At 37.5% G+C, this 144,179-nt stretch overlaps 1 protein-coding gene across 3 annotated transcripts; it reads left to right on the forward strand.

Moving 5' to 3' along the window:
• Positions 1-759: 759 nt before the first annotated feature.
• Positions 760-86,433, forward strand: ube3d (ubiquitin protein ligase E3D). 3 transcript variants are annotated; one of them, XM_002938455.5, is made up of 10 exons: positions 762-957; positions 2,618-2,808; positions 6,521-6,611; positions 14,788-15,013; positions 24,459-24,528; positions 25,455-25,524; positions 27,645-27,753; positions 33,039-33,208; positions 54,325-54,463; positions 84,469-86,428. In XM_002938455.5, exons 1-10 carry the CDS (start codon positions 893-895, stop codon positions 84,487-84,489), a joined length of 1,152 nt encoding a protein of 383 aa, XP_002938501.1. In that variant the 5' UTR covers positions 762-892; the 3' UTR covers positions 84,490-86,428. The 3 variants fall into 3 exon arrangements, with proteins under 3 accessions (XP_031758265.1, XP_031758264.1, XP_002938501.1); XM_031902405.1 differs by lacking the exon at positions 54,325-54,463 and having other exon boundaries at positions 760-957; positions 84,469-86,433; XM_031902404.1 differs by lacking the exon at positions 84,469-86,428 and having other exon boundaries at positions 761-957; positions 54,325-54,484.
• The last annotated feature ends 57,746 nt before the right edge of the window (positions 86,434-144,179 follow it).

Genomic DNA, 144,179 nt, shown 5'->3' on the forward strand with positions numbered 1-144,179 from the left:
GGCTAAGTCACTTGGGGGTGCCAAAATGTTAGGCACCCCCAAGTGACTTAGAACGCCTACCTTGTACCCCGGGCTGGTGCCCCTGTACGGAGAGAACAGCACCAGCCCGGGGTAGCTGCCGGCGCTTCCTCCTTCCTCCTCGCTTGCGCGCGCATGCGCAGTAGAGTGAAAAGCCGAACTTAAACATTAAAGTCGGCTTTTCACTCTACTGCGCATGTGCCGGCCGGCGGATTTCGCTGGCAGCGCGCAAAGGAAGGAGGAAGCGGTGTCTACAGGTGCCCCGGGCTGGTGCTGTTCCCTCCGTACAGGGGCACCAGCCCGGGGTACAAGGTAGGCGCTCTAAGTCACTTGGGGGTGCCTAACATTTTGGCACCCCCAAGTGACTTAGCCTTTCCTTCTCCTTTAACTGCCCTCCATCTCCCCCCTTCACTCTCCCTTCTCACACTGCCTATTACAGTACATTGAAAAGTGGCCTGAGCTAAAAAAGCAGAGCAGTGCAGCAGAGTACCTAGGTGCCATCTTCTGTCCATTAGAAAATGGTTTGAGTCTCAGGTGGTGCTGGTTCATCCAGGAGTAGATAGCTACTTTCCTTTAAGTACATGGAAAGAAGAGGCTATATTTACATTTCATTTTATTAAAAAAAAGTTACAAGAGCAAAGTATAAAAATAAATCTTCATTTAGCTAAAGAATAAAAATACCTTTCTGAAATAGTTATTTTTACAAGTCTTCCACAACTGTTAGCAGTTGTACACTATACTCTGTGCGGCCCGGCCGGCAGATGGCGCTGCAGACAGACGCTGCTGTTCAGGCTCAGGGAGCACTTCCTCCCATGTGAGCGGCACAGGCAGAAACTCGCAGGGTGACAGATACCCAACGCGCTGAAACGTAGCTATGGAGGATATCGTTGTTCGCCTGGAAATTAGGAAACATATGCAGACCGCTAGTCTCATTTTGGGGTAAACACTATTTTTACAGCGTTTCTTTTTTTTTAAGTTTAACCTTAATATAACGCTACATTAAGTAGAACGACTTCCAACACTGAGCTTTGGCTAATGTTATTGCAGCCAAGTAACATGTCAGCCCGTGAGCATTGGAAAGCAGCAAAGTGATAGACCAGTTGTCGCCGCCTCCTATCGCAATCTCCCCCTCACAGCTTTCTGCCGAAACGGACTGCAGCGAGCCCCTGCAAAATGTACAGCCACTCGGCTTGCCCGCTAGCGTTATGTCAGCATGGCGCCCCCTAGAGGATATTTTTTATAATGACTAACACTAGATTTTAAAGGACCCATGTCATACTTTAAATTAAGTGCATTGTGTCTTAAAATACGTGCAGCCCCACAACTGCTGTGTTGTATTATTCCCTTCCTATATTAGACATGCATATATACACCTCTATGTGGCTATGACTGTTCATCTAGTCTGACCTAAAATCAGACTTTTCCAATGTGAATGTGGAGTATGGCATGTGTATTGTTTTCCCTGTTGACCACAGCATAATGGCAGTGTCAGACTGGCCCACCAGGATACCAGGAAAACTCCCACTGGGCCCAGGGGTCCGTGGGCCCTCCTGTTCCTGACCATTTGGCCTACTACTACCATTTTGGTCATTTGCTATTTCTGAATGGGAAGAAAGAGGAGAACTAGATGGAAGGGTAGATGCTAGCATGTACATAAAAGAGACTAGCAAAATAAAGAGGTCAAGTGAGGAAAGGAGGAAAGCGAGTTTGGAGAGTGGGCGTAGGGTCTCAGGTTTTCTTGTGGGCCCCTGGAGTCCTAGTCAGACACTGCATGATGGAGATGCTAAAACTGTAAATGGCTGCAGCTGGGATGTCAGGGTAGACCAGAATAACTGTAAATAAGCACAGACTTCTAAAGGAGTTGTTTAGCCTCATTTATTATAATCAAAGCACATTGAAGTTATAAAATGCAGGCATGCGCTCATTGACACAAGTTGTAAGTACAACTTAGGGGTACAAGTCCCTTTGTAAATGGCATCACTGTGAACTCAATTGAGTTTACATTGATGCCATTTACAAAGGGACTTGTACCCCTAAGTTGTCCTTACAACTTGTGTCAGTACCAATGAGCTCATTGTAAATTACTTGTAAATGCACCTCTCAACATAAGGGAATCCTGTTGGTTACTACTGTGGGACACTAGTTAATGAGGCTGATTGAACCCCCAATTTTAGCTGCTTTCAGTCTTGTATTGAAAGTAGCAAAGGTAAAATATTTGGCATATAGTGTATTCTTCCCCAGCCAACTACATAGGATACCAGAAGAAGTTACCACTTACTTTGGTCTCATTGGTCCAATTTGAGTTGCATTTCCATTTACCTCTATGAGTATGGATGCAACACAGTTACTATTTACTTAATTTACTGTTCTAGAAAGTTTTGGAAAAATTACTGTCATCATCGGTAAAGGTCAAACATTGCCATTTCCAAAAAACTTATCAACTTTGGGGAGGGCTCATGGCAGGGGTGCAACTATTGGGGAAGCCAACCATAGGTTGCTAGATATCCTGGATTTTATGTTTACGAGATGACCTAAATGAAATGAATGACCTTAAATTCTGCTATTAGAGGTAAATAAATGTCTTTTTTTTTTACATCAGCGGCTTAGATGGCTTTCCGGTAGATGTGTCTCTAGGCCCGTCATATTTACAGATCCAAACTTCTGAGCAATGCGAGAGGTTCTGTATTCCTGCAGAAGTAAAGCTGCTTCCTTCATCTTGCCGTTTAGTGCAGCAGATTGCAGGAGAAGGATTACACATGCGGCTGAAGGTGGAAGCTGCCAACGATACAGGTAGTGGCAGAATGGGTGAACAGTTGTTCTAAAAATAGTGTGTATTTTCCTTAGCATTGTATTATGTTACCAAAATAGTCTCCTTCAATGCTCTATTAAAATGTCAGTATCTGAAGTAATTGAAACCCTTGTCTGGAATAGGTCAATTTGACTACAGATGGGCTAGTTTTTTCTGTGCTGACCATTGGAGTTGTATTATTCTGTTTTAAAGTAAAGGCACAAAATGAGCTGTTGAAAAGGAATATGACTAAAAAAAAACTATTTTACCACTTAACCATATGTTTTTCTCTCTTTTGTAATTCCCCTTGCATCCCCTCATCATTAATTGCCCCATCAATTGAAAAAAGAGCAATAGTTGCCACACTAGACAATAGGGCTCCCAGAATAATATATGCCATTAAGCTTTCATACAGGTCTAGACTGGGATTTAAAATAGGCCCTAGTATTTCAAGTACACAGAGACCTGATAATCCCCCAACAGGGCCAATAAATAATAACTGTCCATGGCATCTTATAGCAGTCCCTGTTGCATTTGCCAGTGCAGAGATGTGCAACTAAACTGGTAAAGGGGATGGAGGATTTAAACAATTAGGTTAGACTGTCAAGTTTGAGGTTGTTTTCTCTGGAGAAAAGGTGCTTGCGAGGGAACATGATTATTCTGTACAAGTACATTAGAGGGGCAGATAGAGAATGTTGTTTTTTCCCATCAGTGCACCAGAGGCCATCCCTTTAGATTAAAGGAAAGGAACTTTCATTTGAAGAAGCGTAGCTGGTTTTTCACGGTGAGGGCAGTGAGGTTGTGGAATGCCCTTCCTCGTCATGTTGTGATGGCAGATTCTGTTAATGCCTTTAAATGGGGCTTGGATGATTTCTTGAACAAGCAAAATATCCAAGGCTATTGTGATACTAAAATCTACAGTTGGTATTGATGTTGGTATATATAGTTTAGGAGTGTATAGATAGGTCAGTATAGGGTTGTGTGTGCTGGGTTCCCTTGGAAGGGTTGAACTTGATGGATTCTGGTCTTTTTTTAACCCAGCTTAACTATGTAACTATGTACAGTATATGCCTTAGGCATAGAGGCGGGGTAGACAATAACTTTGGCTTTCCATTCAGCACTACCTAGATATCACTGCACATCTAGCTTTACTAACTGTGTCCACAAAATGGCAGCTGTCTGCTTGCTGTGATTGAGTAATTCCAAGACTAAAGGAAACAAGATTTATATTGTTTATATTGGGTAAGTAAAATTTATTTTGCTCAACTAACATGATGGATAATAATTTGGAGTTATTTTTTAGTGATGTCCACTGCATAAAAAATCCTTTTTTATACATAACATGAAATCAGATAAACTCCCCTCTGAATTAAAGCATTTCCCTCATTTATTACAGTGTCATGATGGATTTATGTATCTGAGTCCTACTAAGATCACATGCCATAGGGAAAGCATTGCACTGTGGTCATCAATAATGATGCATTTAATTAGTTGCCTCCTTTTTATGGCTTTCACAGATTATTAATAGCAACACAAGGGCATTGAATTATTAACTCTCTAGAAGGACTCAATAGTTGCTTCTGATCTAACCTGCTCCTGCATAGAAGTTCATTCATACCGAATGATAAGTTAAATTTTTTTTTTAAATGAAACAAATGCAATAAATTCAAGTAAGATACAGCTGAAGGCCATGAAACAAGTTTTTGTATTATTTACTATTGGCAAAACCAACTTTCAGCACTGGTGGCTAAGTCACAATTTCTTAAACGCATTCTCATCTTAAATCAGAGCAGTAACCCGCAATATCCTTATTGTTTCCTGCTGAGCTGTGCATAGAACAGGAGATAATTTATCCTGACAGAGTGCATGGTATAAAATTATGTGTATTTTGGACTGTTGGAAATCTGCCTGTTTGCTAAAGTCACCATCCACCCATTTGCAGCTAAAAGAATTCTCTGCAAGGGCTAGCATAATAACTTTTTAGGTAGTTTCACTTGCAAGTACTTCACTCTCGAATTCTTTGATCCTAAAAATAAGGTTAATTCTAAGCCTAGATTGATGTTAAAATATGGCATAATTAACCCATGTCACCAATACTGTTATTAATCAATGTGTAAAAATAAAAATTGATAAAGAGATTATAAAAAAAAAAATGGCATAATTTTAGTCTGGTAGAACAATAAGGGGCGCAGCCTTTTGTTATAAGCTGACCTATATTTTTGTATGACTGGCAGTCATATGTCATTCATCATACAGCTCTGCCCTGTATGCGTTTATCCTGTACCTGTTAAATATCTAAAATCTGTCAGTATGGGACTAGTGAAAATGTAGTCAGTAATTTCCTTCTTTGTGCACTCTATCTAGGTTAATTAAATTGACTAATCCAAACAGAAAATGTAAAAATGTAAATTTAAAAAAAAAATGTAGTACATACCATTGAGTTAGTAGTTAACTAAAACAGATAAATGATTTCCAGGTATCTTGCAACAATTGTTTTAACTAATGCTAAATCCCATGTTTCAGTACAAGGGGTTTTCACACTTCTTTATGAAGTCAATTTGTGAATTTATATCTCTTTTTCTTTATTATATTCTGTTAATGTAAAGTTGTCAAATAAGTACACTGCTGTTTTGCATCATTCTGTTGTAGTCCCCAAATCACAAATATGTGTGGTCCAGTGTGTTATGATTTAGTCAGTCACACTGCATTCTGGAATTTTGGTTCTACTAGTCATGTTGTTTTGCATACATCATTATTAACACCACAGACATCCAACAAAAATATAACAGTCCAAGTACTTTAACTAGAACTTTTTTTTGTGTTATGTACTTGGACCGGCAGAGGGCACTGTTTCTTTACCTGATGAAAATTTTTTCCTCTATCCACTGAAATGCACGCTGCTTCGGAAGAACTAGGAAAATCAATCATTTTACCAACCAACAGTTCTTCTAATGAGCATCACTGAGAGAAAGGTGCTATTGATCAGCTGCATCTGACAATATTTTAGCTGAAATTCATATGAATCCCTTTGGCCCTTTACACTTGTTATATCATTTTAGACCCAAAGTAAAACTTACTGGCCTTTTCTATGCTTTGCCCCTGTTACGGTATACACCATACATTTTGCTGCATTCAGCTAGTATAGTGCATGAACCATGATGAGCCAGTCTGTCTACTTTCTATAGTAATATGGCTGGAGGAATTTGGAGTTATTGTGGTGGTAAGTTACACAAAGTGTTATGGTTTAGGCTGCACTGTAGCCTGCACTCTGTCTAATGTATTATCACGTTTTGCTTATGCAACCAAACATGCCATATATGTCTCCAACTATAGTGCCATCTCTGGCTGGTGTTCCAGTATCAAGGTATAAAATAGAAATATTTTAGAATAAAGTTAATACACAAGTTGAAAAAAATCCTATGGTGTGTTCTGGCTGCTGATGCATTTGCCTGTGGAAATTTGCAATGCTTGTGCTAAAATGAAGGATATACTTTTAGGTCTGATTTTTCCTTACTGTTCTCAGTAGAATCCCATGTTGCTGATTAAGTGACTGGCACCTGATAATCCACACAGCCAATCCACAATAGAGGGCATTCCTAATGTATTCTATACCAGTCATTGGAAATGTGCCATAATAAAAAGTGTTTAATTATATGAAAGCCTTTGCACACAACCTCTGTTAATGCTGATTGCTGTTTTGTAATTGTTTTCTAGACATGCCTCTGTTGCTGAAGGAAATCCTGAAGACTCAGAAAAGCTACACTTTTTACTGTCAGTCATGTGGAGAGCTCATAATCAGAAAACAGTAAGACATTGTAATGTACTATTCACAAAATATAATGTTCAAGATCCCTGCTAAAATTGAGCATGCTGTGATACAAAACGTTACATGCCTCCAACTGTCTGATGCTCCTCAGTGTGTGAAGGCTCCAGCTTTACAGCAGGGCTCAAAATGTCGCTGTGTCAAATTTTGATTTATGTGGTGCCAACTATAAATGCAGCCTTTTTCACAGACCAGAAATACAAAAAGGAAGAAAATAATATTATAGCATAGCAGCACAAGTAGGATTCTATGACTTGCATGACTCCAGCTAAGCCATATAGCCTATAAAGGTAGATGGATTTAGCTAAAAAGCACCATGGGACGAGCCGTGTATCTGCTCTGAGTTCTCAGGGATTGCAACCTACATTTACTGGTAAATTGTGAATAATGGAAATTAGAATTCAGCAACAGCTAGCGACTGCTTGATGGCCAAAGCAAGAGAAATATTTGCAGTTATCACAAGATCAAAAGTTATGCATTCCATGAGCTTTAGCTGTTGCATACTCCTCAGAATGAAAAGACAATTGGAGGTTTATTGTTCAAACTACATGACCACAATGAATTTGGGATTATTTTTTCCCTTGGTAAATTCCTTGAATTTCCATCATGTAACACATGTTTGTTCACAAGACCACACACTATTAAAAATTATGTTTCATCTGCATTTATATAAAGCACAAGTTCAATAATTTAGTTCCAGTAGGAGTGCCCATGATTGATCTGGTAAAGTAACCTCAACTATAGACTTTAATAGTGGCCTCCAGTGGCCAGGTTCCATCAAACTAACTGGAACAAATTCATGGATTAACAAGCAACTTTTAAGCAAAGCATCTCTGATAATTTATATAGAACACAGTATAGAAATTGTAACTGGAATGCAGAACTAGTTAAGAATACAAGAGTGTGCAGGTTAACTCAAAAATCGTATCCAAATCTTGAGCTGCATGTAAGTGCCAGTTGTAGTTCTTTGCTAGAAATAGTTAACAGCTGTAGGCATGTTTTAAGGCCAATGAGTGGAGAGAATGGATTGCCCAGCGAGCAGGGACCCAACAAGTACATTTTCTCTCTGTGTCAGTTCTGCTGCTTGAGCTGATAATTTAACATAATGCAGTTTGTAAAACTTCTTCAGATATGTTGATTTATGGCCAGTGTGGGAGTAATTGAATCATCACTTCATTGCCATTTCAGAAGCAATGTGGTGTTGTTTGTTACACTGGAGGTTTTGTTTTGATTAAGGACGTTTCAGTAACTGTACAGTACTGACAGATGTTGTGCCTGCCTGATATATGAGAGGAAAAGAGTGAAGAGGCAGCACTTCTACTGCTGTACATAACGAGAAGTGTTTATTAATAATAACCGCAGCATGCCTTCCTGCTAAATAGAGGGCCTTCTGTATAGTGCATTAATCAGTACCCTACAGCTTTGCACCTCATGCTGAACTACGATACTCAGCATTCACCAACAGCAGTATCTGATGGTGCTGGGATTCATAGTTACCAGTCAGATACAGATACAGGGTGTCTAGTTCCGGACCGTGATGTGATTCTTTATGATGTGAAAGTAACATACATTCTACAGTACTAAAGTACTGTAGATTTCCTTTAAAAGGATTTTGTCATGATTTTTATGGTGTACTTTATGGGATGGGGTATGGGACCTGTTATCCAGAATGCTCGGGACCTGGGGTTTTCCGGATAAGGGATCTTTCCGTAATTTGGATATCCATAACTTAAGTCTGCTAAAAAACATTTAAATATTAAATAAACCCAATAAGATTGTTTTGCCTCCAATAAGGATTAACTATATCTTAGTTGTGATCAAATACAAGGTACTGTTTTATTATTACAGAGAAAAAGGAAATAATTTTTGAAAATTAGAATTATTTGCTTATAATGTAGTCTATAATTCACAACTTTCTGGATGACAGGTTTCCGGATAAGGGATCCCATACACTGTTAACATTGCAAATGATTCACTCTACAATTTAAAATTTTATTCTTGAACCAACAAAAGTATATTTTTTTACCCAACGTCTCTCGCTATTTTTATTGTAATTTGGGAGCCACTACTTCTGCCCGTCACTGTACAATGTATTTAGGATCTGGAGTTATTTTCATAGAAGTCAATGTACCAATATTTACAATTGCATACTGTGTGTTTATAGTGGATAATGTACCCCCTACTGTAGTTTATAAAGATATTATAAGTCATGGAGGAGGTATATGACCAGATAAAAGCACAAGGCCACGAGTGCTTTTATACAGGTCATGTAACTCTGAGGTGACATAATATCTTTATAAAATTTAGTAGGGGTACATTATTCATTATAATCTACCGCTGCTGTGAGGGGGGGGGGGTTCAGTTGGAATCCTCAGTTACCACTCCTCATGTGCATTCACTTGTTCCTACATTTACATGTTACGTGCTGGTGGGGGGGTCGGGCGTCGGGCAAGCCCTGGTGTAGCCCCACAGGTGTGGGTGGAGGGGGCCCCAGGGGTACATGTGGCAGCATGCTCTGATTTGCGGAATTATTTTCCCATCTCTGTTCCCCTCCACTGCCTTCATGTGTCCACATACCTTGTCTACCCTGTCCCAGTTTGCTTGTTGTGTCCTGTTTCTGCTTTCTTCTACACCCCTTCTCCATTTTCTTCCCTTGCACTGTCTTCCCCCACCTCACCTCCGCTTTCTCCTATTCCCTGTTATCATTCCCTTTCCCTGACCTGTCTCTGTACCCTTGCACTCAGCATTTAGTCACTTCTGCACCTTCCATTTCTTTTTTCTTCAGTGGGCAGCAGTTGCTGTCTTGTTGAAGGTCCAACAGGGGCCGAAGCCTTTGAATTACGTGAGTTTGGGGTTAGTTTGGTTGTATGTTGGAGGGCAGCGGCGGCAAGGTGATTTTGGTGGTGCCGGCAGGAAGACAAAAAAAGCTGCAGGGAGTGGGTTGCCATGCAATGAGAGACACAATATTAATAAACATCTCTCTATGTTATAAATGGTGCATACTGACGTGGGTATTCTAACGATATAACTTATCGTAGAGAAATGGCCAAACACTATAAATTTTTACACAGTCTATTGGCATACATTTCTTCTTTTAAATGTATGCCAATAGACTGTGTAAAAATCCCAAGGAGAGGGGGAGATATCAATCGACTGTTATTGCAAAAGGAGGCCTTCTGGATTCACAAGCTGGGATGTGTTGCAACGAGGGGACTGAACACCACGTTGCAATTGAACTGTTTTTTGACAGAAAAATAATACCTATTAAGATGTATTACTGTATTATATTGACCCGGGTATAGATACTATAAATGTCATATAATCTATATGAATGTATTATATTTAAGCAAGGTAAAATTGTATGAATAGGAATCAATGGGTTAATAATATGGGAAACTTTGGGACCATGGACATAGGAAACTGTGCATAGTCATGTATTGTTTTTAAATTTGACTAATTTAGCAAAATTGCACTTTATATGGTTCCCCTAATGAGGGGGGTGATGTGACTCCAACTTGCAGCGCAGCAGTAAAGAGTGACTAAACTTCATTACAGCACTGGTCACATGGCTATGGCCACCTGGAAACTTTAGGCAATGGCTAGCCTCATGTTAAATTTAAAAATTAAATATAAAAACATCTGTTTGCTCTTTTAAAAAATGGATTTCTGTGCAGAATTATTAACTGATGCTTTTTGAAAAAAACATGTTTTCCCATGAAAATATTCCTTTAAACATTGTAATATAAAAGCTAGCAAAGTTGTTAGGGCTATTATGGTATAATATGCTTGTACCACTGATTAATAAGCATTTTTAGTGACTGATTCTGCATTGCCCAAGTTCCATTTTATTTTGTTTATGACCTATAGAGATGACCTGAATATTTAGTTTGTTTTGTTAGTATGGAATGATATTTGTTGTACTGCTAAATAATTTCAACTTGTTGCACATAAAGCATAGATAGTCTAGGGAAAAGGCGCACTATGGGTGCGCAGCAGCTGATGTGACCAAGCCATGCTGTAGAGCAGTTTTAGTGACCTTAAACGAATGCTGTCATGGGAAAACGTGTTTTTTTAAAAAAAACACAGTTAATTGAGCTTTTGCAGCAGAATCCCGCATTAAAATTATTATTTTAAAAGAGCTAACAGATGTTTTTATATTTAATTTTGAAATTGGGACTCCATGTAACTAGACTCCTTCAGCTACATGGAGTACGAGAAACAATAGATTATATGAAAGTAGTTATGTGCTGGCTCCTTCTGAAAGCTCAGACTCAGGCACGATGCACTGAGATGGTTGCCTACACACCAAAATTACAACTAAAAAAATACATTTGTTGGTTGAAGAATAACAGTTTAAATAGTAGATTGAATTATTTGCTATGTAAACAGTGTAATTTAGAAATAAAAAGTATACCATAAAAATCATGACAGTATCCCTTTAATTGGGTATCCCTGACCAAACTATAATTTGTTGAGTCATTGTTCAAGTAGGTGAGCTCCACATATTGCTTAAAGATTTATAGGGTTTGGTGTAAAAATATTAAGATTGCTTTACTTTACATTATTGACATGCTCTATCTCTGTATGACTTCCTTCTCTCAAGGGGGTGCTGATATTTTAGTTACCCCACTAACATTTTGTCTAACTCCCCTTCCCCTTTAGATTATAGAGTCCTAAACCCTGATTTTCTTTTAACACTCTGCAGTTTTAATAATGTTAATCTCCTTCGATGAAATATAGCAATTTTTGTTTGTGTGTGTGAAAATTTTATTTCATTGTAGTTTTATTATGTTAATGTTATTTTTAGTTGTTTTATTGTTTGTTATTTCATGATGATGCAAGTACTAATGATTGGGGTTTTACGCACAACTGACTGCAGGGAAATCTGTGCAAGTGCAACTGCAGTAGCAGACATAAATAAACCCTGATATCTCTTGATGGTTGCCCTCAGCCCACTCTAAACATTTAGCGTAAATATCTTAGGCTCTTTCAGTTGGGCTTATGTAAAAAAATAAAAATAGGCGCATAGACACTATCTGAACTTCCCAAAAGATGTATAAACATTTATGTATTTATTTTTTACGCAGACATACCTGATTTCACAGATGAGGTAACCCCTTCCCAGGCTCTACTTAACAATGTAATTAAATCTCCCATCACCTTGTTTCATTGTGAAGTCTTGAATTCTGAAGTCCCTCTCCTTTATGTAGTGGAAGGTGTAAAGATTCTCTGGAAAGCAAGTTAGATTTCAAGTATCCATCACTTTACAATGAAACAAGATGATAAAGGGGTTGCTTAAACTATGAGCCTAAGTGGGCAGGGGAAATGGCCCCTGCAAAAAGAGACAGACTATTAGTTTCCTTTAAACCTGTAGAGCCAGGTATGCCTGTGTAAAAAATACAGGTATGGGACCTGTTATCCAGAATGCTCAGGACCTGTGTTTTTCCAGATAAGGGATCTTTCCATAATTTGGATCACCATACTTCAGGTCTACAAATATATGAAATAAACCCAGTGGGGGGGATTTTAATTATTTGATTAAAATCAACTCTATGGGAGAGGGCCTTCCCCTTATCATATATATATATATATATATATATATATATATATATATATATAAAAGATAAAGGATGCCGCACTCACAGGTCTTAGTGAAAAATAAAGAAAAATTTATTGTGTCAAACTAACGTTTCGGCTGACTCCACAGCCTTTCTCAAAGTGAGTGCCGGCTTCTTCTCTTTAGACTATATATATATATATATATATATATATATATATATATATATATATATATATAATGTGCCTCAGCCTTTTTCTATATTTATTTATATATATATATTTATGTGTATGTATATATATATATATATATATACACTATACATATATATATATATATATATATATATATAATATAGAAAAAGGCTGAGGCACACACTTATAGGGATTACAACCTGCAAATCAGAAAAACAATGTAAATATGTAAAAAATACTGATGCACTCCAGGAAAGTTTAATCAAATGTTTCGGTCCTCACCCAGGACCTTTATCAAGATCTTTTATCTAATTTATTTATATTTTGGGAGTTCAGAAAACTGCATTATCTGCAAGAAAATGTGTTGCCTTCATTTGCATTCCAATGGGTTGGATTTGGTTTGACTAAACATATAATATGGATCCACTTCTTGCAAATTGTTTAATAATTTGGCTGAATTCAGAATCACATTTACCTGCTTATTTGTCATAGCCTGAGCCCACAAAGAGTCTCTCAAACAAATCAGTAACTAGGACCTGTTTGTATTGAAGAAATATCTACATTTAGCTAGATGCAGCAGAATAACTGGACTCACTGCATTATAACTATGCTTTGGAACAGTATTGGAATATTGGGATTTGCAAAGCTAGTAAATACTGAAAGTCATCTTGCTCTATAACTAACTGAAAGAGCTTCAAATGACTTCCAGAAGAAACCAGTCTTATTTAGTGGTACCTTCTGAATGAAAATAATTTGTTCTATTAGCATACTGAATCTGTAAAGCCATAGAAGTAAACTCCAGCGCTACCTAATAGACCTAGCATTTTCCACTAGACTTTAACAATTGCAAGTAAGTATGTATTATCTGATTAAATTCTTACCCTGCAAGTCTATATAAGTAACTTTTAGCAAAATGGTTTATTGGTATATTTGCTTTGCCAGTACTGTAATATGCATATTACAAAGTAAGTTATCCAGTGCTGATTTCAAAGATGTGATGGCTTATGTAGTCTCTGATGCCTTTCAAAAGAATCTAAAATTAATGATTTTGCAAAAAAAAAACCCAAAAAAACAACTTGTCAGCATTATATTTTGAAATGATCTCAGCCTTAATAACTCCAACCCAGTGCTTACTATTAATATTTTGACATATTGCTACAGGCATGTGTAGGTAAACATCTTTGTCAGTGCATCTGCTGGTGTATGACTCACAGTTTTGCTCCTTGTGGAGCAGTTATCCTGATAACAGCATATAGCTAACTAGATCAAAGCAGTAGGCATGCTGCGATTATCTGTGTCCATTGGACTATTTGCAGTAATGTAACCTTGCTACTTTGCAGGGGAAAACTTGAATCACAAATTGAAAAAAGGGCATTCATATCATCTTTCATGATATGAGGCATAGCTAATGATTGCAGGCACAAATAATGGATACCTATTAACTTGCCTATCCTTTTGAGATGCAGTAGTCAAGGAAGTCTGTCAGGTCATGGGAAAGTCTGATAATTATTCTTCTCTTCTTGTGTTTTTTGCCTTTAAGTGCCTTTTTGTATTTTTTTTTCATATAATCTGCACTCCTTGGGCAGCTAAACCTGCTGGTCCTGACCTGCCTGCCCTCACTTCCATGCTACTGTAATTCTTCAATATTTGGCCAAGTACTTCACAGTAAGGGTAATTAAAATTCTTGGTGGCAACACTTTAAAATTGTTTTAAAATTTTTGGTAAACCTGGAAAAATATATCTGCATTAAAATGCAATATAAATGTTATTTTAATTATTGAGCTGACTATTATTAGTGATTATATATGAACAGAGTTACAGCTTCTAAAGCATGTAATATTTACAAGTGTAAAGTAACAGTACATTTATGGATAGATTTACAAATGTTCAGATCTTTTCTCCTGTGCAAGTAAAATGTTTTTTTGCCATTGGTAAAGTCAAATTGTACATGAGTATTTTTCACACAGTATTTGTTTGCTTAAATTATAAATCCAGATGGATATTTTAGAAGTTGCCGAAGAAATTTATACACCAAGTGAAAGTTCTTATAATGGCAGTATAGGGCCTATTTATGTGGGGAATAAATTGTTGAAAAAAATGTTAGTAAATGTGCCTTAATATTTCTTTGTGTATAACCATTTACCTTTTTTTGTTGTTTCTAGACCTTTAACAAAGTTTTCCTCAATTATATTTTATAGAATACCTTGTAGAATTGTGATGGTGTTCATTTGCCATCAGGTGCTTGGTATAATTGGAGTGGTGCATTGTTTACTCCACAGTCCTTAGTAATAATTATTTCTCACTCATAAAGAGTACAAGTAATCGTATTTAGCTCTGCAATCTTTTACATATGCTGTTTGTGTGTTCATTTCCCAGGAACATAATGCTGTGTGCCTTTCTTTTTAAGACAGTTCTGTAGAGTTCTTCCACTACCTAGTGAAAACTGGAGCTCCCTGGTTGAAGAATGGTGCTGCCACCCTGATCCCTTTGCCAATCGCAATTGCTTGCCCAAGGTTAACGACTGTTTTCTGGGAGACACTTTCCTTTTGTTGAACAAAGTAAATATTTCAGACCCCCTTGTAGAGAATAATGAGAAGTCATCTGTTCCTCGTTTGGCTGATGCTAATGCCTTGGTAAGTTATTAACGTTAATGACATCAACTAATTGGAACATCCATATTGCCCAGTATAACTTTATTATTCTAAATGAGATTTGTTTTAAATGGAATAGAACAGTGTAATCTTTCTCACTTAGTGTTTCTAAGTTTTGTTGTCAGATATCATGTGAAATGGATTAAGGGGAAAATAAGCTTGTAGTTAGTTATTTATTATCTGGATTATATATTGCTTCCAAAGCTCTCATTGCATGTTGTGAAACAAGTGTAAGAAAGTAAAGCAGAGAATTGTTCTCTTCACAGATGCTTTCTCTTCTCCTTCACAGGATTATATTTGTTTTCTTCCCTTTGATTAACCCCCTTTCTTCAGTAGCTTAAGTTTGGAAAATTTTGTGATTTTCACATTAGAGAAGGACCTTAGATACAGGTTTTAACACTTAATAAGAAAGACCTTTGCCACTCACTTGAATACAACATTTTTTAGCAATGTATTCATGAAGAGTAGGCTGGAAACTGTATGTAGGATGCTATTGCCAATAGGTGCAGGATGCAGAGTGGATTAATTTAGTGCAAGTTGCAAAGCACAGGCCTTAAGGTCCCCATACACATGCCGACTATAGCTGCCAATATCGGTCCCTTGGACCGATTCGGCAGCTAATCGGCCCGTGTATGGGGAGAGCAGAGCGGCCTGGCCGACCGATATCTGGCCTGAAATTGGCCAGATCTCGATCGGCCAGGTTAGAAAATCCGGTTGGATCGGGGACCGCATCGGCTCGTTGATGCGGTCCCCGATCCGACTGCCCCATTGCCGCCCACATAATAATTTTTTTTTTTTTACCTAAATGCTCCCCGATATCGCCCACCCGTAGGTGGGGATATTGGGGGAAGATCCGCTCGATTGGTGACATCGCCAAGCGAGCGGATCTGCTCGTGAATGGCCACCTTTAGTTATATTGAATACCTTATTCACAGGATTGATTTATTACATTGCATTGCTACAGTACAACTTTTAGCATTCTTTAAAAGCCCAGAACTATTTAAGGATATTAGTTCTCATTTACTAAGCTGGCTGCCTCAACTGATGAAAGCCTTAAAAAATATGCTTTTTATATTCTACCTGCAACAACGCTGACTGGTATAAAAGTATTTGCTTGATGCTTTTTGTATAACCTGTATCTGATTCTCCATATTTCTGTATGAGGGGGGCTTCCATATTTATGATGAGAAGGGACAAATTATATTATAATATAATTATTAAATTATTAAATTATAGTGATCAACATGACTTATAGGTAACTTTTAATGTACATCAATAAAAGTCTAGTTTTTTAGTATTCTCATTAGGCCCAGTCCAAAATTATGAACAAAAACTTGTTGCAGAATATCAGAACATTAGAGTTGAAAAAATATTTTTTGGATTTTTTTTTGGGGGGGGGGATTCAGATTAATCTGAGCTCTACACAATATTCTAGTATTCTGCTGCATCTTAAACAAGATCCAGGATTCGGTTATGCCAGATTTAAAAATTAGATAATATACATCGTTTACAATAACTGATCTATTCCCTTTATATAAAAAAACACATCATTCCTTTCACTCCTGGTTTGGGTTTGTTTACAGTCTAATTGCAGAGAAATCACATACATGTAGATTTTAAGCTCTTTTGGGCAGGGCTCTCTTCACCTCTTGTATCGGTTATTGATTGCTTTATACAGTGGTGTGAAAAACTATTTGCCTGATTTCTTATTCTTTTGCATGTTTGTCACACTTAAATGTTTCTGCTCATCAAAAACCGTTAACTATTAGTCAAAGATAACATAATTGAACACAAAATGCAGTTTTTAAATTAAGGTTTACGTTATTAAGGGAGAAAAAAAACTCCAAATCTACATGGCCCTGTGTTTTAAAAAAAATAACTTAACTGTGGTTTATCACACCTGAGTTCAATTTCTGTAGTCACCCCCAGGCCTGATTACTGCCACACCTGTTTCAATCAAGAAATCACTTAAATAGGAGCTACCTGACACAGAGAAGTAGACCAAAAGCACCTCAAAAGCTAGACATCATGCCAAGATCCAAAGAAATTCAGGAACAAATGAGAACAAAAGTAATTGAGATCTATCAGTCTGGTAAAGGTTATAAAGCCATTTCTAAAGCTTTGGGACTCCAGCGAACCACAGTGAGAGCCATTATCCACAAATGGCAAAAACATGAAACAGTGGTGAACCTTCCCAGGAGTGGCCGGCCGACCAAAATTACCCCAAGAGCGCAGAGACAACTCATCCGAGAGGCCACAAAAGACCCCAGGACAACAACTAAAGAACTGCAGGTCTCACTTGCCTCAATTAAGGTCAGTGTTCACGACTCCACCATAAGAAAGAGACTGGGCAAAAACGGGCCTGCATGTCAGATTTCCAAGGCGCAAACCACTTTTAAGCAAAAAGAACATTAAGGCTCGTCTCAATTTTGCTAAAACACATCTCAATGATTGCCAAGACTTTTGGGAAAATACCTTGTGGACCGACGAGACAAAAGTTGAACTTTTTGGAAGGTGCGTGTCCCGTTACATCTGGCGTAAAAGTAACACAGCATTTCAGAAAAAGAACATCATACCAACAGTAAAATATGGTGGTGGTAGTGTGATGGTCTGGGGTTGTTTTGCTGCTTCAGGACCTGGAAGGCTTGCTGTGATAGATGGAACCATGAATTCTACTGTCTACCAAAAAATCCTGAAGGAGAATGTCCGGCCATCTGTTCGTCAACTCAAGCTGAAGCGATCTTGGGTGCTGCAGCAGGACAATGACCCAAAACACACCAGCAAATCCACCTCTGAATGGCTGAAGAAAAACAAAATGAAGACTTTGGAGTGGCCTAGTCAAAGTCCTGACCTGAATCCTATGGAGATGTTGTGGCATGACCTTAAAAAGGCGGGTCATGGTAGAAAACCCTCAAATAAAGCTGAATTACAACAATTCTGCAAAGATGAGTGGGCCAAAATTCCTCCAGAGCGCTGTAAAAGACTCGTTGCAAGTTATCGCAAACGATTGATTGCAGTTATTGCTGCTAAGGGTGGCCCAACCAGTTATTAGGTTCAGGGGGCAATTACTTTTTCACACAGGGCCATGTAGGTTTGGATTTTTTTCCTCCCTAAATAATAAAAATCCTCATTTAAAAACTGCATTTTGTGTTTACTTGTGTTATCTTTGACTAATAGTTAAATGTGTTTGATGATCAGAAACATTTTGTGTGACAAACATGCAAAAGAATAAGAAATCAGGAAGGGGGCGAATAGTTTTTCACACCACTGTATGTTACTCTGTATGTCCAATGCATGAAACCCACTTATTGTACAGCACTGCGGAATATATTGGCGCTTTATAAATAAATGTAAATAATAATAATAATATTAGGTTACCTATCTCATTTAAGCCCCTTAAGATGGTTTCCCAGTTATACCAAATGATCAATAATTAGATGAAGATGATACAATGGAGCGACTAATACAGTCTATTCTGGGAATGGGCATTAGTTAACATCTACTGTCAGGCTGTCTTAAAAACCATTAATAACTATGTTTCCTTTAGTGTAAAATGGATCCTAAGATAGTTCTGCTGGTACAAATCAACAGGGTAATCCAAATAAATACCTTTGGGTATTGACCAGCACCCTATTCCGTTCTGGGTCTCTAACTTCTTCATTAGAGAGCACATACTTCACCTACCATTCAATAAGGACTCTCTTTGATAATAATAATAATAATAAAACTCTCCTGATGATTAAGGTAATATATTTAGCTAGACTGAGATTTAATATAATACTGGAAGTCTGAATTGGGACAAGACACACTGTATCAGATTTTTTTAAACACCTAAGGCTTGACTTTGCATGTATCTTTCAATGGGGAACCTGTTTTATATGCCTGTACAGGTGTAGGACCCATTATCCAGAATGCTCGGGACCAAGGGTATTCCGGATAAGGGGTCTTTCTGTAATTTGTATCTTCATACCTTAAGTCTACTAAAAAAATCAATAAAACAAATATTAAACACAGTAGGATTGTTTTGCGGACAATATGGTTAATTATACCTTAGTTGGGATAAAGTACAAGGTACTGTTTTATTATTACAGAGAAAAAGAAAATCAATTTTAAAAATCTGAATTATTTGATTAAAATGGAGTCTATGGGAGACAGACTTTCTGTAATTCGGAGCTTTGTGGATAACGGGTTTCCAGATAATGGATCTCATACCTGTATATGTAAACACAACATTTGTTAGTTTGTTTTAATTGAACACAGAAGAAAGAAATAGACTACTAATTCATATCAAATTACTTGAGTCTTATTAAGTCATTTGCCCTTATATATTTTTTTCCTAAAGTAGGCCAGTGCTATCAACAACAATTGCTTTTTTTGTAATGTGCGGTTCATGATGATTATGCAGTTTGCTGTACTTTTTTGCACAACTTATTAAAAACTGTGTAAAATCATACCAGAAAAAGCTGACTTGTCAGCTGAGCTAGTAATAACCTGATCCCATGTGGTGGGTGGAAGAAATCTGCTAACGTTTCTGTGCTATAATTTGAAATGTTTAAATGGAACGGTCATTGCTTTACTGTTATAAATACACTTGCCATTATGCCTGTAATTAAATGATGGAACTAGGGGTAGCAGTTACTAAGATCTTCTATATCTCATCTCATTTCACTGCATCTCTTTCAAACAAAATGAGACGGATGGTAACTTAATCTTATCAGACACCATGGAATAGTATAGTGTCTTTTCAGTCATTCACTTTAGTACACTGAAAATGGAGAATTGTTTAATACTTACCATATTTCTTTTCTTCTGGCCACTTAATATATCAGCATTACACATGGGAGTTCTTTCTGCCCATAAACAAGACAGACCCCCACCCCCTCCAAAACCTTAAAGGCACTTATGGGGATCAAGACCTTGAAAAAAAAAAACTCTTGGGGAGGTAGGGTAGATGTTTGAATCTGTAGTTATTCCAGCAATTGCAAAATGATGAAGGATTGGTTTCCATCCCCCTGAGGCCTTTCTTACCAGGAACAAGACTGAATATATTCCCTTAAATTGCTCCAAACTCAATACATTAGCTCCTGGACTGAGATCCAGCGCCTGGACAGGAAACTTGAAGAACTGTCAGGAGAAAAGGAGAGACTGAACCCTCTAGGGCAGTGCTGTCCAACTGGTGGTGGCCCGCGACTCCCTTCTCTGTGGCGCCCACCTGTCTGGCTGCTTTGATGGTTTACCTTTGTGTAAACTTTAAATGGTATCAGTACTGACATTAACTGGCCCCCTGCATGGTTCACACCTCAGATTCAGGCTGTAATCCCCCTGTATTGTTTTAAATATGTAATCCTCTGTACTATTCACACCTTTTAATCTCTGCATTGTTCACACCTCAGGCTCAGGCTGTAATCACCCACATTGTTCTCCTGTTCACACCGTAGACTGTAGGGGCAGTGTCAGCATTGTGTCATTGTATGTACTGCCTGACCTATGTTGCCTGTGTGTATGGCACACACAGGCAGCATAGGGCAAGACAGATTATGGCACATACAGGCAGCATAGGGCAGGTGGAGTATGGCACATACAGGCAGCATAGGGCAGGCAGAGTATGGCACAGGCAGGATAGGGCAGGCAGAGTATGGCACACACAGGGAGCATAGGGCAGGTGGAGTATGACACACACACAAGCAGCATAGGGCAGGTGGAGTATGGAACACACAGGCAGCTAAGGGCAGGCAGAGTATGACACACACATGCAGGGTAGGGCAGGCAGACTATGGCACACACAGGCAGCATAGGGCAGGCAGACTATGGCACACACAGGCAGCATTGGGCAGGCAGACTATGGCACACACAGGCAGCATAGGGCAGGCAGAGTATGGCACATACAGGCAGCATAGGCAGACAGAGTACTGCCTGTGTGTGCCATACTCTGCCTGCCCTATGCTGCCTGTGGGAGGTTAACCTGGCAGGGGTTTTGTTCTGGGAGTTTGTTAGCAGTTGGAAATAGCCATTAAACGGTCCCTAAGGTGTGTAATTATGTGCTGGGGGTTGCTGTGCTATCCACAGGGGAGGAGGAGGCATATGGATTTAAGGGTGTTTTATAATATAACATAATATAATTCTTTCACATAAGAATGATGGTTGATATCCCCGTAGTGAGGACCAGGCATTTGGGTTTTTGCTGTACTACCACCATTGTGATAACTGGTTTGAAGTGGGTGTGGTTTAAAAAAGGGGAGTGCTCAAAACTGACTTCCATTAGTGGCCCTCCACTGTGTATGTTGGAGGAATTCTTGCCCTCGACACCGCAGACGTTGGACAGCACTGCTCTAGGGTATTGAAAGTTGCTCCCAGGTAAGTAAGGGACTGAGAAGGAGTGAGCTGGTGCTTTTCCGAGTTCATAAGCAACCCATGGGCCTCCAGGAAACTAATAACCTTGTCTCTGTGACATCTGAGAGTCTCCTCTCCCTGACATCAATATGACATCTATATTATCTCATATAAAGGCTCCCTCCAGCCTCAGAACAGCTTTCAAAGTGATCAAGACCTTGAAAAAGACTCTTGGGTAGGTAGATAGAACAAAGGGTGGGCACTGAAACTGGTAGTGCTTTCCAGAGACCTCCCTCTTTTCTCCAGGACTAGGATAAGAGTAGACAGGAAGCAGGGCATACTCCAGGTGATAACCCATTCTTAACACTTAATAGGACATGTTGGTTTGACAAGGAGTCTTGCCAAACTTGATTAAACTGCACTAGCCTGTCCCCAGCCTTCCCTCTTGTCGCTGGATATAGTTAGAAAGACTTCTTGGGTGGCTGGGATGCCTTTGTCTTATCTCCCAGTATTGGAGCCAAAGAGTGCAATGGATAGCTTCTGAGATGGCCATAAAGCAAGCTGGCAGTCTAGTTAAATCTACTACTGCCTTTGACATGGAGCCTGCAGTAACCTTTAATTCTGCCAAGGTTTCTGAAATAAATGTTTTTATCTGGCCCTTCACTCATGTTTTTGACTATGGTATCAATCTAGAGAGACATGCCTTTAGCCACTGAAATGAGAGCCACGGCTGGCGTGCATGATGCTCCTGCCACCAGAAATCCCTTTCTGAGGTCAGATTCCACCTGCCTGTCTATCGGGTATTAAGGGCAGTTGAATCATCAGTAGGGAAGGTGGTCTTTTTAGCCAATCTGATTTCTGGATCGACTGGAGAAGGGGTATTCTAATCTTTGACCTCACACTCTGTAAAAGGCTATAGCTTGGAATATTAAGTGCCTGGGAGAGACAGGAGAGCTTTCTGGCACCTTTTTGCCACTCTGGCAAGATGACAGAAAGAGAGACAGCAATAAAGAAATAAAAAAAAAAGGAGAGAGAGATAGAGGGGCAACAGAAAAGAAAAGTAAGAACGAGGACCTGGACAAAAACAACTGCATCTTGAAGAAGATATATTGTCCCAGTGGATTATAATCTCTCAATTATAGAAGAAATGTGATTTAAAAAGTTGTGTTTCGGGATGATTTATTAAACATTTCTCCAAAAACTCCCACCCATCTGTTCTATATCCTGTTGTCTGCTGTCCCAGGCTATGAAGAGCTGTCGCCACTCCAAAAAAAAGCACCATTTTACAAGGTATTTTTTTAAAGCCCAAAGCAAAACCAGCACCATGTATTATTCATTATTGCCTACAAGATTGGAAGGGTTTTCAGTTAATGCCTCTTTTAAAACTCTTATCCAGGAATGAAAGAAATAACTGCCTCATAGCCACATAGAATAAATGTATACTCCTAATCAAGATGGGCACCTCAAACATCTGCAATCTGGTGCGATCTTGGAGGAGACATAAGAAACACATCCAGTGGGAAAATGGAGCGATTTCACAAGAACAGCTCCCTGGATCCTCTGTGGCATGGGCAGCCTCCAGACCACCCTATGTCACACCTCAGGCCAGAGGAAAAGAAAAGTCTCACTCTAAGTCCGAAACTTTCTCCAAGTCCTCTTCTAGACTTCAAGACCATGCACTCTGCATTTATTTACCCAGAGAAGTTTCAGAACCACTTAAAGAACCTGATCAAACTTAGGGAAGTTCCATATGACCTAGGTGCCTTTAAGGTTTTGGAGGGGGAGGGACATATTATCCGTGGGGGGGTGTGAGGGTGTAATGCTTATATGGAGTGGCCAGGAAAATGGTTTAGGTGATGGTGAAGTAGTTAGCACCTCTGCCTTACCATTCTAGGCCCAATTCAAGCCAGGGCACTACAAATTCATACTAAACATGCATTTACAGGTGAAATAACTCTTTCATTTTTGGGGTATATGTCACAGTGGATTATACTGTATAATTTTTGCTAACTGGAGTTCTGTTTAACAGGTTATAACAACCAACAATTTATTTTTGTCTTTTGCTTTATCATAGTTAGAGATCTGATTTAAAGGACATCTATCACCCAGATTTTATTCCCACTATGGAGGTACTTGCAATCTGGTTAGGGGAAACAACAAATTTTTCCAGAAAAAAAAAAATGCAACTTATTGAGGCGGTTTAGCCACCATAGGCTAAAGTACAAGTCGCCGCAACAAATCGTGTGCTTATTTGTGACGCGACAATTAGTTGTGATGTCTTATTTCCCTGTGTGTCTTTGCCCTTATGGCAGCCATACACTGGAAGATTTTAGCTGCCGATTCGGGACCTTTAGATTCGGCAGCTTATCTGCCCATGTATGGGCACTCCCAACAGGACTACCAGACCAAGATCTGGCCTAAAATTCGGTGGATCTCGATCAGGCAGGTTTGATTTTCCATCGGTCCAACAGCGCCTATGCCTGCTGGTATAATTCAATTGTTTGGCCCTAGGGTGGACATATTCACTTTTACTGATATCGCTTGCCTCGTCTCCCACCATACACACACAACTTATTGTAACGTTTATATTGGTGCATGTATGGACACCTAAAGAGCTATAAATAGATGGATAAGGCTATAATGAAGTATTTGGCACTTATGGAAAATCCCTTTTGGGAATTGCATTGAATGTTGTTTCACATGCTAGATACATTAAAAAGGGTTTAACCAAAAGTATGTTTCTAATGTAAACCACTACTATCTTGAATTAGAAGCAAATCCTCAGCATGCTGCTGTTCTGCAAAAGTAGTGTATAGAAGAATGCTGTAAAACTGCAAGGGTGGTGGTGACTCTGAGTATGCTGAAATAAACGTACGCCAACAGTATCTTTATTGTAGAAGGCAACAGAACTCTGCCTGTGTAGGGTGCAAAGCCTGGGTAAATATCTGTTTAACAATGACACAACAGGTAGAATGACAGCATTTAAAGAAGAGCAAGCTAAAGTTCAGCCTGGGCTCCAGAGAGAAAAGAGTAAAATTCTATATTCTTTTTCGAAAGGCATAACATGACATTTAAGTGGCATTTCTTTGCCTTCCAGAAATCAAAGGAAAATACCAAAGTCATTTGCAAACGATGCAAGGCAATGCTGGGAGAGAAGGTGTCATCAGGTATGTTACATAACACTAATTCAGAGCTGAAAATATTCATTTGCCATGTGCGATTTGTACATACAGACAAAGAAATTAATATCTTCTCACACATTGTTTTTGAGATAAAACGCTAGAGAATGGGATGCCAATTCACCATATCTCCAGCTGGGTGAGAATGGAGGGGCAGTAGGCTATGTATTGCTTTTCACCAGCAAGGTCATACGGGACTTATATAATGCTCCTACAATGCATTATATCTTGAGAATTCCACTCATAATATTAATAAGAAAAGGCCACCCCCTTTTGAGGGCACAGGAGATTTCCATCTCTACTCTAAACTACAGGCTGGAAAATGCCCTCAGAGATTAATCTTTGTGTTATTGCTTTAAGTGATAGACCCAGAAAACAAAGAGATTTTTAAAAAATTGCTGTTAATTTAAACTTTTAACTTTAAAACAATCGAAAATTTGGAATTAATGTATATTCAAAAGTTGCTTAGAATTACAGTTTCATTAATTGTGCAAAAACATAAACAACCTTAACAAATAACTTAGCCACCCACATGCTGGGCCATATTAGGCTAATATGATTTTATGCTCTTGGGCTAACAGTCACACATTCATGCACCTTGTTTGATGGAGACCCATCAGACAAGGTGCTCCTCTTCCGACAGGCTTTTCAAACCCGCCCAATTAATATCTGGACAATTTTTGTGCAGATATCAGTTGGGAAAGCCCATTGGTCGGTCCCATACATGGGTTGATAAGGTGTTGACTCAATAGTTTAAATCTACCCTTGTATACCCACTTTAGGATTGTGTGGAACATAAACAAGTGAGAGTAAAGTGTTATCTTTATCTGTTTATTCATTTTGCTTGCTTTGAGCATTGAACCCTCTTTTACTGCAAGATCAAGTGTTAAAAGTCAATTGTTTTCTCTTTGTAGATGCTATCAAGTACTATATCACAGAAATAATGATTCAGCCATCAAGCCAAGGTTATAACATGATCTCAAGGTAAATGAAAGATAAACAACACTGCAAAACCTATGGATTCTTTATAATTTAGTATTGCAAAATGTCAGATTTGATCAGCTTCTTTGCATGGCTATTTTTTTTTTACTGTGTCAGTGTTTTTCTTAAACCATTGTTAATTAGGGCATATTGTACATTTAATAAGTGTAACCCCTTTTTGGCTATAATTAGACAAACCACGGCTATGGACAGAGCATGGGGTACTTTGGGACTCTCTTTCAAAGGAATGGGCCATCACTATGTGGAAGGAATTGGGATGAATGATGTTGATGTACTACAACTCCCACTGGTACCGTGTAGTGTGTTAGTTCAAATTAAGAAAGATGCCAGGAGCTCTTGCAATCAAACTGTTAACTCTTTATTGTCCAAGACAGATGTTATAAGCACAGGGATGAATCAATACTCGCAGAGACATGTAGATATAGCAGAACCCACTGAGGATAGCAAAGGAGGGTACCAACGGTTTATCCCACCTCTTGGTAGAGTCTGGGCAGGGTAAAGTACCTGTCAGCTTGACACCACTATGGAAGGCAGTCTGGATAGTGAAGTCAATCCCCAGGTTGATAACCTTAACTTTTGTGGGTCCTACAGCTGGGCAGAGATCAGGGTTTATACTAGCCTGTATCCTGTCACTAGTCCGTGGCCCTAAGATAAGGCAACATTGCCTAGTGGAAGAAATACTTCCAGCTGTCTTCTAGTTGGGGCTGAGCTGCCCTTACTATATAAATCTGACTGAACTCACTCCTCCTAGAGGGTTCTATTACAAGTACTGCTATTCTGGCTAAGCCTCGTTCACAGGGCCCTATCCCCGACTTCCTTCAGACTAGATATTGGGGTCTGAGGTGATAATGGCTGTACTGGGGCCTAGTGCTGCACCCAGGCTCAGAGGGAGCTGTGCTTAGGTAGCAGACAGGCAGCCAAAGAGGAAGTCACACCTCCTTGACAGACACTATATGAGGCTGCAATGGGTGTGAACAACCATATGGGCCAATAAAGGATAAGGTATAACTATAAACTGTTAAAAAGGCTTCTGCCCAGTAACAAGGGAAGGTGTGAAGAGGTAGGGATATCACACCATAGGGCATTTAAACCTATGGGTCCCTACATAAGGTTTTTCTTTGTTTGCTTTGCTAGAGACCACATAAACATCCACAGGCAGTACTAGACTTTAGGCATTTTGAGGCCAAAATCTGTGCCATGGGCAGGCCAACGCCAGGAAAAGTCTGATGCCAGCGTATGGGCTGATTCTCAGCCTACTTTTATCTGCAAGCCAGGAATCGGCATGTGGCATTAGCCTAAAACTGTGTGTCCCTTTAAAACATTCTCACAGAACTCCAGGCTGCAGTGTACTTAAACCCACTTGGCTTTGGGTAGCTCCCTATGCTTGTCTCCTGATATGGCCCTTTAGCAAATTTCTAGATATGGGTCTTATCTGTTATTTAGAGCTACTAAAAACATTTACGTTTTTCCAGGAATGTTTTTGCCATCCATATGGCTTTATGCTTGCTTAGTTATTATCAAGTACCCTTGTTTTGTCCACTATTACAGAGATAAATCTAATCCCATGTTGAAATAGAATTCTAAGGGAATGATTATAGCATATTAAAAAGCTTTCTGGGAAAGGTTTTCAATATAATACATCTCATCTGTTTTCCTTAGCCAAGTTGTAAGGCCCAGACATGGCCCCTTACACACAAATTACCCTTCTGTCTTTGTAAGATTGTAAGCTTTAAGAGATAAATAAAACATACATTTATCCATCCTTCTGGTCACTTACCCATTCTTGCAATGACCGGCTCTGGTTGCAAACTACTTCAAAAGTTTTGTTTGTTGTCTCTTAACGACACGGCTCCAAATTTGTCAATTCCTTCTTTTTTAAAGGTTTGAAATGATTTAGAACATGGTTGCTTTTCTTGTCTGGTAATAATCCCCAGCCTTGGAAAGTTTGAGTTCTATACAGTGGGGTGCTGACAGCACATAAAGTAAATGGATAAAACAACGCATTGTGTTTCTTTTAATGAGCCTTTACTTTTAGCAGCTTGTCTTATCTTTTGATACGTTTCATGGCTACACACTGTGAAGACTGATTTTTGTATCCACAGAATGGAGTTTTTGGAAAGTATTTTAGTGCGACTTCTCATGGAACACTCTATCTGTAGGAGTAGTTTTCGGTTCTGCATTCAGGAGTCAGATGGCAAGCACTTTTTTTTGGTAAGAAATGGTTTTAAGTTCACATTATGCTGGCACGGGTAGGATAATGTTTTAGCATCCACAGATGTCTAGGTCACTGGTATCCACAAATGTATAGGTCTAGGTCTTGCTTGAAAGTTTGTGAATACACTTTTTAATATTTCTACATAAATATGTTTGTAAACATGACCTGTTTTTTTCCCTAGTGTCCTGAAACTAAATAATAAAAACCCATCTCAACAAACTCATTATTTCCATGGACTTAAAGTCTAGACTTTGATTTCAAAGATCGACTTATGTGCTTAGGGTCTTTGTCTTGTTGCATTGCCTACTTTCGCTCAGACAGATACCCTAAAAAAATTTTTTTGCATAATTTGGAAGTACTGATCAAAATTGTGTAACCAATCAATGATTGCAAGTCATCTTTTTCCAGAAACAGCAAAGCAGGACTCCACTGCTCTCAGTCTGCGTTTTTTCTTAAAGGAGAAGGAAAGGCTTATAAAGAGTTAATCTCAAGCTGCAGGCATACCTTCTGTTCTTTCAATAGTGCCCTTAAGTCTCCCTATATTCCTCCTGTTCAGATGATCAGAAGCCTCATAGGAAAACAAAACGCTGAGCTCTGTAAAGAAGGTTCCCATAATGCCTCGCTCCTGCACAAAGACCGGTGTACATGCTCAGTAAGACTAAGAGGAAGCTTACTGCTGATTGACTCAGATCACATATTCCTAAGGGGGGGGGGAGTTCTTAGTATTCTTAAGGGAGGGGGGAGCAGGAGAGGGGAATGAGGAGAAAGCTGCGTGTCTCTGGCACGGGAAAACAAAGAGACCATAAATCCTGTATCTTTTGACAGAGAACTCAGTGCAGCATTTCTGCTTATGGCTGTATTTACATAGACCTTTCTGATATGGCTAACTTAGCTTTTACCTTTCCTTCTCATTTAAAGCTGAGCGAAGCAAATCTGCTCCCTTCTGCAGCTATGTTTATCTGCACTAAAAATGAGAGCCAATGCTCCTTGTGTCCTTGGCCTCAAACCATGGTACTTCCACTAGCATTCACATATGGGAAAATATTCTTCTGCTGAAATGTAGTGTTTGCCTTTCACCAATCATAACATTTTTCAAAACTGCACTGGTTCATAGTACTTCTGTAGGAGCACCACATCACAGTGTAGATGTTCTCTTGAGGCCTGGGCCAGTGTGCATTCACAGTAGAGTAGAAAGCTGGATTTCTGCTTCTAGGTCTAGCTTTTCACTCTACTGCACATATGAACGAGAACTGAGAAGAAGATACAAAAGAAGATGATGTGGTGCTCCTGCAGTTGTACCCTGGCCTGGTTCACTTCTTATCAAAAAAGAGCACCGGCCCAGCATATCAGGTAACTGATTATAATCACTAGAGGGTGTCTAACATTTTGGCACCCACCAGTGATTATACCTTTTTCTTCACCTTTCCAGTGATTATACCTTTCTTTCCTCTTTAAATAAGGAGATTATTCCACTGATTAAAACACCTGCCTCTGATTTTCCCTTCAAATGAACTGAGAATCCTAGTGGTTCACATACTTTCACCACAAACAAATATGAAACTTTGGATCATTTTCCTCAATAAACAAATTAATTTGGTTTTAGGAATTTCAAAGAAAATAGATCATACCACTATGTAATGCTAGGTTATGTCAGTCAATTAATGGACAAAGCTGACTTGTACACCTAAAGTTTTTCCTTTTATGGTTAGAATTTGAATTATTTCCTGTCAGGTGATTAAAACACAGCATCACAGCGTGACTTGGGGTAAAAGATTCAAAAGGGCAGTATTTACTGATATTTAATGCCAATTTGGTAGATTCTTTGCTAGGTTCGTTATTATAATATTGAAATGATTATCTGCTGAATATTTGTTCTTAAGGTGTAGAATTTAGAGTAGTGCAGCAAAAGTGGCGCCAGCCATGTCTGGCCACCTGACATCATTTTTTTTTTCAGATATGTAAATGATATAAAGGGCTTTTGGTTTATTTGTAATGTATTATTTTCTGTCAGCTAAACAACAAGAAGTGCAAGTACAAAGAACTAAAAGTTGAGCATGCATTGATGCAATACAGGTACTCACACCCATACAAGCTTCTTGCAATTGCGAGTAGTCACTGGGAAGTAACATTATGAGCAGGCTGTGTGCAAGTTCCCTCACTGATACAATGGAACTGACAGCCTGGATATAGAGGTAGTTATAGGGTTGCATCAATAGACACAGCTTTTACTCTAGAATACTGGAAAAAACACAGTTTAATGGGTAAAAACCTGATATTTTACATCCAGTTTGCACCACACAACATGTTCATAAATGGATATCAAAGTTGTTACAGGGTTTCACTAATGGATTGTGTTAATAGACGCTACTGTCTTGGACAAAGAAAACTGGATGCTATGCTACTTTAAACACCATGTGCATTGACGCACTAGAATTGAAGCCACCCCCCCCCCCTGAAAATGTACTGTATGCCACAATCTGTTGCATTACACACATGTGCAATTGACTCTTAGGGGCACATTTACTAATCCACGAACGGTCCGAAGGTATCCGAATGCGTTATTTTCATAATGATCGGTATTTTTGCGACTTTTTCGTCGCCGTTGCGGCTTTTTCTTAAGTTCCGCAACTTTTTCGTTGCTGTCGCGAAAAAATGTGATTGGTTTTTCCGCCGTTTACAATCGCTCAATACGAAAAAATCGTGACGGCGACGAAATAGTCGTGCAAAATACGATAAATTCGCGGCGGCGATGAAAAAGTCACAACAAATACAAAAAAATCGCGCTGGCGGCGAAAAAGTTGCAAAATTTTCATTTCCAATCCGATTTTTTCCCTTTCGGGATTCGGATTCGTGGATTAGTAAATCTCCCCCTTAGCATCTAGCAGCTTTTACTCTGGAATTCTGGTAAAAACATTGCATAATGGGTAAAAGCATGACATTTTACATGAATTTTGCAACTCATACATAAATGATATGTCACACATCCCCACCGAGATGGATAAGGGGACATACATTTAAAATTGGATTTTTCCAACTCCTAATTACATATACAAGATTATTATCCAATAAGAATCAGCCACACGACTGCTACAGCAGTTATATTTTTATCTAGTAGTGATTCAGTTTGGGGTTAGAATAAGATTCAACCTTTTTCAGCAGGATTTGGATTTGGACAAATCCAAGTGAAGATGAGAATTTTTAACCCTTCTGTAGCCTACTAGCATATTAAAACTCAGATTTGGTTTGCTATTCAGTTGAATAGATTACTGTGCATTTTTATGTAATGTAATCTAACTTTGGTAGGATATAGTGCATTTTTAAGATATTAGGAGCTAGAATAAAATGTTAAATGCTTCCAGGAATTCTTTCTTCTATAAAATGAAGAAGAAAGAAGAAAGTTTAAAATCTAAAATTCACATTCAGTTATCATCTTTCATAAACTGGAATGCTGGTACTGTTGCTTTAAAAATCAGTGCATGTGATTGATGGACTACATATGCCATTATCGTTGGGCTAGATTTGGTATATTTGTTTCCCCTTTAAACAAATAGGTTCACTGACTGTATGTACAGTATATAGTTTGTAACAATTTTGCAGCGTGAATGCATCAGCACAAACAAATAAAAGAAATGTCTCACTTTTCACAAAAATATATAGCACAGCATTTTTCCCGATTGCCTCAGTGTCTATTAATCTGTCACCCTCAATAAAGTTCCAACAAAACAAATCTAATCTTTTCAAATAATATGTTATATTGAAGATTCTGACTTGTACTGCCCCAATAAATTTAGTTATAACCTACAACTCGTACTTCTTATGTTCTGGAATAAAGATTAATTGCAAGTATTGTTTCAGTACAAAAGTGCAATAAAAAACTTAGTAGGGAACTTTCCACCTGTTCAAGATGAAAATATTTACTTTCTTCCTTTTGAATTAGAGACTTTTGTTTAAAGGAGAATATCACAGCAAAGGGGGTATTTTAGGGGTCCACAGTGGCACCCTTCAGAGCCTCCCACCCCACTCCTTTAATTGATGCTAAATACCATATATTTTTTAAAACATGCTTTTAGCATATGTTAGATTTTGTGTTATTTTTAATTAGTTCTGGACAGGGGTCCCTTTAAACTAGTATATAAATGTTAATGTGAACTTCCCCTTTATGTGGGCAGCTAACCGTTGTGAGTATATTTATATGTCTGTGTTTTCAGATGAACAGATAAGCATATTACAATACAGATGTTTCCCAAGGACCCTTTAAAATTATTATGGTTACCAACAACTGCATTTTAGGGACACCACTTTGATAAATTATTACTACCAGTGAGATTGTATATACACATTTCTGCTTCTGCTTGATTATTTATAGCACAACAGTTGCCAGTAACAAAGCAAACACATCTGTGTGTGTTTATACACTCACAGATATATCTGTGCTTAGATTTAAGCAGTTTAGCTAATACAGTATGCTGTTTACATATAGTTTACTGCTTTCCTATACTTTGTATAATATTGCAGGTACTTGTGTTTCTGAAAGGAAGAAAATAGGCTTATGCTTTTTATTATTCTTTTTTATACTGACTGCATTTCAAATAATATCTGAATCTAATTAAGTTTTGATATATGCAAAAAACTGATTGTTTTATATCCATTACAACCCCTTGGAATCAAATTCATATAAAATGTCATTCTTCTGGGGCAATTAAAATACAGTTTTTCCCTGTCTGCCATTTCATCTTCAACAAAAGCACTCCTTACCTTATTATGTGAATATTGTTATCAACTTCTCTCTAATTCATTATAAATTCATGCCTCTCTGCATGTTAACAAACAAGTAAAATTCTGTGATTTTGATTCATATTCAGGTAATTTGATTTTCAAAGAAGATGTGACCACAAAGAATTATGTTTTTTCAGTTTATGGCATACGGCTATGCAAACAAAGGGACCTAGTCTGTAAAATGTTTATAAAGTGCCATTTGCATTGTATATTTAAATTTTGCAGACAAAAGCATATATTAGGGTTCACATTATTTACTTTATATACTTTAATAGGTTGGATGCTGTGTGAGTAACTAAACTTGAATCTAATATTTTTTTTAATGTTGCCAAGTTTTTGTATTAAAGAAAAAACACCACAAAAATAATTTCACTATGATAACACTATCTAAAAAAAAAATTACATAATATTGAGGGAACATACATCCTGTTACTTCAGCTATTGCTATTGGCTATTATAGTTTGGTAATAGCTTAATTTGTTGTTTTTTGTTCTGCTTTATTTAGCTTTGGCTTTTGAATTCGGATACATTATTAGTGGAATCACCAAGAAAGCCTGGGACTGTGAATAATTCTTTCTTCTCTGACAATAATGTTGTGTCTTCCACAAGAGCACTAGAGGCTAAAAATGCCATACGGGTACTCTTCTTACCTTGCTCAGAAAACAGAAACAAAGAGTAAGTGATTCCATTATGTCTCATAAATGTCCATATATGTTTTTTAAACCCCTTGCACCAATAGGGAAACAAAGGTGTTAGCTGATATTAGCTGATCCAAGCACCTTCATTAAGAATCAGTGGCAACTGTAACATAAAAGTTGACAAAGCAAAATAACTCTGATACCTCTGTAATATTACTTTGAGCAAGTGCCTTATATTTTAAACTAAGATTTTTCTTAACATAAATAAACACAAATCTCCTGCTTCTTCTGTGCTAAATGCTGCCTTTTGATTCCAAAATGACTGGATGGATGCTCCCTGGCAATTCTTTGTTATTTTTTATATGATTTGCAATTATTGGCTGACCTATCTTTTTTTTTTTTTTTTTTTTTTTTTTTAACAAACATCTTCTTACTAGAGTTATTTCAGCACTGTATGTTATTACTAATAATGCTTAGACAAATCCAAGCCAACTGAAATTCCATGTAAGCAACAGTGTCCCACTGTGCAGAAGTTTTTCATCTGTTGCTAAGATGTCGCTAAATGGCCTTTCAGGCTTTTAGATGCCAAGGTTTTACCTTATTGCTTCTAATTTTCGAAAATGTTAGTTTTTTTTAACCATTATATAAATGCATGATTTTTAACGTAATGAGTCTGCATTATAAAAAAAGATCGAAAGTTGATAAATAACCCCCCTACAGTCTGTTAATGTAGGAGTTTCCTCTCAAGGCAACTTCTGCGATTTCGGGAAATCGCTGCGCCGCATATGCCATCCCACCGGCGATTTACATTCAAGCCGGTGGTATGGCATATTGGGGAGATTAGTTGCCCCCCAACAAGGTAGATTTGTCATGGGTGACTAATCTCCCAGTCTACCACGGCCCTTATGTGTTTTTTTAAGGTTAGGCAGACTTGAAGAAAGAGCAGGATATTCTTGCCTTGTCTCTGACACACATTTTTCTGTTTCCAAAAGGAAGTTCTAAAGCATTTATGTATTTATTAAATTGTGATTATTTCATTACTAGCAAGGTCTTGAGCTGCAGAATGTCCCATATTTGGTGCACACCAAATATACTTAGACCGTAGACACACAAATGCATTTTAACTTTGCTCTGAATCCATCATTTTTGGATTAGGCTAAATACCAAATCCTTCACAAAAGATCCATCTGATATGGAACCAAATCTAAACCTTCATTTACAAATTGTGTTGTTGCTGGATGGGTTCGGCAGGCCTGTATATATGAGCAGCAGGCAGGGGAAGGCACTTTCAAACTTTTGACTGCCTGTTGTGGTACCATTAGAGATTTCAGCATTCCACCATCTGGACTAGAAGGTTACAGGCACAGCTTTATTGTTGAGCCATTACAAAAAAAACCAAAACATTATTTCTTCCCCTGCGTGTTTGATTCTTTGAATTAAGTTTAGACTGACCAGTCACATGAAATATCATTGTAGAAAGGTAAATGGGCATGAAATTGTTTTTCAACTTGTCCTGTTTGAAAGAAGCTTGTACATGATTCTAACTAAGCTGCATTTATCCATATTAGTGACAAAATTGTGTTTTTGGTGTATTTCATTTATGTTTTAAATTAATTTTAGGAGATTTACGTACCTGTGTATATTGATTGTATGTATGTACAGTGGATATAAAAAGTCTACACACCCCTGGTAAAATGTCAGGTTGCTCTGCTGTACAAAAATGAGACAAAGATAAATCATTCCAGAACTTTTTCCACCTTTAATGTGACCTATAAACTGTACCATTCAATTGAAAAACAAACTTAAATCTTTTAGGTGGAGGGAAGAAAACCAAAAAACTTAAAATAACGTGGTTGCACAAGTGTGCACACCCTCTTCTAACTGGGGATGTAGCTTTGTTAAGAATTAAGCACTCACATTTAAAATCATGTTAAATAGGGGTCAGCATACACCTGCCATCATTTAAAGTGCCTCTGATTAACCCCAAATAAAGTTCAGCTGCTCTAGTTGGTCTTTCCTGACATTTTTTTAGTTGCATCCCACAGCAAATCCATGGTCCACAGAGAGCTTCCAAAGCATCAGAGGGATCTCATTGTTAAAAGATATCAGTCAGGAGAAGGGTACAAAAGAATTTCCAAGGCATTAGTACTAGCTGTGCGGTACATGTGACAACATTCTCCCATATTCTTCATATGTCTGGGCTATGGGGTAGAGGGGCAAAACAAAAGCCTTTTCTTATGAAGAAAAACATCCAAGCCAGGCTACATTTTGAAAAAACACATCTGAAGTCTCCCAAAAGCATGTGGGAAAAGGTGTTATGGTCTGATGAAACCAAGGTTGAACTTTTTGGCCAAAATTCAAAAAAATATGTTTGACACAAAAACAATACTGCACATCACCAAAAGAACACCATACCCGCAGTGAAACATGGTGGTGGCAGCATCATGCTTTGGGGCTATTTTTCTTCAGCTGAAGCTGGGGCCTTAGTTAAGATGAGGGAATTATGAACAGTTCCAAATACCAGTCAATATTGGCACAAAACCTTCAGGCTTCTGCTAGAAAGGAAGGAACGTCATCTTTCAGCATGACATCGACCCAAAGCATACATCCAAATCAACAAAGGAATGGCTTCACCGGAAGAAGATTAAAGTTTTGGAATGGCCCAGCCAGAGCCCAGACCTGAATCCGATTGAAAATCTGTGGGGTGATCTGAAGAGGGCTGTGCCCAGGAGATGCCCTCGCAATCTGACAGATTTGGAGTGTTTCTGCAAAGAAGAGTGGGCAAATCTTGCAAAGTCAAAATGTGCCATGATGATAGACTCATACCGGAAAAGACTGAGTGCTGTAATAAAATCAAAAGGTGCTTTAACAAAGTATTAGTTTAAGGGGGTGTGCACACTTATGCAACACACAGGGAGGACAAGTGTTATAATAAATAAATACAATAAATATATATAAATGCACAGGAAATAAGTGCCATGTGGTATGAGACACAGTAGGAAGGAGGTCTCTGTCCCTTTAATAATAAAGCTTTAAACTTATTGATCTAATTATGCCTCATAAAGTAAGCAATAACTTTTAAGGTTAGGGGTAACCTACCCCCCACAAGCACACATATTAAAGGTGTTGTTACAGATCTCTGAAATCTTTCATCCCTATGTATGACCTAATACCGTGGTGATGGAGATAAATAGGGGGATTTTTTCTTAACTCGTTTTCGAATCCCTTCGGAAATCGGAATCTTTGTCAACTGAAATTAAACTTGCCTTTATATATATATATCTATCCAAAAAAGACCAGCAACACCGAGTTATATTCCAAAAACAATCAATTGTGTATTAAAAACGCATGAACAGCCAACGTTACATTTTGGTCCCCATCGGGACCTTTCTCAAGGCAACCTTGCACCCGAGCTAAGAGCTGAAGCAGGGTGCCACCCTGGGTTCACTATATATATATATATATATATAGTGCGACTCGTGCCTAATAAGCGCTGTTTCCATGACTAACGCTACCTGGCAACACGATCCGTGCGACCCGCTGCCTGAGCTATCAGAAGAGGTCCGTTGAGCATGTGTGAGTACTGTGAGTGAGTGCGTCCGTTGCAGTACAACATTTAAAGCAAGTTTTGGCGCCAACAGGAGGAGTATCTTAGCAACCAAATGTAAACAACACATTGTGCATACAAGAAAACAAACATAAAAATAAGTATATTAATAATAAGTATATTAGCCGTATATATAGGTGTCATTATTATACCTAGCGCTCGCAGGTATGCAACGGACACACTCACTCACAGTACCCACACATGCTCAACAGACCTCTTCTGATAGCTCAGGCAGCGGGTCATCTGATAGCTCAGGCAGCATATCGCCCTTACAGCCCTCCCCTAATACCTCATGGCTGCTCCGTATGGTGTACAGCGAGTGGACACACTCTCCTGACCTACATCGGGCGAGTGGAGCCACTGGCACCTAAGATTGGGGAGCCGCTTATGTTTCTTGGCACGGTGTAAGTGCAACTAAGCTGAGGGGAACATCGGGCTGCTAAGTGTGCGACTCGTGCCTAATAAGCGCTGTTTCCATGACTAACGCTACCTGGCAACACGATCCGTGCGACCCGCTGCCTGAGCTATCAGAAGAGGTCCGTTGAGCATGTGTGAGTACTGTGAGTGAGTGCGTCCGTTGCATAGCTGCGAGCGCTAGGTATAATAATGACACCTAGATATACGGCTAATATACTTTTTATTTTTTATGTTTGTTTTCTTGTATGCACAATGTGTTGTTTACATTTGGTTGCTAAGATACTCCTCCTGTTGGCGCCAAAACTTGCTTTAAATGTTGTACTGCACGCTGATTCACAATCCCTGACGAAAGTCCCTGTATAGGACTGAAACGTCGGACAGAATAAAACTTCACTGCCTGATTTCTCTCAGATTTTGCTTTTTTTGTTTTCTTTGCTGTATTTAGTAAAACCTTCGAGTGCCGACAACCTATACTATATATATATAGTATATATTGCTAACTCCTAAAATCAATGCATAAAATGCATTAAAGCAGAACTAAAGGTATAAACATCCAGTTATAAGCCACCCTACAGTGATTGTAATCGTTTACTAATGCTCCTGTTCGCAGAAAACTGCACCAGTTCGGGCTATTTCTCTAGAAGCTCATTCACTGCAATCATCTTCTTCTGTCTTCGTTTCTCTGGGCGCGTGCACAGTACAGTGAAAAAGTAGCTTTTTAAGTCCAAGTTCGGAAGAAGATGGCAATAAGAATCTTCTACAGCTTCTTATTGCCAGGCCGGGGTATCAGTTAAGTGACTATAATTACTGTGGGATGCCTATATTTTGCAACTGCTGAGTGATTATACCTTTAGTTCTCCTTATCTGTAGTTCTAAGCCCCAATATATAGGAAAATAAGATATATGGTATGGAAGTGTGAGGTTCCTTTTCTTTTTTTCATTTCATTTAATGCATTCTCCCCCTCCCAACCAGAAGATTATTAAAATGTTGCTGAAAGGCAGTAGTGGAATCCCTCATATGAAAATCCTACCCTAGAGACCCTTTAGTAATCGGACAATACCATCTATGCTACATGTTCCAGTAAAGTCTGAATTTACACATCCTGCCTTTATGTTTGCATTTCTTTCCTTGGCTGATTTTATAACTTATAGATGCTACTTTTAGCAGCAGCATTGTAATGCACACTTACAAAATTCCAAATGCATTTAGAATAGCTTAAGCAAGTAAACAGTGGGTCTCTCATAAATGGGTTTTCTTTTCTTCTATACTTTTCTTTAAATTACCATTTGAATTGCTCACTCTCAATTCCTTTCTTGCTATCAATTTTCAAGAGATCTATTTTGCGTCATTGACTATCAGCTTGGCAAAAAACCCTTATTCTGATAATTTGCTAAAAATGTATGCATTTTCAGAATCGGTTTATTTTTGTTTCTGAAGAATCTTTCATTTGACAACCCTCACAATGATTTATCACAATATGCTGCTTAAAACTGGTTGGAATAATGAGCAACACGAATTTCAATACTTCCTTAAGGCTAAACGAGTCAGCAGCAGCCCCAAATTGCAAGATAGACACTTTTATTTAAGCTCATACACAAGCGGAAACTTGTATGAGGCTACTATAACGAGGCCATTGGGGATTTGGAATTATTTATTTAAAGCTCTATGAAGCAACAAAATGGACCCCTCCCAATATGTTTAGCAGTGCAAAGAGAGCATTAACATAACAAAGTCTATATATAGTAAACTAGAACTGACAAAAAGTGGTCTTTTTAAATATTTCTAAAGTTAATTATTGGAATAAGGTGCCTTCAGACATTCTCGGATACACGTCTATTTTCCATTTTACTCATAATGGGGATTATCCTGCTTTAGCATCACACTTTTATAGCTGATGCAAATATTAAGATTTCCAGGCAGCATTTTAGATCAATGCAAGACAGCATTATCTTTCTGGTCTAAATCCCTATTGCATAAAGTTTATTGCCTCCCAAACAGCCTTAGATTTCATAGCCATCCTGGAAAGAATTATTCTGTGTTCAAATTTCTTTTGAAGAGACCCATTTCTAATACAATAGTATTAGAAAGTATTGATGCATGGGTGACTCAGGAAAAAGTTCAAAATAGACTAGAATGTGTAAAGATAACAAAAGTTCAGGACCAGATGGTATTTATTTCAGGGTACTAAACGAGCTAAGCCTTGTGATTGCCAAACCTCTTCACTTAATTTTTCAGGATTCCTTGAGGATTTATGCTAGCATGGTTTTATGTGTAATTGATTTTGCCAGACTAATTTAAATGGCTTTTTGGTTAACGGGAATCTATATTTGACTCTGGGGTGGTAGTGGATGTGATCTTCTTAGACTTTGCTAAAGCATTTGATACAGTACCACACAGAAGGTTACTGATTAAATTAAAGAGTATTGGCCTGCAACATAATATTTGGATAGAGAACTGATAGACATGCAATTAAACTAGTGATGGAGATGGAAAATGTAAACTATTAGGACAGACTGTCAAGGTTGGGGTTATTTTCTCTGGAGAAAGGGCACCTGCAAGGGGACATGATTACTCTTTTCAAGTACATTAGAGGACGTTATAGCTAGTGGGGGATACTATTTCTGGTTGAAAAGATCAAAGCAACAGAGGACACTTCATTAGACTTAAGGAACTGAGCTTTCATTTGAAGTAGTGTAGGTGGTTCTTCATGGTGAGGGCAATGAGATTGTAAAATGTACAATCTGGGTACTGGGTAATATCATAAGGCAGATTCAGTTAATGCCTTTAAGAGGGGCTTGGGTGGTTTCCTAAACAATCATAATATCCAAGGCTATTGTAATACAAAAATCTAGCATTGCATTTGGTATATATAGGTGGGTAAAAGTGTATATAAATGTGCAATGGGGTTTATTTGAAGGCACTGAACTTGATGGATTTTGGTTTTGTTTCAGCCCAACTCAACTATGTAATGGCTGTTACAATCATGTTTTTATATATCTGTAACCTTTTGTCTTTGGTTTCTGTAACCCATTGTTGATTTTGCTTTATTAAAACCATGTTGTAGAGGTGCTAACTCAGATGACTAATGTAACCTTATGATTAATGTGTATAGTACCAGGCCACTGTGACTATGTTTATACATCAGCATACATATCAGCCTATCATTACCACAGGCAAAAATCTAGTTGGACATTTCTTCAGTTAATGAAAGAAATGACACTATGCTACACTTGAGCTTCACTGATTTAGAGATACCCATTTCTGTGATCAGACCCCAGATAAATTATTCACATTCAGCAGACATGCAGTGTTGAAAGACATACATGCTGTCTATGTATATTGGCTATAACTGAATTGAAAATATTCATATAAAATTTTTATTTTGAATAGTGTCAATATACAGCATGTATGTCATAATATGGATGATTAAACCAAATACTTGAAATGAAAAAATGTATCTAGCTATTTATACATTTTATTACACTATACATGAAATCACATTTCCAATTTACATATAATGTCCATACTGAATTGAATATTTTCATATGGTATTCTGTTTAATAGCCAAGATATTCTCCAGCAGTGGTCTGCAGTCCCCAGAAGCTAGTTATGTTTTTATGCAATGTTTGCCTAATTATCTTGGCAAAGCACACTTGACAAAATGGCAGTTTCTAGATTTCTAGATGCCTTACATGTTTTGGGTGCCACCACGCTTAATCATAGGCAAGAATAGGTGCCTAACAAACTGGCACCCCATAACTTGTCGTCGTCCACTACCCTTTACTATATACAGCAAATCAGCTGTCCCGGGTGCTGGTAAAAAATAAATATAATCAAAAAAGGTACCACACTCATTCGGGAACTAGCACAAATAAGTGATTTATTGAAAACATCCAACGTTTCAAGGACTGCTGTGCTTGTCACGTAAACTTCCGTGTTTACGTGACAAAAAGTCACGTGATTTTTAGGATTCGGTTCGGCCAGAGTATTTCTTATTTTTGGGGAAAAAACACCTGCATATTGATTTAATAGTTTATATAAAAAAGGTAGAATGGATCTATATTTAATTTCTGTAACGTAGAAAGCCTTCTCTCTGTAGGCATACTAATGAAAAATAACAAAACCTCTGCTCTTATAAGGTCTTAGAGTTGCAGTTCTGTTACAGCAGGTTGGTGATGTCAGTTTTAGAGGCACTGGATGAAATTTACAGACGATTTTCATTATGTGCAAAATTTCTGCTTATGCTCCATGTCTTTCATTTCATTGGTATTGCTTTTTAGCACGCACAGCTATTATTTTGCAGCAGAAATATGGCACCTCCTCTACTTTGCTTCATAGCATATATCTGAATCAAAAACTTCATATCTTTATATACCCAGCTGAAATAAAAACTCCCGGTGGCCTTTTTAACAGAGCTTTTAGATGCAGTAAAGGAAAAAAAAGCTAATATTTCCGCTTTTCAAAATAAGCCACTTTAAGCAGTACTCTGTCAATGTGCATTATAAGCCTTGGAAAGTAGTGTTTGCTTTACACCTGCAGCAGTTTTTGATGGATGGTGTTAATAACCACAAAATAAGAGACTCAACCTTTTGTGCCAGTACATGCATGCTCATAACTAGCCGTTGCAATAATACAACACAAAAGTAAGCTCTTTTCAAAAAGCACCCACTTAACTGTTACATGAATAATTTTGTTCTACTTTTAATAGCAAGGAATATTGGTTCACTGCTGGGACTTCTTCAAATTATATCATGCAGCAGAATTACACTCATAACTTTTTCTTGGCATTCCAAGATGGTAATGAGGAGTAACAACAGATATTCTGAGGCTTTATCCTAGCAGGAGCACACCAAATAATTCCTCCAGGAAAAGAATTAATGATGAAAGGGAGGGGACTTTTCCCTCACTATTATAACTGGCAATGCAAGTTACAAGTGAAATAATTAATTAATATGATCTGTACCTGAATGCTTGTCATAGACAAGGATGTCCATTTTTTTGCTTTTTAGCTCTAAATGATTACAGAGGAATTCTACTGACCATTAATCTAGAAGCTGTAGTTTAATAACAGCTGGACTTCCTGTAAAACATCAAAAATCAAAACATGCCTTAACAAATCAGATCTTTGATTATATTTTCTAAATGAGCTCAACATAATCAATAGTGTGCCCCCTGCTGTAATATATATTGATATTAGAAGTCACTGAGAATTCCCTGACCATATGCTTTTATACAGAACTTTGAAGCGACCTCTGTTACTAGATTTATACTATTGTCTTACAAAGCAAGTAATTTCAGCCTTTGACAGGTTACTAATCTTATTTTAGAGGAAATGCTTTTAATTTCTTAATGTTGCTTAGATTATAGCACAGGTATTTGGCCAAGTTTTGTGAATATGTACAAAAAAAATTAGAGTAATAAAAGATAAGTAGCATAAATAAAGAAATCGTTAATATCATCAACAGGGTAGGAAATACATCAAATAGGGAGCAACAAAATAGAAAACCAATAAAAGAAAATCACAATTTCTTATCATTAATTGTTTGGTACTGAGAGAGCTGAAAGTTTTGTACAGTGAATGGTGAATGTCATTTATCTAAAGTATCCAATTGGTTTTCTTTCTCTCTTACTAGAATGAAAATAAAGGATTTAGAGATCGTTACATCAGGTGCTAATTAGAGTAATATTATCCTATGGGACTTTACCTATTAAAAATGTTTCAATAAATTATACACTACACTTCTACGCAGGGTGGTATTGTTTATCTATTGCAATAATAATTGAATTGACAAGTACTTCAGAGCAATAAATCCTGGCAACATCAATGAAATAACATTTCACCTACTGTCATATATCTGCTGCTTATTTGCTTAACCTTAAAATAAGCAAAATTCTAGAGCTTTATAGTGTTCAGCTGTATCTGCTGCTCTCTTCCAGCAGGACTAGCCAGGTATTGCTATGTTTAAATTTTTGTGTTTTTGCCTATAAGCTGGCGTATGCAAGAGACCCTATATACACTGGAAATGATTCAAAATGTTTAATAATTTGTTGCCACTGTGCTTTCTGTACTTGGGCTATAGGTGTAACTATAGAGGAAGCAGACGCTGTGGAGGGGCCCGGTGGACAGCATGGTGGGACTGGGGGGAAATTGGCTGGGTAGGGTTTCTAAGCCGGGCCCAAATGAAGAATTTTTTTTGGTGATGCACAACACAGAGTAGTTATACAACTGAGTATAGATACTGATTTATACAGAACTGGTTACTTAATATATTTTCTACTTTAGACCAGTGTAGTTGAAAAAAAAACCATTCAAAGCATTGTAGATTACCAATAACATTGTAGATTACCAATGACATATAAGTTTATTTGGAGAAAACATACATACAAACTGAGCAAATACTAACTCCCAATAAGACAGAATTTAAAACTAGTTTAAGGTACCAGTGCATTTAGTTTTAAATCTAGATTTAGGTTTTCCTCTCTACTGTTGGATTGTCTTGCTTCATAATGCACATTAATTAGCATACAGACAGCGTTAGCTAATATCTTTTGTTCTACTTCCCATACTGACAGGAAATATTTAGCAGATAACTGCATGGGTCTTAAAGGACACGTAACCCCTCCCACAAAAAAAAAAAATCAATGAACAGCCTCATTGAAATCTTTAAATACCTGCCACTCCTGTTGTTCAAAGGTTAATAGCAAGGCTGCAGCATCCCCTAATCACTTGGGATTGATTCTCCTGATTGAATTTGATTCTTGGCTAACTGAGCATGCTTATTTCTGTTTGCCCTTTTATTTTCTCCAAGCTTCTGTTCTAAACTGTTTAAATGTTACAGAGCACAATCCAAGCAGGGCTTTTTCTCAAAGTAAGCTCTACCTGTGTAATCCTGCATTCTTCATTGTATAACACTATTTTGACTTAGATAAGGCAATTCCTGGCTAGTAGTGTAGAGCTTGTGTTACATGCGACCCTTAAAGAAACAGTAACACCAAAAAATGAAAGTGTATAAAAATAATTAATATATTATATACTATTGCCCTGCACTGGTAAAAGTTGTGTGTTTTCTTCATAAACACTACTGCAGTTTATGTAAATACCCTGCTGTGTAGCCCCGGGGGCAGCCATTTAAATTGAAAAAAGGAGAAAAGGCACAGGTTACTAAACAGATAACAGATAAGTAGCAGATTCCCATTGTATTCTACACAGTTTATCTGGTATCTTCTTATGTAACCTGTGCCTTTTCTCTTTTTTTCAATTTAAATGGCTGCCCCCATGGCTACACAGCAGCTATTTCTATTAACTATAGTGGTCTTTCTGAAGCAAACACGCAACTTTTACCAGTGCAGGGCAACAGTACATTATATTTTAATTATTTTAAAACATTTTTATTTTTTAGTGTTACTGTTCCTTTAATACTTAGGCATGGGCCTCCGCTAAGTGGGAGAATTTGGGCTCTGACCAATAACAGTACAGATTGTGAAGAGGTAGGGGTAAAGCCATAGGGAGCTTAATCTATGGGTCCCTACAATTGCATTAACTTTACAGTGCACATGAGCTGTTTGCAGATGTAAATGTCACTGAAGATGTGTGAGATGGCGCTGGCAAACAGAGAGGATATATGTAATACAAATAATGTGATTTGGGTGGGAATTGTGCCCAACTTATATACATGGTAGGAAAATATAGGATATACATGTCCCTTAAAGGGGAAGGAAAGGCTAAGTCACTTGGGGGTGCCAAAATGTTAGGCACCCCCAAGTGACTTAGATCGCTTACCTTGTACCCTGGGCTGGTGCCCCTGTTAGGAGAAAAAGCACCAGCCCAGGGTACCTGTAGGAAGCGCTTCCTCCTTCCTTTTTCTTCTGCTAGCGAAATACGTCGGCCGGCGCATGCGAAAAGGAAGGAGGAAGTGCTACAGGTACCCCGGGCTGGTGCTGTTCTCTCCGTACAGGGGCACCAGCCAGGGGTAAAAGGTAAGCGATCTAAGTCACTTGGGGGTGCCTTACATTTTGGCACCCCCAAGTGACTTAGCCTTTCCTTCTCCTTTAAGGTGATTTAGTCCTTCCCAGAAAGTAAGTCATACCTATTGACTTGTTGAGTGGGAGGTTTAACTCTTTCCCTTCAGCTTCTTTGATCTTTTTCCAGACAATTAACGGCACAGTATGGATCAAAGATAAAATAAAAAATGTCAAATCTATACTCTTAGCATTCAGCTACTTGAAAATCAGTTCTGTTGATTTACCATCTACAGTTAAGCAGTTAATCTACTCATACATAATCTAGTTAATCTTAGTGAAACTCACTCACAATGTGTGTGTGCTCCTTTAAAGGAGAAGGAAAGGCTAAAAGAGTTAATCTCAAGCTGGACAGGAAGAAAAAACGCTAAGCTGTGTAAAAAAAGTTCCCATAATGTCTCACTCTTACACAGACACCCAGACCAAGTGAACATGCTCAGTTAGTAAGACTATGGGGCAGATTTATCAAATCACGAGTTTGAATCTTGAATGGGAAAAATTCGGATTGGATACGAAAATTTCTGAAGATCACAAATATCACGAAAATGCTTACGAAAAAATCGTATTATTGATGATATCGTATTTGCGATCCGAAAGTCACGAAATTTTCATACCGAACGATTGTAAACAGCGCGCAAGCGTACAAAAAAGTCGAGCAAGCATCAAATAAGTCGGCGAAAATACACACGGAGCGTTTGAATGAATGCTCCAAGTGTTCGTGCATTAGTAAATCTGCCCCTATGAGTCAGCTTCCTGCCGATTGGCTCAGATCCATATTCCTAAGGTGGAGGAGTGAGTTCTTAGCATTCTTGAGGGAGGGGGGGCAGCAGAGAGGAGAGAGCTAAAAGCTGGGTGTCTCTGGCAGAGGAAAACAGACTGTGAGTGCTTTTGGCTGTATTTACATAGACCTTTCTGATAAAGCTTACTTAGTTTTTACCTTTCTTTCTCCTTTAATACTTATTAAAAATTTGATCTGAAACACATTCTCTTTTCATAAACAGATTTTATTAGGAAGGAAAGGTTGAGAAAAGGATTTTGTAACATGTGGTTAAATGGTTCTATTATAGCATTAGTGTCTAGACCTAACTGGGCTTTTTGTGGCTGAACTGCAACAGTAAAGGAAAAAAGGAATATTGTACTCTGAGATTTAAGGTTTTGTTCTGGCCTTTCTTCCAGAGTCTGCTGAATATTTTATCTGCACAAGCTTTGGCAAGATTTTATTTTTAGCTTGTAAAGTGGGATGTGCTTTTCCAAATCAATAGGTGGCTTTGCTGAAGAAATTTCATTATTATAATTTATTTATGCTAAAGTTAAGTCTAGCACATTAATGCCCCTGTACACAGATTGCTGGGTTCTAGCTGATTTTCCTTTATCATTTTATGTTATTTTTAAAGCTGTTGTTAAAAAAAAAAAAAAGCAGTTGTGTATTGATGTTTTTATGTACAAATAATTACACTTGTACAGCATAGAGGATGTGCTTTTTGTGTGTGCACACCCTCAAAATCAGTGATCAGTATTTTTCCTGCATTCTTGTGTGATGAAGAATAAACCAGGCTCCTGAACCCAAAAAGTCCGAAAACCTCACTTTTGTACCACGGAGGCTTCTTGAGGATACTGCCATGTAAGAAATTAAGGCATTTAGAGGGGACCGATTTCTGAAAATTCAAATTGGCCAATCCTCAAGCATTCCCAGCATTTAATTACATTTATTTTATGAAGCTGATGCATTTTTTAAATCCCTTAGTTTTTCTCTGTTTTTTTAAGTGTTTGAGTTCATCAACATTTATTTAAAGAAACAGTAACACCAATATTTTACATTATGAATATATACCTTCTAAACACTTAACATTAATATATACCATTTAACCCTTTTACTGCCAGACAGTTTTTTAACATTTTGCACTGTTTCACTTTAAGGACCTTTCCTCGGGGGGAATTTTAGTTTACCCAGGAAAACAATATATAATTTTTATTAGAACAACCTATATTCAAAATATGGTAGAATTTTTGTGTAATTCCAATTCTGTAACAAGATATAGGATTCTAAAAATGAAAAAAAAAAAAAATTTCCATAATATAAACACACATACTAGAAACAAAAATTATTTTATGCATGAATATACAACTGATTTGGAAAGTCCCATGTCTCCTGAACGTGCCAATACCAAATATATATAGTTTTATGGAGATTTCTCACTTGTATAGGTCAAAAACTCCCAGCAGTACACTACCAAATTTCCAAAGCACTGCTTCAGAAAGCTACATACTTTAGATTTCAAGGACAAAAATTCCACTAACAGAAAGAACAGATTCTGGGGAATACAGAATAGGCACAACTGTCTGTCTGCTCCAAACTATCAAGTCGCAATGCTTTCCTAAAGTTATTGGTTTTTATCAAAATTTGTGAATTTTTTTAAAAATCGCTTCAAAGCTTCCAGTCTATAGTATCTTATCTCCTACAGGTCATAAAGTAACCGAATGAAACACCCTAAATATGAATGCCAGGGGTCCACTAAACAGTTTGATGCCCAATATGTATAGGTTTACCTAAGTATGTGGCATGTAGGGGCCCCAATGTGAACATACCCCCATATGATCAATCATTTCTGTTATTTCAGCTCCAGCACAATCAACACATTTACATCATTATATGTGGGATAAAGCTAGTAAAAAGTACGCTCACCCCAGAAATTCATATATTTTTGGAAAATACACATTCCCCCGAATCTAAAATGGGTACCCATGTCTTTCTACTCCAAAGTACCAAGCCGCACAGCTTTTCTAAAGTTAGAAATTTTGATGACATTTCCAAAAATCCCCTCAAAGCTTCCAGTTTGCATTATCTTATCTCCCACATAGTGTTAGGTACCAAGATAAAACACCCTAAATTTGAACGCCAGGGGTCCACTGAACAGTTTGATGCCCAATATGTATAGGTTTACCTAAATATTTGGCATGTAGGGGCCCCAATGGGAACATACCCCCATATGATCTATCATTTCAGCTCCTGCAAAATCAACACATTTACATCATTTATGTGGGATAATGCTGCAAAAAAAGTACACTCACCCCAGAAAGTACACATCTATAATGGGTAAACATTTCTTTTTGCTCCAAAGTACCAAGCTGTAAAGCTTTCCTAAGTTTGCAGATTTTTATGACATTTAGAAAATCACATAAAAATGTTACAATTTGCCACATTTATCTCTCACAATTTCTTGATAAAGATCAGGTAAAGGCAAATCACCCCAAACAGGAACACCTAAGGTCTACTGAACAGTTTGATGCCCAATATGCATACAGTGGCTTGCAAAAGTATTCGGCCCCCTTGAACTTTTCCACATTTTGTCACATTACAGCCACAAACATGAATCAATTTTATTGGAATTCCACGTGAAAGACCAGTACAAAGTGGTGTACACGTGAGAAGTGGAACGAAAATCATACATGATTCCAAACATTTTTTACAAATAAATAACTGCAAAGTGGGGTGTGCGTAATTATTCAGCCCCCTGAGTCAATACTTTTGCTGCAATTACAGCTGCCAGGCTTTTAGGGTATGTCTCTACCAGCTTTGCACATCTACAGACTGAAATCCTTGCCCATTCTTTGCAAAACAGCTCCAGCTCAGTCAGATTAGATGGACAGCGTTTGTGAACAGCAGTTTTCAGATCTTGCCACAGACTCTCCATTGGATTTAGATCTGGACTGTGACTGGGCCATTCTAACACATGGATATGTTTTGTTTTAAACCATTGTTGCCCTGGCTTTATGTTTAGGGTCGTTGTCCTGCTGGAAGGTGAACCTCTGCCCCAGTCTCAAGTCTTTTGCAGACTCCAAGAGGGTTTCTTCCAAGATTGCCCTGTATTTGGCTCCATCCATCTTCCCATCAACTCTGACCAGCTTCCCTGTCCCTGCTGAAGAGAAGCACCCCCAGAGCATGATGCTGCTGCCACCACCATATGTGACAGTGGGGATGGTGTGTTCAGAATGATGTGCAGTGTTAGTTTTCCGCCACACATAGTGTTTTGCATTTTGGCCAAAAAGTTCCATTTTGGTCTCATCTGACCAGAGCACCTTCTTCCACATGTTTCCTGTGTCCCCCACATGGCTTGTGGCAAACTGCAAACGGGACTTCTTATGGTTTTCTGTTAACAATGGCTTTCTTCTTGCCACTCTTCCATAAAGGCCAACTTTGTGCAGTGCATGACTAATAGTTGTCCTATGGACAGATTCCCCCACCTGAGCTGTAGATCTCTGCAGCTCGTCCAAAGTCACCGTGGGCCTCTTGGCTGCATTTCTGTTCAGCGCTCTCCTTGTTCGGCCTGTGAGTTTAGGGGGACGGCCTTGTCTTGGTAGGGTTACAGTTGTGCCATACTCCTTCCATTTCTGAATGATCGGTGGAACAGTGCTCCGTGGGATGTTCAAGGCTTTGGAAATCTTTTTGTAGCCTAAGCCTGCTTTAAATTTCTCAATAACTTTATCCCTGACCTGTCTGGTGTGTTCTTTGGACTTCATGGTGTTGTTGCTCCCAATATTCCCTTAGACAACCTCTGAGGCCGTCACAGAGCAGCTGTATTTGTACTGACATTAGATTACACACAGGGGCACTCTATTTAGTCATTAGCACTCATCAGGCAATGTCTATGGGCAACTGACTGCACTCAGACCAAAGGGGGCTGAATAATTACGCACACCCCACTTTGCAGTTATTTATTTGTAAAAAATGTTTGGAATCATGTATGATTTTCGTTCCACTTCTCACGTGTACACCACTTTGTATTGGTCTTTCACGTGGAATTCCAATAAAATTGATTCATGTTTGTGGCTGTAATGTGACAAAATGTGGAAAAGTTCAAGGGGGCCGAATACTTTTGCAAGCCACTGTAGATATACCAAACTCTGTGGTATGTACTGAACCCAAAATGAAAATGGCGCATAAGGATTTCTCGCCTGCCAGCTCAGCTTTTGCATACAGAGCCCCCTGTCAGTGTATTATGTGCCGAAACTTCCCCTAACTATACAGAGACCCCCATGAAACCATATATTTTTGGAAAGTACACATTCTGACAAATCTAACAAGGTTAAAGAGTCTTTTCTACACCAAAGTACCAATCTGCAAAGCTTTCCTAAAGTTATTGGTTTTTATGACATTTCAGAAAATCGCCTAAAATGTTGCAATTTGCCACAATTATCTCACACAATTTCTTGCGTACAAAGGCAAGTCACCCCAAATAGGAACACCTAAGGTCTACTGAACAGTTTGATGCCCAATATGCATAGATATACCAAAGTCTTTGGTATGTACTGACCCCAAAATGAAAATAGCGCATATGGATTTCTCGCCTGCCAACTCCGCTTTTGCACAGAGCCCCCTGTCAGCGTATTATGTGCTGTAACACCCCCTAACTATACAGAGACCCCCAGAAAACCATATATTTTTGGAAAGTACACATTCTGATGAATTCAAAATAGGTAAAGTTATTTTTGTACACCAAAGTTACACCTTGCAAAGCTATGCTAAAAACAGATTAGGAACACTTATACAGGGATAAAATGCGATAAAACCACAAAAATTGTGCAAATCAGTGAAACAACAAAATATGTCACATGACAGTGTAATTAGTGGTGACAATATCTGATCCAATAGTCACGCTGTCAAAATAAACAGTTTTTAGGTAAAAGAAACTAAAAACAAAGTGGTAAAATGAAAAAAAAACGCAAAGTGTTTGTGTATATATGTGTGTACGTGTGTAAAAGTTGTGTGACAGTGTGTAAGTGTGTACATGAGTGTATAAAAGTGTGGAAAATGAAAAAAAAATTGCTAAATTGTGTACTGTAAGTGTGTGTGTAAGTGCAAAAAAAAAATACAACACCTTACCTGTCCTGAAGCACCCGATCGCCTCTGTCCTCCAGACTGCAGTGGGCGGCGGCATTGGGGGATCGCGTCGCAGGACCCACATGACAGCCCCCCCTGGCTCGTTGCCCAGGGGACTGTCATCGCTAGAAACTCTCTGAACCTTCAAATGTCGACGACGTATTGGACACGTCGTTGGCAGTTAAGACCTTTTTATGCCACGACGTATCCCATACGTCGTTTGTAGTAAAAAGGTTAAACACATAATATATGTATCATACAGAAACTGCAATATTATAAGTGGTTTTTAGTATAATAACATTGCTCTTCTTGTATAAGGCAAAGCAAACATCCTGCTGATTTTGGAAAGTCTTCAAAAAATGTATGCTCTGCTGTATTGCACTGTAAAATAATATTGCATGTTGCATCCAGCCCATTATTTATGGATCCTTATGAAAATGTAGTTAAATTTACTTAACCTAAGAGGACAGCAAGTAGAACATTATAGGGGACTGAGGAGTTCCATGATTGCATAGGAGATTCTCATTGCAGTTTCTATACAGGGTGCACAGGGTAAACTATATTAGTGGCTCATTTTTCACTTTGACTGACACAAATACTATAGTTTGTATGAAAGTAACATTATTATTTAATAAAACCTGAGTCTGTGAGACATAAGCTTCCTAAACTCATGCTTTCTGGATAATCTGTTTCTAAATTACAGATGCCATACCTGTATCAGTGCTTAGGTTTTATTCTTTGTTTTACATATATACAAAATGTAAATACATGTTTTACAAAAACTCTTATCCTAATTATTTGCTTTGTGCTTTAAAGGAGATGATTGTACCTAGGCAGTAGCCTAGCTTTCAAACAGCCAGGTCATCTACAATCTCATGTTTTAGACTCCTTCAGGTCAGATTCAGTCCTTACGGGCAGTAATACCAATAAAAAATTCACCAAACTGTGCTTACTACTGTGTAGCGGATGATTTAATTCTTTTTTGCTAATAGGTTTTATTATTGTATTTTTTTGTAGTTTTTGAGATGTAAGTGGTTATTAGATTCTTCAACCCAATATATTTTTTCTACTGCAAACTTCTCAGCCATGATGTGTCGCAGTTTTACATAGGAAATGTCTGGATGGAATTGGCTAATTAAAGCAGGTAAAATCTGTCAGTGATTAAAAATGAGTATGTTGTTTGCACCTGGAGAAAAGTGAGGGTAAAAAATATAGAAAAAAAAAGAAACAAAAGCAGTTTCTTAAATGGATTCATCAAATATATACTACAGTTTTTAATAACAGCAATAGTGCCTCTCAGGGACATAATTTTGCACCCTTGGCCTGAACCAGAAAGGAGATAGGCCAAGGGTCCAGGCCCAGGTTCCCCTGTAGAAGTCTTTGTAGCCATATCACTTTTTAGGGATTTTTAATTCTACCTTCATTAAATGCTTTCTGGTTACTGTGGTCGATAGTTTTACATTCTTTCAGTCTACATCCTGACAATAACTAACTAAAAATGTAAGGGTTTTATGTATTACTAAAGTGCAAAACGTGAAAGCAAATTTATAAAGCTGTGTTGTTTTAAATTAAGAGTTAACATTGTTGTAAATTATGTATGATATGTAAAGTTAAAGGAAACAAACTAATGAAAGCAGTGAACACTTATTTTTGCACAAATCTTCACTTGTGTCTTCACTACTATGCTTTTTAAAATTGGTGCTTTTCATAGGGGGGCATTAATCAACATTTGGATTTTCGTGGTTTTAGAGTTTTTTTTAAACCACAACTAAACTCATTTCCACAACCTGAACTGAAAAAGCACAAACAAAAAAAGCTCTGGAAAAAAATTGGAATGCCATGATTTTCTAATTGTTGCACAATTGTTTTCATTTTGTACAAATGACAGCATCAAATTACCAAGAAACCTCTAAACCCACAAAGCAAAGAAAGATTTTCCAGTTGCAAAAGGGACATCTGCCATTGACTTCTACATGATCTCAACAGGTTTTAGCTGGTGTATTTTTGCTTTCGAATTTCTTGTGGTTTTGTCACAATAAATTGGAAAAAATTACATATTTTTTTTCTGTGACAAAATTAGATTTTGGCGCCAAAAACCTAAACCCCAAAAAATCAAGTGTTAGTAAATGCCCCCTGTAGTTTTAAGCACAATAAATGAAATGATAGTTCTTTGACACTTTTGCTTTGCTTTTATAAACATGCATTATAGTATAAATCTCTACTGGTTCTTAATTTGAGAAAATACATTAGATCAAGTCACTGGATTTTATTGTGCTGTTTATTTCTTTTTTTAAAGTATCAGTTTATTGTGAAAGGGGCACTGTTGAACTTGAGTTCAATAAATAGGGTTTATGCTAAACATACATTTATTTTGTAAGTACAATTTATCTAAGTTTTCATATTGCTTGAGCTTAACAGAGCAAAAACAGAACTGAAGCTACTCCATGTTTGGTTCTTGCAAAAGTAGCTAATTTTATCTCCCTTTGTAGTAATTTGTTGTCCATTATGCAATAGTAATCAAATGATTAACCTACAAAAATCAAACATAGAGCAGCTTCAATTTTCATGTTTAAAGGAGAAGGAAAAGTTAAAAAAACTAATTAAGCTTTATCAGAATGGTCTATGTAAATACAGCCATAAGCACTCACCAAAAAACTGCACTAAGTGAAAAGAAACGCAGTATTTCTTGTCTCCTTTTTTGTAAACATGTTCTTATAGGGTATCTGACTTCCTTTCTCAGAAAAACCCTTCATTCCGGGGGTCAGAGTCTGTGCAGCTCTTTCCTCTCTTCCTTCTCCTGCTTTCCCCTCCAATAAGAATTCATAAAGCTCATTCCCCCCCACCCTTAGGAATGTGTAATCAGAGCTATAAAGGCTAGACTGCAAGCAGAAAGCTATGAAGACCAAGCTAAAATGGCAGCTGCAATCTTAAACAGAGAAAGTTTCTAGGGATCTTTACTCAGAAATCATAAAGTTTTCTGCAGAATAAATATAGCGTTCTGGGTGGCACTAATATGGCAAATCTATTGGAAGTAAAATGCCAAAATGACTTTCCTTCTTTTTTAACTCAAAAAATAACAAAAAACATAAATTTTTACTAATTAAAGCAACAGGCAAAACTCATTAAATGCAAGTTGTACAAGGAGTATATTGCCCCTTCATTTGCTTCCTCGTATTCTACATATTGTGCCTCACATTGGACTGCATCTGCTAAATTCTTTTTTACTTTTAGGCTTGCTGATAAGTGGATGAATGATACCGGTGCTCATTCATTAACGTTCCCTCTAAACACATGCTTGGAACTTATCCTGCTGCTGTCTCTCAACAACACATCCTTGCCTATCTCCCTGCGTTTCATGAATAGCTGGCAGGTAATATCCATGTCTATGTAATATTGGAATAAATTCTCTGTTTATGAAATCTGTATATAATATAATGTTATATAATTTATAATGTTAAACTATTGCACCTGTACTACTGAATATAAAATAGTGACCAGAACAATTCTATCCATTTTTTTCCATTTTTATATTTTGATGTTTTTTTGTTTTTTTCCTATGATGAGCTATATAGAAACTAATGCACATCTCCTACAATGTACCTTCTTTCCCACAGTTTTTTAAACAGACTGAGAAGTACCATGTGGTCTGCCCTTTGACTCTTGCTGTCCATTTTACCTCCTTACCAACCCCCTAGGCTGGCAGAGACATTTAACCCCTCTGTCACCTTGTCACATGTTGAAGTGATGAATATTAGGACTTGAAGTTCCTCTTCTTTTGATAGAATCTGTGCACAACACACCATGTATCCTTGAGCTAATATCCACCTCTGCAATTTAGAAACATACCTCCCACCAACCCTAATCTGCCTGCACTCGCCTCTTCCTCATAAACTGTAGTGCAGGAGCCCCATCCATGTCCCACCTCCTCACACCTCATTTGCTGAACTGGCTCTTCCTCCCTGTAAACCGTAGACCTGGTGGGCAGTGCACAGATTCTGTGGAAATCAGAGGGATCAAAATTTGTCACTTGGAGGGGTTCATGTGCGTCAGATGCAAACCCTCATGTTTTTTTCTTTCAGAGAAATCTTGTAAATTAATATATATTTTTTTGGCTAGTGTTTATTTTCTTTTTATACATAAGCCCAACTTAATAAATGTATTTATTATAAGACCAACAGGGGCAAATAATGCAGGTTGGCATAAGCAATAGGTAAATAGTGCTTTAAAATTTAATCTTGTCCTTGATATTTGGGATCTGGATACAGAAAGGTCACTCTAAAGATTTTGTTTTCCTTTTATTGTATCAGATTGCAGAGTAAAAAAAACAAAAAGATTACTCTTCAGCTTTCTCCTTCAGAGATTCCTTCATAAAAGCCAAGCATTAGGAAATTGTGATAATTGGATCAAATGAACAGTTACTCATTTCAGCTTTAGACTAATACAGGAATTATTATCTTTCATTTGATCTAAAATCAATGTATTTATCAAGTGAGATGTTCCTAAGTTGTCGATGTACCATATGAAATAACAGTTCTGGATAAACACAGCACATATTATTATTCCATTAAACTTGTCATACTCTAATATTGCTTCATGATTTAATATGGTTGCACATGCCTGCATGTAACTCCAGTGTAATAATATGTATTTGAGTATGTAAAATAAAACCAGTACCACATAGGTGGCTAAGTAGAGTTCAAAGTTAAAAATCCAGATTGAGTACCAGTAAGTTAACCTGGTGACTGCACAATGCTAGTTTTACAATGCTCTCAGCACTCATTGGTCCCTGTATACAGCAGTGGCCAGACCTATCATTTTATAAATAGAATTCAGTCTTTGTCAAATTACATTTTAGCATTGTTGCATGCAACTCTAACCAGCATTTGTTTTTGATAACATTCACAAGTGTGGCTGTAGGCATACTTCTGCTGTCAGGAGACTCTTAAAGCATTTTCCATTTATTTGCTTGTTTGTGGCTCGATATTTACTTACCCCATTACTGTATGATTTTCCAGTATGGTCTTAGAGAGACATGATTTATTTTTTCAGGTAGAACTTATTGGTGACCCCTGGCACAGGATATATAACAACTTGTAACCTCAAGCTTACATATTTGTATCACAACAAGAAAGGATGATTTTTAGAATCTAGTAGAATTAAGTCTAAAACAACTGGACTTTTCTGAGTTTTTCTTGAAAACGTTTCACCACTCATCCGAGTGGCTTCTTCAGTTCAAATGACTGGTAGGGAATTCCCCGGTATTTAAACTCTTGATGGTAGTAGAGACCAAATCAAAGACCAACAGAAAGACCAGACCTACAAACAGAAGGGAGGAACACAGCAGGCGAAACAACATAGTCATTCCATATGTTGCTGGAACATCAGAAAAACTTAGGAGAATTTTCAACAAACATCGCATTCCTGTGTTTTTCAAACCCAGCAACACCCTGAGACAGAAGCTGGTGCACCCGAAAGACCCAACACCCAAGCACATGAAAAGTAATGTGGTCTATGCTGTCCAGTGTAGTGAAGAGTGCTCAGACTTATACATTGGGGAGACAAAACAACCTCTCTGTAAGAGAATGGCCCAACATAGGCGGGCAAACTCCTCAGGACAAGACTCAGCGGTCTATCTACACCTCAAAGAAAAAGGTCACTCTTTTGAGGACAGTAACGTGCATATTTTGGACCGAGAGGACAGATGGTTTGAAAGAGGTGTGAAAGAGGCCATTTATGCCAACCTGGAAAAACCATCCCTGAACAGAGGAGGGGGCCTGAGACACCGCTTGTCACCAACATACAATGGCGCGTTGACATCCTTACCCCGGCAGTTTCACAACAGTTCACACTTCCAGTCATGTACTTTGAAGGATTAACACCTTCATCAATGAGAATCTTGGTACCATTGTGATTGGATCATACCTTCTTACACCTGTCAGTTTCAGCTAACACCTAACTGAACAAGTTCAATGGAACCATTGTGATTGGATGTCTGTGACTCTACTACCATCAAGAGTTTAAATACCGGGGAATTCCCTACCAGTCATTTGAACTGAAGAAGCCACTCGGATGAGTGGTGAAACGTTTTCAAGAAAAACTCAGAAAAGTCCAGTTGTTTTAGACTTAATTCTACTAGATACTGTATATCATGACCTGGATGAATGAGAATCTTCATAGACATGATTTTTAGAGTGCAAAAAAGGGCACAACAAAACTTGCTTTTTGTTTTCATGATGATGGCTTTGCAAAAACCAGTTATACGTTATAGATTGAAATGTGAATTTCTCCCTTGTTCAACATTGTTTAAATTAATAGAATTTGTGCTGAATTAAAAAAATATAATCTTTCTTAATTCTCGAGATCAAACAGAGATATTGAAAGTATGTTTAGTTTCCAATTTCCTGGTTCTTGTAACCTAGTTAGATTACCAGTTAACAGATAACCCCCCTGCATAATGGATTTGCTGATATTTAAACTGCAGCATGCTCAGACAGGTGGTGCTTATACAGCACAGCACTCTTTATATATATTGTTTAAGGGGAGCCCCTTAGTGCTCTTTGACTTGTGCCCCCCAGGGTTCATAAATGACCCCACCTATGATTTAAGCCTTACATGTTTTGTGCCTTAGGAGGCACTTAATCATAGGGTCAAATCAAGTCTTAAATCTTGGAAAATTTATTTGGTTTGTGCCAGCCTGCTGTTACTGTAGAGGACATTACAGACTCATAGCGAGCTTATGATGCAATTTTCTGCTCACTAACATCTTCACTTTGCTTTCACTCACTTCACTTTACTTTATTCTGTCAGTAGTTCCTTTTCAATCCACTGTTTTTATACCTATGGGACCCTCAGCTGTAGGCATCTGTTCCGTTCCTTATGTGCCTGCCTCTGTAGCCTACCCTACAACACCATACTGCCAACTGCTATAAGCAGTAACTACTGCATGCCAGCTACTAGCACCCCGCCACCTAAAAACTCCCGGTGGACCTCCTTCCTGGCACGCCGCGAAGATGGTATACCTAGGAACGTTGTACTGATATATGGGCTCTCTGTGACAGGATGAGTTTCCCGAGATTGTACACGCTGACCAGCCGTCTTCCGTGGAGAACCACTCAAGCTGACATTTGTGGGTCTGACACTACATAATTTTTCCCCTGCGCTGTGTCTTGCGTGCTTTTCTCAATGTGGGTATGTTGCGGATTGGTTCATTCTAAACTATTAATTCCGGCTTACAGTGCCAGTAATTTGTCTGGGTCTTAGACTCATAAAAATTTTTTTTGCTTTCCAGCTAATGATACTGATGATTACGGCTACTGATGCCTACTTGTAATTGTGATGCTGTGCTACTTTTGCTGGTAACTTTGCCTAGCGATGCCGTACTCATACCTAAAACTAACGCAGTTCCAAGCCACTGACGCTGCTAACCCGGCGTTTTGTGCTGATTTTATATTTAATACCTTTGCGGGTCTGTGCTTACGCAATGCAGTAGCAGTCCTGTTCTTCATGCTATAATTTGGCTACACTTATAGGCACCAATCGGTGAATTGCAGTTCAGCTATGGAGGATCTCTCGCTCCCTTATTTCCTTTCCTGTCACCCGCTATTTTAACACTCTCAATACTCACTCTTGCATATATATATATATATATATATAGCATGCAAAAAGAAAATGCCGCACTCACAGGACTTAGTGGTGAAAGAATAAACTTATTTATTTCAACGTCAACAACATCACTAAGTCCTGTGAGTGCGGCATTTTCTTTTTGCATGCTGTATTACTTTTTAATACTGCACCCAGGCCAAACAGTCTATAGAAAGCACTCACGGCATGAATATCCAAAAAATTTACCGTTTATTTAAACAAAACTATCTTTTAAATAAACGGTCAATTTTTTGGATATTCATGCCATGAGTGCTTATAGACTATATGGATTTTGTGGGTCAGCACCCGCCCGTTGTTTGTGGGACTGGTGAGTGCCGATTTCTGCGGTTATATCAGCCACCTCAGGACGCCGTATCATCCCATTATCATAAATATAGTAGAAAAAATAGATAATTGCAAAAAAGTGTATTAAAAAAGAATCACATCGCATATGCGACATTTCGGGCAAAGCACATGCCCTTGAGAGCTCCTAGCACAACTGGTATTTCCCCAGTGGGAAATTGGTTTCTTAATTGAGATCTAGGATTTTGACTGATGGCATAAATATGATATTACATCCAGGGTAAATGTAACACTGATAGCAAGGTGACATAGCTTTAAAGGGAATAAATTCAGGCCCCGCTTTTTATAGATGCCATAGTATCTTCATTCCAAAATGTATTCAATACTATGAGTGCCAGATAATAAAAAAAAATACTTTGGTCAGAGTCACATATAGAATGTTAATTTCATGCCCTTTCTCATGGTAATAAACATACCATGGTTACATTTACCACTTGGAAGCAATAATTACTGCACGTTCCTGCAGAACTTACTCGATACATTGAAATTAGATGAAATTTCCTTGGTACCCTATTGATTTTATTGGCTTAGTGGAACATTTTTGAATGCAAGTAAGAGACAGTATTTTCAGTATAATCCCTCTTTTGCTTCATGTTTAAATTGTAGCTTGCACAGAACTTGCTGTTCAGAAAGAAAAAAAAATACAGTTTTGTGGCAGAAGGCCAGTTAAGGAGAGTACCCAGCTAAATCTTAGCGATGCAATCTGAAAAGCTGTTCATACTTATAAAGACCCACTTGTAAACAAGAAGATTTGTCCCATGTGTGGGACCAAATCAGACTCATAAGATTTGTAGAAAAAGAGTCTGATTTTTGGTTAGGGTAATATCACCTTGAAAGATTGTACTATTGTATGATAATATCTGTTCAGGTTATTGCTTAATACACATTGCATGGAACCTTGTACGTTTTGACAATGTGCTTTAGATCTGTGGACTTCAAATACCATTTTCCCTTGGTTGCTTCTCTGATTAATGCACTCCTTACCTAGTCTCTGAATTTTGGTGAACGTCCTTCTCTAGAGTGTTGCTGTTGTACCATCTTTTTTTATTAATGGATTTCCATAGTTAGTCAGGATCTTATTTAGGGAAAACTTATTTAGGGATTTCAAAGCAAAAGAGGTAAAGTCTGCAACCAAGACCACATAATTTTTAAATTTGTTATTCATTTTGAAAATTGTCAAACTTTCCAGTTTGACTTTTGGGACTATTTTGTGTAGATCAGTGATTTAACAGCACAAAGGAGTAGCTGGACTGAAATAAATCACCTTTGTAACACAATGAGTGTTATAATGTTTGTATAATATAGATATTGTGAATTTCCCAGGCTCAGAGTTTTCTGTAAAAGATTACTTTATTAAACTGGTAATAGTTTTATTTTCACAATGCACTGAGGCAGAAAAAAAGTAAAATACTGACTTACATTTTGCTGTTTGTTAAGATATAGACAAAGAGTTTATGGTTGTTGTACTTTACTTCTGTTTGGTTGGTGGAATTCCATGTACTTTGGAAAATTTGTGATGTTATCACTGAACTGTTCAGGCATCACATTTTTTTCCTCAAGATGTATACTGACACTACTGCTACAATTTTTTTTTTTTTTTTTTGCTAAATCACAAAATCATTTAGTGTTAGAAATACTTTAAAGTGACACCTAATCTCTGCTAAAATGTTTTAACCTCATCTGGCTTTGCTTTGTTGGCTAGTACACAGCTTTCCCACAATTGCTGGTTTTTTTAGGATGATATATGGGACTATTAGCTGGAGAATTTTAGAACATTTTCATTTGACTGCTGCAGTTATTACTGAAATGTCAGATGTTCCATTTTAATGTTGTCTATTGACTTTTAAGGTCATGAAGTTTAAATTATAGTTCTTTGAGTCTTACTGTTTAAAGAAAAAAAATAAAATATGGTACATTTTAGCCAATCCCCTTTTTCAACAACTGGAGAAAATGTTATATAAATAGTGCTAAGATATGTATATATATTCTAATGTATACAGAGTTTACAATCAAAACAACAAAAAATAATCAGTTGCACTCTAATAAGCAACAGGGTTAGGGCTGTTGCAAAGCAATTTCTCCTCTTTTCTTTGTAAAATATATTTTTTGATTACTTGATCTTAATAAGTTTTATAACAACTGATCCTTTGCCTTATTTTATACCTTATTTTTCCCCATCTCTCTATGTTTCCCTTCACCCATGCATGACTGGTGGCAGTAACATACCTTGAGTGGTTCTGGCCCTTTCTCTGCAAAGAAAATCTGTGGGTGGGGGGGGGGCAAGCATGCTTAAGTGGCAAACTTTATACAGAGTACGCTGTGGCCCAGGCCGCCCAGGGTCTACTGAGTGGTGGGTTTGCGCAATAAACAAAACAAATGTATATATACACACAAACATTTTGTTTGCAAAGCAAATAACCTTGGAAGGCTTAATATGATGTATGCAAAATATCTTTCATACTATACAAAAAGAAGTGCATGTAAACTGATCCTGCCTTTCCTTGTGGTTTTACTGAGTGCTGAGGTCTGCTAAAGTGGTAGTCCGGAGACTAGCTTAGCATTAAACTAATGTACACAAAGACTATGACGCTGCAGCTAAAAGCATATTATTGGAAAAGCACCATATATTAGTCAATATAAATGTTAAATTTGCCAAGGGGGGAGCATTTCTCAAGAGTTTGTAATATGTTGAGTTTGGGTGAAAGGTGTTGTTAGCGTTATCAGTGTACAGAATCTGAAGAAAATGAAGTGCTGCAGGAGACACTGTAGAATAGATTTGGTACCTCGTGTATCTGAATTAGAGGATTATAGCACCAAACATTGGAGTTGAGAATAGGGTGTTTTTGCGGTAATTTAAAAAAAAAAAAAAAATTGTAACTGAATAATTTGCTAAACTATTAGTGGCGTTATCTGCTAATGTTGGCACTTACAATAGTTAAGCTAGATCTAAGCAGTAGACTTTAATTCTCTGTAACCATAGCAATTTAGAATAGAATACAAATTACCCAAGGTCCGCAATATCAGATCCCTCTACTATTGGGTTCTGTCTCTATCTTATTGTTGTGAAAGTGGCCACTCCAGCATGCTCCAGAAACTGGAAAACACCATCTTTTTTGTTTCTAAAAAAATTATTGTACAGTGCGACACTTTATGAATAAATGCTTATGTAGTACCACACACAGCTCGTGCAGAACTACACCTGGCTGTTTTTAAGGGTTCAGGTAGTTGATTGGCTGACAGCTGGAGGGACAACTCCGGATTTATGTCAGAGGATAAAGGAAAAAAAGCATGTACCTCTCCAAAGAGCATGTACCTCTCCCCTTGGATGAAAGCTGTTGTAGTACACAGGGAATATTTTATTTGAAAAGTAAATATATGAAGCCCTCCTGCTTATGGCAGCATGTGCAAAAAAAAAAAAACAGAAGCTGTGGAATCTGTTATGGTAATAATTAAATTTAATATATAGCACATATATGATATGCATTTGGATCTTTGGAGCTGCTAAGCAAGATCAGCAGCCATCTTATAAATGTAGACAAGTTAGGAGCAGTGAGACAGAGGTAGTGACTTAGGTAAGACTTGGGCTGCTGCTACATAGTTCTGCCTACTACTGGGTGCACCTTTACAACAGGAAAAGCTCAACCCAGACCTGACCCCAACCCCCAAAACCTTAACCCGCACGCAAACTTAACCCTCAAAATGTTGCCATTGTAGGACCTGCATCAAACCCATACCCGCATACCTTTGATTTAAGAGACAGAGAAACCTCAGGAGCAGAGGAAGAGTCACCAGTCTGACCCACAACCAACCTAAATCTGCAAAAGTCACACAAATTTTAACCCTAAACCTTCTCACCTAAGAGTCATGGTCAACCCGCACATAACTAGCACCCAGTCCTCAATTCAGCCAGGACACAGAAAGTTGACAATCTGACTGCAGCTCTGATCTGGTGTCCTATGTGAAAAAAAAGTGTTTGGAAGGTAAACAACCCCGTTAAATAGATTTGGCTAAAAGATATCAAGCCTGCCACCACATCAAGGTAGGCTCTCTGAGCAGGTCCCTAATCTACTCTAACCATCTTATTATTTCCTATTCTAATATCTGTAGATTATCTGTCGTTTGTCATTTAATCTTGTATACTTATCTGGTGGCATTTTCTTTATTAGTTCATTTATTTGCTCACATTTATAGTAATATAAGTAATAACTATCATTGAAATATTGGTGTTTTTATGTATAAATATATTTCCAATGTTAAAATGATTCCGTGGATTTCCAAAATGCTGCACTGAGTGACAAGTTGATGTTCTCTGCTCCAGACCAACTCCTTTATGTATTCGCATAGAAATTTGTTGAAAAAATGTTTCTGTCAGTTTGAGAACATAACATGAATCAGTGACTGTGTGTTCTTGTGCTGAGCTAGCATATTCTCTTCATGCCCAGAGCAGAACAGAAACAGATAGTCATGGGTGAGCAGGGCTCATTTTTACTTTCTTTCCCACAGTGCCCTCATTAAATATTTCATTTTCCATTAGAAAACAGTTAGGTGAACTGGAACAATAAGAAAAGATTGTTGATTTTTCTTTAACCCTTATTATACCACAGCTTATATGAATGAAGTTAAAGGTTTATTTGATAAAAAAAAAGTATATCATCTTACTGACATAAAGCTACTGTAAATATAGTAAATGTATATATTGTTTGGGACCTGGGTTTTCCATAATTTCGATCACTATAACTTAAGTTTACTAAAAATCATTTAAATCATTAAATACACCCAATAGAATTGTTTTGCCACCAGTACAGATTCATGCAGCTTAGTAACTATCAAGTACAAGGAACTGTTCTATTATTACAGAGATAAAATGCTTAGAATGGACTCTGTGGGGGATGGGGAGATTAACATCCCTGAGTAAACAGCTTTAGAAGCTTTCTCCTTTTGCTTAAGATAGCAGCTGCCATTTTAAGCAGCTTCCTTCCTGCAGTCTCTAGCCCTTATAGCTGAGATCACACATTCCTAAGGGAGGGGGAGTAGGAGAGAGGAGAGAACTGAGCAGACTCTGGCCAGACACTGGAACATCATGTTTACAAAAAAAGAGACAAGAATTCCTGTGTTTCTTTTGATAGAGGACTCATTACTGTAGCATTACTGTAAGTGCTTATGGCTGTATTTACATAGACCTTTCTGATAAAGCTTACTTAGTTTTTACCGTTCCTTCTTCATTAATTGAGAATCAATCCAGTATTTCAAATTAATACTGTGGGCTTTAAAAGGGGAACCATTTTGGAACCATTTTTTGCTTGTAGAAAGGAGCTTATGTCACAAAAAGTATTTGACCTAAAGCACCTTTAGGCTTGCTAGGCCCATACAATAGGTTACCTTCTTCTGAATATTCTGGTATTTCCCATTCTAAAGACAACAAAGCAACTGGAATGTGACTGAGGTATAGTGCATGCATATTGTTCTTACCAATTAAGTCCTGACCAGTTTTATTGCAGTGCACTGCTATGCCCCTTTGTGCATTAGAGAAGAGGGGGCCCTTGGGTCATAATATGCTGATTACAGCCATATTTCTTCCAGAAAAGTGAAGGGTCATCTGCCATTGATTTCTACAAGATCTCAGCAAGTTTTAGTTGGCGAATTGTTCGATTAGGATTTTTAGCCCTTTTAACACATAGTGGGCCCGATTCACTAAAGTCCGAAATAAGGAGTGCTATTTATAGCATGCGTTAAAAATCTTATCACTTCTTATTTTTCGCTCGAATCACTAAAAGGACACTTGTCATAATTAAGAAGCGGTGTTCTTGGCGTTAAAGCGTTAAACGTGCAAAATATCGTGTTAATCTGTGTGAATATTAACCCTACTTGGGGCAGGCAGTACTTAAAGAAAATTGCGGTTCGTGAGCTATTGGCAACACAACATGGAGTTTGCAGTCGTATTTTTGCAAGTATATGTTGGCCCTAGAGTGATGCATCCTCCAGTTTTCAGGGAAATGGTGGTTTTCAGAAAGTAATGGTTACGTGCGTAATATATTGCGCTCTGCAAGTGTCCTTTTAGTGAATCGAGTGAAAAATAAGAAGTGATAAGATTTTTAACGCATGCTATAAATAGCACTCCTTATTTCGGACTTTAGTGAATCGGGCCCAGTAAATCTTGAAAAATCGTGAGTTTTTTTTTATCACTAAGTCCGAAGCAGAAAAAAAATCAGGTGGTTAGTAAATGGCTCCAAATGAGTCACTGGCGTTTGATCAACAACAAAAAAATGTTTGTAGAAAAAATTCTTTGTGTTTTTTTAAAGCATTTTTCTTTCCAAAACATAATAAAAATCTTGCTACCTAAAACCTGACAAGATTTTAAGTTTTGGGGAAAAAAAAAAACACTTGCGGAAAAGAAGACAGGTTTAGAGACAAACAAAAGTAACTGATTGCTGAAAACACAAGTAAGTAGAGAAAGTCATCCACTTTTACTGCAATTGTTTGGCCTAAACAAAATCATTAAATGACTCACATTGGACCTTGTACTAAGATCTTTTAAAGGGTCATTTACTTTTCGCCAGGATGAACAATTTAGAGGGCGAGGGAATGCCTTACCCCTCCCACCTCTAACTAATACAGCATATTCAGCATTACTATTTGTTGAGGTAGCTGCAACTTTCTGCAGAGACCTGTGGCAGTTTGGAAACAACAGAAGGTAAGTGTGCAAAGGGCCAAACAATAGATAGTTATGGCCTACAAAGAAGAAGGAAAGTCATTTTAACATTTTACTGCCAATATATTTGCCACATTAGTGCCACCTAGAACACTATATTTATTCTGCAAAAAGCATTTCCATACCTGAGTAAAGAGCCCTAGAAGCTTTCTCCGTTTACTTAAGACAGCAGCTGCCATTTTAAATAACTACCTGTTTGCTGTTTAGCCGTTATAGCTCAGATCGCACATTCCTAAGGGAGAGGAGAGGGAGTTCTTAGCATTCTTATGGGGGGGGGAGCAGGAGAGAGGAGAGAACTGTGCAAACTCTGGCCCCTGGAATTAAGGATTTTTTGAGAGGGGAAGTCAGACACCTGAACAACATGTTCCCAAAAAAGGAGACAAGAAATCCTGTGTTCCTTGATTGTGCAGCGTTTCTGTGAGTGCTTATGGCTGTATTTAAATAGACCTTTCTGATAAAGCTTACTTAGTTTTTACCTTTCCTTCTCCTTTAATTGAACTTTGAAATACTGCCTTCTGTTACAGTTATAGTCTTTCTTCATTGTTCCCATTGGCTTATCTGTTGGGAACGTGAATCTGGATAATGGCTCTTTTCATATTTTTGTTTCGGACATCTTGTAAGCTATGCTATAATTTAGCTTAACATATAGTTGGGCACTATGTTCAACAGTGGCAAGTTTTTAAACGTTGGCAAGATCATGTAGAAAAATTATTTTGAAAACGTGGACAGGTTTTTGTGCTTTTAATAAATTACTTGGCATTCATGGTTTTAGTGAAAATTAGTTTTTTCTAGGTTTCTAAAACCACTAAAATCAGAATGTTGATAAATGTGTGTTGTGTGTTTTTTATAGGAAGTTTGAGCAATGTATTTCTTAAGACAGTGATCCCCAACCAGTGGCTAGTGAGCAACATGTTGCTCCCCAACCTCTTGGATGTTGCCCTCAGTGCCCCCAAACCAGGTAGTTATTTGTGTATTCCTGACTTGTTGGCAAGTTTTGGTTGAATAAAAACAAGATTTACTACTAAATAAAGCCTCCTGTAAGCTGATAGTGTGCATAGAGGCTACCTAATGGCCAATATTAGCCCTTATGTAGCACCTCCATGAACTTTTATGATGCTTGTGTTGCTCTCCAAGTCTTTTTACATTTGACTGTGGCTCACAAGTTAGAAAGGTTCAATTCTGCCTGTGTTTTATCTGTGCATTTCTAAATATAGGAGAGCATGTCGGAAAAGCAACTTCTCTCAAGCAAAAGTGTAGCAAAAACTGTGCTACTGAAGGCAAAAAGCATAGTCTAATATAACTTACATGTGTTACTGCAACTGTTGCATTTAAATTTCATTTGGATAACAGTAAAGAACAATCTGTAGATAGCACCATAGTGATATTTAAACTTACTCTACCAGCAAACTTCTAGTTGCTGTCTCACTTCAACTCCCTGGAGCCCTTACTGTCATGTCTGACCATCTCTAATGCAGTGCCTACCTCTCATTATAGAGCTCCCCAAATTCCACTGAGCTTGTTTAGGTTTAAAACACCATCATTATTTAACAATTCCCAGTTTAGAAATGTGGGCCAGGGGTTACCCAATTACTGCTTGTTTCACAGCTTTTCCATATTGTGTGCTCTGCTGTAACTTTCTACCCTTAAATGTTATTCTACTTAAGAGGGTCCAACATTCAGGTAATATAACCCCAAAGGAATACATGTGTTTGCTAATTGATATGAGTAATACTGGGAAAATATTATTGAGCAGTTTCTTTAGAGCATACTAGTAATGAGTGGCAAAATTCTGTACCTTGTACACTGCTGAAAATGTACCCTAGAGATATAGGAACACTTATGTCAGGTATCTGAAAGAATTAGACTAACAAGCCTAAGAGCTGGGACTCAGTACAATGCAGGAATCCCTGAGCGACAAACCACCAAGCTGCAGACATCAGCAAACTAAAATAACCTAAGTCTATTAGTTATATTAGTAAACTCCTATTACCAGCAAAATCGCCAATACTATATATTATTGACTGCAAGCACAAGGGTATATGGTTTCTGTCAGTGCTCAAAATTATTATAACACTCAAGTGCTACTGTGACATTTCCTTATTCCAATAGCACAGATTCAGTATGGCCTTTGTGTTTTAATATTCAGAGGTTTAATTACTGTATAATAGTAACACGTTGCTCATTTCTAAAAGTTTCTTGAATTTAGAAACTCAGCTTCTTGATAAATATTCTCCCTTTTTCTGATAATGCTCTGGATTTTACCTTAGAATGTGTTAGTATCCCTTGAGTACTTGTACATGACTTTTACAACAGCTTGCAAGAAGTGTTAACACAGATTTGTTACAGTTATGTTTATTGTGTTATATGACATAAAGGATGAATTAATTCCTAGCATTTAATACTGGCATATCCTTAAGAAAAGTGGTGGCATTGCTGTTTTATACTGTATGACAATCACATACACTGCTTTGCACACCATATCATTTTAAATTATTTAGCTTAAAAACTGAGTAGGGGTTTGTTCTTTACACATTTTCAGATTATAACTAGATGTTTAAGAGCAAGGGCACATGGAGCATTGCAGAGATTGGATCTCCGCTCCATGTAATTACACGCAGTTGGAAGCGGATCCACTTCTCTCAGCATGCAGAAAAAACGCAGGCATAGAGCAGCAAAGCCAACACTTGAGGGTTGATTCACTAAAGGTCAATTCGCTACAGTATTATTGCGTGCATTAAGTCGCATATCGCATGCGTTAAATTTCGTGCTATCCCATGCGTTAATTTTACCGCTTTGCGTTAATTTGCAGGCAGAAATAATACTAACGCATGATTCATAAACACGCGCTAAATATCGCATTTGTCTGTGAGAAAAATAACACCTACTTGAGACAGGCGGTAATTATAGAAAAGTACAGTTAATGAGCTTTTGGCAACACAATATGGACTTTGCAGTGTTATTTATTCAAGTATGTGTTGGCCCTAGAGTGATGCAGCCTCCAGTTTGCAGGGAAATGGTCATTTTCATAAAAGTAGTTTTACGAAAGTAATGCCGTGTATGGCTAATATGGCTTGCCTATTTTCGCACGCGGCGACTATTTGTGCGCGATGCGTTGATTAGTGCGCATTCAGTCAAATACCGCATGAAAATAGTCTTCGCGACTTAAATAATGCAAGCAGCATCGCGTCTAAATTAACGCAAGTATGCTTTTAGTGAATCGTGCGTTGACGCGAAAAATTAGACGCGATAAAATTTTTACCGCATGCTATAATTAGCGCTCGGAATATCGACCTTTAGTGAATCAACCCTTTTATGTGCCCTTGCCCTAAAAGCATTGGGGAAAATAGGGCTGTTAAGGCATAACGAGGAGATAGTAAATTGTGTTATAGTACTCTCCAGTGGGTGAAACAGGAAATATACTTTTTAATGAAAGTGTACTCAACAATGTATGTCTTTTTGGATGAGTATAGCCTTTTTCACTCCATTGCCAGTTTACAATTTTCCATATTGTGCAATCAATCAAGGATACAGGGATCCTAGAATAAATTTGCAGTCCAGCCACAATTTTCTGTGGTAGCTCTTTTTCTTGGCACATAAGTGTAATACAGCTGCGTAAATGGATATTATGGCCGAACACTAGGGTTAATGACTGTGCAATATTTCTTACCAAGAAGTAAAAATGTTTGCAGAGGGATGCTGTCCATCAACTTTAGGCATGCAAAAGATATTTTCCAAATCATTAATCCCTATTAATGCACTAACACCTTATAGAACAGATTAGTGGTCAACTGCTCAAAGCAGTCACTTTGAGACAAAATCACTCATTTATCTGCTTTTGATAAATGTGTCACTTCATTAAACATTTTCCTGACAGTCAAGGAAGCATTTATATATGTAATAATATTTGAACTGCTGGAAGTCTTCAGTGGTTAAATAAGGTGTGTTCTGTAAGGGGGGAAAGTAACAGTAATGTTTGTGCTTGGCAGTTACAGTGGTGCTTAAATGTTTGTGACCCCTTTTGAATTCTCAGTACTTCTGTATAAATATGACCTAAAACATAATCTGTTTTTCATGCAAGTCCTAAAACTAGATAATGAGTGCATAGTGCAGCCTGGCATAAGAGTGTGTAAGTAATAATGAAAATTTTAAATCATGGGAATGCCCTCCTAAGCGGCCATTTATGAGCCACTGATTGTAAAAATGATTGCCCAGCAGGAGCAGAAATTGTGCAAGGGAACGGTGGACCCAAATAACTTTATACATGTTGTAAGAGCCTGACTTATATAATGAACTTTGATTATGAATCTCTCCAAATGAAAGTTGATACAAGAATGACAGCAGCTTGATTTAGCAGTTTCTATAGTTGTGGCTCATTCAGGGTCTGGAAGTATCTAAAGACCTTTTTAAAGGGATGTAAGAAAGGCGTGTAATTTTATACTGCAATTACTAATGCGTTTGTAAACATGAAATTGTCATTACTAATGCAATGAATCAAATATGCAGTAATTTATTGATAATGGTAACTTGTTACTTGTTTTGTTAAGAAAGTGTAATAAATGGTATTGTTTATGAAAGAAATTAATATAGCGGCTTAACTTCAGTATGCTAATGAATTATATGACTTAAATTGCAAAGCTTGAATGAACACAGTAAATCAGCCTCTGATTCTAGCATTTGGAAAATGATTTTGCAATTTAAGCTTTTTCCTGTGTTGTCACATTAAATTAATTAGATTTTTCCTGCAATTTACTATTTTTTGTGATAGTTTTTTAGTCCAAAGAACATCAGGAAATATATTCTGTTCCAAATAATTGGGAATAATAAGAAAAAGAATTCAGATAGCAATATATTTTTAAAGGTTTTCAAATCAATATCTCAGTTGAATGCTGAAAAATTTTAGAATTTTGCCACAGTTAATGTGGAGGTTTACACCACCTCAGGCGAATGCTATTAGATGAAAAAGCCATGAAGCAAATACAGTCTAATTGACTGTATCATATGAATAAACAACAGAAATTTCAATGGAATAAAAACCACAACATTTATTGGCTCAAATAAATACAACAAAAACTAACATATAAATCATACTATACCAAAATGGATAGGTGCATCCCAGTGCCTCATGCTACCCACTCTCCTAACGCGTTTCGCGCCGTGTGGCGCTTCATCAGAGGAGGTGATGTAATTGACTGTATCAGGAAACCTTTCCCTTGTAGAAAACAAAAGTATTGCAAAGTTTTTTAATTACTTGAGAACTGAATGTTTGTAAATGAGCTCCTCAGAGTGGGTCCAGCAGCAGTATGTAATGTGTTCCACGGTCATTTCTGCTTAACTTTGGGAATGCCCAAATGCAGGTGCATTGAACTGCAACAGCAGTATGGCCTATCTACCCCAGGTGACTGATGACCCCTGAACATGACAGATTTTTCAGATTTTAATTAATTAAAATGTACATGTGTATGGCTTAATGTTTGTAGAATGTGTCTGGGTGGTTCACCTTCAGGTTAACTTTTAGTATGTTATAGAATGGCCTGTTCTTAGCAACTCTTTAATTGGTCTTAATTTTGAGATAATTTTGTATTTTTTCTAACTTTTTTTCAACTTACAGAACATTTCGGAATGTAAGCGAAAAGTTCCATGAAAAAATTATACTTTGCGCAAAGAATACACACATTTCGGAATTTAACACTTTGGTAACATTTTCCTTGGGATCTAAATATAAATATATTGCATGTATATTTACAAATAAAAAGTATATTGTAGATGTACATGCAGCTAAAATGAGTATCTGCCTGGCTGTTTACATTCTCTCCACTACTGGCTCTAACTCAAAAAAATAATAGGGCTCACTTATGTCCGCAAGCGCAGTAGTTAACTTGCACTTTTCCCCACAGTCAGTTGTACTTTTGCATCAAAATCCACTCCTTACACTTCCTTATAGTTGCTCTCAGCCCCCATTCAGTCTTTCTTGCCTTCCTATCTAAATCGGGCATTGCTGCACCTATTCATTCATGGGAGTTGTAGAGCTTTTGCCACCTACTGACTGCATCTGTGGACGTAAATGACCTCTAATGATACAAGCCAGCTGATTAAAAGAACTGGAAGAGACCTGACACCTGTTATATTATTTTAAGTATCAGACAATCAGAGCAGGTAGGAGGCAAATGCTCTTTTCATCTGTAATTACATTACAAATAATTTAAAATCAGTGAAATTATTTATTAAAATTGCAGGGTCATTCTTGGCTAAATGGAGGAATTACTCACTCTTTCTCTTTCTTATTAATTTTATTATAAACAATGAATTCAGATATATTTTGTTTGGCTAAACTAGGTTTTTAGCATTAATATTGTTTTATGACTTGCTTGATGGTGTTGAGATAATAGGGCTCATGTACAGTGGTGTGAAAAACTATTTGCCCCCTTCCTGATTTCTTATTCTTTTGCATGTTTGTCGCAATTAAATGTTTCTGCTCATCAAAAACCGTTAACTATTAGTCAAAGATAACATAATTGAACACAAAATGCAGTTTTAAAATGAAGGTTTACGTTATTAAGGGAGAAAAAAAACTCCAAATCTACATGGCCCTGTGTGAAAAAGTGATTGCCCCCCTTGTTAAAAAATAACTTAACTGTGGTTTATCAATTTCAATTTTCAATTTCAATATCAATTTCTGTAGTCACCCCCAGGCCTGATTACTGCCACACCTGTTTCAATCAAGAAATCACTTAAATAGGAGCTACCTGACACAGAGAAGTAGCCCAAAAGCACCTCAAAAGCTAGACATCATGCCAAGATCCAAAGAAATTCAGGAACAAATGAGAACAAAAGTAATTGGGATCTATCAGTCTGGTAAAGGTTATAAAGCCATTTCTAAAGCTTTGGGACTCCAGCGAACCACAGTGAGAGCCATTATCCACAAATGGCAAAAACATGGAACAGTGGTGAACCTTCCCAGGAGTGGCCGGCCGACCAAAATTACCCCAAGAGGGCAGAGACAACTCATCCGAGAGGCCACAAAAGACCCCAGGACAACATCTAAAGAACTGCAGGCCTCACTTGCCTCAATTAAGGTCAGTGTTCACGACTCCACCATAAGAAAGAGACTGGGCAAAAACGGCTCAAACCACTTTTAAGCAAAAAGAACATTATGGCTCGTCTCAATTTTGCTAAAAAACATCTCAATGATTGCCAAGACTTTTGAGAAAATACCTTGTGGACCGACGAGACAAAAGTTGAACTTTTTGGAAGGTGCGTGTCCTGTTACATCTGGCGTAAAAGTAACACAGCATTTCAGAAAAAGAACATCATACCAACAGTAAAATATGGTGGTGGTAGTGTGATGGTCTGGGGTTGTTTTGCTGCTTCAGGACCTGGAAGGCTTGCTGTGATAGATGGAACCATGAATTCTACTGTCTACCAAAAAATCCTGAAGGAGAATGTCCGGCCATCTGTTCGTCAACTCAAGCTGAAGCGATCTTGGGTGCTGCAGCAGGACAATGACCCAAAACACACCAGCAAATCCACCTCTGAATGGCTGAAGAAAAACAAAATGAAGACTTTGGAGTGGCCTAGTCAAAGTCCTGACCTGAATCCTATTGAGATGTTGTGGCATGACCTTAAAAAGGCGGTTCATGCTAGAAAACCCTCAAATAAAGCTGAATTACAACAATTCTGCAAAGATGAGTGGGCCAAAATTCCTCCAGAGCGCTGTAAAAGACTCGTTGCAAGTTATCGCAAACGCTTGATTGCAGTTATTGCTGCTAAGGGTGGCCCAACCAGTTATTAGGTTCAGGGGGCAATTACTTTTTCACACAGGGCCATGTAGGTTTGGATTTTTTTTCTCCCTAAATAATAAAAACCCTCATTTAAAAACTGCATTTTGTGTTTACTTGTGTTATCTTTGACTAATAGTTAAATGTGTTTGATGATCAGAAACATTTTGTGTGACAAACATGCAAAAGAATAAGAAATCAGGAAGGGGGCAAATAGTTTTTCACACCACTGTATATCCACAAGGGCAGTCACTTTCCCTTCAGTCAGTTATTGGGTGCAAACCCACTTTCATTAAAGGTACTTATGTCAAAATGTGCTCCTTGTGCTTCTGTGCTCGGTGCTGCTCAGTAATTTCTACCTTCCTTCCAAATGAGCTGCTGCACCTATTGACGCAGGGGAACCCTGAAGCTACTGACATCCCTGGATGAGGTGGTAGTTCCAGGGTATCCTCAGTATCATGCGTCAGTCACCAATGTTGAGTTGCACATGTAATAGGGCACACATTCACTTGTACACTGAACACTCGAATTGATGCCATGGATGTATTTGGGGCAGCTGTGGCCAATTTGCAATGAAGTACACCTGCAGTTGCTTTATTTTTGCAGAATGGGACACAATTTGTGTCAAGAGTATCGCCCACTTTTGACAACAATGACGCCAGAATTCTTGGGAAATGCGTGGGAAAAAAACTTGCTGATTGAGTTCAAAATTCCACTTTGCTTACTGTACTTGCTGATGAACATGTGCGTTGGTCATGTGGGTGGGTTGGGTTTTGTATAATTTCCCTGTTGCCATAGCTATGTATATATTTTTTTATAAATATTTCCATCATAACTTGTTCTTTTTGAAATAGTGAATGTACTCATTGATAAAAATGTCAAACTAAGCCTTCGGTTTTAACTTCACAATTATTCCTAGCGTATCCTACATAATGAAACACAAAGTTTGTGCCTGGTGTTAAACTAGTTGATCTGCTACACTGAGCTTCAATTTTTAAGAGATCATTTCTGCTCTGGTGCTCTTTTGATCCCCATGTACTATACGGTCTAAATATGCAGTGTATTTTCTGTGTATTTTATGACTTTATTTTTATAAATTCCCTTAGTCCTCTGGTATTCTGAAACCCTCTTTTCATGCTCTAGTCTGTTTATTGTAACCTCCCCACTGATATTCTGTTTGTAAATTACATCTTATTCTAAGAGCAACATTAAGCTTTTAAATCTTACAGTTAGTATTTAGAATAATAATAACCAGAGAGAAATATATATATATATATATATATATATATGGCAGTCATGTAGTTTGTCATATTATTTATGTCATATTAGCATGTTCCAGTTTCCTATTCGGTGCTCAATAGTTTCATTTAAATATAATATTACAAAGCTGTACTTCTACTTGCGCCCCAGGTTATTGCAGGGATATTTTTATCCTCTTACTTACCTATTCTCTTTTCTGTCTATTTTGTACTCACTGACATTTTATTTTGGTGATCCAGCATTTACTTTAAGCTACATTCTACTAGTCAAGACAATATCTACACCTAGAGCACCCTTTCTAAGTAACTGTGGAGAAAAAAACAAAGTGAAGTGATATCTGAGCAAGCAATGCAATTTGCTACTACTCATTGGTTTAATAACCCTTCCATACCTGTGAGTGCAATCAACAATAAATGTATTAGCCCTACAACAAAAGCTCATTTTTATGTTTCTTACAGCATTGAAATGGAGACCAAAAAAGTTTTATTTTTTTGAGTGACCATATGGGCGTCTCATTTAGGACAAGAGAAATTCTAAGGTCTCTCTGTAGGTTGTATCTGATTCACAGAGGGGTCATCACCTCTAATTTCCAAGGGAATCATACAGGTGGTCAACTGGACAAATTTCTAAAGTTTATCGCATATTATCAGACACAAGTTTTGGAGGTAGGCCCCTTTATCAAGTGAACCAAACAGACCACATGTGGCATTTTTACACTGTGTTATGACAAAGTTCTGACATGATGTGGGACACCGCACTAAGGCTAATGTCCCACACAGAGATTAGTCGCCCTCGATAGATCTTTGCTACCATACGCAACTAATCTCTACTAAATGCCTCTCCACTGGCAACAAAAGGATTTGCTGCTGGAAAGGCTTATGCATTGCTTCAGTTTTCTGAAGTTGTCTGTGGGACTTTGGAAAGCTGAAGCAATGCGTAGGCCTTTCCACTGGCGATTCCCTTTGTTGCCAGTTGAAAGGCATTTAGGAGAGATTAGTCGCCCACGGTAGCAGAGATCTATCGTGGGCGACATAGCTCTGCATGGGACATTAGCCTTAAAGTGTTCAGTTTAAAACTGTAATTATAGTGATAAATACACTGTAAAGTGCTACCATTTCCAACCACTCTCCAAAAACATACAGGCAGGTCAATTGGCTCCTGATAAAAACTGGTGTGTGTGAATGTGATAGCGTCCTTAGGAACTGATGTGTATGATGCATAATTTTTGTAAAGTGTTGCGAAATATGTTGGTGCTATATAAATAAAGGATAATAATAAAATAATTGAAATTAGCAGCAGAGGTGATGCTAAGTATGCAAGCCACTCTTTTAGTCAGTTATATTATTATTTGTTCCCTGTTTGTTCCTTGAAGCCAAGAAATACCAGCCTGGTAGATATCATTAACTCCTTTTATTAAGATAATGGTTTTTAACATAGCACTTTTCTGTTGCACACATCAAAGAGCTACAATCATAATGGCCACTTCCCATGCCTATGTCATGGATCACCCAAATCCACTGTAATTTATCTTCCTGTCTTTGGCTTCAGCATTGTGTTCTCATCCAATCCCCTGGCTTTCAGCATCATTTCCTGCTCTTTGTCTTTGAAAGGCAAATTTGTAGATATTTTCTGCTCCCATATGAACAACTGTATAGTGCTGGCTACAGCAAAGGCAACGTGAACATGACAGAAATACCATGATAGAAATACCGTTATTTCTTGTTACCTTCTAAATGTATTATGCATGACTTTGAAGAATGCAAAAGATAAAATGTTTGCATCTGCAAAATTTACTTGTATGTTAATAAATTTGTTTCGCTTAGTGCTGAACCAGCCATTGTCGATAAAAGGAAAAGATGCAAAAAAAAAACATGGTTGGGTATAGAATTCTGCCATGGGCAGTAATGCTTATATTGAGGTGAAATCTCAGCAAACTGCCTCACATCATTACAGAATGATAACAGTCACATAGGCACTAATTATACCCACTTATCACGCCATTCTCATCATTAATATCAGTAACACACATTTATAAAGTGTTGGTATATTTTGCAGCCCTGTACAATTCCTTCACTGCTAAGGGGCTTTGGTGACTTTGGGCTTATTCTGGAGAGGGGGTCATTAATGTATGCCCCAGAAGTACTAGAGCAGTTAAGGGGTAAATTGTGGTCCCTCTGCTTACTCAGAAAGCACTTACATCTGGGCCATACCTACACTCTGCACCTAACACCAAATTAGAAAATTTTGTGCAAGGTGCAGAGCACAGCACAAGGCAGCATTGTTCGTAATACATTCTATAGGGTAGTAGGTAAGGGCCTTTGCACCCGCCTGCATTCCCTAATTTGTATACAATGTTTATATTCTAGTGCAAGGACCTGAGGTGACAATAGTGGGACAGGGAGCTGATTGCAGAAAACATGGCTGTTAAAATGTAGTATTTTGGTCATAACTCTGAGTTTTACTTCTCCTTTAAACTAACAGACCAGGCAAATTGCTTGTTTGTAAACACGGTAGACATTAAAATGAACCTGTATTAAAGTACTTTATTTTTTATTTGTGGCTATAAAACATAGGTGTGCTGAAAGTTTAGTGCAGAAGAGAGTCAAAACATATGAAAACTTTAAAGTGGACCTGTCACCCAGGCATAAACAACTGTATATTAAAAGCCCATTTCAAATTAAAAAGGAAACCCAAACTCATTTTTTTATTAACTCATCCAAACCCATTATAAAAGCATTTAAAAATCCCAGATGTAAATCATATATTGCCTGCCCCGCCTCTATAGGCCACCCCTTAGGCATAGAGGTGGGGCAGAGAGTTTCAGTTCAGAACTTCTTAGATGTTGCTGCACTTTTCACATTCCCCCTCTTTCCTCACCATGTAATTATGTAACCAGTGCATGGATATGGGTATCAGGTCCCCCCATACTGGCACAGAAACAAGATTTTAGCAGAATGCAAAATTTGCCTTAATAACACTGTCCACAAAATGGTGCCTGCCTGCTTGTTGCAATTGTGAATTCCAAGACTGAAGAAAATAAGATTAAAATAATTTATATGGTGTAAATGAAGTTTATTTTGCTTGACAAACACAATAGAAAACAATCTGGAATTATTTCCAGGTACCCTTTAATATAAAATAATCAGATACAACACCAAGAGAGTAAAACAAATAAACAAAATGTGCAATATTTAAATATTCTGCTTTAAGTTAAAGGCAACATATTGGATAAATAAAAAAAACCCTTTGGGCTAAACATTAATCCTATCTGTAAAAATGGCCCCTTTATTGGAGCTCCCTATAGATCCTATCAGGTCTCTGTCCGTGTTTAAAATAAAGGGTGGGCGTGTCCTAACAGTCCCTGCCAGAAGTACAGTAGGAGGGGGATAGCCAATCGCAGCCCTGCACTCACACAAGCACAGACAGACTTCAGTTCCCTATCAGGCCAGCCTAGCTGCTGACTGGTTCCTATCCTACAGTGCCTGTACTGAGAGCTGCCGGCTCCCCTGCACATCCAGAGAATTCAGCCAGCAGGAAGTGGAACAGATGGGCGGGACTAGTGGGGTTTTGATGGAATTTAGCAATAAATCAGTCCGAAACACAACTTTTTTTAAACACAATCCTTCTATATTTAGAGGAGTATAATTCACTGGTACATTCTTAATTTTTGATGATATGTCTCCTTTAAAGTATTATCTGCTTAATATATAACATCCATTTAGGAATGAAAAACAGTAATGTACTTAATACCCTACAGGCCCTGGTGCAAAATTAGTATCAGGGCCCCCTTGTACATTCCCTCATTCTGCTTACCAAATGGCTCATCTCTGGGTACCACAGCTGCTATAATGGCAGCATGAGGAATGGAAAGCCATGGTGCAGTTGCTCACCCTACCCTCTGGTAGTTCCATCAGTAAAGATAAGCTCACACTTATTGATAACTGGTATGATGCTTTATTATAAACTAATCATACTGGGTAGATGTTAGAGAGTACAATGAGATAGCACATACAGGACAAATACTCATCAGTATACACATAGCATTGAAATTGTGACATGATGATTATAATCAGGAGATGAAATAAGCACAAAAAATGACTAATAACTTAATTTGTTTATGGCTGAATTTCTTTAACCTGGTTCAGCAGGATTTCCAGATTAAAGGCTAATTCATTAAGCAGGCATTTCAGGACAATCCCATCTCCTTTTGGGTCTCATAAAAATCAGTTTTATTAGTTTGCATTATTAGCTGTGCATTTTTGTCCTGCACAGTATTTATACTTACTGGGAAATATTTACTTAACAAATGGAACATGCTGTCATCATCCCCTTGTCATGTTTTTTATTGATAATAGCGGTCTTGAATAATGACTGGCTGGTTGTGATGGATAACGGTGCCATTTTGTGGCAATTTGTAATTATTTAAATTTTAATAAAAAAAAGTCAACAATTTTCAGGCATTGTAAAGTATATAAGCAGGAAAATAACAAGAAAGGGAACTAAGACAAGGTCAGGTCTGTGCTCCTGGGACCTTACAGTCCTGACTGGGTAAGGAAAAAAGCAGACCATGCAGCTTATTTGCAGTGCTGTGTGCATAGGTGGATTTTCAATAAGGCTAGGGGAGGCTAAGCCTCCCCAAACCTGCTTGGCACCTTAAAAAAACAAAACAAAAAAAAACCTCACTCCGTTTCTGCACTGTCCTGCAACTCTTCTGTTCCTGCAAGCTTCCGGTTCTGCTGTGTTCCGACTGGATCTTTCTTCTTGTGGATTTTCCAATCGGAGCACAGCTTTCTTGACAGACCGTAAAATTGACCAATCAAAGCACAGATGCACACAGGGATCAGGAGATTTTGCAAACTGAAGGCAGTGCAGAAATGAAGACTGAAAAGAAGAATCTGCAGCTGTAACTTAACCTGAGAACCAACTCTCAACTTTTGCTGCAGATTTCATCCCACACCCACAGGCACTATACACAGGCAATATACACAGGTACTATACACAGGCACTACACACAGGTACTATACAGTTCTACAGGCTGAATCACTATTTGAAATGAAATAGTTTTTTTGCCTGACCTGACATTTATAATATCCCTATCCCCTACCCTGACAGATGGATGGTAAGTTAACTCTTTCCCCTGAAAAAGCTCATTGTGCTTTTATATATTTGTTGTTTTTTGCACTTACTATTTTGTTTTTTACTTTTGTCATTGTTTGTTCATTTCTAGTTAGTTACAGTGAGGCCAATGTTGTGTATTGGTGCCAGTCTGAATATCTGCCATCTGTACCCACTGCCTCTCACTGTATATAATGTGCTGGTTTTGTATATACAGACTGTGTCTCACTGTATATAATGTGCCTGGGATGTCAGTACCCACTGCCTCTCTCTCTATAAAACTAACTTAAACACATCTAAAGGGGAGGTTCACATTTAAGTTAACGTTTAGTATGTTATAGAATTGCCTATTCCTAGCAACTTTGCAACTGGTCTTCCTAATTAATTTTTTTATAGTTCTTGAATAATTTGCCTTTCTTTTCTTTCCAGCTTTCAAATCGGGGTCACTGACCCCAGAAAACCAAAAAGTATTGCTCTGCGAGGCTACAATTTCATTATTATTGTAATTTTCTATTACTTATTTTCCATGCAGGCCCCTTAACTATTCATATTCACATCTCTTGTTTAAACCACTACCTGGTTGCTAGGATAAATAAGACCCTAGCAACCAGATAGCTGCTGAAATACCAAATGGAAAGCTGCTGGACAAAAAGCTAAATAACTGAAAAACCATTAAAAAGAAAAGAGGACCAATTGCAAATTGTCTCAAAATATCAATGTCTACCTTATATTAAAAGGGAATTTAAAGGTGACCTACCCCTTTAAGCTAACTGATCCCAAACAAAAATGGATGGAGAACCCCTCACAGAAGTGCCTGTATGAATACTTTTACATCCTAAGCATTTTAGGGTAAAAAAGCCCTCCCACCCACACTTTTGCACAGTATCCCTGGGAGTCAGTGGGAACGGCAAGAAGTAGCTGGGAGGTTAATTTTTTACACCAGCAGCAAATCCACTAAGTGTCAAATTAGCTGTAGGTCAGTCTCTGTATGGCCCATCTTTAGCCTCCCCAAACAAAAAAGTCACCCTCCGCCTATGGCTGTTTGGAAATATAAGAGAATGTTAGGCAAGAATTTAACATTAACATTTCACCTCTAGTTTTTCATGGTCTTTGTAATTAGTGTGTGTTGATTTTAAATGGCCCAGGTATGGGATCTGTTATCCAGTATGCTTTTGGCCTAAGGTTTTCTAGATAAGAGGTATTTCTCCCTTGAGTCTGGTTGAAAAACTTACCTCAGGCGGCAGCGCCTAGCATGTTAACAAGATACCAATGCACTAATGTACCCCATACCATCACGGCTACTTTGAACTGTGCAATAACAATCTGGATGGTCATTCGCTTCCTTAGCCTAGAGCATGCGGCCTTCATAATATTCCATAAATAACTTGACATTTGTATTTGCAAGACCACAGGGCAGTTTTCCACTTTGCCTCAGCCCATCTTAAATGAGTTTGGGCCCAGAGAAGGCAGCTGTGTTTCTGGATCAAATATGTTTTTTTCTTTGCAATGTAAAGTTTTAACTTGTGGATGCAAAGATGAACTGTTTTTACACACAATGGTTTTTACACGTATTCCTGACTCCATGCAGTGAATTTAACTGGAGAATTGTTTCTATTTTTAGTGCAACTCCACTCAAGAGCCAGAATATCAATATTATCAATATTATGTTTTAATCATATGTACTGTAGATGGTGACATCACCAAATTCTTTGAAAATTTTATGTTGAGGAATGTTATTCCTAAATTGCAATATTTGCCTGCACAGTGTTTCATGGGGTGGTGTACCTCTCCCTATCTTTACTTGTGAAAGCCTTTTTTGGAAAAAAAAAGGGGGTATATGTTAATTACACTAAATAGCAGCATGCTAGATATATTTTACATATACTGTGTTTTATATATTTATATTTTGGACATATGTATATTGTGTTATGGTTGCACATAGTTTTGGTAATTGCTATGTTTTGTATTTGTTAAGTGTCTGGACATATAGAGGCTGATTTATCATTTCTTGAGGATTGTGGTCAGGCAAAACAAATGTAGAAAAGGCCATAACTATCTGAACCCATTGACCCAGGCAGACTGAATACCTAAAACATATTTGAGGGTGTTGTCCCTAGCAGATTATTTTACACTAGAACCCCAGATTTCGAAACTTCCCTTGTACACATACACTGACTTTACCTTTCTCTGAGAATTGCACAAAAAGAGGTATATTCAAGCAATATTCTCAGGTTTTATTTGAATGTATTTTTCTAGCTTTTTAATTAACTTTCATTCTTTCTTTATTATCACGAGACATAACATTAAGGCTTATGTGAATAAGTTGTCTAAAAATATCAGAGCCTAATTACAGGAAAGCAATTTTAGTAAAATGGTAATAGGAACCTTAAAATGATCTAAAATGACAGAGAGAACATTTGTGTGAAAGAATTTATGGGAATCAAATATTACTGAAAATAAAATTGGTTTTAATGCAATTTTATTGTTATAAAATGAATATTTTATGTTTTATCACACACCAGCAAAGAAAATGTTAAAATGAATTTAAACAACAGATATCAGCTTTAAAATGCAGTTATTGGAACAATCCACAGATATTAAGCACATACCCAAATAGAAGGATAAACCTGAAACCAAAACACATGTTCTTACTAATCTGTTATTGAAATATATATGAAGATTTTTTGTGATACATGTTGGTAGTGAAACAGTTTTAGAATATTAGCAAGTAAGCAATCATTTAGTAATAGCTTTTACTGGGGAATAGTGCAAGGAAACATGGACGGCAGACTGTTCAATTCTTAGGTATTCTTCCTCTCTTACCTAGCATTGTTTTATCTAGCTTAAAAATGTTCATCCAATATGAGTTCATGTTATTCATTTCATGGCCAAAATAAAGGGCTAAAATACCTTCTCAGAGATAAACATCAACTCCATAGTTACACAAACTGCACATTCGTTGGTAACACACACAGTACATCATGTATATTAGCTGTGCTTTCCTGTATTTTATCACACTGCTGTACCTTGTGGGTGATTGCATCTACTGTCTTGCAAATAACTTAGCTCCAAATGTAGCAAAATGCTATTTCTCATTTTTGTTAATATGGATGGGTTTATGAATTTGGAAAAATAATAAGAATTTTACTGTCACACTTCAAGAAAAGTAATATACTGTAGGACTGGATATTTTCCCTTTATTATTTTACCTTCAGTACAATAATTTCAGACATTTTTGCTTGCTCAGTTTTTTTCAGTGCTCAAGATTTAATATAAAAATGTTGTTCTCCAGGCAGAAAAAAAGGAATAAACAAAGCATATTTCTGCTACGCTGCTTGAAAAAAGAAAATTCTACTTTTCCTTAGGTCTACAGTGCTCCTGTTGAGAAAGATTTAAAATAACATTATATGCACAATTATAAAACATATTCCCTTATATCCAAAAACAACCTTCCACAGAACAGCTCATGTTAACATCAATTGAAATCAAGAGTTGTTTTATGTCAGTGTATGACATGACTTGTTTTGTATTGTGTATTTTATGTTGTTTATCATATTTTATGATGACGCTCCCGGAATCACTGCATGTAAAACTAATTACATTCGGTGATTCTGGGTAATCTACCAAAAATGTGAAAGGAGGCATTTTTAAGTGAGAACCTAGGATTACAACTAATGTAAACAGGCAGATATTGTTGGGTGCTTCATAACCTGCGGGAGAGGAGACTTCCCACTGACAGCGCCCTTAAAGAAGGGCATTTTTATTAGCAGCACTATAACTAACAAAATAGATACCAGTATTGTTTGTAGCACTGTGCACACTAACATGTAGTATTTGCCAGCAATCACTGACCTACATGCATCTACACGATTACAGTACTGTACAGAAAGTGCCCCCTTTTTTTAATTGTGCCACCATTTATCTGAATGTGTGTTTTAATTGAATCCTTATTTGAAAAGCATCTAGGAATATTTTACATCAGTTGCAATTTTAGTGGGGTGGGACAAGTATATTATGAACTACATGTTTAAGGGTTAGATTGTATTAATATTGTTTGTCTGTGAAGCCCATGTGTAGGCTGCTGAAAGCTGTAGAAAAATCTTTGACGGACCACAAACAGTCTGTGGGTCTACAGATGGAAAAAAACCTGTAGATGGTGGATTTGGTTATAATAAGAAACTACAGCAGTCAAAGGCAGCAAAGGTGTCCTATATTTGAAGGGATACAGTTTCCAACGTACTATATGTAATTGTTATTCTTTAGAAAGTGTTTGGGAGACTTAATCTTGACAGCTGACTAAATTCTAAAGGGAAAAGAAGATTTAATGTATGAAGGCAGGGTTTTACATTTAAGAGGGGCAGTTTAATGGGTTATATTTACTCTTTACAAACCTATAAATTCTCTGTGTCTATCAAAGCCAAAGGAAATCTTGTGAATATTATTTATACTGAATATTGTAAAATAAACTTTTTTTTTAATTTAAATCTTACTAATACTACTTCTCTATTTTAGGTTGCTTATTTGAAGATGTGACGATTTACCTAAACAACTCATGCTACACATGGCAGCAGTGAAGTTTCCCAGCAAGAGACAATAAATGAGATTGCTACATGTACTAAAGGGATAGGGGTTAGTCTCTGTGTGGAATCAGTCATGTTGACTTGTTTGTATTTGTAAATGTTTGACAGTTCATATTTAGCTACTATAGAAAACCTGATATCTATAGTATCATTCATGATTTCCACTCTTGTCAGCTGCAAAGCAAAATGTCATGTCATGGGACCATGATCTGGCAATATAGCAGCCTACTAAAATAAGAAGGTAACTTGATAGTTTATGAAAAAAAAAAAAAAGTAAACAAGAACAAAAACTGTTTTATTTTTAATAAAATATATGTTGTTCTCTATTGAGAGCTAAGTTCCAGTGTTTGTACTCTTTCCAGTCTCTAAAGTCTATGGTATATGAGCAGCAATTTGATTCAATATAGGTTGATATTTGATTTAAGACATTGATATTTTATCAATTATTTAGATAGCAGCTGTTGGCAGAATTAAATATGAGATACGTTTAGCTAATGTTACACTTATTCTCTTTACTCTTGTTCAATTTTTTTTCAGATTAAAAATAAATAAAATATGTTCCCTGTTTGGAAAAGCAAGAGACTGTAGCAATTTGCACACATGTTTAATATGTTCCATTCCTTTTGAATTCTTTTCCATTAAGAATATATGGGGTTTTGTGAAAATGTTGGTAGAAATCTGGCTTTTTATTTTTTTTAATTATAGATTAGCAGAGATCAGTTATATTAGAGAGCAGTCTTCATGAGCATAATATTTGCTAAATATAGGCATTTCTACAAAACTGTATTTTCTCTGTCTGTCTGTAACTTAATAATTTATTGCTCTGATCTAACAGTATACATGTTGTGCCATTCCAGCTTCATTTGTATTTTGCCTGATGAAGGCCCTTAGAGCTCCAAAGCTTGCAATGTATTTCTATTGTTAGCCAATATAGGTACCATTTCTACAACACTTTTGTATTTTTGTTTTTTATTCATTAATTTTGCTACTGGCTAACACAGCACCACCGTTTTTGTTTTATGGGAAGACTAGATATTCAGGCTGTGGATGAAGTCATTTTTATAACTCAACTTTCCAGTCTTTGCAATCAATATGACTTGATTCAGCTATGCCCCTGCCTGATATGGTTTTAAAGGGGTGCATTGTTTCAACCCTGTACATGGGTTAGTACTCTGCTCAATCCATAAAGAGTTGATGAGTGCCCACTGTACGGCCCACTTCAGCTTTAACATAGGAATCCTCTCTAACAACAAATGAGATGAAGTGCATTCTTTGAAAAGGCACAGTGAAGAAAATGTAGTTTAAAAAAAAAATCCTTTAGAATGCTGATAAAAACACAAGCTCTAACAACAAATCAAATTAGTGAAAAATGGGATTTAACAAATAATTTTGAATATGGAAAATACACTTCTCATTAACTTGTATAGATAATTGTCATGTTTTATGTGCAGGTTAATCCACCCCTGTGCTCAGCACTATGTATTTTTAAATTATAAAGTGGGGGTTCAAAGAGCATGTGACCACATAATCAGCACAGACAAAGATTCCTCACTCTCACCCATAGCACTTTTCTTAAAGCAAATCTGTGAGCAACTAATAATACCATTCCTTTAAATACATTTAGGATTGTTTGTAATATATTTAAGATCACCAACTATGTACAATTCTAAGAGAATGTGCTCCCACATTGCACCCTACATTGTACATTGTGCAGGTTAACTATCGGCACACAAGGTAACTTAGATTATATTTCCTATAACACCAATATTGCTATAAAATATCTGATTACTGTGCAGGGATAATTTCTGAAAGTCAAACCAGAGGATGTATTATATGTATGAATTTCACTGCATGTACAAAATGTATCTTATTAAAAAATTTGCACCAATTTGCTTAATTTTGTCTTCTATGGATGTTAATTAAATGTGAGAGGTTTATATTTCTTTGTAAATGAATTGTATTCAAAAGCAATTTTCTCTGAATAATGCCGTCCATAAATGATAGCGTACATGCAGTGTGCCCCCCTTGTACAAATGCATATGGTTAAATTCATGCCATATCCATCATTTGTGACATGTTGCATGTGAATTAATATAGAAAATGCGTTATAGAAATGTTCACCACTTATAATGATAGTAATGAAGCCATGAATCAAGCATGAAGCGCAATATAAAATGGGCCACACAGTTTGAGGCAGCCAAGTGTGAACTCACGTCACTGATTGTACAACAAACACTGTGAAATATGCAAAGGGCAAACATTGATTCGTGAAACCAGCACATCTTTTCCTGATGAATCTGTAGGGTGCAATTGTGTCTGACAGTGCAGGACGAATATATATATATATTATTATATATTATTATTTATATTATATATATATATATATATATTATATATATATATATATATATATATATATATATATATATATATATATATATATTTAACTCTGATTACTATAAAAAGCAACTTTACAAATTTTTTTAAAAAATGTGGGATTTGTGAATTTTGCTTACAGTGTCACCTTGGTCTCCTCATGTGTTTTGTATGTTTTAGCATGCAATGCAGATACAGATTTTTCCTTTCAACACAATAATGAGAAAATATTTTTCAAGCTAAGTCAGCAGCTTTGCAATAAATGATTAGTTTGTAACAATATGCATAATATTATAAACTCCACATACTGTATAGATACTGTATCATGGTATATGTGGGATTCCAGGAAAGTCTTCCTCCTAAGGTAGTGTTAATAAGTAATCTTAGTAAAAAGAATATAATGACAAATATCACAAAAAACAAATGGTTTCAGTTTACTGACTATGATTCAATATCCCCACTGCATTTACTGCTATGTCTAAATGGACTCATACAGCTCCATGTTTACATATGTGCAAAAATTTCTGATGCACAATAATCTGCTAGAAGAGTCACCAATAAAAACTAACCACCTCTAAGGTGTCTGTAAAAACTAAGAGAATCTTACAATAATGATTGAAAAACAAATATGTATACTCTGTACTCTGTAGCTAGCTCTTTTCTTGAGAAGTTTACTGGAAAATTGGAGAAAGGGATTTTTGAAAGGTTAAAGTATGAATTTAGTCTCCCAGCAATCCTTTAGCAGACCGCTAATGTTTTCTTGCTAAGATTTGTGTTAGAAAATTGGATTAGCATCAAAATCCCACCCATGGCAACTCCCTTAAAACAATGACTGCTGGGAAGTGATTGATTTCTAGGTAGCATTAATAATATTAATCTGGAGATAAAACTTCTTCCAAAAAAGATTTGTCAAAATGATTGGCCATTACAATTAGAAAATAGCCATTTCTGGGCATGTATCGTTGTATTACTATTGCAATCCTTCAGTGTGAGTAGATTTGCCTTTTTGGCAGATCTACCATGCACCAACCAGCTATGCTATGCCCACATATTCTTTTGTAAATGATTGTAAGAAGGCTGAACTGAAAATGTAAGTGCGGAAAAATGTTAAAGTAAAGTCGCACCAAAACCTCTACTTTTTCTAATTGTAGCACAAACAACCAGCGTCAAAAATCCAAAAACCTCTAAAGTTTTGAAGTAAAGAAGGATCCTCCAGGGAAGGCACATCTGCCAGTAACTTCTTGTCGAATAGTAAATCTCGAAAAAAGTCACAATTTTTTTTTATGTGACTTTTAGCACTGAAAATTCAGAATCGGACTGTTAGCAGTGGCCCCCTTAATGTCAGACATTTGTGAACATAAGTTTATTGGAATTTTTAAAAAATTAGAATAGTTAGAATTTTATTAAGTCTTCCAAACTTACAAATGTGTAACCATGCAAATAACCCACCCATCCGTCTGCCCCTGAGCTGTATTTCATATAGTTGAGATATATATATATATATATATATATATATATATATATATATATATATACATACAACTTAATAACCCCAGATACATAGCTGTTTTCTGCAATTCCAAATTTAGTCTCACCTGTTTTCTGACATATTTCACAGTTTAGAAAGAAATAGGAACAAAGCAATAGGAACATTGGTAATGAAAGGAAATTTATAAAGCCCTGGCCACAGTATTAGAGAAATTACGAAAAAAATTATGTTCAAGACCTCACTGACAGAAATCATTTGCTCTGCTCCGCTCCTACATTATTATCCACATATACACAATGTGCCTGTGGTACATTGTAAGTAACATAATAGAGTTAATAATAGTGTACAGTTTAGTCCTAGAAAGATATGGGCATCAGTAAGTGGACTAGTACTGCTTTCCTCATGTAAAAAGATAAGAGCATTAATAAGTAACAACTGTAGAATGACAAAAATGCCACACAGGCTGACTTTTTATCATATTTTTAGGTCCCCATGATATGTTGATTAAAAAGCATATTTGTCAGAGCAGAGTCATTAATATAAAGGAACAATATACCTCCTTGACATGACTGTAGTGAAAAGGGCTTTTTTGTTATTTCTTCAGCTAAACAGGTCCTTATGAAGTAGGTGATTAGATACCCAGTGCATAGAGAAACCCTGTGCATAATGGACTGTCACAACAAAAGGGGAGGGGAAGGAGTTGTATACTGGTAATCTAATTATCTACCAAACATGGAGTAAAGCAGTAACTTTACTATAGTGGGTTTTTAGTTTCTCCAATTTATTAGAGTTGCATGAGATGCATTTTTTATGTATAGAGCTTTCACAGTGTACAGTATTTCAGATCATTTCTAGGGCATACCATAAAGTTAAATATACCTGCATCAGTCATGTTCTACAAAGAAGATGCTTATATAATCTTGAATCTCAGCAGACTTGTATTTTGTGCTTTCCTTGGGTCTGTAGTGCAACAATTGATTAATTAATCAATATAAAACCAGAAGCAGATGATATAACAAATAATGTACAATATAAGTGTTACCAGATGTCTCTTACTAGTTTCAAGACCAGAAATGCAAGAGACCACAGCCCAAGTGCTTTTATAGATGTCAAGAAAATCAAATGTGACTCTTATCAGGGCTGTTTTAATAACCAGGGCAAGAGGCCTGCCAGAAAACACTTCATCTGGTTTATCCTTCAAAAGAAGGATCTTGCTGAGGTGGTAGACCCCTTATTGTGTTTAGCTGGAAGAGCACTACAACACTGTTATTTAAATGTATTTGGTATTTTTGCAGACATCTCCATTTTTTCATTTATAGCCTCCCGTGGCTGTGGGTCCAGGGCAACACACCTGGGCATCATCCAGTAAGTGCAGACCAATTTTTCACTGCCTGCCTTATTATATTGAAATTCACATGCTTGAGGGTTTTTCTATAACACAATTCTTGGGGCACTGGGGCCCCACCAATAAAATATTTGTCCTGGGCAGGTACCTCATAGTGGCCCTGCATTTCATATACAATATTTATTACATGACACAACCAATAATCAATTATACCTGATGACAACATTAGAAAGACATTTAAAGCTATTCATGGCTTTTGTGTATTTTACTACTACATAAAAAATTCACACAGTTAAGGCTAAAACCTAACTCACCTAGCTTCTTTAAACAGAAACAATTTTGTTCCCTAGAAGTTGGTAATATAAATTTGTTCATTCAAGTTAGAGCAAGCCAGGTTTTTAATAATTTGTAAGGCACCTTTACTTGGAAGCTTAAGAATAAAAAAAATAGTTTCACAAAATTTTCCATCACAAAAAAAAAACTTTTTATTACTTGAGCATTAGAGATGTGATATAGAATCCAATCATGGCTTATCACTTGAGATGTCACTGGCTGGTGAAAAAGAAGAACAGGTTCTGTTTGCTAATTCATGACATACTGTATCATAGCTTCTTACTGCTCTCCTTTTATCAGTGGCTAATGTGCATAGTGACACACAATGATTTCTTTGTGCCCTTCCTGAAATCTGCTTTTCCTGATTAGCAGTGTGCCCTTTGAAAGACTTTGATTTGTGTGGATGTTATACAATATCTTTGTATTTAGCTGTGTGTTTCTCTGGGTTCTTACAATATAATTTATAGCTGGTCTATCTTTGAAAGATAAAGGCATATTATCTCAGTGAAACAAACACACCAAAGCCAATTGTCAAGATGAACAAATCCTAGTAAAACACTTTTTTTTCTATAGAGTTTATTGGCCTGTATTAAGTTAGGTGTAGTGATTGCAGTTGCCGGGACAAAACTATAGATGGCATGCTGAACCAAATACATTGGCCATTGAAAACACTAACCTTAAAATAAAATAAAGATATTAGTAAACTGCAGCAAACACAACTATGACAACTCAAAAACAATGATTTCTTGATAAACTGGTATTAAAATATGATCATTCAAAATAGTTCCTTACCAAAAATTTATCTTTTTAAGAAAGCTGTATATCAAAGTAAGGGCAGTGGCATTTCTGGCCCAGGAGCCACCCCCCTCGGCCCCCAGCACTTGCCTGTTCTTGTGCTAGAGGGGGTCCAGGGGGCTGCATCACTAATGCGCTCTCTGCACTAACAGAGAGGAATTTCTGGTTTAAAAAACGCAACTTCAGCTTTTTGCTGCCTTTTGTACCTTTGGGGGTGCTGCACACCCCCTGAGTGAGGGGACAACTGTTCACACATACAGACACACACAAACACATGTATCGCGCGATGAGCACTGCCTTGACGGGGCATGTCGACTTATGCATGTTTGTACAAACACTGTGACCAAATGTGTTTCAACTGAGTGCAGGTATTTTCCCTCAATGCCTGTAGGGTTGTTAATTCACTTTTTTCTTACATGCATTTTTGCCATTTTGCATTTTAGGAGTGCTGAGACAGCCTAGATGTATATAGTTCAACCAGGTCTCGTGCACCCAAACTTTTCTTTTAAATTAGGTGATGAGTGACATTGAATGTATATATATATATATGCTATAACAATTAAATAAAATATTAAATAGTGACCTAAATGCAGAAGCTTTAGTTACAAAATAAAGAAGAAAAGTAAGCAAAAGAATAGTTTGGAATGTGTAAAATTGGGACTATAATGTTAATTCATCTTTATAATGGGGGCTATATCATAAACCTTAAAAATAATCTTTATTTAAGTGGAGGTATATGGAACCAAGTAGCAGCCCATACATTACAGTGTATGATATAGTTTTGCGATAAAGCTGTAAATCATTTATATGTTATTTAAAGACTGGGGAAATATCTAGTATAAAAATGTTATCAATATTTAAGGTTTTCCTTAAATATATTTAAACTTTGGGTAAGAAATGTAATTTCATAATTAGTGCAAAAAAATAATTAGCATTTTTGTTTTTCACTAGTTGCCATTATCAGCCTTTTCCTTCAGGTGCTTGCAATAACACAATATAAGCTATAATATATTGCAGCTTCTCTATTAAAGGAACAGTAACACCAAAAAATTAAAGAGCTTTAAAGTAATAAAAATATAATGCACTGTTGCCCTGCACTGGTAAAACTGGTGTGTTTGCTACAGTAACACTACTATAATTTATATAATAAGCTGCTGTGTAGCCATGGGGGCAGCCATTATAGCTGGAAAAAAGGAGAAAAGGCACAGGTTACATAGCAGATAACAGATAAGTTCTGTAGAATACAATAGTGTTTTATCTGTTATCTGCTATGTACCTGTGCCTTTTCTCCTTTGAATGGCTGCCCCCATGGCTACATAGCAGCTTATTTATATAAATTATAGTAGTGTTACTGTAGCAAACACACCAGTTTTACCAGTGCAGGGCAACAGTGCATTATATTTTAGTTACTTTTATACACTTTCATTTTTTGGTGTTACTGTTCCTTTAAGGGTAATTCTGCTCATCTGTGTAACCCTCTGTTGTGTACCGCTATATACACCAATATACTGCAGCCTCTCTATTTATGGCAGTTGCTAACATTTCCTAAGTGCTAATATTTCACAAGTGCTAGAAAAATGGCAGTTAAACAAGGCATTAACAAGGCAATAGACTATCTACAATCGAGACTGAACAAGCAGGATGCCAAGAAAACAACTTTGTGTGAAGCTGGTGGTAGTTTTCTTCTACCCTAAATATGTTTTATCCTGTATTCCTCCTTGTTGCACTTTGATGTTTCTTAAAGGAGAAGGGATTCTCTTCTTTCTGTCTTTCCGCTGCTTGCACAGGAGAGTGAAAAGCCAAACTTTTCACTCTACTAACATTTTGACACCCCACAGTGATTTTACCTTTCCTTTAAAACATTTTCTTATACTTCCTCCAACAAGTCAGAAAGATATAGAAGTTACAGCTTCTCTACTCTCCTATCATCTTTCCACACATGAAGTAATTTGTTCTGTAACTTTTTCTCCATATAAATCAAGAACATACAAATCCCACTCTCGCCTTGCATTCCTCTCCTTTGTATTACTAGCAGCTGGGGACATTTCCCCCAAACCTGACCCCTACCCCATCCTTGTTTTATCAGCACTACGTTCTCTAAACGTACCTCATACAAAAACCTTATCCCTATACTCAAAGCTGCTGTTCAAATATCTTGTGCCCTCTGGAATTCCCACTCAGGGCTCTGGCACACGGGGGAGATTAGTCGCCCGCGATTAACTCCCTGTTCGGATGGCAGACGCGGCGGCGCGATTTCGCGCAAATCGCCGAAAAAGACTCGCGAGTCTTTTTCGGCGATTTCCGGGAATCGCCCCGCCGCGTCTGCCATCCCGCCAGCGACTTACATGTTCGCCGGTGGGATGGCAGGGGTAGGCAACTCGGGGAGATTAGTCGCCCGCGAACAGGGAGTTTTGTCGCGGGCGACTAATCTCCCCCGTGTGCCAGAGCCCTCAGTCTGTAACAAACTTACCTCCATTAACAAACATTTGATCACTTACTCCTTTAACTTACTCACAATAACTGACCCCTGGCTAATTTCTACAGACACTGCCTCACCTGCTGCCCTGTTCTATGGGGGTCTTAAAACACACTCACCACTGCCCTTAATGATCTTGCGCCTGCCAAGACAAAATGTATCAGACTGAAACAGCTCCAACCTTGGCACACTGCTCATACCAAAGCTCTCCAAGGCGCACATAATCTCGCTCAGAATCAGACTTCTGCAGCTACAAATTTGCTCTTCTCTCCTATAATACCACCCTCTGCCAAGCTAAACAAACCTATTTCACTACACTTATTAACTCTTAAAAAAAATGCACAACTTTTCTTTACATTTAAGGGCTCTGGCACACGGGGAGATTGGTCGCCTGCAACAAATCTCCCTGTTCACGGGCAACTAATCTCCCTGAAATGCCATCCCACCAGCGAAAATGTAAATCGCCGGTGGGATGGCATACGTGGCGCCGTGATTTCCCTGAAATTTCAGGGAAATCGCCCCGTGTGCCAGAGCCCTAACTCTTTGCTGTCCCCTTCCCCACCCCCTCCATGTGCTTCAGTCACTGCTCAAGATATTGCTGAGTCTCAAAACTTTTGGCTTCCTCTCACCTTACTACCTGCCACTTTGATCCCATTCCTACCAAACTTCTCTGCAATGCCAATCTGTCATCTATTTAATCTCTCCCTCTCTATTGGAATATTTTCCTCCTGACTAAAACATGCACTTTTCACCCCCATTCTGAAAAAATCTCTGCTCTATCTCCCTGCTCCCTTTTATCTCTAAACTACTTGAGCGCATAGTTTACAACCGACTTACCCTATTCTTCTATGACAATAGCCTGCTGGATCCCCTACAATCTGGTTTTAGACAACAATGCTCCACAGAAACTGCTGTAACCTGACTAATGACCTCTTATCGGCTAAAGCCAAAAAACACTTCTCACTACTAATACTTCCTGATCTCCCAGCTGCTTTTGACACTGTCGATCACCCTCTACCCCTTCAGTCCCTCTATTCTCTTGGCCTTGTTGCCCTAAGAAATATTTCCAAAATACAATCATTTATCACCTAAGATGCTGCCAAAATTCTTATTTACTCTCTTATCATATCATGCCTACTATAAATCTATAATTGGCCTTCCCCCCAGAGACTGTCCCCTCTCCAGTCCATAATGAATACTGCTGCCAGGCTTATACACCTCTCCAACCGCTCCTCCTCTGCTATGCCACTCTGCCAATCCCTGCACTGGCTTCCCCTACCATCCAGAATAAAATTCAAACTAAAAACTCGCACATTTAAAGCAGATCACAACTTTGCCTAAACCTACATCTCTGAATTCATTTCTAAAAACCTCTTGTTACGCTCCTCTACGGATCTGTTTCTCAACTCCTCTCTCATTCTCTCCTCACACACTCGCATTCAAGACTTTGCAAGGGCTGCCCCCCTTCTCTGGAATTCGCTTCCACAAACTTTTAGACTTTCTCCCAATCTTTCTTCCTTAAAAGATCTCTTAAAATGCATTAATTTCCCTTCATTAATGTTATACCCTGTGCTACACCTTTCACTTGCTTAATTCTAATTTTGCCCAATACCACACCATGTGTCTCGATCCATTCTCCTTATAGATTGTAAGCTCTTTTGCACAATGCCCTCTTGTATCGGTTATTGGCTGCTTTGTTTGTAATTCTGTATTTCAAATAGTTACATAGTAACATAGTTACATAGGGTTGAAAAAAGACCAGAGTCCATCAAGTTCAACCCATCCAAGTAAACCCAGCACACACAACCCACACCTACCAATCTATACACTCACATACATAAACTATAAATACAACCACTAATACTAACTGTAGATATTAGTATCACAATAGCCTTGGATATTCTGATTGTTCAAGAACTCATCTAGGCCCCTCTTAAAGGCATTAACAGAATCTGCCATTACCACATCACTAGGAAGGGCATTCCACAACCTCACTGCCCTCACCGTGAAAAACCACCTACGCTGCTTCAAATGGAAGCTCCGTTCCTCTAATCTAAAGGGGTGACCTCTGGTGCGCTGATTGTTTTTATGGGGAAAAAAGAACATCCCCCATCTGCCTATAATCCCCTCTAATGTACTTGTACAGAGTAATCATGTCCCCTCGCAAGCGCCTCTTTTCCAGAGGAAACAACCCCAACCTCGACAGTCTAACCTCATAGTTTAAATCTTCCATCCCCTTAACCAGTTTAGTTGCACGTCTCTGCACTCTCTCCAGCTCATTAATATCCTTCTTAAGGACTGGAGCCCAAAACTGCACCGCATACTCACGGTGAGGCCTTACCAGGGACCTATAAAGGGGCAAAATTATGTTTTCATCTCTTGAGTAAATGCCCTTTTTTATACAAGACAGCACTTTATTTGCTTTAGTAGCCACAGAATGACACTGCCTGGAATTAGACAACTTGTTATCTACAAAAACCCCTAAATCCTTTTCCATTAAGGATACCCCCAACACACTACCATTCAGTAGATAGTTCGCGTTTATATTATTTCTACCATAATGCATAACTTTGCACTTATCAACAATGAACCTCATTTTCCAGTTTGCTGCCCAGTTTTCCAGTTTTGTCAAATTGCTCTGTAAAGCGGCAGCATCCTGCATGGAACTTAGTTTTGCACAATTTTGTGTCATCGGCAAAAATAGAAACAGTACTCTCTATGCCCACCTCCAGGTCATTAATAAACAAGTTAAACAGCAAAGGCCCAAGGACTGACCCCTGCGGTACTCCACTAACAACACTGGTCCAATTAGAAAATGTTCCATTTACCACCACTCTTTGTAATCTATCCTTCAGCCAGTTCAATATTCCTCAATTTGATTATTAACCTTCTGTGAGGTACTGTATCAAACGCTTTAGCAAAGTCCAAATAGATGACATCAACTGCCATTCCAGCATCGAGATTCCTACTCACCTCCTCATAAAAGGCGACTAAATTAGTCTGGCAAGATCTGTTACGCATAAAACCATGCTGGCACAAACTTATAGTATTGTGAACTGCAATGTATTCAAGTACCCTATCCCTTATTACCCCTTCCAAAAGCTTTCCTACTACTGATGTCAGACTAACAGGCCTATAGTTTTCAGGCTGAGAACGAGATCCCTTTTTAAATAACGGCACCACATTAGCAATCCGCCAGTCTCTCGGCACCAAGCCAGACCTCAACGAATCCTGAAAAATTAAGTGAAGAGGCTTGGCAATCACAGCGCTCAGCTCATTTAATACCCTGGGATGAATCCCATCCGGTCCTGGACCTTTGTTTACCTTTACATGTTCAAGTCTCTTTTGAATTTCCTCCTGAGTGACCCATGCGTCAGTAGCCAAATTACTAGAACTGGGCATATTAAAAGGGAAGCCTTCATTATCTGGCTCCTCAGATGTATAGACAGATGAAAAATAAGAGTTCAAAATTTCTGCTTTTTCCCCGTTCTCATCAACCAACGTACCCCCCTGTGATAATAAGGTTCCCACCCCTTCTTGCTTCATTTTTTACTATTCACATAATTAAAAAATAATTTTGGATTCTTTTTACTCCTAGCTGCAATATCCCTTTCCATCTCTATTTTAGCTTGCCTGATAGCTTTTTTGCATGCTTTATTTGCTTCCTTGTACCTGATGAAAGTTTCTGCTGTCCCAGCTAACTTGAATGCTTTAAAAGCACGTTTTTTCTTACCAACCTCGACAATAACACTTTTATTCAGCCATAAAGGTTTTGCTTTGCGATGCCTCTCCTTGCTTACAAGGGGGATATACTGTTGTGTATACCTGCAAAGCAATGTTTTAAAGATGTTCCATTTTCCTTCTGTGTCTAACCCCATGAAAAGCCTTTCCCAGTTGACACATTGCAAAGATGCCCTTATACTGGCAAAGTCTGCACGTCTAAATGTATAAACCCACTTATTGTACAGCACTGTGGAATATGTTGGTCCTTAATGAATACGATAATAATAATAATAATAATAACAACTATTAATAGGGAGATAGCAAACCTTTTTAAGGTTCTCCTTAACAAGCAGATTACTCCTATAAACATTGCAAGCCTCCCCACCCCTGCTTATCACCTCAGCCGCATCCACCCATATGCCCCCACACTTGACTTGCGCACCAATTCTCCCCATAGTGAGACAGCAGCGGATTGGCAAGTGTTGACATTTGGTGCACCAGAGACTTACAGAAGAGCCGAAACTAGGTGAAGGCAAGCAGAAGGCCCTGCCCTGGGTTGTGCCCTAGGTCTACTTCTGCCTACCTCTTGTTCTGTCCCTAAGTAATATTTATATTCATATATCATTGTCTGTCTAAATAGATCTGTACTAACTTTAACTCCTAGGATTCCATATAGCTTTATCACTTTACCACCATATTTTTTATTACTTGCTTATACTTTTTTAAAGAGATTGGTATTTTCATGTCATGAATATATACATATATAGATATGTTTAAAGTGAGGCAGGGACTTTCTTTTTGTGAATTATGATCCATAATACATACTAATGTAACAACTTTTTTAAATTACACGTACAGCATTATTCACGCTATTAAACACGCTATAAAGTTAGGTTACATTACATTACATTAACATTTATTTATAAAGCGCCAACATATTCCGCAGCGCTGTACAATATGTGGGTTACATACATTGGACATACAGAGTAACATATAAAGCAATCAGTAACCGATACAAGAGGTGAAGAGGGCCCTGCCCAAAAGAGCTTACAATCTACAAGGTTAGGAAGTCTGTTGTACATTACTGGCGCTTTGCAATTGTTAAATTGCCTGGGATCTTCTACTAGAAATCAAGTGTTTTGTTTTATGTGCACATTATTGATCATTTTCCAGAATTTTTTTTGGAAACTGGATAACACCAAGATCAAACTATAACTTTTAAAGGGTATTGCAGTATTTTTTGAAAGACATGAGTCAATATAATTCAAATTCCTTCATGCATTCAGTAGGTCCAACCAAACTTTAAAATTATTAATCAAATTGAGCTCTTACTGACTATTTGAACAAGGATAAACAGGTGAATTAGAATTCAAATTTGACATTCTATCTAATCCTGAGTAAGATTAAAGTTACCAGCCATAACAATTTAATATCCTTCATAGGACAGTAAAATTGAAGCGATTGCCATGAAAAATTACCTGCCAAATGTGCTCAAATGTTACTGAGAATGAACTTACCAAGGCTTAAAGAAGCAATAGCATCACAATGGAAACATTCCTTAGGCACTCTTCCTTAAAGGGGAACTATACCTTCAATATGGATACTTAACCAAGAGATTTAGTTTAAATCTTATAAAGTGGCCTAATAAAGAATCATACTAAACGAGAATATATATTGGTAAATATTGCCATTTTACACCTTTTACCTTGAGCCCAGTCCAGATTAGGATTTAAAGTAGGCTTTGGCATTTCAAGCACACAGAGGCCCAATCACCCCCCCCCCAACCCAATAAACAGTGACTTTCTATGGCATCTTACAACAGCCCCTCGGGCACTTGCCACAATCCATGGGTTGCCAGTTTGGGCCTGCCTTGAGACCCCATTTTGTAACAGTCTGTGTTCTCTCAGAGATCACCTGACAGGAAATAATGTGGCTCTAATTATAACAGGAAGAAGTGTGGGGGCAAAAGACAAAACTTGTTGTTAAATAGTGCACTTAGAAGGTTCACAGTGTCAGTTACTGGGAATATCCCTTTTGCTATCAACGTAGCCACAAATTATTCTAAATGGTATAATCATGGGACTAGCAGGAGTCATTGGTGTATTTAGCAACCACATATTTGCAAATGTTATAACAGTGTCACCATCTTGTCGCCACCACCACCTATATTAAGTGTGATCATCACAGAGGTCCTCCCAGGGCTGTTATATCACCTGCCTCCTTTGCCTCTATATTTCATTCCAAGTCAGTTGTCAAACCATTGATGCATGTTTCAGTTCAAAACATAAAGCTTTCTCAAGGTGCATAGAAAGCTGTTATAGGCACAACTAAATGGGTGAGTTGCTCACTTCGCATGTGGATATAAATGATCCCTAATGTCTCCAAGGGCAGCACAAAAAGTAACAATTCTTTATTTATTACAGGGGTTTAATTATCCCACTTAAACATTCATAGTATATAACATTACTGGGCATATAATTTAGTAGATCACATTACAGTCCTCATTGATATAATTAGCGCAGCATACCGTCAAGGATTTCATACATTAATTAAAGGCACGCAATAAAAGCAGGTGGAAAGTGCAGATAGAAATCTAAAAACCACATTTAATGTATCAATGTAAATACGTTTAACATACCAAAAATACAATAACAATTAGACATAGATTACCTAATACCAGATTTTAAACCCCATATTCACACAGAGGGCTCAAAAGTGAGTTTCTCATTAAGCCCATTAAAGGGGATGTTCACCTTTAAACAAAAGTCTAAATTTGAACAGCCCCTGTCAGAAAAAAATATTTTTTGTAATTCATCTTTATTATTTAAAATGTTTATAGTTTTGAAGCTACAGATAAGGATCAGTGCTGCTACTATCTGCTCTCTCAGTGGGGAATTTTCAAAACCAGGACTTGGCAGGCAGCAAAATAAAAAAAAAATCCCACTGATCTGGTTCTGCCCATGCCTTTCCTCTCCTCCTTTATTTGCATATCTGATACCATTGGCTGGAAAGATTCAGTAACCAGTTCAGTGTCAACTTCCTGTTTGGGCAGAATGCAAAAGTTGGAGTCAGCGATACCTTCAGAACAGAGAGGAGAGAACAAAGGAGAGAGTGTTATAGATGCCCTGATACTGGTATGTGGCTTCAAAATTAAATAATAAAGATGAATTACAAAAATCTCCTTCTGGTCTAATGCATATATCTCATCCCCAACTGGATTAAGTAAATGCTAGTAGCATTGCAAGTAAACAAATAAAGAATATCAAATCTACGCAGCGTCTGTGGGTCCATAAAACTATTAACAAATGTTATTACCATAACTCAGTGCTGTCCAACTTGTGCGGTGCCGAGGGCTGGAATTTCTCTAGCATACGTGGTGGAGGGCCGCTAATGGAAGCCAGTTTTGACCACTCCCCTTTTTAAACCACACCCACCCATCAAAGCAGCCAGACAGGTGGGGGGCCACACAGAGGGGGGTCGCCAGTTGGACAGCACTGCCATAACTGATCCATGTCTGATTACCTTTGTCATCATATACAGTCTGTACCAGCCTAACTCAAAGGGATGGAGCCTTCCTTGCCATCATCTGCACATGGCCCCCCAGCACTTCATGTAACAATTACTTACAAAAGTAGCCCTATCAGTGAAAAACGATTCGCAGGACTTGGTAACTTTTAATGTACATTCATATTTTGAAGAGTTTTTCAGTGTCAATATCACTTTAAGAGAGAGCAAGCAGATTCTAGTAGCAGAGTTTAAGAGTTTGACAACCAGAGTAAACAGAGTTTAAGCAGAGGGATAAAGGTGGCAGTCTGGGAGACCAGTTCGTAGGAGGCTGCAATAGTATATACAAGGTAGGATAAGAGCATGGATAAGTGTTTTGGCATAAAGCGGTTTACCTTGGCAATATAAAGGATGGGAAAGCATCAGGTTTTGGCAGTGGCATTAAGATGATTTGAGAAGCATATGGACTGGTCAAAGATTACCCCCAGACAGAGTGCAGAATCAATAGGGTTATTGTTAGTGTAGTTAAAGGAGGAGAAGGGTTAGGTTTGGGTTGGATGGCCATAGCTAGGAGGCAGTCAGTTGCTAATGAAGGGGTGTTCAAATATATCTGGAAGTCATCTACAAATGTAAATTCAGTCATTTACTGAATGAAGTCATGTGGGCATTTTTATAAAAATTTCATTCATTTTTTTGACAGGAGACGGGCAGTGGTGCCAAGCACAACTCTATGGAAGAGCAAGGAGCATGTGTTGACGCAAGTACCTTCTCATCTGCGGGGAATGCAATTGTGCTTGCTTGCTTAAAGGGGAAGGAAAGGCAAAGTCACTTGGGGGTGCCAAAATGTTAAGCACCCCCAAGTGACTTTAACCGCTTACCTTGTACCCCGGGCTGGTGCCCCTGTTCGGAGAAAATAGCACCAGCCCGGGGCACCTGGAGCGCAGCACTTCCTCCTTCCGCCTTCCACTTCCTAAACTGCCGGTGGCCGGGCATGCACAGTAGAGCGAAAAAGCCGACTTAAATGTTTAAGTTCGGCTTTTCACTCTACTGCGCATGCGCGCGCAGCGAAGCCGGAAGGAGGAAGCGCCGGCAGCTACCCCGGGCTGGTGCTATTTTCTCCTGACAGCGGCACCAGCCCGGGGTAAAAGGTAGGCGGTTAAAGTCACTTGGGGGTGCCTAACATTTTGGCACCCCCAAGTGACTTTACCTTTCTTTTTCCTTTAAGGTCTCCTAAACACAGAAGTGAACAGGGAGAAGTACAGAACTCTAAATCGACCACTACACTAAGTGGAACCAGGGAAGATGATTTGTTAGCAAAAGCAACTGAGAAAGAGTGGTTAGCAAGGTAGAAAGGGAACCAGGTGTAGTGTGATTAAAGATTCCTAGAGAACAGAGAATTGGTATTAGAACGGGAAAAGTCAGAAGCTGATTTAACACACAAATGTAAAAAGCAAAAAGATACACCCTCAGCATGCACTAAAATTACAGCCTTCTTTACTTGTTGTTTTGTAAAAATCCTGTGTTAGTTAATAATGATGCCTGGAAGAAGCCTGCAGTGTATCAGAGTAAGCGTTGGTTACTATTTATTAAGGTTTAGCAGATGTGGATCCACCTAATGTCACAACAGGCAAACAGAGGTACAGTGGTACCCAGAAATGTGCAATGTTTAGTTGTAAATGTGTAAAAGGAACTTAAAACTGCTGAATACTCTGCGGCTGAATTAGGAATAGAAATAAATGTTTCTATGAATTCTTATTTCACTATTTGGAAAATATGCTTTTAAATGTTAAATTATGTAATATATAAATACATATTAAGTAAATATAAATGTTTCTTTCTCCTTTATTCATACAATACCTGCATAGAGGCCTTTTATACAAATTAAATGAAAGTAACCATATCCATTTTAATTTTGCATTTACATTTTTACTAAATTGATAAGTACAGGTATGGGACCACTCATCCAAAATGATTTAGAACCTTGGGTTTTCCAGATAAGGGGTCTTTCTGTAATTTGGATCACCATTCCTTAAGTTTAGTAAAAAAAATCATTTAAATATTAAATAAACCCAATAGGATTGTTTTTCCTCCAATAAGGATTAATTATATCTTAGTTGGGATCAAGTACAAGGTACTGTTTTAATATTACAGAGTAAAAAGGAAATTTAAAATTATTTGATTATGATGGAGACTATGGGAGATGAGCTTTCTGGATAACAGGTTTCCGGTTAACAGATCCCACACCTGTATTATCTAGTATGTCCACTTACGTTTGTATTGCATTTAAAATTAAGGCCTAAGGCCTTTTATGGTCTCATGAAAATATACACCATTGAGAAGAACAGAAAAACTTAATCCAGCATTTATACCAAAACCGGTGTTCTATTTCTATCCAGTGTAAGTGCCATGCTGGGAGACCTACAGAAACACCAGGTATTTTGTTAACTACATCAAATAATCAGGGCATGGCCAATAACAGAGTCTTTGTTCCGCAACATATCGTTTACATGAAACAACCAAAAGAAGAAGAGCTGAAGGGTAAAAACAAACAAACAAACAAAAAAGCACTCAGTATATGGAATAAAAAGCAGCAGGTAAGCACACTGGCACATTTAACTTCCCTTACAATAACATTTAATGCATTGACCCAATTCAGTGGACCAGGACACTTATACATGCCCATTTTCCCCTTCTCCTCTTATCTTTAATTGCTTGTGTACAGGCAGATTTTGCAGGTTTTTTTGCTTTAACCATGGCAAAATGACACACTTATGAAGCTGTGAAAAGTACATACGTGCAATCAAAGTAGTAGTAAAATCAAATTAACCTGCTGTTAAATATTCAAAAACCTGGATTGATATGTCCTATTATTTTTGACCTGTGATATAACAACAAATAATTAGTGAAAAATGCTAATTGATTTTAATGTTTTATGTCTACAAAAATTGCATTGAAACACACACGTTGACTTCAATGCATTTTTCATGGAAAAAAAGCAGTGAAAAACCGCCCCTTGACTTCAATGTATTTTGTTAAAAACACTTTAATTTTATTGGTGTTACTGTTGCTTTAATTATGTATTTCTCTTTTTCTTTTTATAAATTAACCCTCTTAAGGCATATAGCAAGCACTTTAAGAAATGTTCAATATGTACTTACATTTCCATCATTTAAAAAGAGAGTAAATGCTAGGAAAAAATGATCCATAGGTACATGCTAAAATAAAAGTCATACAATTCATGTAATTCAAAAGCAAAATTTGCGAGTTGCTAGATTCATTTTCAGCACTAAATATTCACAAAGGTTTATTAGCATGGGGGAAGTGTTTTGTGGGTCTTTAACAGTGTGGTGTAGAGAGATAAACCAAGCAATTATAATATTAATTGTCTCTCATTGTTTCTAAAAATTCATAATTCAGTCTAATTAATTACTCTCCTATGTTATTGTCCGACTTTGTTTTAACCAGACTGAGATGAGGACAGACAATTCTCAGAAATGCAGCCAGCTCAGTGAGCTAAAATAACTTTCATTCTGTGGCTTTTGGTTACTTGATTAGACATATTTCTTCACATTTTAAGGATCATCTTTGTGACTGTCACATTGAATGGTTGTCCATATTTGAATAATCTATTGTATGGCCAGGAAAGGTATCTGACCTTGAAATGTTGAACAATATTTTTTTTTTTTTTAACTTGCCAGGCCATCCAAAAATTGTTCACATATTAATGATCATTTCTAACAGATGTAAAATGCATAAAGAATTAACAGTTAGGGAGAGACTGTACTAGTTTAGTATACAAATAATTGCAAGCCATACTAATACAGTGGGACCATTTCAACTAAAACAACCGTGGTGGTGAGATTTTCATTATATGGATACCACCATAACTGAGGAGATGGGCCCCTAAGGGTAGTACATAACATTGCATCTTTTTTTTAAAGAAGAACTGAATTGTAAAAATAGATAAGGCTACAAATACTGTTTCAGTAACAATAAAGACCCATGGTTTCCATCCTGTTAGGCCATCTTATGTTTGTCAGTGGCACCGCACATGCTCAGTGTGTTCTGGGCTGCAGATGAGCTAAGTTTAGGCTTTGTTTAAATCATCTTGTAAGCAGTAGAATTACATTTGTCATAGAAGCTGAGGCTGTAGCGCTATTTTATTAGCAATTCTGATACAGAATGCATTGGTTCTATTAATCCTCCTAGCTCACTCCAGCCAAATGTAAAACCTCAGATAGACAGTGCTTTAGCCAAGAACTTAATCACTAAGGGCTCTGGCACATGGGGAGATTAGTCGCCCATGACAAATCTCCCTGTTCGCAGGCGACTAATCTCCCCGAGTTGCCATCAGTTGCCATCCCACCGGCGAAAATGTAAGTCGCCGGTGGGATGGCACACGCAGCGGCGCGATTTCGGCAAATCACCAAAAATGCCTTGCGAGGCAACTTTGGCGATTTGCCGAAATCGGCTGCTCAGCGTGTGCCATCCCACCGGTGACTTACGTTTTCGCCGGTGGGATGGCAATTCGGGGAGATTAGTCGCCCGCAAACAGGGAGATTTGTCGCGGGCAACTAATCTCCCCGTGTGCCAAAGCCCTAAGAAACAAAGGTGGGAGCAATACTTTATACATTTGACTCTTATCCTTTCCTGTAACTCAGTTTCTTAAACGTATACAAATCCCTAAGTCAGATCCAAATACTAGCAGTTGTACAATTAAAAAAACATACAGAATAGACTGATAGACACATTCATAATTTAATGTCTCAACAGAGGCCAGATCAAGAAGAACTTCTGAAAGATTATTGTTCAAATCCGACTGGGGAAGTACACCACAGTCTAAAGTAACGAGATTGAAGAGTTAAGAGAAATATTGCTGTTCCACAGAGATATCCTTTCATAGGAGTCAATCATTCATACTAGATCAGATTAAACTGAAGGAAACAAGAATGGGTTTTGTCAATTATAAAAGAGATATTTTATCAAAGCTAAGAAAGTTAAAGAATTTCTCTGAGAAGGTACAAAACCAACAGCATATGGTATGTTTCCTACAACAGTTCAAGCCTAACATGATGAATCCTTTGATTAAGGAGCATATTCATAAAAAAAATAAAGGCATACCATATATTTGTGCATAAATTAAGGCCAGGCATCACAATTACAGAAATAATCCATTGCTATGTGCTAGTCGCACTACTTTTAAAGGTTTTGGTTTTTTAATTCTTGCCTCAAACATGATGTAACCTTTTGAGTGTGTAGGAAAAAAAGCAAATGGCACACAGGGCTATAAACTAGGGAAAAAGCCCTTTATAGCCCTGTGTGCCATTTGCTTTTTTTCCTATTTGGTTTTGGGAGGGTGCCGATCCCTCCAGCAGTGTGCACCGGGTGTGCGGAAAGTGTCTCTGTTGTGCTCACCTTTTGAGTGTGTGACACTTAAGAGCTGTCAGTTCTTCCTCTGTATTTTTCATTCATATTTTTGCATGATGTGTGCTCTTCAGTGCATAAAAAATCAGATTCAATATGCACTAATTGTAAAAAAAAACGAATTATTGCAAAGGCCATTCCTTCATATGGCATATGGATCCATTCATTACTTCACCTACACTCATATTTATGACCAAATGCTGATATGCTGACATCACAGCAGGTGTTTGCATGCAGATAACACTAATAGAACATTTTAAAAACAAGTGAGCAGCTGCACGTTGGAAATGATATTGCAATACGGCTGAAGCTTGGAGCTTTGGCATTGTGGGTGGAACATGAATGAGTTTGTCCTATAATTAAAAGCTTTCAAGTACGCTACTTGAGCAAAAGGCACTTTTGGCAACATATTCCCGCATACGCTGATGAAGTTATAACATTTGGCAGGACCAGCAGGGAGCTGAATAGGATGCAATGAAAAATGGACTCCGTCAGAGAAAACTGATTTGTAATCATAAAAATGCACACCGGGCTGTGTGGCGTGCAGTCTGTTAGTTGTCCATTTGCCGCTATACCTGCCATCCCATAGGAGAGGCTTCCGATTAAATAAATCCAGGAGCTATCATCTGTCAGCTATTCCTCCATGGAAATTCACTTTGGAGCAATTTCTGTCATAAACGATATCTACAGTTACTCTGTGATTATACATCTCCTTGCACAATAAAGCCAAGGCTGCTGATGACAGAACTTTCTTTCATCTACTTCCTAAATGCACATGATTGTTTGTTTTATCCTATTACTGTACAGCATAATGGAACAGGTTTCTGTTTTAAAAATGAACCATATAAATTAAGATGGTGAATTCTTGCATTTCGAAAATCTTTGTTATAAAAGAAACATTATCATTCCAATAACCAAAAAGGGAGATTATTTACAGTATCCTTTTCATTGCTACCATTATTGTACAGCATAATAAAATACATGCTATTTTAAAAATGAACCAGATGAATGCGATAAATTCAGAATATTTGGAAGCCCTTTTTCATTAAAGAAATATTTTCAACAGGATGATTATTTACAGCATGATTTTCAATGCTGCCATTCTGCTGGCAACATTTTAGTACAAAAACAAAACAATGTAATTAATAACTAGGTAAGTTTATGACTCCACTAAGATTTTATTGAGCATGTTGTTACCTTATACATTTGTTTATTTTCGCCTGCCTTTATAACCTTGAAGAATTTGAAATTTGTACTTAATACTGGTTTGCTCGTAGTATTGGAATTTGTTACAAATACATTTTCTTTATGTAGTAACTCGACATTTTCATTTACAAAGTGCAGGATAGTGTGCAAAGTAGTGATGTGCAGGTTGAAAAATATTTGACCTATACTCGACCCTAAACCACCATAATGTTTCTTATGGCCTGCGGTGCTATGCTTATTTTTATACCTGGTCCTGACAGCTGGAATCCCCTCCTGTAATCCTTTCACCTAACTTACAAGTCATTCTGATGCTCAAGAAAAGGAGCCCCAGTGCCAAAAAGCCATGGTGTTTACAGCAACAAAATATGGTAACATTTTTTACAAACCAGTAAAGGGTTTTAATGCAAGGAGTGAGAACAAAGTCAACTAATCTTGCTGTGTGAAAAAATGTAGGGACCCATAGGGTTAATATGCCCCTATGGCTTTGAACTCTACGTTTTCATTTTTTATCCTTGTCCCTGGCCAAAGACCCATGTATCTAGTTTACTATTAGCATCTTGTGCCTTATTGGTTTATAGGTAGACCACTCCCTTGGCACTCTCATATAGTGATTATCAAAGTAGTGGACCTTTCTCTTTGGCTGCATCTGTTGACTCAGGAGGAAATGTTCCAATGAGCCTGGGATCAACAGGGCCCCAGTAAGCCATCTACCCTAGAGTCTACATCTAACTCTAGTTAAGTCAGGGAACAGAGACCCTGCGAATGGGGATTAGCAAGAACAGGATAACATCTGTCACAGCACTTTCTGAAAGTGATATAGTTAGTTTAGTTAGAAAGAGCAGTTTGTGGCTTCAACCAGCTCATTAAGGTTGAGAAAACTGCCTCATACAGGCATACATGTATAGGTTAAAGCTCACCCACTGGGTTTTAAAGCAGAAGCCAGGATAATAGATGATCAGATTCCCAACTACAGATGAGCCTCAAGAAAGACGAAACCGGTCTGTAGTTGGGAATCTGATCAGCTATTTCCCTGGCTTCTGTAACTGTTAGCGTGCCAGCCAGTTCGTTAGCAGAGAAAAAAGGGCAAGTAAAAACAATGTGAGGAATAGATTGGACAGGAGAGCGATTTTTTTTGCAAACAAAAATGATAAAGTAGTTGATTCGGGTTTTCTTACATGCCAAAAGATTTTTGTATCTGCCTCTTTGCTTTATAGGCATCCCTTCATAAAACCTCATTTCACTAAAGGAGATCATAATTTGTAGCAGTTTAAATTGATTTTAAATCAGAACACAGAGGTAACTATCTGATATGGTTGATATGAGTAGCTGCAATGGAGTAATGCAATATGTTACTGACTCCACCCCTTTGTCTTTGCTAAAGTGCAAACACTAAAAAGTTGTTGAAATGGTAAAATATTATTTATCAAGGTTCAATTTGCTGCTCAACTCCAAGATCTTAAAGGAACAGTAACACCAAAAAAGGAAAGTGTATAAAAGTAAATAAAATATAATGTGCTGCTGCCCTGCACTGGTAAAAGTTGTGTGTTTACTTCAGAAAGTCTACTATAATTTATATAAATAAGCTGCTATGTAGCCATGGAGGCAGCCATTCAAAGGAGAAAAGGCACAGGCACATAGCAGATAACAGATAAAACACTATTGTATTCTACAGAACCTGTTATCTGCTATGTAACCTGTGCCTTTTCTCCTTTTTTCCAGCTTGAATGGCTGCCCCCATGGCTACACAGCAGCTTATTATATAAATTATAGTAGTGTTACTGTAGCAAACACACCAGTTTTACCAGTGCAGGGCAACAGTGCATTATATTTTTATTACTTTAAAGCTCTTTCATTTTTTGGTCTTACTGTTCCTTTAATCCCTCATAGTGAGACATAGTGAGAAAATCTGCACTACAACCATCTGGATTGCTGGAGATGCATTTAAAGAGGTATAGTAATTCTACAATAGTATGAGGGTAGCATCAAATACTAGGAAGGGAGCTCATGTCTTTTCCAGTTTACCCCCTTAAGGCACACTATCTACCCTTGTATCAGTCATAGATAATGGATCTGCAAATCTAAAGCTGGTTCCTTTAGGGCTATGGCACATCAAATGATTGTAATAAACTATGTCTAGCCCCTACAAATCCATATTTATCTACTTGTTTCTGGCAGCTAAATCTATAATACTCCGTTATGGGAACCAAAGGACTATCTCCAACTAAACAATGTTTGACTTAAATAAGCGAAATATTAAGTTTGAGGGACTATCCTCAATAACATCGGAAAGACATTGGTTATGATAGTTTACATTTAGTAAAACATATATATATATAACATGAAAACTGTATACCTGACCATTACCTCTCTTGGTAATTGCATAAGATGAACACTGAATTCTTACCCAAACTGACATTAAATATGTCCTTATATAAAGTAAATAGGGCAGTATTATTAATTCCAGTGGCCATCTTTTTAAAAAACACTTTGTACATTACATGTTTAGCTTGTTATGTTAAAAATTTAGTAAAAGCTTCTTTATTCCTAAGTAGTAAAAACTGCAATTAGTCATTTATTTATTTCTGACATGCTTCAGTGTCCCCAAAAAGCCATTACAGCTTATTAGTATAGGGAAATGCATCTGCAAGTGGCAGATTTGAGAGAATGCTATGAAATGATTTACTTTTGTTCTGTGAATGTAATGCATTATTCTGTTACTGATTTATTCCTGGTTTAATTTGCACTGAAACTTAAAAGAAATAATCACAAATTGTATTTTTGTTAGTAGTATATCTCAATGTTTATTTTTAAAGTGATAACAGCTTCTAAAACCTAGTTAATTGAGACTGCTTTCACTACTGTCTAAAATCGATGACAGTCTCTTCTCTTTTTCCCTCTCAAATATAGAAAAATACTCTGTAACCCCCCCTCAAAAAAAATTCTGTTCACAATAGCCATATATATTCCTTTTCTTCTTTATAGTGAAAAACAAAACAGAGTAAAGTTCCTGATCATAATCACAAAATTAAGAGATCACAGTCCTGATAATAAGGGTCATACCAAACAATTATCAGAAAAAAAGAAATACAATAATGTATATGCAAGCAACTGCAGTTAGTATATAAAAATCTACATGAAAAGTACATACCATGGTACAGGATCAACTTGGGACAATACACACTGAGATTTCAATACATTAAAATTGATTATTCCAGCAGGTTTAAGCTCTTGATTTTTGTTGTTTTTTCAAGACAAAAAGCAAATGACTGTACTAAAAAACATATATATATATATACTGATGAAAGTTCCAGTTGGGAAGTGAAACGTCGGACCCAATAAACTTCATTTTTACCTTACTACATTTTTGCATGAAATTCTTGTAAGTGCTGTCACTATTTTTGATTATATCACTATTGCAATGCCACCCAAGTAATATCCCATACTAATGGTGTTGCTGCCTACTGGCTACTTTTCTTTAATGCAGGCTGGGCAGAGGCCAACTAATTATTTTTAGCTCTATGATTTTAAAAATATTAATTTGTATTCTAAGATGAGAGAAAGAGAGGGCTTCTCTAAAGCAAAACAAAATCTAAACAGTGCAGCCTGTACCAAGGAATTGTGGGAAGTAATATGCTAATCTCACCTTGTTTGCCTTTGGGTACTTGAGTCAGTTTTATTAGTTCTCCTTGAAATGAAATATGTATTTGACTTTTGCTGCAGAAACCTTTAGAGACCTGCAGAGGGACAGCTATTTTTCTCACTGTATTTTGTATTTATGTTAGATGTATTATTAAGTAACTACTGTTATTCGAGGCAAAATGACAAAAACGGAATACTTGGTGGGCCATGGGTAGATTTCTAAAGCATTTTTTAAGTATTACGATCCGCCTAATAATTGCTTATTCTTTTGTCTTGCAGTTGCTGGGTTAATATTTGGAGGAAGGCAAATTACTTTAACGAGCAAAACCAGCAATGAATATCCCTACCTGTTACACTGTGTTATGAGCAATGACCAATAGATTGCCTGCAATAGGTTACTGCGCTAAGGCAAATATTCTCATTGATAGTTCATTTGCCCCAGTAAATAAAAATCTTGCTTCTTTTAAACCTGACTTTAAAAAGTAAACTTTATAATATAATCTTGCAAAACATCACAAGATTAAAAGGTTTTACTAAAAAAGAGAACACATATTAAGTGAGGAATTGTCCTTTATCTTACTATATCTGGCCTGCTCTGCTTTATTTAGCCATTGTATCTCAGGCTTGGGAAGTTCAGTATAAATAGTAATTGTCTTACAGTTAAGGAAAAAAATTATACTGTAGATTACTGCTACAGTTTAACAGAGAAACTAGACTTAATGGCTTATTTATCATCAAACATAGGGCAAATTGCTTTTAGAGTCTTTTAAAATTTGTCTACACTTTTCTAATTCCAGGAAATGAGTCTACTTTACTAAATAAGATGCAAGATATTTTCATAATTCTCTGACCCTCACCCAACTTATCCATGTGATAAATGGTACCTGAGTAACACATTAATACATATACTGCAGATTCAGGGCATATTGATAAAGCTGTGTAATATAATTTATGACAAAAAACAGTATTCATTTTGGTGTAAAATAAACAGAGTGTTTCTAAAGCTCTTTCTAACACTCTATGCACTCATGCCATATATTGTTTTTGCTAAAAAAAAAGGTAAATAACCAGTGCATATATTGCTAGTGCTCACTGATCCCCTTTGGTTTATTTAGTCAAAGTGCAACGTTTTGGGGGCATGCAATTGCACTGAGAGTTTTCAAAGTCTGGTTGGCTTCATTTTTGATGTTTGGCATGAAAGTGGCGTGTCCACTAATTCACAAGCGCTTTGCGCCTATCGATGTATGGTGCTGGGGAATCCCTGGCGCTACCACCTGGTCCAGAGATGGTGGTAGCTCTAAAGTTCCTCTGTGTCAATAGGCACAAGTGCGCTCAATTAGAAACAGGAGGAAGGATGGACTAGTGCAAGGAGTGCATTTTGATGCAAGTACCTTTAATCAATGGGGTTTTTTAACTGACTGCCATTAAATTCACCCGAACGCAACTACGGTAGCAGACACAAATGACCCCTATAATGTACTTGCCATACTACATGAAGACCATTTTCCCATTTTGCATTCAACACACACATTTATATTTCTATCAATAAGCATAACAAGGCTACTTTGGTGGTATATATTAATGCTTTGTTTAAAGTTGCTGAGTTGAATGGATGCAGAAAGGATCTGTAACAAAATGTTATCCCTTATAAAAACAGCAATAAAACAAATTTATTTAAACTGGCCATTCATCTAAAAAAAAAAACCGTAACAATAGGGAATAACAGCTCGTTTTGTGTTATGCATACAGAGAAAATGGTTCCCTTTTACATATATTTATTTACACAGCACTAGAAAATGCCCTGTTCTAAATAACGGATTAGAATCAAACTGGCACAGAAAATCTAAACAACAAGGGAGAAATAGAAAGAAAATTACCCAGATAATTTTCAGCTAAAGCTGTTTAAAAATATGGCAGTTTGTCTCCTTTAAGTATGTTCTTACCTATGTTGAAGAATAAATTAAAACTATAAAATCATTTAGGGAACCGTGCAGCTGACTTAAGTGATGAATAAAAGATTAGTAAATACAGACATATACTCATCAATAAATTATCACATAAATGTCATAGTTCACTACTTAAAAAGGGAAAGTCTGACTTATAAGAACTTTATAAGAAGAGTTTATTAAAATATGAGCCAGAAACGCAGATGATAATGGGATGAGATGGGATGAGATGGAATGAGGTGGAATTCTCTCAAATGGGTTTCTAAGGCCAAACCCATAATTTGTACCAATTAATGTCCACAAACCATCAGTTACTCTTCATACACTTAGCAGTCACTCATAGATGGAATGGCAGTAATAAAGCGGCATGGAAATGATGATCCCACAGCTGCTTCTGTGCTCCAGTACAGCAGCTTCCACTAAAGACAGCTCTATTCACACACTTACACATATAATCTGTTAAAGGGGTGCAAACACAAACGCAAACCACAGCTGCTACTGAGGTAGTAAGTTGTTAATAACCGTTACATTAAACCAAATTCCAGTTATTTTACACTCAAACAAGTAAAAGCTTGTCTTTAATGCAGATATTTATTGTACTGCTCCACAACACTTCTGGTTTTACTTATGACTGACTGCAAGTGCATCCAAAAATGGACACAGTCGCTGCATAAATTGATGCATACAGTCTCTCCTTGCACTTGCATGTATTGGTGGCAACAGCATTGTGCCCACCCAGTCTGTTTGGATGAGGAGCTAACACTCTAACATCATAGTATGCAAACTAGAGACTAGGAGAGTAAAAAGGCTGAGTGACAAGAGGAGGGAAAATAGTTTGGAGAAGTCTTATAGGCAAAGGTTTTCTGGTGGGCCCCTAGCATGCCAGGCTGACACTGGGTTGCACTTTATTAAAGGTACCTGTGTACCTGAGAAGATGAATGGTTTGGATTTGGTGGTAATTAACATTTACTATCTTTAAAAGGTGCAGTGTTCTGTACTCTTTTAACACATTTTATATTGGCAAATTGAAGGTGATCTGTCATCCTAAAAAATAATTGCATGTTAGTTGAGCAAAATAAACGTTACTTACACTATATAAATTATTTAATTTTTGGTTCCTTCAGTCTTGGAATTCACAATCAAGACAAATAAGGTTCCGTTATTTTGTGGACACTGCAAGTTTAGTACTACTTCAAAATCTTGTGTATGTGCTAGAACTGGGGAGATAATGCCCATGCCCAGGCTACACAATTATAGACAGTGAGGAGAGAGTGGGAATATGAGGAGTGCAATGACAACTAGGAAGTGCAGAATGAGAAGCGAAAGTAATTGCTGTGCTTAAAGCATAGCGGCAGGGTAGACAATATATGGTTGACTGCTCAGATTTTTAATACATTTAAAACAGGTATGGATGTTTTAATAAAAAAAGAATTGAGTTTCATGTTTAATTTGCAAAGGACTTTTATTATACAACTTTTTATTTGTAGGTGACAGGCCCCCTTTAACAACCTGTGTGTTTCATTAAATGTTAATTAAATATTAAAATACTGATATGTACAGTTTCACTGGCTTTCAATTAGCGTCTATATGCATTTCTATGTTCAAAGGAAAAAACACAATATCCCTACACATTAACTGAGGCTTAGAGGAAACAATGATGCTTTTGTTACAATTTAACAGTAATGCTGCAAACACCATGAAACATTAATGACAGGCAGACAAATTATTTATTATGTGGTCCTCAACTCTCTTTAGAGCTGTTTCACCTGTAGTGTTCAGGGCTCATTTACCAGAAGTGTGATATGAAATCTTCATTAATATAAGATTCCAATGACATACCTTTTATACTGAGGGGTTGGAAACCACCAGTTAGAACTACACAAAGCTTCTATTCCTTCTCATTATCATGTACTTTTCCTGTTCTCTCCTTATGTTAAAATCCCCTAAGAGTAATCACAATTTTAATAGCATGGCAAATTAACTTTTCCTAATAGCGCTGTACATTAGAAATGAAACAATATTTTCAGATAACTATGTTTCATCCACATTTGTAATCAACTTAGTTGCAGTGTGTCTGTGATCATACTGGCCAGGGAAAAGGCTGATATCCTGGGATTTTCATAGCTGCCATAACAGACATAAACATATAAAACAAAAACATGTACTGTACCATATTTCTGTAGGAATTGGAAATTTAATGAGAACTAAATCCTAAAAATGAATATGGCTAAGGATGCCATATTTTATATACTAAACTGACTGTCCCAGCCTAACGTTCCAGCATAGTAGTACTGATCCAGGCATTTAAAGATGTCACAGGAGCTCCCCATCTTGGATTCTCTAGAAGTGCCAGTGACACTCACAAGCTCAGTGTGCTCTAAGCAGCTGTTGAGAAGCTGAGCTTAGGGGTTGTTGCAAATTATCAAGCAGATAATGAGGTTTGTCTGTCATATAAGCTGATGATACAGGTCTGATTATTACATTCTGATGCTAGTTGTACTGGTTTCTAATTTCTAATTATTTGTATTAATTACCAATCAGCCTTATACTGTTACATTTATATTCTATAGATACAGTATATTGTGAGTCAGTCCCTAAGCTCAGTAACTGACATCAGCACAGAGCATGTGCAGTGAATCAGCAGAAAAGAAGATGGGGAGCTACTGGGGGCATCTTTGGAGGCACAGATCTTCCCTCCTAAAGGGCTCTGATTGGCTTGGGCTGGTACAGAAACACAAAACATAATGTGCAACATTTCTAGCCTACTTCTTTAGTAAAGCTTTAGTTTTATTTAAAGGGCCACTCTACTTGTATTTTGCCATTGTGTTTACTAAAAGAGGAGAAAGAAAATGAATGTGTCTCAAGAGCAAAAGGTTGAATGTGCTACAATGGCCCAATCTCGATCCAGCTGCGAATTTAAAAAACCGAGGTGCAAAAGCATCAACTGACTAAATTGAATAGCCTGGAGAAAATCCACATGGAAGAATAACCCCAAATCACTCCTTAACGGTGTCCTTATACCAAAAGCCTTAAAGGTCTTACTTCTATTTAATGCATATGCAAGCACAATTTTTTATTTTTTACAGTGTCACATTAAAAAAAGAAATTTTAAGTTAGGTGTACTTTACAATAAAAATCTCAAAAAGAAGATTTAGGAAAATGAAACAAAATATATATATATATAATATATATACTGTATATGTGTATAAACATGCTCATATTTAAAATGTTAAAAATGTATTTGACCTATATGTTTCAAAAAACACTTCTTTTATAAAGCAGAAACCACTGTCTAAGGCTCATGGAGAAAACCATTAAAGATTCCTTGTGCTACACAACTCATTTCTAATAAAAGTCTAAATAAGCAAATATTAAATGATTAATGAACACTTCCTGCCGTGGAATTTGCACTGACTGTTCCCATTTACTTTTGTGTTCCACTGTAATGGGAATTTTCATTAAAAAATAAGCAGAACCTTAATGGAAAGTAGCTGAAAGCGTACAATACCCCTGGTGTGCACTTCTGTATGCCTTTTTTAATTAGGGAGCAAACTAAAGTATCTAACCACAGTTTTTTTTTAAATGCATTAGCAACTGTTTGATGGGGTGACAAATACAATATTTCAGAAGATATTAAAGTAATATTAAAGTAATTATTTCCTTTTTGTTCTAAAAAAAAGTATAGCATCTATAAATAGAGGTACACATCGGTAGGTCACAAGTATTACATTATGTGATGGTCTTTCTGGGTTAATGTACTACAGGGCACTAGAGGACATAAAGATCTTATGGACACAATATATTAGCAAAAGTAATTCCTTTCATTGAAGTCTAGAAATGTTTGTTGTTATGGTTTAGCTATTTAGAACAAGGCCATCATTCACCATTTATTCAGTGATCATTGTTTTTTTGATACAAACACATACGTGACTGTGTGCATATACATTGGTGTAAGTGGAGTGGTGCATATATACTGATGTTACCAAGTTTTGGCATATACACTGACATAAGTAGGATGATAAATATACAATGATGCACCCAAGATGGTGCATGTACACTTGTGTAGGGAAATGGTGCTTTTTATTTTTATGTAAGGAGCAGGGTACATATGTTCTGAGCAGATTTAGCTTTACTTAACTTTTAGTCTATTGTGCCTTTGATGTTGTTATATGCAGTTTCCTTTTCCCATTTAACCTTGAAATGTAGCATTTTACCTTAAGTAGTTGTTTACATATTGATTATAAAATCATATTATTAGCTTGCCTGATCTTCAAAAGAAAATAATAGTGCAGCTATACTTCATATTTTTGTTTTTATTTTGCTTACCATCCGTTCCCTCCTGGTGTAATACTAAATATTAGATAGAAGCATAGTTACTAAATGGGAATTCTATAACCAGACTTTTAAGGTGTAGCTCAAAAGACTTTTAAATTGCAACTGCTTACTGATGTAGATCAAATAGCTGAAAACTAATGTGGGTCACTCCCCAGGGCAAATAGCCCTTGCCAGTTGATTGCTACCTGTACACATTCTAGTCCACGTTTTGGAAGAAGTCTGCTGTGTGGGACTACTCTGAAGAAATTTGATTACTACTACTCTGTGTATGTACTATTGCTTGAAGAAAGGAAACTTCCTAATACAACTTGCTTCCTCCAATCTCTTGTACCTTGTAACTGTAATGTGGGGATGATACGAAAAAGACTGTGGCTTTATGATATAAATGTTAAGGACCCATAAACTTTCCCCTTTACCATGGAAATTTTTCAAGAGTGTTATATATTCCACAGAAAAACTATGATGGCCCACAGGGGCCAAGCATGAGCTAGTTTACTGGTAACAGAGAATGGCTGGAAAGGTACCAGGGCACTTTAAAGGGTCAGGACAGAGTGGGGTTTATGTACCTGTTGGCTGCAAGCAGATTGCTATTACATCTCTGTGCTTTCTTGTTTTTGTGTTGCTTCTACTTTAGTAGCACTGGGAAAAGCTCTTTAAATAGAAATGCACCTCTTTATCTTTGGTAAGAAAACAGTGTATAAGCTATAAACAGCGCCTTCACTTTGACGTAACAATCATACCATATTAATTACCTCTAAAAGCAAAGGAATTTCTGAAGAGCAAATGGAAAAGTCACCAGCAAATGATTAGACTCATAACCCAGAAAAGTGACTTCTTGTAGCTCCCAGAAGATACTTTACATGTAACATGGAACAATGACAAACAATGATTAATTACTGGTTTGAAAACCAATTTGTTTTAAATAGTGCTAACACTTTGAATTTCAATTCTTTCACATTTGCTGGTACAGAAGTTTGGCCTTATCTATTAATATAGCAAATGTTTTTTTCCCACAGCTTTGCATTTGACTTAAGATATACTGCACTACAATCCATTTTATCACTGTCCTCTGTAAAAATACATTGGGAACGTCACATATTTCCAGTAAGGGATTTCTCCAAGGTTGCCTTTGAAATACATAATAAAATAAAGAAACGACAGAGAGTATATTAATTAAATAGAAGACTGACCTTAAGCAAGTATTGCTGGACAGGAATCGAGTTAAACAATGTATAATTGCCAACTTCTAGTGCCCCAGTGCTATTAGAGTTTCTCATAAATTACATAGATTACTAGAGTTAATGCTTTAATGCTCCATAGTAGCACAGGATCCATGGCAATTAACCATTTTGCATGACAGATAGGTATGTAGCACCCAGGGATATATTTGTATTGAGCTTACTGTCATGATAGCATTTGGCTTTTTTTTTTTTTTTAAACAATATCCCTCTTTACTTTCTTTACTTTAAAAAAATTGACTGACTTCAAACAACCAAAAATAAACCACCACAAAGAAATACAGTGTATTTAAATCACTTAAAGGAGAAGGAAAGGCTACATCACTGTAGGGTGCCAAAATGTTAGGCACCCTCCAGTGACTTTATTCATTTACCTGAAACCCCCAGCCGGTGCTTCTGTTAGGAGAAAACTGCACTGGCGAGCGTTTATTGTTCGATCTTCTTTGTTAAAGCCGACTTTAACAAAACAGATATCTTTTTCGCTCAACTGAGCATGCGTCGGCCCCGGGATTCTGAAGAAAGAAGACAGAAGGAAGAGGATCCCTTGCTTGCATATACCCCGGGCCAGTGCAGTTTTTTCCTAACAGGAGCGGCCTGGGGTATCAGGTAAGCGGTTTCAATCACTGGGGGTGCCTAAAATATGAAAACTAAATAGGAATTTTTTTTAAAGAATATTGCTTTGTTTACCCTTAAGCAATACTCTTTGAACATGTCTTATATACTATTTCTAAAAAAAAAAAGAGACACTGGGGGTCATTTCTAAAGTTTGCACAGAGAAATTCTTTTCGCAAATGGTCATTTTGCACGTTGTCCCCTAAATGGTAACATTTTGCACTGCTGAGCCTGGTCTTTCCTTTTTGTTGCGAATTGCAGTGAAATGCGAAATGTGTGCAAAAATTGGCAAATGAGATTGTGATTTGCATGAGCATGCCCTCTGTGCGTGTTTATTGAGTGCAAATATGGTGCCAATTTTCACTTTGCGAATATAGATGCACAATTTGAGAAATCAGTTTAGTGAAAATTCTTTCTGCTACCAAAGTTGTGGCATAACTCGGATGCAGAGTGTGTGCATAAATATTCACAATCTGTGAATATACCGTATTCAAAAAACTTTTGCGGACATTCGCACTGCGAAAAAAAAGGCAATTGTGCTTGCACATTAAATGTACCAGTTTTGTCCAGGTTTATAAATATAAACATGGGTAGGGCGAATATGTAGACTGTGCGAATAATTCTGTGCTGCGCAAATGTTATAAATGGCCCCGTCTGTTTAACTGTATTATAAAAAGACAATAGGTATGTAAATATAATAGTGGGAATTTATTGTACTGTAGTATTCATTAAATGAAAAGTAAACTTTACTGGTACACTGCCATGATAGTTTGCCCTCTGTCACGAGTGCCCTTGTAGTCTCACAGCTCCCAGGCAATGATGTGCAGGCCAAGGATTATAGAATTCATTTTAGTTGTCACACATCCCAGAGCAGGTGAGATACTGTTGCTGGTCCTCATCCAAATCTGAAAATGAAAAATCAAGTACTTAGAATTTATTTAGCAGCTTCGGGAAAACCATGCTAGGAGACCAAACAACTAAAAAAGCCTAAGAAAACAGCTAGTTAAATACAGAATTTTGCAGAACACTTTAACTGTTGGTGTCACAATTACATAAGAGAGAATATAATCTCTGCATCTGTATAATAAAATGTGCCACCAGTATTTTGGGAGTTTTAGCTCAACAACAGCTGGGGTGATAGCCCTGCGTTATACCTAAAAAAAAACGGCACAAGACAAGCTTTGTGCCAGCTCACCTGCAGGGCTAATAAAAGCCTTACAGTCAATCAATAAAATGGGAAGTGATTACATAATCTGAGAAGTTCATCATGAGATCTGCATATTTAACAGAGCTCATTGGGAACATTAGTGCAGCTTGACATTGCCCATCAACAACTATTCCTGCATCTCGGGTGTAAAATCTGTAATACAGGATGACACTACAATGAAATGCGTTTTGAGAAATGAATTTATATAATGCGGCAATCTGTGTGAACAGCTGTGGCATAATTTTATTCTCCAATTTAGTCTGTGGTACATCTACTTAAAAGGTGGCGAGGGTATTGAGCTTGATGCTGGTAATGGAGACTTTGCTTTTCAGGTATCACTGCGAAAGGTACAGTATGACTAGTTTCTTTTTTGCAGTTATTTTTATTTTAAATTGATTAAATGTTTAGATTTAAAGTACATCTCCCTTGTAAAAATATGGATTTTTATACACATATATCGGTGAAATTGCAAGAAAAAATTTATAAAGATCTATGGATGGAATTGACTTATTGAATGATATAAAAAGCAACACCCATCTTCTAATAGAAATGAATGGCATACCATTGTATGAAGTTCTTCCATTGGACAGCTCTGTACTGTGGATACAGAAAGGGGTGGTAGGTATCAACAAGGTGGAGGTGGGGTTTTGACTAGATCAGGGCCAGGACAGACTTAATGTCAGATAAGTATGACAATATGACATATTACTCTGTGTGATATTGTACATAGACATAGCAACGCAGCTAATTGGAGCTATTAAGTATATGCAGCAGTCATCAAAATGTGGGCTTGCATTCAAAAAAGGCAGTTCAAGGTGGTATTATCAAAACAAGATCTCATTATAAAGAGTATATGAAAGTATCATATTACAGCACAACATTACAGATACAATGCAAAACACTTGTATACACAGAATACATACTAGCCAATTAAGCGCAAAGTAAGCAAAAGTATAAAGAAGCAGATACCCTAGCCAAAATTAGAAGTTTTTGGCTAGAATCCTTTTTCAAATCTCCTTGGAAAAGGATTCTTGCCGAAGTGTCGGGGCATTGTCATGTAGTCTATGATATAAGTAAATTCTAAGTTACCTTGTATGGCGCTATTTTGGGGCCTTATTGCACCTTATCTTGATTTTTTGTTGTTGACTAATAGTCAAAAATAGTGTAAAGATAACAAATCATTTAAAGTGCAACAAAGAAAAATTTTGTTCTGAAATGTATTTAAAGAAAACATTTTACGCCTACCGTACTTACACTAAGACTTCTGTATGTAGGGGTATACTCCCACTAATTAAGTACATTAACTATCATGCAAACTTTTAGATGAGGCGTTTAGTGTATGGCCCAGTTGTTGAAAGAGTTTAAAAAGTATAGAGTTTAATTTGGATTACTAATGTTAGAAGTGCTTTAAATAGAATACTATCACATAATGTGATTGGGCTTCCCTTGTTTTATGTACTTTTATTCAAGTCCTTGCCTAACCTGAGAGATAGAGCTGTGGCCATTTATGGAGAGTGATAAATATAGAATACAGACATTGAGCTCATCCGTTACCATTTCCATTCACTTAATACATCTCCATTGTCCATCCTCATTTTAGCTATAGTTCTATTTATAAGAGAACTCTTACAACATCATTTAAACTGTGCCAGTGGCTGACAGTTTAAATCATCACTATTTTTACTAAATGTATGCTCAGACAATTCATTCCTTTACCACGACAGGGTATTTTTCAGCTTTTATTACTTTGCCTACACTTCTGTTTAACATTTATCAAAATATTGTGTTATAGTTCAGCACAGGTTTGGTGAGGCATAGGTTACACAGTGCTGATGTAAATCATGCACATACATTTTTTAGTATGATTGTACTGATAGATTGTGGGCCTATAAGAATTTTTACATTATGATTTGTTTGGCTATACACAAATAATGCTGTAATTGATGGAAAAATGTCAAAAAACTGCACAGCCTATTAGGTTTAAAGATGTTTTTGAAATACAAAATACTTTATTAATGGGACATCCTGGATATCCTGTACTAGTGAGATCCTGGATTTTTAGTTTTGCATCTGAGGCAAAATCACTTTCCATATATAAATTCTACTAAATGTGTACACCTGCACATGATTTATTTAGTTCTGCATCTCTATTGTCTCCTTAATGCACTAGAGTATCTAAAATCTATTACACTGGATACTAAAACCATATTAAAATGAAATATGGGAATCAGATTTCTCCAATGACTATAAATCACAGGCTATTGTCAAAGGAAGTCAAATCTGAGATTGTATTCCTTAGAGATAGGGAATGAAAATCCAAGGCAGGCAGGATATGTACACAACCGAAGCACACAGGGTTTCCATTTCATTTCTTGTTGTCAGAAATGGATGGCCTTGGTGACAGAGTGGCTTACGTGCCCCTGGTTTACTGCTCAGTTTTTTGAAGTGTAATTTTATAATAAATCAAGAAAAGTCATTGACAACTCTGCTTCCCAAGAGGTTATGTAGAGGCTGAAATCTTTCACTTAGATGTAATAATGAGTTTTGCAGGCATGACTTTATTTTCCATAATACAGCCTAAACTATACTTACTTATTTATTTATTTATTTAATTGAGTTGCTTTTGCTTTCCAGGCAAACTTAAATGTTACAATGTGACAAGATAGATGGATAGCTAGGTACTTTAAGGGCTGGTGGGCTGAAATTCATCCATTCTCTGATCATTGTGGTTTCTAATCATTGCTGCCTTCTCCACAGCTCTCATTAATATGGTATCACGTTCCTCCCACAGTTTATAAACATACTGTCCAGCCAACACTACAGTTTGTCTTTTTATAGTTTGTATTTAATAGGTTTCGTTTTTGGGATAAGGGGGGAAAGTTGGAAAGGTCAACTTAGAAGGTATCCTCCATGTATAGTCCTTAGGTTAAGATGCTGTTTTGGCATTGACTTAATCAGTTTCTCTGAAGTCAGTAAATTGATCCCAAATGTAATATATTTAATTTAGTATGATATCTTCTGCTGTTGAATGTTGGCACAGGGAGTGCCTTATTGATCAGCTTTTAACAAAGTTCTAAGTATGGTGAAGCAGCCTGGTACCTCTTGATCTCCTGTTTCATCCCCAAGGTTTCACTGTCAAAAAGATCATGCAGATCCTGCTGGCCACCGCATTGGCCTTATAATTCAGTACTTCATAGTTCTGACCTTTTGTCCTTCTCATTAAAGTTGTAACAGACAGCAGAGGGAAAATGCATATTATTATAGTATTTAATAAAACATATACTATACTAGGCGTAATTACATTTTAATGGAAAACAAGTGGACACTGTAGTAGTAATGCTTATTTGGGCACCTATATTTACACCATGTAATTTAGGTTGATTGATGATTGATGATTTAGACATTGCTTGTTCTATTTAATAGACACAGTACATGGCCAAAATTATCTTTATGTATCTATAAATAAAGCAATGCTGGAACAAACTGGTTACACTGTAAGCATTTCCCACTGAGTTTGGCACAGAATAATAACTATGGATAGAGACATACTGGGTAACTAATTAGGAAACCAATATGGTGGCATACAAGGAGAACATATGCAGGCTTAAATCCAAAGATCATGTATTTGTTGTTTATTTATTGCAGTAATTAAAATGCTGAATTTTACACTTGATAAATAGTGACCTAGAGAGATAAAGCCTTTAGACATTGTGATGTACCTACACTCTAAATGAAAAGTTTCTTTTACTGAAGTTTATATATGAACCTACAATGCTAGCATAAAAATTAGGGGGAAGATTTATTTTTGTAATTATAAACACAGTTAGCACAAAGGGCATCCTCATCTTAGAACCCTGGACAATCAGCCTCTTAAGGTATTTTGGAGAATACATTTACATTTCTTTTAAATTAAATTTAAAGTTGTGCTAAAATCCTTGGCTATTAGAAAAGCTTCAGGCCCAAACAAGCATTTGTGGATGCAAAAATACATAGTAAAATAGTAATATTTAGAGTTAAGCTGTATTATGCTTTAGATCAGATTTTCGTCAAACATGGGTTATTGTGCTTTAGACATGAACAATAGCAAAATATTATTAAACTGTCAAGACACAAAAACAATTAAACCTCCAAATATACTAAGGATTCCTTCTGATTTGCAGTGGGCAAGCTTCATTCACCAACACCAACCTTTACCAACCCTAGCACTTTAATTTCCTCTGTCAGGGCAAATTTGTATCTGGGCAGTAAGCAGCCCATAGCAACCAAACAAATACTATTTTTGTTTAGGTAGCTGGAGGAACAAGAGTTAACATTCAGTTGGTTGTTATGGATTAATGCGCTAGTGCACATTTAACCTTGAATGGTTTTACAACATAGAATTTTACATTCCATGAAAAGTGCTATCACAGTTTTGTATATATTTCATCCTTATGTGCAAAGCCTCCTAAATAAATAGCCAAAATGGCATTCATACAAGCCCTATCTAATTAGTACCAAAGGCCCCCATAAAAGACAAAATTATCTTGAACCAATTAACTTAATATTTTGGGCTACTGGAAGAAACTTATACAACCTGCAGAAATCCATGCAAACTCAAGGAAAATATAGAAATGCAACATGGATGTTGTGTTGGCATTAAAGCCGAGACCCCAGTAGTTAGACAGCAATGTTAAACACTATGAACACCTGGATTTTCTAGCAGATGGGACTTATTAATGGAATGTGGCTGTTTAAGACGCAGAACCAAGAGCTTGCAGAACAAATGGAATGAATTTGCTTACACCTTTAGGTGCACTCAGACCTATATCTAGAAATGCACACTAAATATCCCTTATGTGAAGGACCATATGTTGGAATTTGGAATTCGAATTATGAATGTTCAGTAGCAAGGCAGATACATTTAGCAGATTTAGGGACTGCTAGAAAGTGAATTGGTGAGTAAGTGGGACACTAACAAAGAAGATGGCACATAGATGACATTATAGAATCACTTTTATTCTGTGAAACACAGTAAAGGATATAAATTTCTTTTGATACAGGGCCTAGCGGTCTGGTTATAAATAATAGCTAACACGTTTTTCATTTCCATTTGTAATATTAATGCTGTGTGCTAAATGACAGATGATAGCTATTAAGAGTATCTACATGAAAGAAGCTTAACAGTTTTAATTACAGGCATATTAACAATACTAATGTTACCTTGTGGAAATGAGATTGGACACTTAGTTGTAGTAGGGCTCAGTGATCAGCTCTTCGCTATAGACATGTTTTCAGTTTTTTCCTCAAGAAATCATTTCAATGACCTAAGTGGGTAAATGTAAGGTCTTGTCCAGTGATGTCAATGTGCCTATGTAGGCATCATGGTATCCATATGTTGTGGTCCTTTCAGAGTCAACAAAAATGATCACCAGGTTTAATTTTTAGTAGTGCACTATTAATGTCTGATATTTCAAATCATGAGTTTCTTCTGCATTTAGCGCCTACATGTGCCTGTGTTAGAACAGCCCCATTAGAAAGAATGGGGTGCATTTATTCATGTGCTCCCAGCAAGGGAATGCAGGAGAATGCCACCGCAGGAAAGCTCAGGACGAAATACTCTTCTGTATGAGCCCTAACTATGACCCCTGGTTATAGTCTATAACTCATTTGAGAAAAGTAGTTACCAGGAACCACCACAAGGTCATTTGTTAGGCATCTGTACCCTTGTACTGCTCTAAGGGTCTAAAGTGACTATTACCATAACTATAATTACAAAGGTAAAAGTGGTCAAGTTATGACCTTTTGCCTCCGACAGCTACAACCCCTGAAACATAAACTCAACTGTCAGGAGTTAAAAATGAATGACCCCCCTTTGATTTGTGAGTGACTGAGGGTGTTCATGTTCTGATCGTGGATTCTCTGTTCTAATCAGTATATATAAGTAAATAAAATGAATATAAATATTATAGCCCCAACTCTGGAATTACAACCATTTCCTGCATGTCAAAAAGTAGAACATGACAAAATTTCATCTTATCACAATTTCTGTGATGAGATATGAGATGAGTGTGGTCTAATTATAAACCACTTCATTGGCAAAGATGTGAATCTGCTGAGACATAAACAGTGTTTCATACTTAGAACATCCTATTGCCGTGCCAACTACTATTGTAGTACATTTACATTTACCTGTAGTACATATTACCCTGTGTAATCATGTCACATTGCAGATAATCTGAACTGTTTGAAAAGATCATCTGGTAATGCACCATGTTAGCTGGTATATGCCAAAGTCTTTCCTTTTGCTGCCATAAAGGCTAGCCTAGAGCCAAACAAAGATAGACTAAGATGTGCAGTGTGTGGACACGGGGAGTAAACAAACCATGCCTGTAACCATGCATGAAGGGCTCATGGGAAGGTAAACTGGGCCATTGAAAGGACATAATCGTACATACACATTAATGAATTAATGGAACATAGTGTTACTTTGAAGCCCAGTCTGGTATTTGGACTATGAAATATCTCCGCATTCTTTTAGAATTGTGCAGTCTGTTTCCTTATTGCAGACTAGCAGTCTTCTGTCTGGACCTGGATTATTATAAAATTGCCCATCACTTGCCTAAAGGAGGGGGAGTTGGTAGTTCACTTGATCACCCCAATCGCACTTATACACATTTGTCACCATGCATATAGGCTGGTGTGCTGTATAATAACAATGTATTAGATGGTAGTAAGGTTAAAAAAGACATGTCCATCAAGTTCAATCGCCTATGTATTTCCAGTAGGCACTTTTGAGACGCTTCCTATGTATAAGTAATAATGTGTTTATAGGTTGATACACCCATCTGCAAAACCCTGCACACAAATATTCTCTTATCCGGTATAATTCCTAGCAGTAGGTTACATGGCTCTAACACAAACATTTGGGCTTTTACCCTTTGTAAAGTCCCAGTCTTAAATAGAATTTCAGTACTATGTGATTTTTTTTTCATTTGAAGAAACAGAAATACATTTGTAAAATGTGGCTGACAAGAAAGAAAATGTCATAAGATGCATAGTAATGCATGAGAAAGGTTACTGAAGCAATAATGTGCCACAGTGTTTGTTCTATAAACAGTCTTTTTTGATAGCCAGCAAATCAGTTTATTTGTGGCTAGTGTTCTGGTACACAAAAAAGGTACTGACACACAAAGGCAGATTGCAGTGGGTAACTAGTGCCCCATTGCAATGTACCTTTGTGTGCTGGTACCTTTTTTCATTGTTCAGTACCCTTTGGGGGAGTACCATCTCACCAAAGGACTGTACATCAGGCTATACTTTAAGAGGCCTGGGTTTGCCCGTATTCACCTTTTTTAGTGTTCTGGAAAAAGAAGACTGGTCATTAACAGCATGCAACAACACATGTATGGGACAACCTTTATTGTGCAATTGAGAAGACCCTATGTTATATTTATATTTGAACTTACCTGCCAGAAAGGCCTAAGTAAAAGTTTGCATTTCATATGATATATTTAGAGGTGAATGATGCTCAGTGACTAGAACTGCAGCATCCTGGCAGTGATTCTTTAGCTTTGATTTAACCAGTAAATGAGGTGTTGAGTCTGTAGGTCTCTCTGTGTTTACATGTTTTTTCTTAGGATGATCCAGTCTCCAAAAATATACTGGTAGATGAATTGAGCCAGACTTAGGGGCACATTCATGAAAATGCAAGCTTGAATCCCTTATGGGATAAATTCGGATTGGATACGATAATTTCTTAAGATCGCAAATTTCATGAAAATGCTTACGAAAAAAATCATATTAGTCACGATAATATCGTATTGGCAATCCGAAAGTCACGAAATGTTCGTATCCGAACGATCGTAAAATGCAGGAAAACCTTTCCGACTTTGATCCTTCTGTGCATGATTTTGAAAGCCTCCCATAGGTATCAATGGCACGCTGCAGCTTCAACCTGGCCCAAGGAAAGTCACGATACCGAAGCTTGAATGAATCCGAAACGTTCTTTTTTGTCACGTAATTTTTGCCGGACAGTACGAAAAAGTTGCGCAAAAGAAAATACGCATGGGCGTTAGCACGAACGCTTGGAGCGTTCATGGATTAATAAATCTGCCCCTTAGTGTATGTATAAATATGTGTGTATATTTGTGTGTCTGGGAATTTATATTGTAAGCTTCACTGTGACAGAAACTGAAAAGTATATAAACTCTGTAAGAAATAGAACGTAAAGATGTATATCTAGCCGCACAACATGGAAACTAATCATTTTCTTTCAAACACAGGGTTGCAGTCACACAAGACCAGCTTATTAAATGAACTTACAGACAGACAGAGTTAAAATTAACCGATTTAGCTGACTGCATCTATTAATTATTAGGTCTTCTATTTATAACTGCAGAAATATTCCACTGGTCAAAATACTAATTATCACAGGCGGATATTTTCAGCACTGTGTGGGGAAATTAGATTTTATAGTGTCAAGTTATATATTATAATGTCAGCTATTTTGTGACAGCAAATGGATTTCCTGTAATGACCTCTAGTGGTCAAATTGGAAACATATTAACCATGAAGACTAGAATTTGTGTGTTAAAAATGCTATAATGATTTTTTGTATTGTTGTTATTATATTGAAGTGACAATGAGAATTGTGTAGAGCTTGAGGTCTGGGTCATTGCAATTCATTCAAGAAGGAATCAATCTACCACAGCTGAAGGCAGATTTCCTGCCATACTGGCATCCCAGGCATACCCATACCCTATCATATAAATGTTTTTTTATACCCAAGCTTTAATAAACTTCATATATTTGTGTATTCAGATAGTTTGTGGATTTGTTCTCCCCCAGATGAAGCCATTATCTTTTACTTTTATAGGCAGTTGGACTGGCCCACCATGATACCAGGAAAACTCTCAGTGGACCTAGGTGTCAGTGGGCCCTCCTGCTCACCCAGCCATTTTCCTTGTATGCCTTTACGGTCATTCCTTATTTCTCCAAGAAAATTAATAGAAGGAACAATAAATAATAGTATGTATGGGGAAGTGATTAAGAGAATAAATAATGTGAGTGAAGAGAGAAGGAAAAACTGTTTGGGGACTGTGCCCACAGTCTAAATTTTTCTGGTGGGCCCCTGGCACCCTAGTCCGACACTGTTTATAGGTTAATCAAATACAGACTTCTTTGAGCCTGTCGTTTACCTGTATTTTTGTTCAATTAAAAATGCTTCTTTTTTCCTATATAATCAGCCTTTGGGTGGTCCAAGTGTTGCTGCTCTGACAGCCCCTTTTATATTGTGCCGCCTGGCAGAGTGCAACAAAATTGAAAACTTACTTTAGTCATCTGTGCTGAATTAATTAGAACTGAAAACTAACCAACCACTTGCTTCTGATTGTCCAGCCACAAACATAAGACCCCCCTGATGGCTTTTTTTGTGCTGGCTTCAATGGCACTTTCCAGATGTTTCCATGGAACCTCCAATAGATAGTAGGGCTGTCGGCTTTCATTTTAGCTTGTATGCTCATATACCAGGGCTCAACTTTAATTTGTTAGTATTGGAGATACACATGAAGATGATGCTTATCCTTTGGGACTGGCAATGTCTGCAGGGTAGTCACTTTTTCCACAGCTTCAAAGGAACAAGTAAGGTTAGGAGAAATGCCAATACCATGCCACTTTCCAAAAACATACTCTTATATAGACTTGTGCGTAGCTCTGTGCATGGTACCGTATCATTAATTAATCCTATCCCTGAAAAGTTAACAAATCATTATTTTAGACAGAGAGAAAGATCAAGTGACTTGTCTAGGATTACAGAGAGTGAAAACAGATTTTCTTTCCTTCCAAAGACATTGGTTGCATGGGCCACGGAAATAACGAGCTGGATAGAGTAGATTTCTGCTGCTTCGACGCAAAGTTACTTTAGAAAGATACTGGCAAGACTCTGGCGCTTATAAAAAAGTTCAGTGAACAAATTTCAGATGCTGCAGTAAGTCTGTATTCTCATTTATTTGTAAGCTGCCCTAAGGATCCATTTCTGTCTACCATTTCTAGTGCCACTGCAGCAATCCTGAAGCCAGTCACTGTATTTACTACGCCTGGAGGGAATAACCCACAGTTTTACAATTTGCTTATAATTAATTCCCTTCCTATTCTAACTGCACAAAGTTGGCTGCATGAAAATAACCCACACTTCATTTCAATTAGCCATGCAGACACTGAAGAGCGGCACAGCTTTTGCATTCCTGTGTGTTTTTACAGGTTTATATTCTTTTAAGTTATGGATGCCTTCCCTGGACATAGCACCAACAAATACATCATTCTGATTTCCAAACAATGTCTGTTTGGCACTCTCTTTTGCTTTCATCCAGAGTGGAAGCTAATAGCAGATTTATCTACATGAGGTCTGTGAGTGCCTACATAAATATCCTCCTTATTTTACCGGCAGTTTTACTAGGCATTTTGTTTTTCACTTTATATTTTTAGTTATGTATACAATAGCAAAGTAGTATGCTATTTACCAAGATGAAATGCACCACAGAAAATAAGTACAGCAACGTAGTCTTCTCTTTATTTTATTGCCTGGTAATAAATGCAGCAAGCAATTAATTGTAATTAATTACCAACTGCCCATTACTATTCAGAATTTAATTATGTAATAATATGACTGAAACAATCAAATGAGAATCCTGGCTGCAATAGATCTCTTTGCATTTGGGGACCCAGATAGTCTTCAAAGAATAAAAAATATTAAATGGAAAGATAAATGTACAAACATATTAAGACTCCATAAATGGAAATAAGACCTATTGTCCAGAATGCTTGGGACCTGGGGCTTTCAAGATAAGAGGTCTTTTTGTAATTTGGTTTTTCATACCTTAAGTCTACAAGAAAATACGTTAAACATTAAATAACCCCATCAGAATTGTTTTGCCTGTAATTAGTAATCAATTATATCTTAGTTAGGATCAAGTAAAAGGTATACTTATTATTATTAACTTATTATTACAAAGGAAAGAAAGGTTGGGGAATGCCCTTCCTGACAGCAGATTCTGTTAATGCCTTTAAGAGGGGCCTGGATGAGTTCTTGAACAAGCATAGTATCCAAGGCTATTGTGATACTAATATCTACAGTTAGTATTGATGTTGGTATATATAGTTTATGTATGTGAGTGTATAGATTGGTTAGTATAGGTTGTGTGTGCTGGGTTTACTTGGAAGGGTTGAACTTGATGCACTCTGGTCTTTTTTCAGCCCTATGTAACTATGTACAGGTATGTGCATACTAGTTAAATGTAAGTTTGTTTCACAGACAGTGCACACATGGGGACTTTTGGTGCATTTCACACCAAAATCTTTTCATTATGTGCATATGGCTGTCAAGTATTCTAAGATAGGCTGGAAGGCAACGTGGGACAAAGACCTCCTATTCAAGAGAGAAGCTCTTGTCTGGTAAATAACTATTACAGTGTGTGTGTTTTTCCCATGCTAATGTTACAGTGATTATCTAATATTCCAGTATGGTATGTTAAATAATTTGTCTTCTTAAAATGCTTCTCTAATACATTTTATTATTACATGGTGCTTTATTTTCCATGTCGAGTTGTACTGGGATCAGTGGCATGAAAGCTTGCTTTTGCAGGGTTATATTTAAAATTAGAACCACAAATTGATTTTACTTAAAAAGCTACTTCAGTCACACACTTCATAGTTACATAGTTACATAGTTACATAGGGTTGAAAAAAGACCATTGTCCATCAAGTTCAACCCATCCGAGTAAACCCAGCACACCTAACCCACACCTACCAATCTATACACTCACATACATAAACTATATATATACAACCAGTAATACTAACTGTAGATATTAGTATCACAATAGCCTTGGATATTCTGCTTGTTCAAAAACTCATCCAGGCCCCTCTTAAAGGCATTAACAGAGTCTGCCATTACCACATCACTAGGAAGGGCATTCCACAGCCTCACTGCCCTCACCGTGAAAAACCACCTACGCTGCTTCAAATGGAAGCTCTGTTCCTCTAATCTATAGGGGTGACCTCTGGTGCGCTGATTGTTTTTATGGGAAAAAAGAACATCCCCCAACTGCCTATAATCCCCTCTAATGTACTTGTACAGAGTAATCATGTCCCCTCGCAAGCGCCTCTTTTCCAGAGAAAACAACCCCAACCTCGACAGTCTAACCTCATAGCTTAAATCTTCCATCCCCTTTACCAGTTTAGTTGCACGTCTCTGCACTCTCTCCAGCTCATTAATATCCTTCTTAAGGACTGGAGCCCAAAACTGCACTGCATACTCAAGGTGAGGCCTTACCAGGGACCTATAAAGCGGCAAAAATATGTTCTCATCCCTTGAGTCAATGCCCTTTTTTATACAAGACAGCACTTTATTTGCTGTAGTAGCCACAGAATGACACTGCCTGGAATTAGACAACTTGTGATCTACAAAAACCCCTAGATCCTTCTCCATTAAGGAAACCCCCAACACACTACCATTCAGTAGATAGTTTGCGTTTATATTATTCCTACCAAAGTGCATAACTTTGCACTTGTCAACATTGAACCTCATTTTCCAGTTTGCTGCCCAGTTTTCCAATTTTGTCAAATCGCTCTGCAAAGCGGCAGCATCCTGCATGGAACTTATAGTTTTGCACAATTTAGTGTCATCAGCAAAAATAGAAACAGTACTCTCTATGCCCACCTCCAGGTCATTAATAAACAAGTTAAAAAGCAAAGGACCAAGGACTGACCCCTGCGGTACTCCACTAACCACACTGGCCCAATTAGAAAATGTTCCATTTACCACCACTCTTTGTACTCTATCCTTCAGCCAGTTTTCTATCCAATTACAAATATTATGTTCTAGGCCAATATTCCTCAATTTGATCATTAACCTTCTGTGCGGTACTGTATCAAACGCTTTAGCAAAATCTAAGTAGATGACATCAACTGCCATTCCAGCATCAAGGTTCCTGCTCACCTCCTCATAAAAGGCAACTAAATTAGTCTGGCAAGATCTGTTACGCATAAAACCATGCTGGCACAAACTAATAGTATTGTGAGCTGCAATGTATTCAACTATCCTATCCCTTATTACCCCTTCCAGAAGCTTTCCTACTACTGATGTCAGACTAACAGGCCTATAGTTTTCAGGCTGAGAACGAGATCCCTTTTTAAATAACGGCACCACATTAGCAATCCGCCAGTCTCTCGGCACCATGCCAAACCTCAACGAATCCTGAAAAATTATGTGAAGAGGCTTGGCAATCACAGCGCTCAGCTCATTTAATACCCTGGGATGAATCCCATCCGGTCCTGGACCTTTGTTTACCTTTACATGTTCAAGTCTCTTTTGAATTTCCTCCTGAGTGACCCATGCGCCAGTAGCTAAATTACTAGCACTGGGTATATTATGTTGCATTCTTATCAACCTCCCTCAGAAGGCTCATAACTCCACCAGTTACATGGGAGTAGGAGAAACAATAGGTTACCTGAAAGCAGTTCTAATGTGTATTTATCAAAAATGGAATAAAACATTACCAGCGATTTTGCTCATAGCAGCCAATCAGATGCTTTAACTGTTGAAATCTAGTTGCTGATTGGTTGCCCTGTGCAACATTACCTGTAATGCCTCACTCCACTTTTCACACAGTATGATGAAGATACCAACAATATAACAACCAAAAAAAATACATTTAGGTTATCAGAAAGCAGTTTTATTGTGCAGTGCTGGCTCCTTATGAAAGCTCACACTCACTGCACTAAGATGGCTGCCTACACACCAATATTACAACTAAACAATACATTTGTTGATTCAAGAATAACAGTTTAAACGGTAGAGTGAATTCTTTGCTATGTAAACTGTGTAATTTAGAAATAAAAAGTATACTATAAAATCATGACAGTATCCCACCTTTACATTTTGTGTTGTCACTGTGAATTATGTTCCTGTAGATATACATATGCAAAAAAAAAAAAAAGATACACATGCAAAAAACAGCAATATAGATGTTTGGTGCAAAAAACCCCAAAAATTGTACCCCCTAAAACAGTAATTTTTACTGAGAAAGGCTCTTTGCTGAAACGTTGGGGTAATTCTCATCTTTGGCAAGTGTATCCGCTAACTTGTGTGTCTTCTTTTGCCTATGAACATTTTGTGGTATGTATTATCTTAAAAATCGATGTATTATTTTCTGTAATCTTGTAATTAAAATTGATTGCTGTTAAATCTTTTGCATACTATATAAAGGATTATTATTTTAATACTACCACTGTAGTATTTTCTGTGTGCAAACGCTTATCCTATTTAAAATCTTGTTCCTGTAGCTCAGTAAGATTGTTACATTATAACACAATACATCTTTATGAATAAGAACTTCTATTTCAATAAAAACTGTTACGATGTGCCTATGTCACGATCTCCCTGAGGAGACACCATGGAGTACCAGGAAGTTGGGAGCCTGAAGACTGGGTAACCCGGAGTGTAACCATATACCACAGAACTGGTGTCAGAGGCCATGATGATTAGTGAAAGGAACTTTAATGAACGTAGTGAAGTAGGTAACATTGCATACTATGGATATACACACACTTGAATAGTTGAAACGGCAGCCAGAGACATAATCCAATTCAGGCCAAAGGTCAGGGCTAGCAGCAAACAAGCGAAGTCGAGGACAGGCCAAGGTCAGAACCAGGGAATCAGAACAGAACAAGGAAGGGCACCAGAGAACAGGAACAGGGCAAGGACAGGAACAAGACACAGAATCTGGAGCTTGGAACCAGAAGGGGGTCGCGAGAATAAACACAGGAACAAGGGAAACAGCGGCAGGGTCACAAGAAACAGCTTAATGACCAAGCCAGGGGCAATGGTCAGGGACAGGCTTATAAAGGGTCATGATTAGAAGAAGGGAAACACATGAGCATAATGAGGTGGGCGGAGGAAAGGGAGCAGACAGTATAGTAGAAGAGAGAGAAGAGAATTAGTCAGGATCAGCCCAAAATGCCTCCAGTGGCTCAAGAGGTAAATGCAGGTCGCCAGAAACAAAACAAGCAGTGACTGAATCCTGACAGCCTAAAAAAATCATGACAGTATCCCTTTAAGGAACTCACCTTGGATTTTGGGCAAAAATACCTTTTCAGTTGATGTTTCTTTCCCTGAGCAGGCTTTCTTAAATCATAAAATGTCTGGCAACTTTTAGGTGCTGAACATTTCATTATTTAAGAAAGCCCGCTAAAGCAATCATAAATCTGCCCCTTAGTACAACAGACATTGTCAATTGTCAATTTACAATTGTTTTTCATTTTTTGGTGGCTTTTCAGTTACTTAGATTTTTATTCAGCAGCTTAACTGTTTGGATTTTAAAGGGGTGGTTCACCTTTAAGTTTAACTTTTGGTATGTTATAGAAGGCCAATTCTAAGCAACTTTCAACTGGTCTTCATTATTTATTTTTTATAATGTTTTAATTATTTGCCACCTTCTTCTGACACTTTACAGCTTTCAAATGGGGGTCATTGACCCCGGCAGCCAAAAACTCAATGCTCTGTGCAGGTCCGGGCCTAGGGCGGCACAAACTGCAGTGAAATTTTGCGATTTTGCTCCCATATGGAGCAAAGGAGACCTCTCCCTACTGCTCCGCATGGGAATTGAAACGTTCGTGCATGTGCACTCGTGGGGAGGGTTGTTGTTTTCGCACGTGCGTGGGGGGTAGGGGTGCGCAGAATGGGGGTGTCCACGGGGTGCCTGGATTAGAAATCAAATTCAAACCACTCTCTGATTGCTAAGGTAATTTAAACCCTAGCAACTAGATAACTGCTGAAATTCACTCAAAGTGAACATCAGATTTAACAGCTCGTTTACCTTAGCAACCAGGCAGTGACTTGAATGAGAGACTTGAATACAAATACATAGTAAGAAGTAACATAGTAAGTTGGGTTGAAAAAAGACATACGTCCATCACGTTCAACCATAATGCCTATATATAACCTGCCTAACTTCTAGTTGATCCAGAGAAGGGCAAAAAACCCCATCTGAAGCCTCTCTAATTTGTCGCAGAGGGGAAAAAATTCCTTCCTGACTCCAAGATGGCAATCGGACCAGTCCCTGGATCAACTTGTACTGAGAGCTATCTCCCATAACCCTGTATTCCCTCACTTGTACTATGAGCTATCCCCCCTACCCCTGTATTCCCTCACTTGTACTGAGAGCTATTTCCCAAAACCCTGTATTCCCTCACTTGTACTGAGAGCTATCTCCCATAACCCTGTATTCCCTCACTTGTACTGAGAGCTATCTCCCATAACCCTGTATTCCCTCACTTGTACTGAGAGCTATCTCCCATAACCCTGTATTCCCTCACTTGTACTGAGAGCTATTTCCCAAAACCCTGTATTCCCTCACTTGTACTGAGAGCTATCTCCCATAACCCTGTATTCCCTCACTTGTACTGAGAGCTATCTCCCCTACCCCTGTATTCCCTCACTTGTACTGAGAGCTATCTCCCATACCCCTGTATTCCCTCACTTGTACTGAGAGCTATCTCCCATACCCCTGTATTCCCTCACTTGTACTGAGAGCTATCTTCCATACCCCTGTATTCCCTCACTTGTACTGAGAGCTATCTCCCATAACCCTGTATTCCCTCACTTGTACTGAGAGCTATCTCCCCTACCCCTGTATTCCCTCACTTGTACTGAGAGCTATCTCCCATACCCCTGTATTCCCTCACTTGTACTGAGAGCTATCTCCCATAACCCTGTATTCCCTCACTTGTACTGAGAGCTATCTCCCATACCCCTGTATTCCCTCACTTGTACTGAGAGCTATCTCCCATAACCCTGTATTCCCTCACTTGTACTGAGAGCTATCTCCCATAACCCTGTATTCCCTCACTTGTACTGAGAGCTATCTCCCATACCCCTGTATTCCCTCACTTGTACTGAGAGCTATCTCCCATACCCCTGTATTCCCTCACTTGTACTGAGAGCTATCTCCCATACCCCTGTATTCCCTCACTTGTACTGAGAGCTATCTCCCATAACCCTGTATTCCCTCACTTGTACTGAGAGCTATCTCCCATACCCCTGTATTCCCTCACTTGTACTGAGAGCTATCTCCCATAACCCTGTATTCCCTCACTTGCTAAGAATCCATCCAGCCCCTTCTTAAAGCTATATAATGTATCAGCCAGCACTCACAGTAAAAAATCCTTTCCGAATATTTAAATGGAACCTCCCTTCTTCTAAACGGAGTGGGTGCCCTTGTGTCCGTTGGAAGGACCTACTGGTAAATAAAACATATATTATATGATCCCCTTATATATTTATACATAGTTATCATGTCACCTCTTAAGCGCCTCTTCTCCAGTGTAAACAGACCCAACTTGGCCAGTCTTTCTTTATAACTGAGACTTTCCATACCCTTTACCAGCTTAGTTGCCCTTCTCTGGACCCTCTCTAACTCAATAATGTCCCGTTTGAGCACTGGAGACCAAAACTGAACAGCATATTCTAGATGGGGCCTTACCAGCGCTCTGTAAAGGGGAAGAATAACCCCCTCCTCCCGTGAATCTATACCCCTTTTAATACAGCTCAAAACCTTGTTTGCCCTTGCAGCTGCTGACTGGCATTGCTTGCTACAAGTTTATTATCTACAAGTTTATTATCTACAAGGACTCCAAGCTCCTTCTCCATTATGGATTTGCCTAGTGCAGTCCCATTAAGGGTATACGGGGCTTGCATATTTTTACATCCCAGGTGCATGACCTTACATTTATCCACATTAAATCTCATCTGCCACTTAGCTGCCCAGATTGCCAGTTGGTCAAGATCCTGCTGCAGGGATGTCACATCCTGGATAGAATTGACTGGTCTGCAGAGTTTTGTGTCATCTGCAAACACTGATACATTACTCATAATACCCTCCCCTAAGTTATTTATGAACAAATTAAACAAAAGTGGACCCAGTACAGAACCCTGAGGGAACCACTGAGAACCTTACTCCAAGTAGAGAATGTACCATTAACAACCACCCTCTGTACCCGATCCTGTAGCCAGTTTTCTATCCATGTGCAAACGACTTCACTAAGACCAATAGACCTTAGCTTAGAAAGCAGTCAAAAATGAATAGAAAGATAAAGAATAAAAAGTAACAATAATCAGGGCTGGATATTACTCCACCTCTAGGCCACTTGCATCCCCGCCTCCTTGCACACCCCCTGCTTGCGCACCTCCACCTGCTGACACACCCCCACCACCCACTTGCACCTCCCTAACTTACTGCTGGTGCTTTTTTTTCCACAGTCACTGACACTGGAGATTCAAACAACTGTCAAAATCTCCTGGTCAGTTGCGGGCAGGGGATGTCTTTGCCGACGTAGGCCTGGGCCTTTGTGGCCTGCCCACAAATTCAGGCTTGACAATAATGATAAAATTATAGGCTCACAGCAATGACCCTCATTTGAAAGCTGTAAGGAATAGGAAGGCAAATAATTTTAAAAAACTATAAAAATAAATATTGAATAGTTATTATCACATTTTGTCAGGCGTGGATGCACAGTGAAATTACGCATTTCTGTGGCAAAAACGCTCATTGACTTTCATATATTTAGAGTTAAAATAAAGTCGCATATGTAAAAAAAAAGCCATGTGCACAAGAAAAAATTACAATAGAAGTGAGAAAACGCCCATTGACCCATAATGCATTTAGAGTGCGCATAAAAATTGTCACATGTAAGAAAAAAATTGACGAGCTTAAAAAAAAAATTGTTGCCTATTGCCTTCAAGGCATTTCACAAATTTTTCACCATTTTGCAAGTTTTTTGGCAGAGCTAAACAGAACTAATTCGCTCATCACTTATAATGAAGACCAATGGCAAAATTGTTAGGCAAAGGACATTTTAACATACTACAAATTATCTTAAAGGTGAATCCTCTCTTTAAGGGTGAACATTACTGGGCAGTTTTGTAGAACATTACCACCTCTGCTTACTGAAAATTGTGCCTCATTTCCAAAAATATTGTCTAAAGGTATTTTCTCAAGTTAAATACAGACATAAAATAAATAAACCTTTCTAGATATTTTTCAAGTTTTCAGGTTTGTAAACAATATTATCTATCTTTTTTAGTATCAACAAACTTTTGTGGTTTTTGGAGGAGTTTTGTGGTTGTTTAGGAACTGATTCAGCAGAAGTCTCTATATCATTATTCCGTTGGTTTCTTTGCCTTTCTTTTCCTGTTACCCTATATTATTTCAATTTATATTAAATTCACTTCCTACTATGACAATATATTATTTCTAGATATAGTATTGAAATGAGATTACTCTGTAGTAGTGCTCGATGCCTGAAGCGTTTCTTACAGTGAAATAATTGGATGTCTGTATTGAGCAGTAAAAAGGTTTATATTAGATGTCAGAGGAATAAACCAATTTCCTTACCCTAGTCTGAGTGCTCTTAAAAGGCCATGTTTTACTTTAGTCATAGCCCAATTTGCAGATAGGCGGATTGAACCGAATGACTTGGCAGTTGTTGAGTCCCGAGAATTTTTACTGGTAAATGCATGCATTCAAGACTGGTTTAATAAACAGTGAAAATGGCATGCATAAAAATACTATTTATTTTATCCAATAAATGTGTTGTAGAACATGACTTTATTACTGCAATAAAACAACATTTAAGTGTGTCTATAACTTTTTTCTCAGTGCAGTATTTCATCAAAGCCTTCACAGCTTATTGCAAATCCATACTGAATGTATATGTGGCTTGATTATTTAGCCTGCTGGTCTGTTAGTTAAAGGCTTTATTAAAACAGTGGAGAATTTGTTTTTAATGGATAACTGCACATATTTTTAGATGCTTTCACTGAGCTAGAAGTGCCTATTGTTGCATTACTGTAACTTGTAGGTAGCATTTGTACAGGGCTAGAAGCATGTTTGGGCCATTGAGAGTATTAGAATATTCACAGTTCCAGTATTACAGTCAAATGCCAAATCAAAAATTAAACATAAAACTAATAGTAATAATGCAGAAAAGATTTAGAGTTTGCACTGGTCTCAGCAAAAATCTATTAGATCTAATGCAGTTCTTAAAGGGGAAATGAAACGCAAAGTTCTGCTGGTTTGCAAAATTGCTCATTACTTCATTTTTGTCCGTTCTGTGGAAAACGCAAACAGAATGAACCTCATGTACTTAGAATTGTCAGAATGCCAACTGCTGAGCTGTGTACCAGTACTGGACTAAAATATGCATCCCAATGTAAGCAGTAGTGGGAGTCAGATTGTGACTGGCAGGTCAGGTTTCCAGCTTGGAGATTAATAGACTTTATATATTTAAGTCACAGGAATGCCTTGTCTGAACAAATGCAAATGTAAACTAGAAAGGGAAGTTTGAGAACAAACTTCATGTTGGGTTAAAAAACATGTAGTCACTGAATGAAATCTGATCTGTTGTTGGCTCTGCCCACTTTTTCTACACCTTGAATCACAGTTATATAGTAAAAACCACTGTGCAAAGTTTGGTTTTAATAGTGTCTGAATGGCAGCAATTTAAATTTCCCCACTGAAAGTTGAGTGACATCTGATTGGTGGTTGGTGGCTCCACCCACTTTTTCTAACCTGGAACTGCAGTTACCCAGTGACTAACTCTGCAAAGTTTAGGGACCCTAGGATTAAAAGTCAACGAACGGCAGCAGTTTACTGTATATTTAAACCAATAAATGTCAACAAGTAAATTGTGATTGGTGGTTGGTGGGTGTGCCCACTTTTTCTAACCTTGAGTCGAAGTCACCCAGTGACAAACAGTGGGCACCCTGGCATAAATAGTGTGAGAATGATAGCATTTTAAATTTAAACCAATAAAATTCAATGGATGAAATCTGATTGGCTGTTAGTGGCCCAACCCACTTTTCCTATTTTTGAACAGGAGTCCCCCAGTGACCAACTTTGTAAAGTTTGGGGACTCAGGCATAAAAATTGTGAGACTGACAGCATTTTACACTTCACCATTGAAAGTAAATAGGTGAAATGTGATTGGCTGTTGGTGGATCTCCCCACTTTTTTCTAACGTTGAACAGCAAATACCCAGTGACTAACCCCGGTGTTATTACTGTGAAAATGGCAGCAGGTTGAATTTTCACCAAGTCAATAGGTAAAATCTCATTGGCTATTCACAGGGAAATTTGTCACCAATGGTTAAATCTGGACAACCATGAAAGACAATTCTCCCCATAATGCTTTCCCACTGGCAATAAAGAAAATCGCCAGTTATTTCTTTGAGTTTGTGTGCAGTGCTTTTTCTCCTATGAGGCAAGCTAATAAACTGTCCTATGGTGGCAATTTAACTGGGGCAGCAAAACCCCTCTTTGGTAATTTTAAGAGCTAAATTTCCATTTTTTTTAAACTAGATATTTGGCTTTGTAGTGTAAGAGCGCAATTTTACTCACTACACAAGCGAATTTGGCTCCAGATGTACCTGTGTTTATGTGGATAAATAACACTGGACATATCAGCTAAGGAGAAATGCAGCAACAACAACCTTATTTGTCCACTTAATTTTTTCTTATTTTTTTTTAAGAATGCTATATATTGCAGTAAAATAATAAGTCAGACATTACAGAAATGTGAAAACTAATGACATATATAAATTTAGAATAAAAACTGGAGCAGGCTGCATGGAAGACAGAGCATGCTTCAGGGTTGCCCTAGTATTGTACAGTTAATCATACAGAGCATTTTCTGCAAGAAGTGACAGCCTTACCTGCTTTTAACCATGCTGTCCAAACTCCATTCAAAATCATGTGTCCTTAGCTGCACTTATCAATCTTTTATTTATGTTTGCACTCTCTACTTTGTGCATAAAATAAATGATTCCGTAGTCGCTCCTTCTTAAATACAGAAATAACACACAAGTTATACAACTTTGTTTACAGCACATAGATATCTATTATATTACATGGTTTCATTTTATCTAAAGGTTTTTTTCCCAGGTGTTGCATAGCAGTTTGTTGAGGATATACAGCTTACACTTTCCCCAGAAGCTGTAATACTTCTATAATGAATATATAATGAAATGACTTCTATAAAGAGGGGAACAGAAGCCTAGACATTTGGGTTAAAGTGGATATGATTTACTTACATTTTGCTATACCATTTTTATACAGTACCACACAGAAGGTTACAGATTAAATTAAAGAATATAGGCCTTGCACACAATATCTGTACTATTGATACAGAACTGGCCTGACTTGAGGGACAGAATTTTGCCACCTTGGTAAGGCCTTACCTTGAGAATGCAGTGTGGGTTTGGGCTCCATTACTTAAGAAGAAGGATATTAATTAGCTGAAAATAATTTGGAGATGTGTAACTAAAGTGATAAAAGAAATGGAATAATTAAACTGTAAGAAAATGTTGGGTTTTATTTCTCTAAAGAAAAAGTTATTGCAAGAGGACAGAATTATTCTTGAAAAGAGTCAATACATGCCTGCCTAACTACATCTAGTTCTGTCCTTATCAGTTCATTCCCTGCAGACTCCCTGTGGGAATCTATGGATTCTCGTGAGATAAGACCTGGCAGCACCTGAGTAGTAACTTTTGGTTTTGGGTTTGCCATATGTGATGTGTATTTATACTGTTATAGACTATCATGAAGTCACTCAGCTCACATATAGAGCCAAAATCCAGGAGTGAAGAGCTCAAACCCCCAAATAGATACCTTTAGTGGTAGCAGGTGCTATGCTAGGAGACCTACACCTGCCAGAAGGGTTAAAAACATGCATAAAGGAAGTACCAGCTGTACACTGAAATTCTGAAGTAGTGCAAACTTTATTTATCCCCAAAACATACAGAAAAAAGTCCTCGATATATGGTCCTGGTAGTGTGAAATATTGTCCATTTTTGTTTAGAGGCCACCAGTGTTTCAGGGGCTGCTGCCTCAGGTGGCCCCTGCATTTACCTCTTAAGCTTCAGAGCAGGTCCTGGGGGTGCATTGCTAATGCAGACTGGGGGGGTGGGGAGCATTGCTAGTGCAAACAGTGGCTTTTAGCCCCCTCTGATAATTGGCTGCTCACTGCTGCATTAGGCAAGGTTCTCACCTTGCCTCATGGCAGAAGCAGCCTTGTTTGGGGCTAAATTAATTGAAATTTAAAATTTTCGGTGTGCTGTTAGTACATAAGAGTCAAAGATCTTATACAACCAAATTCAGGTAGTTTTGAACCAATCTGGGCTAAAGTGAGTATTTAAGAGAATTTTATCTAGTGTTTTGTGTTAGAAGCAGCAGTTCAGTCTGCAGTGTAAATTCTACCCCTTACTATGCAATACCATCTGAACCCACCACATCATGGGTGCATCGCCTCCACCCTTTTCTTTCTAAGTTGTGCACAGGGCAAACCTTGCCACTTCCATGATCAACTATGAATAAAGCTGAGCTTAACTTTGTTTCCTCGCCTGTTTCCTTGACTGTTTTGCTTCAATTTAAAACTTAAGTGAGTCACAGTTGTCTTTAATGAAAATATATGATTTTAATAAGCTGGTTTACGTTTATAGTCAGCTTCTCAATGTTATCTGAAGTACTGCACAGTACCTGTAAATAATTAGGACAGATAATGAAGCCCCTGTGACAGATGGGTGTTAAAAGCTAAAGGGTTAATACAAGGGGACACAGCAGTACTAAATAAAATATGAGTGGCCAGAGGCTTTTTGGCAGATGCTATGAAGCCTGTTCCTGCAGAATACCATTGTTCAAAGGACCTTATAAAGGCACTGAGTAGCTTTCATACGCAATGAATTATCTTACCATAGACAATAGCTTTGTTTAAAATGATTACTCTCTAGCATGTCTGTTATAATGAGTTTAACTACAAGATAAATATTTATTTTATCCTTTGAAGGCTTTATTATGAAAAGAAAAGTGCGTGTGTGCTTGTAAACTAAACAACAAAATGATTGTTTTCATTTTGTACTGCTACCCAGGTTTTCCAGCAATGGTGTCTTGGAGTGATCAAAAAATGTA

Source organism: Xenopus tropicalis, chromosome 5 (assembly GCF_000004195.4).
Source record: "Xenopus tropicalis strain Nigerian chromosome 5, UCB_Xtro_10.0, whole genome shotgun sequence".
Classification (NCBI taxonomy): domain Eukaryota; kingdom Metazoa; phylum Chordata; class Amphibia; order Anura; family Pipidae; genus Xenopus; species Xenopus tropicalis.

Coding starts and splice junctions, on each gene's coding strand:
- ube3d (XM_031902404.1), top strand. CDS start 893: ATGGAGGATATCGTTGTTCGCCTGGAAATTAGGAAACATATGCAGACC. Junction 2,809..6,520: donor GGAAGCTGCCAACGATACAG/GTAGTGGCAGAA, acceptor ATTGTTTTCTAG/ACATGCCTCTGTTGCTGAAG. Junction 24,529..25,454: donor GGGAGAGAAGGTGTCATCAG/GTATGTTACATA, acceptor TTCTCTTTGTAG/ATGCTATCAAGTACTATATC.